Genomic DNA, 144,179 nt, shown 5'->3' with positions numbered 1-144,179 from the left:
TAAATGCCAAGTAGTGGAATTGCTGGGTCATAGGAGAGTTCTATGTTTAGCCTTTTGAGGCACTGCCACACTGCTTTCCATAGTGGTTGAACGAGTTTGCACTCCCACCAACAGTGTAGTAGTGATCCCTCCTGGCCACATCCCCTCCAGCATCTGTTATTATTCGTTTTCCTGATCTTGGCCATTCTAACTGGAGTGAGGTGTAATCTTAGAGTTGTTTTGATTTGCATTTCTTTTATGACCAGAGATGTTGAGCATTTCTTCATGTGTCTATAGGCCATTTTTCTTTCTTCTTCAGAGAAGACTCTCTTTAAGTCTTTGGCCCATTTTTTAATGGGATGGTTGTTACTTTGGAGGTTAGTTTTGGAGTGATTCAATTTTTTGAGTTGTTGATATATTTTAGATATGAGGCCTTTGTCCATTGTTTGGTTGGTGAAGATCTTCTCCCACTCTGTAGGCTTCCTGATTAGTTTACTAGCTATGTCCTTTGCCATACAAAAGCTCTGCAGTTTAATGCAGTCCTACTTATCCAGCCTTTCTCTGATTTGTTGTGATTCTTGGTCCTTATTAAGAGTGTTGGCTATTTTCAAGAGAGGGTCTCGCTAGCTGTCTGGGGCAATCTGGACTGCAATTCTCCTATTTGTGCTTTTCTTACTGAGACTAAGATGATAGGAATGCAATATTATATCCAGCTATTGTTTGTGATTGAGTTTCATAAACTTTTAATTTGGGTGGAGGAGGAGGTCCTGGACTGGCCTCAAACCATGATCCTCCAATCTCTGCCTCCCTATACATTCTAAAATTTGATTATCATATAATTATTATTCTAATTTTGACTTAACTTTTCAATTGTTTAAAAATGTGAAACCAAGGCCCAGAGTTTGGTCTAGTGGTAGAGAGCTTGCCTAGCATGCACAAAGACCCAGGTTCTTTGATTCCTCAGTACCACATACATAGAAAAAAGCTGGAAGTGGTCTGAGGCTCAAGTGGTAGAGCTCTAGCCTTGAGAAAGTCCAAGGACAGTGCTCAAGCCCTGAGCTCAAGCCCAGGACTGGCCAATAAATAAATAAATAAGTAAATAAATAAATAAATAAATAAAATCTCATTTTGACTGTGGATGAATATAGAAAGCACTACCAGGACTAAGTCATCCCTTATTTCAGGAAGAATTATAGATGAGATGAGGCTTTGAAAGAATTACAGGGTAAGACGGTAACTGATCAGAGCCCACATTCAACAGTTTGATACTTGATGATGATAAGAGGCTCTAGCTTCTTCAACTTCTTTATGTGGGAGAAATACCTAAAATTTATTTAAGTTGGCTTGGTTAGCAAAATGGCAGAGCAGATACTTAGTAGTGAGTGTATGTATTTCCTTTTCAATTCATAAGTAGAAATATTTGGAAAGATATTAAAACAATCACATCAGAATAGGGGACCAAGAACTCTCTAGGTGATTTTAATTTGTAACTATGATTATTACAGTATCATAGTCAGATTTCTAATCCTTACACAGTTACACTGTGTTCTAATCAATGTCCAGAGATACAACTTACAACAGTTACACAATCCTCTACAGCTGTTACATAAGTTAAGATCCTCTGGGCCAGGAGCATGACCTAGTGGTAGAGTGCTTGCCTACCATGTACAAGGCTCTGGGTTCTATTCCTTGGTACCACATACATGGAAAAAGCCAGAAGTGGTGCACTGGCCCAAGAGGTAGAGTGCCAGCCTTGAGAAAGCCCAAGGACAGTGCCCAGGCCCTGAATTCAAGCCCCAGGACTGGCAAAAAAAAATTCTCTGCATTTTATATTCCTAGCCTTTTTTCTTGCCTTGAACCACATGCCAGTGCGAGGTGGGTTTCTATATCCTTTTTTTTTCCTGTGCCAGTCCTAGGGCTTGATCTCAGGGCCTAGACACTGTCCTTGAGCTTTCACAAGGCTACCACTATATCTCTTGAGCCAGAGCACCACGTCCAGCTTTTTCTGTGCATGTGGTCCAAGTAATCAAACCCACAGCTTCATGCATGCTAGGCAAGCACTCTACCACCAGGCCACACACCCAGCCCTTCTGTATTTTTCAGTAATCTTAGCCACAGAGTAGGCTACAGGTACAAATCTATTCGAAAAATGTGTATGGGTTGAGAAATAAAGAAAATATATGGAGTGAGAAATATTTAAAAATACATTGGTAGTGGTCCATATAAATATAATTGTTAAAATCTGTCTTATAAAATTAGATGGTGATGTCAGTTACACAATTACAAATACACATAATTAAAAAAAAAAAAAAGCTGAGGTGGGCCAGGGGTTTAGCCTAGTGGTAGAGTGCTTGCCTAGCATGCATGAAGACCTGGGTTTGATTCCTCTGTACCACATACATAGAAAAAAGCCAGAAATGGTGCTGTGGCTCAAGTGGTAGAGCTCTAGCCTTGAGAAAAGCCCAAGAACAGTGCCCAGATCTGAGTCCAAACAAAAAACATAAATTACAAAAACAAAAGCAAAAGCAGCCAGGCTCGGTAGCTCATGTCTGTAATACTAGCTACTCAGGAGGCTGAGATCTGAGGATCACGGTTCAAAGCCAGTCCAGGTACTAAAGTCCATGAGACTCTTACCTCCAACTAACTACCCCAAAACTGGAAATGGTGCTGTGTCTCAAAAGGTAGGGTGGTATCCTTGAGCTGAAGAGCTCAGGGACAGCACCCAGACCCAGAGTTCAAGCCCTACAGCTGACAAAAAAAAAAAAAAAAGCCCTCACCAAACTATATATACTAAGTGCTATACATTTTATTATATATAAACTATTCTTTCACTTAAAAACACTATATAAGACTGTAAGACTATATGCCTATGTTCAAGTTCCTTCCAGGAACAGAATCAATGCAATTTATATAATTATAGGAAGGAATAAATTAGATTGTCTTATAACAATCAGAGGCTGAATAACTTAACAATGACCACCCGCAGACTTGAGGGACAGGGAAACCAGGATCTGGACTCCTCAAGAGAGCAATGATGCAGTCCCAGATGGATGCTGAGCTCCCTGGAGAATCGCTGGTGTGAGTTTATATTCAAAGGATGCAGATTCTACAGTCTGATGTCCACAGACCACAGGAATAGCAAAGAAACCAAACCTGTTCAAGAAAAAAATTAGGCAACCAGCCAGATGCTGGTGGCTCTCACCTATCATCTTGGCTACTTAGGAGTCTAACATCTAAGGATTGCAGTCCAAAGCCAGCAGAAAAGTCCATGAGACTTTTTTTTTTTTTGCCAGTCCTGGGCTTGAACTCTGCGCCTGAGCACTGTCCTTGGACTTACTCAAGGCTAGAGCTTCTATCACTTGAGCCACAGTGCCAACTTCCAGCTTTTTCTATGTTTGTGGTATTGAGGAATCAAACTCAGGTCTTCGTGCATGCTAGACAAGCACTCTACCACTAGGCCAAACTCCTGGCCTGTGAGACTTTTTAATCTGTTAAAAAATAAATAACTACTCAGAAAAAGAAGGAAATGGTACTGTGCCTTACGTGATAAAGCTCTAGCCCTGAATAAAAGCAGCTCGGAGACAGTGCCCAAGCTGAGTTCAAGTCCCAGAACCAGAGGGAAAAAACCAGGCAAGCAAAGCATGATGGCACACATGCTCAGAAGGTAGAGGCAGAAGCACAGTGAGTTTGAAGTCAGCCTGGGCAAAGGTCCTAAGAACCTATATCCAGAACAAAATTAAAGGGCCTTGGGAGTATCGCAGTGTCAAGAGTGTTTATTTGTCTTGCATGTGTGAGGCCTTGGGTTCAGTCTCTAGAACTGCAAAAAGAAAAAGAAGACAGCACAAGTGGAGCTGTGGTCCCAGTGGTAAAATGGCAGTCTTGAGCAAATGTAAGAGTCCGAGACCCTGAGTTGAAGCTCAGTACACTGCTCTCCCACCCCTGCTACAAACACACAGGAGGAAGAAAAAGGAACCAAGCATGGGCATGTCGAAGCTCCCTCCCTATTCTGCTTTTTCTTCTCCCCAAGTCCTTATCCACTTTCTGGGTGGCTTCAGAGTACAGGACATTCCCACTCAGCTTGCTGAACCACTTGTCAATGATCTCTGGAAACACTCTCGCAGATAGCCGGGGAAGCTTACTTGACAAATTTGACTAGGCGTCTAGTGCTTGACTAAGCATCTCACCTCTCTCATCCAGTGATGTTAGCAACTGTGATGAGCCATCACCAGAGGCTGAGGCTACTCTGACTTTTCTCAGAGAAGCTTCACTACTCTGGCTTAGGGAGAAAGCAGACAGGCTCTCAAGAGCACTCTTGGCCACACAGCTTCCTCCCTAGGAAGACAAAGACCTCACATTAACAAAGTGGAGAAAAAAGTTAGGAGAACATCCAATAGTGTAGTGATCAAGCAGTGCGATTTTGCTGGTGTGGAACGGAGGAGCTCAAGCATTACCAGAAACGACACATCTGCAAGGTTTTGAGCAGGGAAACATTTCTCACATAACTGATTTCTTGATGGCTTCGCCAATACCTTTGATTTCGTCTTGATGCCTCTCAAATTTTCACAAAATAGAAGCTCCTCCTGAATTCTACCAAATTAATAACCTTTTGTCCACTGATATCTGCAGAAGTTCTAATGACTGCTGTTTGGCTTGGATTCCAGCTCTTCATTCATGTGCTTGTCCTGGGGCTTGAACTCAGGAATCAGGCACTCTCCTTTAGCTTTTTCACTTTTTATACCTTCACTTCCAGGAGTTAATTGGAGACAGGAGTCTCTTTGATTTGTCTGTCTAGCTTTGAGCCAGAATCCTCAGACCTGAGACTCTCTGGTATCAGGATCTCAGCATCTGAGATTACAGATGGAAGCACTAGTACCCAGGTCAGGCTTTTATCTTTTTAAAAATATCAGAGGGAAACTTTCATGGGAAAATTTCCAGAGTAGGGCCTGGAGTTTGGCCTAGTGGTAGAGTGCTTGCCTAGCATGCAGAAGACCGGGATTTGATTCCTTGGTACCACATACATACAAAAAAAAAAAAAAGCTGGAAATGGTTCTGTGGCTCAAATGGGAGAGCTCTAGCCTTGAGAAAGTCCAAGGACAGTGCTCAGGCCCTGAGCTCAAGCCCAAGACTGGCAAAAGAAAAAAAAGAAAAGAAAAATTTCCAGAGTATCTTACTCTCTGACTCTACTTTTCTCATCCTTATTCACTCTTCATACTTTTCTTTCCCCTTCCACTCCCCTGAAAACACTCACATGGAGCACGAGCTCTATTAATGAAGCTTCTACATTCAGTTATCTGTTGATGTGGGGAAAATTATGTAATAACCTGGCAGGCTTAAGCTGCCAAATTGTTTTTATAAAAATGCTTAGCCTGCTCGACCACCTGTGAGTGGTTACGACCACCTGAGTGTGGTTTCATCCTTGTGGTTATCGACTATGAGCATCATAAGGTGATGTCATACAGTGACTACCACCTGTGTGTGGTGTTTACCTTTGAAAGTTCAGCCCCACTAAAGGTTGAGGCTGCTCTCTACCAGCCCAAATGTGGGGAGTAGCCACTGTGCTGTTTGTTATTAAACTGACTCCTAGCTGAGTTCACTGAGTGCTGGTGACTCTGTTGCTGGGGGGAGGGGGGGTTCAGAGTCCCCCAAAGTGGCTGGGATATTACAATTACTTAGTTGCACCAGGTATGGGTAGCTCATTTCGACAATCCCAGCTACTCAAGATCTGAGGGTCATGTTTCAAAGCCAGCTTGGGCAGAAAAGTCTATGAGACTCTTATCTCCAATAATCTTCTTAGAAAAGCCAGAAGTGGGGCTGTGGCTCAAGTGATAGAGTGCAAGCCTTGAGCACAAAGGGGCTCATGGGAAGCCTATGTCCTGAGTTCAAGCCCCAGGACTGACAAAAACAAAACAAAACTTACTTGCATTGGAAGTGGGATGCCATTCAGTGGCAAAGGGGAAGAACAAGAAAGAAGGAGGAGGTGTTGAGCATTTCTTCTTCAGAGAAGACTCTCTTTAAGTCTTTGACCCATCTTTTATTTTTATTTTTTTTATTTTTTATTTTTGGCCAGTCCTGGGCTTGAGCTCAGGGCCTCAACACTGTCCTTGGACTTTCTCAAGGCTAGAGCTCTACCACTTGAGCCGTCACACACTACTTCTGGCTCTTTTTCTATGTATGTGGTACCGAGGAATCAAACCCACGTCTTCGGCATGCTAGGCAAGCACTCTACCACTAGGCCAAACTCCCAGCCCTTGACCCATCTGTTAATGGGAGGGTTGTTTCTTTGGAAATTAGTTTTGGAGTGATTCAATTTTTTGAGCTGTTGATATATTTTAGATATGAGGCCTTTGTCTGTTGTATGGTTAGTGAAGATCTTCTCCTACTCTGTAGGCTTTATATTTAGTTTTCTAGCTATGTCCTTTGCCATACAGAAGCTCTGCAGTTTAATGCAGTTCCACTTATCCAGATTTTCTCTGATTTATTGTGTTTCTGGGTCCTTATTAAGAAAGTTTCCACCTGTGCCATCTCTGGCCATAAAAGAAATGCAAATCAAAACAACTCTAAGATTCCACCTCACTCCAGTTAGAATGGCCAGGATCAAGGAATCTAATAACAACAGATGATGGTGGGGATGTGGCCAGGAGGGAGCACTACTACACTGTTGGTGGGAGTGCAAACTCGTTCAACCACTATGGAAAGCAGTACGGCAGTTCCTCAAAGGACTAAATATAGAGCTCCCCTATGACCCAGCAATTCCACTACTTGACATTTACCCAATCATCCAGAAACAAGGACATATTAAATTCACTAGCACAACAATGTTCATTGCAGCACTATTTACCATAGCAAAGATATGGAAACAACCCAGATGCCCCTCAGTTGATGAGTGGATCAACAAGATGTGGTATTTATACACAATGGAATTCTATGCTGCAGTCAGAAAGAATGACATTGCCCATTTGTAAGGAAATGGAAAGACTTAGAAAAAAATCATATTAAGTGAAGTAAGCCAGACTCAAGGGAACATAGGCTCAATGGTTTCCCTCAGTTGTCATAATCAGTAGAAACCTTGGGCTCTCCTAGCAGAGATTTACAATAAAATAAAACCTAGATACATAAGGCCATGTAGTATGGCTAAATGAAAGGACCTCCAGGATATAGAAACAAAAGCCACATAATGAGTGGTTGTTGTCCTTAATGTACTATGTTATCTCTCATCTCTTTTGCTGTCTCTTGGTTATCTCATATTGTTACAGTACTTCACCTTGTTATCTGATATATTGTATATATGCATATTTGGTTATTTGAAATTGGATAGGGAAGGGGGGAAAACAAGATGAGGGGCGGGGGGGAGAGGAGGGAAATGGGGACCAAGACATGAGAAAGGGTATCAATGTTTGTGAAGTAATGTACCTTCTATCTGGTGAATATAATGTAACCCTTCTATTAATTACAATAAAAAATACATGGAAAAAATAAAAAAGTTTTAAAAAATGAACTATACAACTTATGGGTAATGAGAAGTGGGGGGAAACCTAGGAGAGAGAAAAGGAAGGGAAGACATTACCTGGCTTATGAAATGATAACCTCTCTGTAATCACCTTTATAACAACAATAAAATATTTAATAACAAAAAAGGAGGAGGAGGAAGAAGATGAAGAAGAATCAAAAAGACACAAAAAAAAACCCGCTCGTGCCTGTAATCCTAACTACTCAGGAGGCTGAGATTTGAGGATCACAGTTCAAATCTAGCCTGGGCATTAAAGAACCTGAGGCTCTTATCTCCAAATAACCACCAGAAAACTGGAAGTGGTGCTGTGGCTCAAAGGTTAGGGCAGTAGCCTTGAGCTGGAGAGCTCAAGGACAGCGCCCAGGCCCAGAGACCGACAGAAAACAACAACAACAACAAAAAACTTAGTTGCATTAAAATGATAAGTAAGGGAGAGAAAAAGCAATAGCATTATTCTGAGCAAAATACAATGCATTCATGCCTGAAAATTTCCTAGTGAAACCCCTTGGTGCAATTAATTCACACTAAAAATTAATGGCAACAAAGTATAATAGGCTCTGACGGGAGAAGTTTACTTATACAAAGGGAAAGGCTAATAAAGAAGGTAAATTAGGATGAATGGTTGAAATAACTAATTTTCATGTATTAAAATAGAGCAAAGAAACCTGTTGACAATTCTTTTAAGAAAGTGAGTAGGAAAATGGGGACCAAGACATGAGAAAGGGTATCAATGTATGTGAAGTAATGCACCTTCCATCTGGCGAATGTAATGTAACCTTCTATTAATTACAATAAAAAAATATATGAAAAAAAGAAAGTGAGTAGGACAGGGGGAAGTAAAAAAGGGGGAAGAGGTTTATCAGGATGTATTATTCACATGTGTGGACACTGCCCTTATGAAACTAATATGCCCTAATAAAAAATAATGAGCTGGGCACCAACGGCTCACGTCTGTAATCCTACCTCCTTAGGAGACTGAAATAAGAGGATTGTGATTTGAAGTCAGCCTGGACAGAAAAGTCCCCAAGACTCTTTTTTCCAATTAACTACCAGAAAGCCAGAAGTGGAACTGTGGTTCACGTAGTAGAGTTCTAGCCCTGAGCGAAAAAACAAAAACAACAACAACAAAAAACAAACCAAAACTCAGTGACACCGAGGCCCTGAGTTCAAGCCGCAGGCTCAGCATCCATGCACGCATGTGATAATTCACATCTTCTACTTGCTATAACATCAGACAGGCTCTCAGAACAGCTATCTCTGCTTCATGATGCCTGGGGGCCTCAGCTAAAGGAGGGGAAGGCAGAAGATGAGAATCACTGAAAGTTCATTCACTCACTTCGTGTGATTGATTCTGGCTGCCAGTTGAGACCTTGGCTAAGATCGTTGTCTAGAATAGCTACACATGCCCTCTACAAGTGGCTATGGTTTCCTTTTAATATAGTGGTTGAGTTTCAAAAGCAAGTGCCAAAAGAGAGAAAAAGATGGAGTATGTGAGAGTCTGTACCTTTTTATACCTTATCCTCACAAGTCTCCTAACCTCGTAACCTGGTTATGGCAGTCACATGCCCTACTCAGTCTTAAGAGTTGAGAACAACTTACATTGGGAGCAAAATGGGTAACATTGCTTATAGAATAGGAGAAATATATTGGTAAAGTCACCTATAGACTGTGCAGTCTGCTTTGTATTGCAGAAAACCCAAGCCCAACTGGCTTAAAGAAAGAGGGGGGAGGGCAGACTCCAGGTAAGCCTTGAATAATTCTCGTTATGTCACCAGGATCCAGTTTTTCTCCAGACAGATTCTCCCCCTCATGGAGGAAAAAAAGCTGCCAAGGCTCCAGCCACACATCTCTTGCTCAATTACTGCAGGAAAAAAGAGACATCTGCTTCTCTGCTTTTCTTTCCAGGACATGGTTCACACAAATGTCCTGGAAAGTAAGTTTCTTTGGCTCCAGTTGTGCTGACTTGGCTCTTGTACCCACCCCTGAATAATTCACTGCCATCAAGGAAGTATTATGTATGCATTAACTTAGACCCGAGTCACACACCCACCTCTGGAGCTAGGGACAAGGTCAACATCAACATAAATTATAAGCCCTGCACGATGGAGATTAATTCAGCTACAAGGGCAGAATATACATTAGGAGTTGACGTAGATTCAGAGATTTCTTTTTCTTGTGTCATTAAAATGTCTAGTCACATAGCTCCAGTGTTGATACACATAGGCTCAGAGATTAAAGGATAGTAGGACTGTGATTCTCTTCACTTTTTGCCCTTCTCATAAGGTGAATACACCAGATCTAATCATCATATCCATCTGGCATGTATCTGTATCATGCCACACTGTTACTGCTGCCTGGAAAGTGGCTGGAATAGTGAATGTGGGGGAAGGCAAGCAAGAGAGAAGAATGTTAGGAATAGGAACTAGGTTACCCAACCCACACCAGTCTCTAGACAAAGAAACACATTATGCAAATGGACCACATGGCCAAAATCAAAAAGGGATTCTTCTGTAGCAAAATTGGAGGATACAACATAAGAAAGTTAACAAATTGCTCAACAGCAAACATACTAACCACTACCCCAATATCTTTCCTTTTAATTTTGCAAAACTGTTTTCTTTCTACGGGAAGTTCCAATGAAAACCAAATTCTACAGAACTTTTAAAAGTTTTTTTTATTGTTGCTGTTGTGGTGTTGTTTGTTTGGTGCCAGTACTGGGGCTGGAATCAGGCACTGTACTTTAACTTTTTCACTCTACCACTTGAGCCACTTCCACTTCTGGCTTTTTGGTGGTTAATTGAAAGAATCTCATGGACTTTTCTGCACAGTCAGGCCTTGAACCTCCATCTTCAGATCTCAGTGCCCTGTTTCACTGGGATTACAGGCATGAGGGCCCAGTTCCTGGATAAGACAATGCATTACCTAGTTATTCAGATTTTTTTCTGTGACACTGAACTCTCTTGGATGGGCTCACAATTCTCTGGTAATATTGTCGGTGCCTTTTAGAAGTTCTTCTCTCTCACTGTCTCCCCAAACATGATCTGCAAGCCAACCAAGCATCCTTCTTATTCTGTATGCTTCCTTATCTTGATCACAGTTCTTTTGTCATTACCCCTTGAGCCATATCTCAGCTCTCTTTGGCACACTTCTTGAATGGACTGTTCCACACATCTTTTGATAATAAGAAAAGTTAAAATTGTTAGTCTTGTAGAGATTTGGCCCATTCCTTTAAGCTTTGTTATGTAGTATTCTTCTTTTGGTAAATATCTAAATAGATTTTGCTTTTCTTGAATTTGTTTTGTCATATGAATAATGCATATTCTGCTTTCTTTTTGTTTGCACTTGCCTGTTGTCTTTTTACTGAAGGTTATGTTTGATGTTTCTTTTCATTCATATGGTCCACATACTTGACTTAAATACACATACTTGACTTCCATGTAGAACACATATGGACTCTCTTGATTTTCCATGTTTATTAGTTTAAGTGTTAGTGGCTGCATACCCAGGGAAAACTGAGTTTATGACCCATGACTAAAAGCACTATGGATGGTGTGTGTGTGTGTGTGCTGATCTTGAAATCCAGCCCTGTGATCTTACTTGACTTTTTTATACAAGGATCACGGTCAATCACCCTGCTCATGCCTCTATTTACCATACTTCCTACTATGGATTTTTTTTTTTTTTGGCCCCCTTCTCTTTCTGGCCCTGCTCGCTCCGGCCCCGCTCCCTCTGGCCCCGCTCGCTCCGGCCACCACTCGGTTGGGCTCCGCTTGCTTGCTTTCGCTCTCTGTCGCTTGTTGCAGTCTCGTCTCTGCCACTTCCGGCTTGGTTGTGTCTCGTCTCTGCCACTTCCGGCTTGGTTGTGTATGTGGGATACCGAGGAATCGAACCCGGGTCTTTGTGCATGCTAGGCAAGCACTTTAACCGCTAGGCCAAACTCCCGGGCCCCTACTATGGATTTCTTTTTGGTTGTTTTTCTTTTCTTTTCCTTTTTCTTTTTTTTGTCAGTCCTGGGGTTTGAACTCGGCTTGAGCTCTGTCCTTGGGCTTTCTCAAGGCGAGTGCTCTACCGCTTGAACCACAGGGCCACTTCCAGCTTTTTTCTATGTATGTGGTACCAAAGAATCAAACCTGGGTCTTCGTGCATGCTAGGCAAGCACTCTACCACTAGGCAAAACTCCTGGGCTTTTTTTTTTTTTTTGTCAGTTGTGGGGCTTGAACTCTGGGCCTGGATGCTGTCCCTGACTCTTTAGCTCGAAGCTAGTGCTCTACCACTTGAGCCACATCACCACTTCCAGTTTTCTGGTGGCTAATTGGAGATAAGAGTCTCATGGGCCTTTTTTTTTTCTTTTTTTTTTTGCCAGTCCTGAGGCTTGCATTCCGTGCCTAAGCACTGTTCTTGGACTTTCTCAAGGCTAGAGCTCTACCACTTGAGCCTCAGCACCACTTCCGGACTTTTCTTGGTATGTGGTACCGAGGAATTGAACCCAGGACTTCATGCATGCTAGGCAAGCACTCTACCACTAGGCCAAACTCCCTCCCAGTCCTGGATGAATGTTCTTGATGTGCCTCATGAAAGACAAATATTGAAACAGAGGACCAATGGAAACTTAATCAGATTCAAACTCCCCATCACTCAGAGTAGAATATACAATATATTAAACATGACGTATGTCCTTCATTCTAGTTCCTGAGTCAGACACCATATTAAGCAATTGAAATGTACAAACTTGACCTTTGCTTTCAAGATTTGTATGCTAGGTAGTATGATCAAGACCCGTGCATTTGGCTTAACAGTCCCTTTTCCTGCTACTGTTCAACACAAACCCTAAGTATTTCAGCCATGGACCTCCCCAATGCACCAGAATCTTCAATGTTTCAATACTGTTGGTAACATTACTTTCTCTTTCCTCATTGCTTATGATTGTTTCTTATAATGCTTTTATAATGCTGCTTTTACTAAGAAGCACCTACTCCTTAGTGGGGCCTAGAAAGTACTAAGAGCAGGAAAAAAAACCCTCACATGTTTGACTTCATTTTGCATCAATCTTCCTGGTTTCAAACTGTGGGTGAGACTTCTGCTGAACTCTCCACATAGGCATGTTATCGTTAAGGAGTGTCTGACTAAAATACAGACGTACCTAACCTTTCTCACTCCCTTCAAGGCTGAAAGTAAAAAGATAAGGTTAATGCAGATACCTTACAATGTCCTGTCCCAGAGCCACCAAAAGGCTCCTGAAAGTCTCTAGTCTTATCCTAAACCTGTAGTTACCATGGATTCTGTAAACAGAAGAGCCTAGAAGATGGCCTTGAAGATCCAGCCTTGCTGGATGATGAGATTATCACCCTCCTCCACCCCCTAAGCAGGAGTGATGGTCTAGAGAGAATCCATTGTCTCTCTAGCCAGAAGATTTCTTCAGGCCATCTTGCAGAGCCAGAATTGAGATAATGATCAGTTAGATCACACTTCTGCCAAAACAACTTCATTATGCACACTTCTTGCCCCAAGTCCCAATAATTCCTACATTTAAACCTAAAGTATATATCAGTACCTCAAAGGTAGGGTGATAGGACTACTTTTCCATCTTTCTAAAATAACCATTTAGATTATATTCTCCTTTCCTGCCTTTCACCATTGCTTTTGTTTGCTTTCTTTATGGTGAGTGCTGAACCTGGCATGATAGAATCCCTGTAGCTGGGCCTCTGACCACAGTCTCCAGTTATGCTTTCACCACAAAAGTATCTTATAGACCTTTATAATACATCTGCTGACCCTCTCTCTCAGATCCAGGCAATCATTCATATCTTATAAAAGGAAGAGATCAAGCAGGGCATGGTCAGTGTACATCTGTAGTCTCAGCCATTAGGAGGCTGAAGCATGCGAATCTCATACTTAAGGCCAGGCTAGGCTACATAGTGAGGTGCTGTCTAAAAACATCAAAAATCTGCATGCAGATGGCTCTTACCTGTGTAATCATAGCTACTCAAGAGACTGAGATCTGAGGATCTTCATTACCAACGCAGCCCAGGCAGAAAAATCTGTGAGAGAGTTATTTCCAATTAACTAGCAAAAATCCAGAACTGGGAGTGCGGCTCAAATAGTGGAGCATCAGCCATGAATGAATAAGCAATTAGAAGTGGGAGCAGGGCAGGCACGGCTCAAGCCCGTGATCCTAGCTACTCAGGAGATTGAGATCTGAGAATGAGGTACATAGCCAACCCAGGCTCTAAAGAATGAGAGACTCTTATCTCCAATTAATCACTAGAAAAGGAAAAGTGGGGCTGTGGCTCAGGGGTAGGGTGGTAGTCTTGAGCTGAAGAGCTCAGAGACAATGACCAAGCCCAGAGTTCAAGCCCCATGACCCACAAAAAATAAAAGAGTGGAAGGCCCCAGTACAGGCACAAAAGAGAAGGAAAAGGGAAAAGGGAAAAACACACAGAAGAGAAAAACAATCCCCCTTTAAAAAAAATGAAACAACATAGATTAGAACAATTGTTAGGTCTCTGTGGGATTGTGCCAAAGAAAAAGAGACTGGCTGGACTCTGAATTCCTAGAACCTCAACCTTAGGCTTGCTCATCTAATGCTTCAGATTAAAGACTCAAAGAAAGTGAGTTGAGGGGCCGGGAGTTTGGCCTAGTGGTAGAATGCTTGCCTAGCATGCACGAAGACCCAGGTTCGATTCATGGGTATCACATACATAGAATAAAGCTGGAAGTGGTGCTGAGGCTAAGTGGTAGAGCTCTAGCCAAGGACAGGGCTCAGGCCCTGAGCTGAAACCCAGAACTGGCACAAAAAAAAAAAAAAAGTGAGTGAATGAATGAAAAATAGATGCTTTCTGATCAAATGAATGCGTGAAGGCATGCAGAAGACATTTTTAGAGCTCTTTATATGAAAGATTCATTTAAGAATTATGCTGAGCACTGGTAGCTGATGTCTACCAGCCTAGCTAATGAGGACTGCCTAGTAAGTGCAAAGCCCTAGGTTCAAATACATAGTTTGTTTGCTTGTATAGCTACTTATATACATTTGTTTATTTATATTATACTATATTCTATAAATATATTGACTGTATAATACTTGTATTATATTTTATATTGCATTAGAATACATATATTAATTTATATTGTATCAATTATATTTCCATTATTTATATTACTGAATAAAATATATTCCTATTTGTATTATAACATGATATTTCATATACATATTATTTACATATAAATATATTTATATGTCACATAACATAATTATATTCAAATTGTAAATATTTATATACCAAAGTATATATATTTGTGTGCTATAAACATGTTGATAATATACAGTACATGTATATATAGTATACATACATATATTTATATACATATATAATATATACATTATACGCATGTACTATATATAATGTATAATATAATATTTTGAGTTATGGAGCAGCTAAATTTTGGTAGAAAACATTTGCGTTACCTTATATACTTTTTTTTGACAGGCATGGGACTTGAATTCAAGGCCTGGGCATTGTCCCTGAGCTCTTTGGCTCAAGGCTAATGTACCACTTTGAGCCACAGTGCCACTTCTGGTTTTCTGGTAGTTAATGGGAGATAAGAGTCTCACAAACCTTCCTGCCAAGGCTGGCTTCGAACTGTAATCCTCAGATCTCAGGTTCCTGGTAAGGCAGGATTACAGGTATGAACCACCAGCACCTAGCTCACATATTTATTTTGTGTGCTGAGAACACTTAAAATCTGCTCTTTGTCAATACGTACTTACATTCCTATATTTGCAGAACCCAGGAAATGGAGACAAGATTATCTTGAGTTTGAGGACAGTCTTGCTACACAGCAATATCTGATCTTTAAAAGACCAAAACTACACCATGAGGCTGTGAATTCAATTCCTTGTACTGTGGAAATTAATTAATTAATAGAGAAATAAAGACATGAAATCTATTCTTTCAATAGTTTTTTAAGAATTCACATATTGCTTTTAACTGTAATTCTCTGATGTGCAATAGTTAAGACTTGCAAGTTAAAACTTGCTTTCTTAGTCCCAGATAAGCACTTGGGACCACCAAACACATTTCAAATAGACCTTGCTAACATGTTCTTTCACATACTGGGAACCAATGAATGTATTGTCTCTTCTCCAGGCTTAACATCCTCTGGACCTCAATCGTCTCTGAAAGACCATGGCTTCAAGTCCCTAGATCAGATTCATTCATTCAACCAGCACGTGTTACATGCCAGATTCTGTGGGAAGAATCGAGAACATAGAAGATGAATGAAATAATCCTAGCACTCAAGGATTTTATTACCTGATGAGAATAACAGACTAACAGAAGCTTCTAAATGGTAGCTCCAGTCCCAGTTGAATGTGTGTAAATACAGCAGTCCACCACAGGGAAATAGTCAATTCCTCCTGGAAGAAGGTTTCATGAAGGCTAAGGGGCTTCTGTGTCCACTGGTCCATGCATAAATCCCCTTATCTTCATTCAAGGACTTTACCTCCTTCTGCCTTCTTTTCTTGGCATTTATCTAACATATCCTTTTGGAGTGTTATGTTTCAGGGGAAAAAAGTTTAAAAATACATTCATCTGCCACCTTAGAAATGTTTTTATAAGAAGAAAAGCTAGCAGCTTGTGACAAGAATGACTATTTCAGCACATGAAGTCTGAAATAATTTCACCATTCTTACGGTCCCTCCAACCTCGATTTTTCTCTTTTGTTATCATTTTCCTCCTCTCTCTAGATTTCATTCTGCTTCAATGTATTTTGACATTCTCATATTTACTCTTCACATCATACATTTTCCATCAACTCAGAGAGGTTATGTAACTTGGTAGAGGTCAACTACCAAGGTCATGATTTAAGCCCAGCTCTTCTGAAAATTAGTCACAGTTGAGTACAGGAAAGAAGTAACAGGGTTGATCCTTAGTGAATCCAGGAGTGTATTTAGTCCTATAATCACTTCTATGGTGTGCCAAAACACAGACCTAAGTCTCCTATTTAGTTACCTTTTATTCTTACTGGAAAAAAAAACTCTACTGCCAACTGTATCTAACTTGCATCTGCTAAATGTTCAGGTGTCCAAAAATGGAATCATCCCTTTTTCATTAGAAAGTTGACTTATATGAGCAACTAACTTGGTCAAAAACTTTTATCATATCTTGGAAGGATTCAGAATAATATAATAAATACAATATGTCCATAGGCTTGCCTGCCAATTTCCAGATCTGAAAAATGAGAGGCTTAGATTGTAGGTTTCAAAATCTTTATTAGTTGTTATGGTCCTTTTGACTAGCTCTAGGCCTTATGAATATCATTCTGAAATCTTTTGTAGCTCATAATTTTAGAGGAAAGTATTACCTATTATTGTGTAGTTCAGCCAGATATCATAGGTACTTAGAGACTGAAGAGAATTGTCCTAAGTTTTCTAAGCTGTTATGCTTAGGAAACAAGGTCAGCTGTAGAGGAGGGGCCTATGGTGGACAAGAGGGCTACTTAGAGCAAAATATTGCTTGGATGTTATTATAGAACATCAGATATCGTCATTGTGGTTATAGATGTCATTTGTGACCTTTCTCCTTCTTAACTAGAGAAACTCTTAAAAGGCAGGACCTGATGAGTGCTGGGAGTTTGGCTTAGTGGTAGAGTGCTTACCTAGCATGCACGAAGGCCTGGGTTCAATTCCTTGGTACCACATACCTAGAAAAAAGCCAGAAGTGATGTTGTGGCTCAAGTGGTAGAGTTCTACCTTTGAGAAAGTGCTTTCTCCCTGAGATCAAGACCCAGGACTGGCAAAAAAAAAAAAAAGGGCAGGACCTGAATGCTTTTTTTTTTTTGGTGGTGGTCATGGGACTTAGACTCTGGGCCTGGGCATTGTCCCTGAGCTCTTCAGCTCAAGGCTACAGTCCTACCACCTTGAGCCACAGCACCACTTCCAGTTTTCTGTTGATTAATTGGAGATAAGAGTCTCATGGACTTTTTAGTGCCCAGGTTGGCTTTGAACCATGATCCTCAGATCTCAGCCTCCTGAGTAGCTAGGATTACAGGTGTGAGCCACCACGCCCAGCTAGGACCTGAAATTGTTGTAGTATATTAATGACAGAAGATCTCAGAGCAAATGGCAATGGGATGGGAAGAAGAAGAAAAAGGGAAGAGTGAAAAAAAAAGAAGAGAAGGAGAGTGACTGGAAGGTTCACCATTTTATATACCTTAGAATGAACTAGATTATTTTGGCTTATCATAAGAGAGACATTTAGATGTCAGGAAGGTTTATCTCATTATTTTTCTTCCTGTCTTAATTTTCTGCATTCTTTATATAGTAGACACAGCATATAAGATCATTTTAACCTTTTAGCTACAGTTAAAGGTATTTTATGATTTCTCTTATGCATAAATGTGCCCTATTAAAATATTCAAGTTTAATGCTAATTATGACACATTCCATTAATTAATTCACTTATTCAAAAATACTTTTGAGCTCCTACTATGTGTCAGAAATCATGCTAGGCATTGTTGAGAATATAATGATGAATAAGACATGTTTTGTGACTTCAAAGTCTTCAAAGGCTATTTTGGGAGACAGACAGGTAAATTAGAATAGGCCCTTGACATTTGTAAATTATTATTCACTGTTTCAGCAATTCATAAACAACCTTAAAGATCCATGACATGAATTTGATTGTAATGAGAATAATTATACTGATATTGTAGGTTGTCGAGAGGATTAACTGAGATAATGCCTTTTAAAACATCTAGCATGAATTTGAAACAGGAACATTGTAAGAATCCTATATAGGAGGGAATCTTTTGGCTAAGCAAGACAAGCATAGAATGAGCCACTGGGAAAGGTTTCAGGGAGGAGGGAGAAATGGGGAGAATATCCATTCTCTAAATTTGTGTGTGTGTGTGTGTGTGTGTGTGTGTGTGTGTGTATGCAAACATTTTTTTTACAAACAGCAAAAAACTATGCCAATTGACAAAGCACAAGGCACTAGTGGTTCATGCATCAAAATCTACCTACTCAAGAGACTTAATCTGGAGGACTGTGACTTGAAACCAATGCAACCAGAAAAGTCTGTACAACTCTATTTCCAATTAAGCAGCAAACTGTTGAGTTGGAAGCATGGCTCAAGTGGTAGAGCACTAGTCATGAGCAAAAGAGCTGAGAGAGATCATGTGTTCAAGCCCCTGTATTGAAACATACACACTAAATAATACATATATATGTAAAAATAGTGTATGAGTTGTAATATATTAAGTCACCATAGTCTATGGAACTATTTTTAATTTTTTAAATTTTATTTTATTGTGTTGCTGGGAAATGAGCCCAGAACTTTGTAAATGCTATGCAAGTAGTATAGCGCTAAGCTGTATCTCCAGCCGTTGTAGCACTATTTAAAAAAATAATTATCGAGGGCCAGGAGTTTGGCCTAGTGATAGAGTGCTTGCTTAGCATGCATAAAGACCCAGACTTGATTCCTTGGTACCACATACATAGAAAGAGCCGGACAGAAATGGTGCTGTGGCTCAAGTGGTAAAGCTCTATCCTTGAGAAAGCCCAAGGACAGTGCTCAGGCTCTGAGTTCAAATCCCAGGACTGGCAAAAAATAATAATAATTATCTATTATTGACCAAAATTGAGAAGAGGCATGCTGGTATAAATACAGTAAGATTATACTTCCTACCATGTCTCTCTACATGACAGTCTGCATCCCTATCTGTATAATTGTAGTGGTTCATAATAATACTTGTTCATCACTTGGGTCACAAACGTATGACTGATCTTTAACTTCTCCTCTTTCTTCTGATGGCTTTGTTTGCAAAATAATTTTTTTTTAATTTTTCTTTCCTGGCTTTTCTCCAGTAATTATACTAACAGAAGCTTCTATTCTCTGTCTACCCCATTATTTTGAAACTCGCTATTTTTTTTTGCTACTCTTGTCTTTTCTATCCTCCTTAGAATTCATCAGTAAAATTGGTCAGGTGTAATCAGTATCTCAAAGGTGAGAAAACATTTAGGTCATTGTTAAATGCTGAAAATTCAGGACCATGGACAGCAAACTCTGGTGCCTTCCCCATTGAGACTCTCATGGTGTTCTGCCCATGAAGCCAACCATGAAAAATAACCATAAATCTGACAGACCTACATAAAACTCAATTTAAAAAGTATTACTCATCAGAATAAACAAAGTGCTGTAAAACAACTAAACAGAGAGGCATCGCGTCTTCCTAAAAATCTGAGAACATTTTATACAGAAGATGTCAAGACACAGGAGAATGATAAAAGTATCCAGGTACTTGAGTTAATAGGGATCTCAGTGGTTATCTTATATCACTTAATTTTTTTTTGCCAGTCCTGGTCTTGAGCTCAGGGCCTGAGCACTGTCCTTGGACTTTCTCAAGGCTAGAGCTCTACCACTTGAGCCCCAGCACCACTTCCAGCTTTTTTGTATGTATGTGGTACCAAGGAATCGAACCTGGGTCTTTGTGCATGCTAGGCAAGCACTTTAACCACTAGGCCAAACTCCCGGCCAATATATCACTTAATTTTTAAAATGTTTCTCTGAGTTTAATTTCTTTCATAGTATATAGGGACTAATATCGATTGCATAAAACAGAAAACCTGGATACATAAGAAAAATAAGGTAGAAATTTGTGTGTGTGTGTGTGTGTGTGTGTGTGTGTGTGTGTGTGTGTGTGTGTAAGAGACAGTCCATCTGGGGCTGAAACAGGAATTCCACAGTCACTATAAACCTAACATTCTTCTTCTGCAATTATTAATGGTTTCCATTCTGAAGAGCACCTCATAGTCCAAGAAAGCATCTAAAATTTCATTAACCATTTACATCGTTTCAACCTCATAGCACCATATAAATAACTTGAGTATTATGCTGCCTTTTGTGTCTCAAAGTCTAGCACAGAAAATAAATGAATGACCGGGTGCAATGGCTCACGCCTGTAGTCCTAGCTACTAAGGAGGCTGAGATCTGAGGATCCTGGTTCAAAGCCAGCCCAGGAACTAAAGTCCTTGAGACTCTTATCTCCAATTAACCACTAAAAAACACAAGTGGGACTGTGGCTCAAGAGATAGGACTGTAGCCTTGAGCTGAAGAATTCAGGGACAACACTCAGGCCCAGAGGTAGGGCAGTAGCCTTGAGCTGAAGAGCTCAGGGACAGTGCCTAGGCCAAGTTCAAGCCCCATGACCCACCAAAAAAAGAAAAGAAAGAAATATGAGGACACTTCTCATGTCTTGTTATACATGAGGATGCTTCTCATGCCTTGATCTTCCTTTACTTCCTTAGGACAAAAACGTCTGTACTTCTGCCTCATTTTTGATTTCTTGGTTTCCCCTTGATTTCTTGGTTTTCCCTTTCTGTTTGATCCTATGACATAAGTTTTGCTCTTGCCTCATGATAGAACTAATGCATTTTAAGAGAACAAAGCCTGGGCCTGGAGTGTAGCCTAGTGGTAGAGTGCTTGCTTAGCATGCACGAAGCCCTGGGTTCAATTCCTTGGTACTACATACATAGAAAAAGCCAGAAGTGATGCTGTGGCTCCTATGTAGAACACTATCCTTTAGAAAGCCCAAAGACAGTGTCCAGGCCCTGAGTTCAAGCCCCAGAAACTGGCAGAGAGAGGAGGGTGGGAAGAACTCATTCTGGGTGATTATCTTGGCTTTAAACCAACTAAAATAAGGTATTATATATTATTGATTAAATTACTCTACAATCAAACCTTTGTATCCCTGCTTATTTTGTTGGTGTTGCTAGTGGTTGTTTGTTTTGAGATAAGGTCTTGCTATGAAGTACAAGATGTCTTCAAACGCATGATTCTCCATTTCAGCCTTCCAAATTCTAGGATTTCAGATATGCACTACCATGTCCACTTCTCTGAAATGAAATATTTTACAAAGTAGATGGAGGGGAATGACAGAAAGTAAATTACCATCCCAAAAGCTGTCACCCAGTAGTCACAAATTTCTGCTCCTGTGTTTTATATTAATGGCCTCTGGCATAATGGAGTTTTGCCTTGTGGTCGAAGCATGGGACTCAGTCTCCCTTGAGAGTTGAACACCTAGGGCTTTGTGCTCTATTTCTCTTCTTCTCAAAGCCCTGGGTGTTTCTGAATGAAATACCATTGCCATGGGGCTATCCTTACCTTATCATTGTCAAAACTTACTATGAGGGTGATATAGAAGGTTAGTGGAAACCTTTGGTGAGGATATAACCTCTAGCTCAAGGCCTCACTTCTCTAATCAAGAACTCTACCTATTTTTAGATCTGGTCTATCTTTCTATTTCTAAATTATGCAATAATAAATATTGCCTTCACATATACTTTATGAATATTTTGACCCATGTAACCACTTTTCAAATCAAGGCACAGAATATTTATAGCTTCCAGCTCCTTTCTGCCCACAGTCAATACTCACTCCTCCATGGTAGTCACTGTGCAAGTTAGTTTTGCTAATGTTTATGCTTCAGATGAGTAGAACTATCCAGGTTGCTCAATCTCTCTGTCTCTGTCTCTGTCTCTGTCTGTCTCTCTGTCTCTCTCTGTCTCTGTCTCTCTCTGTCTCTGTCTCTGTCTCTGTCTCTCTCTGTCTCTCTGTCTCTGTCTCTGTCTCTGTCTTTGTTTCTCTCTCTCTCTCTCTCTCTCTCTCTCTCTCTCTCTCTCTCTCTCTCTCTCATATGCTGGGGTATGAACTCAGATTCTACCACTTATTCAGCTTTGCTTGTTTGTCTTGTGCTTTGTCACTTGAGCAATGACTCCAGCCTGGCTTTTTACTGGTCATTTGATGATAGGCTCTTGTGAACTTTTCTGTCAGGGAAAGCTTTGAACCAAGATCCTCTGAATCTCTAAGTAGTTAGGATTGCAGGTATGAGCCGGTACAGTTTATAGTCTAGCTTCTTTCCTTAATCTTAATCACTATGTTTGAGAAATTCTTTCTTTCTTTCTTTCTTTCTTTATTTCTTTCTTTCTTTCGAGTCATGGGGCTTGAACTCCGCCTAGGCACTGTCTCTGAGCTCTTCGGCTCAAGGCTATCACCCTACCCTTGAGCCAAGCCCCACATCCTATTTTCTAGAGGTTAATTGGACATGCGAATCTCAGGTTCTGGCCAGAAGTTTAGCTTAGTGGTAGAGCGCTTGCCTAGCATGCACAAAGACCCAGGTTTGATTCCTCGGTATCGCATATGTAGTGTACAATGCTTCCTAATACTATAGTGGATTGGTCCTTTGTTAGGCTTTCAGGGGGACCAAGCTAGATAGCCCAAATTTGTCCTAAGAAGAGAAAAGGAAAAGCATTTACTTCAGTCCACTTCAAAGACACAGAAGGGCTATGTTTAGTGGTGGCTCATGCCTATAATCCTAGCTACTCAGGAGTCTGAGATCTGAGTATCCCTTTTAGTTTTGTTTGCCTGTCAGTCCTGGGGCTTGAATTCAGGGCCTGGGCCCTGGGCTTTCTCAAGGCTAGTACTCTACCACATGAGCCACAGCACCACTTTCAGCATTTTCTGTCTATGTGATACTAAGGATTCAAACCCCGGGCTTTGTGCATTCCAGGCAAGCACTCTACCACCAGGCCACACTCTTGGCATAAGGATCATCTTTCTTTCTTTTTTTTGAGCGGGGGGGGGGGGGGGGGGGGGGGGGAGGGTAGGGGGGTGGGCGGGGAGGTTCATGGGGCTTGAACTTGGCCTGGGGCTGTCCCTGAGCTCTTCAGCTCAAGGCTACCACCCTAACCTTGAGCCAAGCCCCACTTCCCATTTTCTGGAGGTTAGTTAGGGTTAAGAGTCTCAGGTCCTTTTGTGCCCGGGCTGGCTTTGAACCTTGATCCTCAGACCTCAGCCTCCTGAGTAGCTAGGATTACAGGCGTGAGGCACCGCACGGCTGGTAAAAGATATTTTTCTAAACCTACTAAATTTTATTGTTAGAGTTGGTAAGAGGAAGCTTAGGGAATGAGGATTTGTCCCAGTTCACAGGTTTCTGTGAATGAGATCCCTTTTTTTTTTTTCCTCAGTCGTGGGACTTGAACTCTGGGCCTGGGCTCTGTCCTTGAGCTCTTCAGCTCAAGGCTACCACTCTACCTCTTGAGCCACAGTACCACTGTGTTTTCTGGTGATTAACTGGAAATAAGAGTGTCTCAGGCTTTTTAGTGCCCGGTTGGCTTTGAACCAAGATCCTCAGATCTCAGCCTCCTGAATATCTAGGATTACAGGTGTGAACTTCCGGGTCCAGCTTAGATTTCTTGACTACAATCACAGTGCGTTTCCCACAATGCCACACTGACCCATCACACAAGTTGTTTAGCCCAGTTATTGTTTAGGTATTCAGAAATATCACACTAAACAGGATTATCTTTTTCCCAGAGAAAAAAATATGTGCAAGTCTGCTTTGCCTTGAGAATTTCTTACCCAATCTTCATAGAACGTAGTCCATCTGAGGACATTCAAGTATTAAAGGGGAGAAATCAAGATGTTTCCCAAGGGCCTAAGAAAAAGTGAAAATTGTGTTTTCAACTTGCTTGTGATTGGCAGACAGGGCAAACAGAACCTCTAAGCATTCCTTCATTTTTAAAATTATGTATTTATTTATTTACTTATTTACTTCTTTATTTGCCAGTCCTGGAGCTTGAACTCAGGGCCTGAGCACTGTATTTGGGCTTTCCTCAAGTCTAGAGCTCTACCACTTGAGCCACAGCATCACTTCCAGCTTTTTCTGTGTATATGGTACAGAGAAATGGAACCAGGGTCTTCATGCATGCTAGGCAAGCACTCTACCACTAGGCCAAACTCCAGGCCCTAAGCATTCCTTCTTGAAGGCTCTGATTTTTTTTTCCCAGCCCATTAACCTCTACGGTAAGAGGGATGTAAACAGTAACATTAACAGAATGTAATGAAGGAACAATTCTAACTGGAAGTCAAACACTATTGTGTGTGTGTGTGTGTGTGTGTGTTTTAAAGAAAACAATAACAAAAAGAATGCATCATGAGCAGAAGCCCAAAAACCAGAGGCTTCCCCAGTGTTCTTTGAATCCCATTTTTAAGCTGCTAAAAACACCCTTAAAATAAACCTGCCATCTTGTGAGGACCAGAGGAAGGTTACCCATCTTTCTGCCACCATCTGCAAGACTAGCTTTAGGCTTTCTTGAGCCACCCACTCCTTCCCTACTTCCACTCCCAGTCTGCTTTTGTTTTTTAAATATATATAGAGTGGGGTTGATTATAGTCCCTTGTTCCAACTTAGTAAAATCCAGTAACAACTGAAATTTAAAGTACACTGAGAAGACACTATTGGGATAACACTTCCTTTTAGAATGTATTTTCTTCTTGCAGTTTCACCTTTTTTTCCTTTTCTTTTTCCTTTTTCTCCCCTTCTTTGCTGCCAGTTCTGGCTCTTAAACTCAGGGCCTAAACCTGTCTCCTCCCCTCCCCCCATAAGCTTGTTGGCTCAAGACTAGTGCTCTATCACCCATGGCACAGCTCCAATTCCAGATTTTTTTGGTGGCTTATTGGAAATAAGAGTCTCGGTGACTTTCTTCTTCCTCTTCTTCCTCTTCCTCCTCCTCCTTCTCCTTCTTCCTCCTTCTCCTCCTTCTTCCTCCTTCTCCTCCTTCTCCTTCTTCCTCCTCCTCCTCCTTCTCCTTCTTCCTCCTCCTTCTCCTCCTTCCTCCTCCTCCTCCTTCTTCCTCCTTCTCCTCCTTCCTCCTCCTTCTCCTTTTCCTTCTCCTCCTCCTTCTTCCTCCTCCTCCTTCTCCTTCTTTCTCCTCCTCTTCCTTCTCCTTCTTCCTCCTCCTCTTCCTTCTCCTTCTTCCTTCTCCTCCTCCTTCTTCCTCCTCCTCCTCCTCCTCCTCCTTCTCCTTCTTCCTCCTCCTCCTCCTCCTTCTTCTTCCTTCTCCTCCTCCTTCTCCTTCTTCCTCCTCCTCCTCCTTCTTCTTCTTCCTTCTCCTCCTCCTCCTCCTTCCTCCTCCTCCTGCTCCTCCCCCTTCTTCTTCCTCCTCCTCCTCCTTCCCCCCCTCCTCTTCCTGCCAATCCTGGGCACTCTACCATTAGGCCAAACTCTTGGCCCTCACTCACTGTCTTCTTTTGATTGGGCTGGCTTTGATCTAAGATCTTCAGATATCAGCTTCCTAAGTAGCTAGAATTACAGGTGGGAGCCACTGGCACACAGCTAGTTTCACATTTTCTAATTTCTGATCATGGCCCATTCATGTCTGCCAGCCTGAGTTTGGATCAGGTCAGTTAAACTTCCATCTAGGATTTGAGCTCAGTCTGTTGAGTCATGGCCTAGACAGTGTTGAGATTGGGGGGGGGGCGGGGGTCACACTGCAGATGTGATTAGGACTGTATAAGGCAGGCTCAGAGCACAGTCTGTGATTAGGGTTGATATCAGCCTATGATTAGCATTAGGGCTCAGGCTGTGCTGGAATCAAGTCTGAACCTGTGGCAGAGATCGGATTTGTTTGTGGTAAGCACTAGGATTTGATCAGAGGCTGGCGTCATGGAAGCATGACGTTCTATTCCAGGAATAAGGGGGCAGGAAGGATGATCAAGCATCCCAAGAGTCTACTGAGTCTAGATGAGGCTGTCAAACCAGAAGACTGAGCAGATGGAGACAACCAAGAGGAGGTCAAAACAGACTTGGCAAGCCCTACCCAAACAGCTAAAATTAAAAAGGACTGACAGTAGCAAATGTGTGTGAGGATAGGAAACAACTGGACTTTTTACATGGGTGATGTGATGAGAGTTTAAATGGGACAACTGTTTGACAGAATAGCTAAAGCTAAATCTGTGTTCATCCTGTGACTCAGCATTTCCAGCCCTGGAAGTACCAAACAATGACTACACACAACAACATGGCTAAGGGGGAAAAAAATCAAACACCGAACAGGAGATAATGCATAATGCATTTATGTGAAGTTCTGAAGCAGACGAAATTAATCTATGATGATAGGAATAAAACTAGTGGTTACATTTAGAGGGTAACATAGTCTGGAGGAGGCATGAGAGCACCATCCGGAGAAATGGTTTGGTCTATAATTTAATCTGGATGCTGGTTACAGAAAGAGGTAGAATACATATAAGAAAATACATTGAGCTGGGCTCTGGTAACCTTAGCTACTCAGGAGGCTGAAATCTGAGGCTCAAAGTGGTAGAGCACTAGTCTTAAGCTGAAGAGCTCAGGGACAGCATCCCGGCCCAAATTTCAAGCCCCACAACTGAAAAGAAAAGGTTAGGAGTGTAGCCTGATGGTAGAATGCTCACCTAGTATGCATGATGCTCTGGGTTCAATTTGTTGGTACCACAATACACAGGAAAAAGCCAGAAATGCCTGGGAGCGGTGGCTCACACCTATAATCCTAGCTATTCAGGAGGCTGAGATCTGAGAATCTTGGTTCAAAGCCAGCCCATGTACAAAACAGTCTGTGAGAATCTTATCTGCAATTACTCACTGGAAAACCAGAAGTGGCACTGTGGCTCAAGGGGTAGAGTGGTAGCCTTTAGCTGAATAGCTCAGGGACAGTCTCCAGGCCCAGAGTTCATGTCCCATGACCGACAAAAAAAAAAAAAAAGAACAAGAAAAAAGAAAAAGCTGGAGTGGTGCTGTGGCTCAAGTGGCAGAGCACTAGCTTTTAGCAAAAAGTGTCCAAGGATAGTGCCCAGGCCCTGAGTTCAGCCCCAGGACTAGCAAAAATTTGAGCTAAGCATTTAATATTTATTTAATATTTGTATACTTCAAAAACATGTAAGCTACACCTTAGGGAGGAAAAGGAAGAGGATGAAACAAAGCAAAATGTTTCTGGCTAAAGACTGGCTGGTAAGTGGACATTCCCCTTACACATTTTATTCTTTTTCTTGCCAAACCCCTAAAACAAGATGGTTTATGTGTATGTGTACTTAAGGAGATCAATGAAAACTTTGACCTGGTGGCTCACACTTGTAATCCTGTAATCCTCGTTACTCAGGAAGCTGAGACCTGAGGATCTAAGTTCGGAAGCCAGCCCAGACAGGAAAGTCTGTGAGATGCTGAGCTTCAGGTAATAAGCCAGTTAATGAGATGTGGCTCATAAGATAAGAGCACCAGCCTTGCGCAAAAGTGGGAGCAGGAGATCCTAAGTTCAAACCCCAGTACTGGCACAAAAAATAAATAAGTGGGTTTTTAATTCTGTAATAATGACTTCTCTGCCTAGGCATTTGTGATACTACTTCCATGGCTTGTTGAGTTTGGAGATTAGTCTAGAAGATATTGGATTTATGAGGGTATAGTTTTTTGAAGCAACAACATTGGGAAGTGATACAATGATATATATCACTGTGCATAAATATGTATATATATGTGTATATATACATATACATATGTGTGTGTGTACTTAAGTCAGGTGCTGGTGGCTCACGCCTGTAATCCTAGCTACTCAGGAAGCTGAGATGTGAGGATCACAATTCAAAGCCAGCTTGGGCAAGCCTGTGAGCCTCTTGTCTCCAATTAACTACAGAAAGATGTAAGTGGTTCAAAGTGGCAAAACACTAACCTTGGACAAAAAGAGCTCAGGGACAGTGCCCAGGCCCTGAAGTTAAGCCATAGAACAACCGATTATATATGTGAACTTGAAGTCTTGAGTTTGAATGTCAACACTCTGCTTAGTATCCAGTCCAGTAGGCATAACTAGTGTGTTGTAATCCATCATAAGGTGAGTTACAAATTATTCATTAGTAATTATAAATCACTGAAGCTTTTAATAATATTCTTTTAATTTATTTAAATTCATAATACGTGCACTTGGTTGAAAACAAATTAAATCTTATAAAAGAGTATACAGTGAAAAGTCCATTGCCTCCCACTCTGACTCCAAACAACAGTCCCCAGACTTCCTCTCTAGAGACAACCACTGTCATCAGCTCCTTGAATATCTTTCCAGAGACAGTCTATACATATTCATGAATGATTTCCTTGAAGAAAATCAGAGCAGTTTCAAAGTCTGTCTATAATAATGTTGCTTGCATACTAAATGCTTAATTTTTTTTCAAAATAGAATTAAATTTGCATTATAAAAATAATGCATGCTTTAAAATTTTTTATAAGGTAGAAGTACAAACTCTTTCTCCCTAATCTAACACCTTTGACTGCTCAATTCCAGAGTCTACTACAGTTAACATCTATTTCATGGTCTTTCTGAATTTATATGTTTGTAAACATCCATATGTTGTTTTTCTTTTAAACAAATATACTCTATCTCTGTTTGTTTGTCTATTTCTGGGGATGTAACCAAGAGCCTCATGCTTGCTAGGCAATTGTTCTACTATTTTAGCTATACTTGCAAGAATGCATGTAAATAGATATAGTAATATGTCTCTAAATAGTAAATTTACAATTGGACATTTTTATTCACAATGTATCAGCCACATCTATCCACATCAATTACATATAACTTATTACCCAACTCAATGGCTGCATAACATTAAATACTCTCTAGTGGGAGAGAAAAAATGAAGACATGGCAGAAATTGCACATGGAAGTATGTCTACCTGGAAGTATCATCTGTCATACGTGTCCCAGAAGGAAAAAAGATGGTGAGAGCAGCTGATTGAACCCATCTGGGTCTCAGTTTCTTGTTTGTAAAACTAAAACAATGACAGCCCTCAGCATCTCATGAGATTGTCATGAAGATTATATAAAGAAAAGGAGGATGGAAGAGAGAATACTTAAAGTGGAAGTGCTGGCCAAATGGATGGATGGTTACTCTTGAAGAGAAGAAAGACAACAATTCCATGGTTTAAGTATGAAAAGCAGCACTAATAATGCCCTTTTTATCCACAGGAGTTGTGTTGCTTTGTCAAATATTCTTGTTTATTTATTTGTTTTGGTGGTACTTGGGTCTGAACCTAGAGCTTCACATTGCAGTTACTTGGCTCTAGCCCCTTTTGCTTTAGTTATTTTTCCAGTAGGATCTTGAATTTCTGCCTGGGTTAGCCTAAACCATTATCCTCCTATTTACCTTTCCCACATAGGGTGAATGATAGGAGTATATCACCACACCCAGCCTTTATCTTTATTGGTTAAGATGGAGTCTTGCAAACTTGTTTTTCACCTGGTCTGCCCCTGAACCATAATCTTCCTGATCTCTGCCTCTCAAGCAAAATTAATTTATAGAATTAAGCCACCTTAATCACATTTTTCCTGGTCAAGATCTCCATGGCTTAGAACTCCATCCTCCAGCCTTAATCACCCAAGTGCTGGAATAATTGGTGTGTGCTACCATATCAAGGGTATGTGTGTGTACATGTGTGTGTGCATTCATGTACACATTAGATAGACCTGAGGCTTGAACTCAAGGCCTTGGCATTGTCCCTGAGCATTTTTGCTCAAGGCTAATGTTCTACCACTTGAGCTATAGCCCATTTTTGGCTTTTTTGATGATTAATTGGTGATAAAGAGTGTTAGATTCCTGCGCAGGCTGCCTTTGAGCCAAAATCTCAAGATCTCAACCTCCTGAATGGTAGCTAAGATTATAGACATGAGTCTCTGGTACCCAGCCATGTTCAGCTACTTTGTCAAACATTTCTCTCTCCCTCTCTCCCTCCCTTTGTCTCTGCTTCTCTGTCTCTGTTTCTATCTCTGTCTCTCCCTTCTTCGCTCCCTCCCTCTAAGATTCTTTTATTATTCGAATTTTACTGATGAGACAACTATGAATGACATAGCTGGTGACAGTTATAGTTTACAAGCATTAGCTGAGCACTGGTGACTCTTACCTGTAGTCCTAGCTAATCAGGAAACTGAGATCTGAAGATCATAGTTCAAAGCCAGCTGGGGTAGGAAAGTCAATGAGACTCTTATCTCCAATTAAGCACAAAAGGCCTGCAGTAGAACTGTGTCTCAAGCAATAGAGCCCTAATCATAATCACAAAAGCTCAAAGACAATGCTCAGGCCCAAAATTCAAGCCCCAGATCTTGGGAAGAGGTGGCGTGGGCACGGAGAGAAGGCTGGGGAAACATGGGAGTAATGGGGTTTGAACTCGGAGCCTGGATCTGCCCTTTAGCTTTTTGCTCAAGGCTAGCTAATGCTGTACCACTTGAATCATACCTCCACCTCCATATTTTTGGTGGTAAATTAGAGATAAGAGTTTCATAGACCTTTCAGCCTAGGCTGGCTTCAAACCACAATCCTCAGATCTCAGCCTCCTGAGTAGCTAGCATTACAGGTGTGAGCCAGTACCTCTAGGCCAAGGCTTTGAGGTACACCAGAGAAACTTCTAAAATTATTGTTCTAACCAGGGGCATTATTCAAGTAATAAAACACTAACATGCTTAGAGGTCAGTACCAAAAGAATATATTTCAGTACCAAAAGAATAAAATAAAATAAAATAATCTTTCCCAACATTTCTTACTTGGGAGTCTGTTTTGGGTTTAACATAACCTCTAATAAAGATATGTTAAAGTTCAAACTCTTAGTATCTCAGAATGTGACCTTGTTAGAAACAGAGTCATTGCAGACACATCTATTTAAGGTAAATTGGAGTAAGGGTGGGACCCTAATCTAACATGATTAGTATCGTTATAAGAAGAATGTCACATGAAAACAATCAGGGAGACTGCCATATGACTCTGAAATAGTTACAGGAGTTGGGCAGCCACAAGCCAAGGAATGTCAATAATTGCTAACAAACCACTAGGCACTAGGGAGAGGCAAGGAAGGAGTCCACTGCAGGTCTCAGAGAAAACTGGCTTTTCTGACACCTTGATTTCAGACTTCTAGTTTTCAGTAATGAGACAATACATTTCTGTTGTTTTACACATACAGTCTGTGCTGTGGAAACTAATACTGAATTACAGCTGTTTAACTCCTACCCTGCTGACCTGAGCCTTCTTTCCCCATTCTATTCCTTTTCTCTTAGTGGACAGTGTTATCCTTGGCTGTTTGCTTGCTCAATACATAGTTAATCACACCCATGACATTCCCCTAGTCGCTTAGGGCAGGCAACAGACCAGTAGTTTGTTTACTTCCCAACATGCCCTGCTCAGGGCCAGTCAGGTCCCCTGCCCCCTGCCTCTTTCTGGCTCAGGGCCAGCCCAACCCCTCTGGGGACACAGTAGATGGAAGCCCCCTTCTGGGTTGCCTAGGCGACAGTGCCAACTGAGTGCCCTGGAGCCAGGCAGCTGTGGCTGCAGGGAAGCAAGGGGCTAAGGGAAGCAGGGTCAGGAAGGAGAATTAGGTAAAAGACTCGGGGAGAATTCTTTAAAGTATTTGTAGTACAAACTCAAAAAGAGAAATTAAAAGCACTACCTCACCATGACCAGCATATTTGAAGCTGAATGGGAGTCTTGAGAAAGACTTTCCTTAAGGAATTCTATATGGAGGTTAATTCTATGGACCTTTGGGTCTAAACCCGTCAAACCTATGTATTGAGGCTTTTTGATTGCACCAGAGATCAAATGATGACAAAATTCAAGCAGATGGGAGCTGACATTTTGCTCAGCCAGAGCAAATTTCTATGAGCCATATGCACTAAGGTGCACAGTGAGTAAAGAAGAAAAATGCTTGAAAAATGTTGGCTTGCAGTAAACAATGCCTGCTCTGTGCAGGGGCACACTGGGGTGCATAGGGTGGAGGTAAAGAAAAGAACAGGGTGCTCGACTTGCCCTGAGGTGGCATGTGTTCCTTCCTTAGGAATGGACTTGTACCATAGTATGCTGGAAAGCAAAGGCAATTCTTCTCAGTACTTAGGATTATGTAGGGATTCAGGGAGTGACAGTACACATTCCTAAGTCATTTAATTTGTCCCATTGCCTTGACCACAGGTCAGTACAGGAGAGGGCATATACCCAATCTTAGCCAATGAAGAATTATGAATCTTTTACTAGTTTTGTTGCTCAGATTGTAGAGCAGCAGCCTACTAAGTGGAAGGTCCTGTGCTCAAATCCAGGACACTCAGAAAAGAAACAAAAAATAGCAACACTTTGGTTGTATTGTTGAGAGGGGATAGATGTTCTCTTTTCCATGCCAGCAACTGCTGTCACCATCTTGATGCCATGTAGACTCAATATGAGGACAGCACGGGGGGAGCACAGTTGAGAGATGGAGAAGGATTGGAAGGTGGCATCATCATTTGAGCCCCGAATCAAGGTGCTGTAGTGAGGCTTAAATTCAGGGCTTTGTGTTCTTGCTTGGCTGGTGCTCTTTCATTTAAGCCATACCTTTGCTTCCAGCTTTTTATTGGTTAATTGAAGATAAGATGTGTCTACCAGGCTAGCTTTGAACATTGATCGGACCTTAGATCTGATTACAGGTGTGAACCTCACTTCTCTCTCTCTCCCCCTTCTCTCTCTCTTTCTCTCTCCCTCACTCCCTTCCTCTCTTTCTTTTTTTTTTTTTGTTGTTGGTTGTGGGGCTTGAACTTGGGGCCTGACACTCATCCCTGAGCCCTTTGCACTCTACCACTTTGAACCACAGTGCCACTTTTCTTCCTTCCTTCTTTCTTCCCTCTCTCCCTCCTTGTCTCCCTCTCTTCCTCCTTCTCTCCTTTCCTCCCTCCCTTTCTTTCTTTCTTTCTTTCTTTCTTTCTTTCTTTCTTTCTTTCTTTCTTTCTTTCTTTCTTTCTTTCTTTCTTTCTTTCTTATTCTGATGATTGAACCCAGGATTTGATTTGCTCTTACTAGGTAAGAACTCTACTACTTGAGCTGCGTGAGTTTTTGAAATAGGGTCTTGCTAATTTTTTGCCTGGACTGCTCTAGAACTTGAGAACCTCTGCCTCTACCACTCAAGTAACTGAGATTACAGTCATTTTCTATATGTTTCTCAAGGTGGTTTTGTTACTTTAAATAAAAAAGATTCATTATATTATACATTAGATACTTTCAGCTGGCGGTGGTAGTACATTCCTGGACCTCGTACTCAAAGGGAAGTGAGGCAGGAGGATCTTAAAAGATATTATTTCTCAAAGAAGAAAAAAGAAAAATAAGAAAGAAAAGCTCTTTAGCCAGATTAACCAACGACATCCATTTCTACATAAAATATACTAATTAATACACATATACACTAAATGCTTATAGCCAATTGAGAAAGGCTTATTCACAATTTCTTTGTTAGATGTACATATTACTGAAATCACATTGTTTAATTATATACTGAGTAAATTGCAAACATCCAAATGCAAAGGGAAAGTTCAGTGCAAATTTAAGAGTTTTCCAAACATTTGATCAAGATGAGTATTCCAAAAGTGCTTTGGAGTTGATATGGATAAACTTAGCACTTAAAATGAAACAATACTGTGAGACAGTGACATTGTCCAAAAAAAGAAATGTATTCTTTATCAGACTTACATAACTATAATCCCTCTGTACATCACCTTTATAACAACAATAAAGTTTTTTGTTTTTGTTTTTGTGGGTCATGGGGCATGAGTTAGGCCCGGGCGCTGTCCCTGAGCTCTTCAGCTCAAGGCTACCCCCCTACCCTGAACCAAGTCCCACTTCCCGTTTTCTAGAGGCTAATTGGAGATAAGAGTCTCAGGTCCTTTTGTGCCCAGGCTGGCTTTGAATCTTGATCCTCAGATCACGTGTTGTTTTTTTTTCTTTGTTTTGTTTTGTTTTAATGAAACAATAAAGCCTGGCATGATGACTCAAGTCTATAGTCCCAGCTATTTCAGAGCTTGAGGAAGGAGAATTGCCTGGGCTTGGGACTACAAGGTCAGCCTGAACAACATAGAGAGATACTGTCTCCCCAAAAAAGAAAGGAATGAAAATTTTTAAAAAGGAAAGAGAAGGGCCGGGAGTTTGGCCTAGTGGTTAAAGTGCTTGCCTAGCATGCATGAAGACCCGGGTTCGATTCCTCGGTACTACATACATAGAAAAAAGTCGGAAGTGGTGCTGAGGCTCGAGTGGTAGAGCTCTAGCCTTGAGAAAGTCCAAGGACAGTGCTCAGGCCCTGAGCTCAAGCCCAGGACTGGCAAAAAAAAAAAAAGGAAAGAGAAAAGGAAGGATAGAGGGAGGAAAGAAAAAAAGAAATAGGGGTGGAGAAAGAAAGAAAAGAAAGAATAGAGACATGGGTATATTTTGTGCTTAGCTTTGGAAGGTCTTTAGGCCTTAAAGATACCACTACTGGTAAGAGAGAATGGTTCATATTGGGAGAAATAAAACATTGTCTCATAAGAAGTCTTGCAGTTTCTCCCTGGAATACTTGCTCTAGGGGAAGCCAAGCACTATGTAAGAAATCTACCTACTTTGAATCCATCATGCTAGTGGGAAACTCAAGTCAGCCCCAGAGAGAAAGAGAGAGAGAGAGAGAGAGAGAGAGAGAGAGAGAGAGAGAGAGAGAGAGAGAGAGAGAGAGAGAGAGAAACAGAGAGAGACAGAGACAGAGACAGAGACCGACAGATAGAGACACAGAGAGAGACACAGAGAGAGAGAGAGACAGCTAATCCAGCCATTCCCAGCTGGGGTAACAATGGGGCAAGCGTGTGGCCTAGTGGTTGAGTGTTGGCCTAGCATGCACAAAAGCTTTGGGTTCCATTCCTCATTACCATATTCAGAGAAAAAGCCAGAACTGGTGCTGTGGCTCAAGTGGTAGAGCACCAACTTTGAGAAAGCTCAAGGACAGGGTCCAGGCAGGCTCTGAGTTCCCAGAACTGGCAAAAAAAAAAAAAAGCCATCTTTGAAGTCTAGCCCAGTTCATCTTTCAGATGAGTCCAGCCCTAGCCAGAGTATTACTGCTATTTTAACAGAGATTCCAACTGAGAACCACCCATGGAGCCTGCTGTACCACAAGAACTGAGACATAATAGATTGTCATTTAAGCTAGTAAATATTGGAGACTTTTGTAGATGTCTTTTGGAAGGAGTTACAAGAAAGGGAAGTGTCCTTTGGTGTCAAATACCATGAAGAGACCGTGGAAGATGAGAACTGAGAAAAGGCTATTGTCTTTAGCAATTGAGAAGTCATCATTGTCGTTTAAGCATGTCCTTTCACTGGAATGAAGGGAACAGAAAGGAAATTGAAAGTGTTTGTAGAGCAAGTGAATGGTAGGAAGAAGATACAATGTCAGATTGATCATTTTTTTCTTTCTTTTTAAATAGTTTAACATTCACTGATGATCCTTGCCTGAATCAATTATCTCACTGGAGATTGCAAAATGGTGATTTTCTAATTTTATCACTTCTACTACATTTATTATCTGACATTCTTCTGTAAAGAAGAGTTTCTTCTCATCAAATGGAGAAGAACCTAATTTCTTCCTAAAATGGCAGGTTAAATACTTCATTCTTTTTCTTTAATTACCAATTTCCTGATAAAGAAAGTGGTGTTATAGTATTTCTGAGGGAAGGAAATGAGATTTTTCCCTTCTTCTCTCTCTTCTCTCTCCCTCTCTCTGTTTCTCTGTCTCTGAATATCATTATGGATTAATGTGTAGATTCATGTAGTACATTTATTCAATGCATTATAACATAATATAGACCAAGTTAGTTTTTAGATAGAAAATTTCTTGAATACAGTGGGTTAAGAAACATATGCACAGGCTTGGCACTGATGGCTCATGCCTGCAATCTTAGCTACTCAGGAAGCTAAGACTTGAGGATCATGGTTCAACAATGCTATAGCTCCAGTGGTAGAGTACCAACCTTGAGAGAAAAATCAGCAACAAAGCTTTGAGTTCAAGCCCCAGTTCTGAAACACTCACAGACACACATATATTACATATATGTGATATCATAGAAGTATAAGCATATATTATATATGTATATATATTATATATATACAAGGTTATTCTTATCAATAGTAGAAAAATAAGCATCAAAACTCATGAGAAGCTGGGTTTGGTGGTTCATGCCTATAATAATCCTAGCTATTCAGGAGGATGAGATCTGAGGATCATGGTTCAAAGCCAGCCTAGGCACTAAAGACAGAGAGATTTATCTCCAATTAATCACTAGAAGAAAGGAAGTGGGGCTGCAGCTCAAGGGGTAAGGTAGTAGCCTTGAGCTGAAGAGCTCAGGGACATCATCCAGGCCTAAGGTTCAAGCCCCATGACCCACAAACAAATCAAAACAGAACTCATGAGAAAAAACTATTCAATCCTGCTTCTATATTTTTATAATGCAGAGTTCTCACATAGGTCCTATAAGGTCATCTACAAAGATACTCCTGTAGCATTGGGGTTTTTTTTGTTTTGTTTTGTTTTGTTGTATTTAAGAGCCAATTATAGTTTATTTTTCCTAATAGTAAATATGTAGCCAACTTTTAAAAATTAATTCAGTCGAGGAATGAATTACATACAGTAAGATGCTTGCATTGTAAGTAGTCATAATTTTGCAAACCGCATCCATTTGTGTACCTACTACCACATTTGAGATAGAGAAATTTTCTCCTAAAATGTCCTTCTAGTGCTTTTTTTTGGTTGGTCATGGAAGTTGAACTGTGGGCCTGGGCACTGTCCCTGAGCTCTTCAGATCAGGGCTACTGCTCTATCACTTTGAGCCACAGCACCAGTTCCTATTTTCTGATGATTAATTGGAGATAAGAGCCTCATGGACTTTTGTGCCTGGTCTGGCTTTGAACTGTGATCTCCAGATCTCAGCCTCTTGAGTAGCTAGGATTACAGGTATGAGCCACCAGAGCCCGGCCTCTATCATGTAGCATTGTTTTTAATAGGGGAGAGCTGATAAGTAATTTGTAATTGAGGAAGATGTGATGGATGGAATATTATATAGTGAAGGGCTGGGAGTTTGGCCTGGTAGGAGAGTGCTTGCCTAGCATGAGTGAACACTCAGATTCTATTCCTTAGTACTACATACATAGAAAAGACCGGAAATGGTGCTGCGGCTCAAGTGGTAGAGCTCTAGCCTTGAGGAAAAACCCAAGGAGAGTGCTAGGCCCTGAGTTTAAGCCATAGGATTGGCTAGTGAAAAGACAATAAGGGGCATCTCTCTCAATACTATTTACATATGTAAAAACTACAAGTATCTGAAACAACAAAGCATGTCTTTTATGTTTTTAAGGCATTTGGGGGAGGAATGGTATTAGAATTTGAACTCCGGGTTTTGTAGATTGCTAGGAAGTCACTCTACTGCATAAATCATACTTCAGTCCTTTTCTCTGGTGATTGTTGTAATAGAGTTTCTTTCTTTCTTTCTTTTTTGTATGTGTGTATTGCAGGGCTTGAACTCTGGGCCTGGGCATTGTCCCTGAGCTCTTCAGCTCAAGAATACCGCCTTACCCCTTGAGCTACAGCACCCCTTCTGGTTTTTTGGTTGTTACTGGAGATAATAGAGTCACAGACTTTAGTGCCCAGGCTGGCTTTGCACTGAGATCCTTAGATCTCAGCCTCCTGAGTAGCTAAGATTACAGATGTGAGCCACTACACCTGGTACAGAGTTTCACTTTCTGCCAACCTGGATCATAATCCTCTTAATTATGCTTCCCACTGAAACTAGGTTTATAAATTGCCATGAGCTGGGAGTTTGGCCTAGTGGTAGGGTGCTTGCATAGCATGCACAAAGACCCTGGTTTGATTCCTCAGTACCACATACACAGAAAAAGCCAGAAGTGGTGTTGTGGCTAAAGTGGTAGAGTTCTAGCCTTGAGAAAACCCAAAGACAGTGTTCAGGCTGTGAGCTCAAGCCCAGGACTGGCAAAAAAAAAAGAAAAAAGAAAAATGAAAAGAAAGAAAATAGATATGAATGACAGAGCTTAACTTAGTGATGTATATTTTATTTTTATTTATTTATTTTTGTGCCAGACCTTGGCATTGAACTCAATGCCTTGACACTGTCCCTGAGCTTCTTTGCTCAAGGCTAGCTCTCCGCCACTCGAACCACAGTTTCATTTCCAGGTTTTTGGTGGCTAGTTGGAAATAAGAGTCTTACAGTCTTTCCTGTCTTGTTTGGCATATTTTAAATAAATACCTACAAACAAAAGAATGTACATGAAGTATACTAGAATGATGGTCTGAAGTGAAGAAGAGGAATAATATTGGATAATGTGGATAAAAGAGAAAGAAAAAATGAATAAAACAAAGTGGTATTCTGCATGTGAGGAATGTAATCAATCCAATCTTCTATATTTAAGTAAAAGTAAGTAAATACATTGCTACAGGATGGGAATGTGGCTTAGTGGTAGAGTGCTTGCCTAGCATGTATGGAGCCCTGGGTTTAATTCCTCCATATCACATAAACAGAAAAAAGCCAGAACTGGCACTGAGGCTCAAGTGGTAGAGTGCTAGCCATGAGCGAAAGAAGCTCAGGGACAGTGCCCAGGCCCTGAGTTCAAGCCCCATTAATAAAACAGGGCTGGGAGTTTGGCCTAGTGGTAAGAGTGCTTGCCTAGCATGCATGAAGACCCAGGTTTGATTCCTTGGTACTACATATATAGAAAAAGCTGGAAGTAGTGCTGTAGCTCAAGTGATAGAGTATTAGGCCTTTAGAAAGCCCAAGGGCAATGCGTAGGCCCTGAGCTTAATCCTCAGGACTGGCAAAATAAAATAAAATAAGTTGCTACAATCTCTCTGGAAAGCAAAACCTTAAAAAACAATTGAGTTGGGTGCAGTGGCTCACAACTGTGATCCTAGCTATTCAGGAGGCTGAGATCTGAGGATTGTGGTTCAAAGCTAGCCTGGGCACTAAAGAACATGAGACTCTTACTCCAGTTAACCACTAGAAAACTGGAAATGGTGCTGTGGCTCAAGGGGTAGGGTGGTAGCCTTGAACTGAAGAGCTCAGAAACAGCGCCCAGACCCACAGTTCACCATGACCTACCGCCCCCCCCAAAAAAACCCAACAAAACATTGAGCTTGGCACCCATAGTTAACATCTGTAATCTTAACTATTCAGGAGGCTGAGATCTGAGGATCATGGTTTGAAGACTTCCAAGGGAGAAAAGTCAGTGAGACACTGACTCAATAAATTACCTAAAAAGCTGGAAGTGAAGCTGTGGCTCAAAGTTGTAGAGTTCTAGCTTTGAGCAAAAGAAGCTCACAGATAGTGCCCAGACCCTGAGTTTTATCCCCATCCCCAAGTACTTCAGGGAAACTAGGTTTCCTACATACTTGCTATATGTTTATGAAAAGTGTAGTTTGGGGCTTTAATTCATCATCCCCCTACTCCAGTCTCTTTACTCGCATCACTACTTCATTGCCTCACTGGACATAGTGCTAATGTCTTTTGGGTTTCACATTACCCAGAATCCTTCATTTGTTAAAGCTAGGAAGTATTATTTTGTAATACAAAATATTATCGTGTTCTTCTTATGGTTTTTTTTAACACTATTAGTGATTTATCTTATAGGTTTTCATAAAATGACTTTTTTAGGGTCTCAGAGTTTAGCTTGGTGGTAGAGCACTTGCTTAGTATAACTGAGGCTCTAGGCTTTTTCATCAGTATCAAAAGGAAAGAAAACACGAGTACCGGTGGCTCACATCTATAATCTAAGCTACTTAGGCATTGGAGATCTGAGGACTGTTGTTCAAAACTAGCCTGGATAGACAAATCTCTTATCTCAGTTAATCAGTAAAAAGCTGAAAGTAGTGACATGTTTCAAAGGGTAGAGTGCTAATGGTGAGAGGAAAAGCAAGAGTTCCAGGTCCTTAGTTCAAGCTTCACTACAATATACAATTAAAAAAAAGAGGAAAGGAATAGGAATAATCCTTTACTTATAATTTCTCCTACCTACTCCTCATTCCCTAAAAATAACTGGCTCCCTATTTTCAGGAACAGTACTACAATCACTTTATTGCTCAAGGCAAACATTTCTTATTTTTTACTCTCATCTTTCTCAAGTTATGTCCTCTTGATTTGACCTCCTTAATATCTATTTCTACCATTTCTTCCTCAACGAGGATCTTTTTTTCATTCCTTGCCTAAGTGTTCTAGTTGGCTGCTTCTTGTTGCTGTTGTTTCATTCCAAACCACTTTCCCCACAGCAGTCTTTCCAAAGCACATTGTAGTCACATTGTTCTTCAGTGAATCCTCCAGTGAGTCCCTTCCTTCCCTTACTCAGGTTAAGTTCAAATGCCTTAATATGGAATCAAATTTTTCATAATCTTGTCTCAACTTTATGAATACATTTAATAGCATTCAATTTGATATTCCCACAGGCATATAGGATGCATAGGAAAGTTTATTAGGAAAGAAATATGCAAAAGAAAGAAAATTCCAGAAGAAAATGATACCTCAGATAACTCTCAGAGCCATTTGCTTCCTTATAAATGTATTTACTTTTGTGCTGGTCTTGGGGCTTGAATACAGGGCCTGGGTGCTGTCTTGGATATATTGTACTCAAGACTAGCACTCTAACACTTTGAGTCACAGCTCCATTTCTAGTTTTTAATAGTCAATTGGAGAGACAACTCTCATGGACTTTCCTGCCCTGTCTAGCTTTGAACCATGATCCTCAGATCTCAGACTCCTGGGTAGCTAGGATTACAGGTGTGAGCAAATGGCACGTGGCTAGTTATTTTTTGATAAGGTCTTTCTATGGAGCCTAGTCTAGACTTTTGCCTTAGTGTACCTTTCCTGGTTCTTGGATGGGTGGATTTTTGTTTGATTTTTCTTTTTTTAGTTTTCACATAGAAAGAACATGTGGTTCTTATCTTTTTGTATCTTGAGTTACTTCACTTAATGAATAGTTTCTAGTTCCACCTATTTTGCTGCAAATGATATTTCACTTTTTTCTTTTTCTTTTTTGCTGGTCCTGGGGCTTGAACTCATCAAGACCTGAGTGCTGTCCTTGGGCTATCCTCAAGACTAGCACTCTACCATTTGAGCCACAGCACCACTTGTAACTTTTTTTTTTTTCAGTGTATGTATTATCAAGGAATTGAATCCAAGGTTCCATGCATGTTAGGGAGGCAAGCACTCTACTAGGCCATGCTCCTGGCCCCAATTTCATTCTTCCTTATGGCTGCGTATACACCATTGCATATACTCAAGCCATAAAGAAGAATCTCATCAGTTGGATCTCTTCATCTTTTAAGTTCTGGCTCAGTCCTATTAGAATTGCCGATTAATGTTCATTTCTTTGTCCACCATCACTAGAAGATGGGAATTTAAGTAATAAGGGCTACAGTAGACAGGATGTGGTTCATTCTTTCTCTTGCTACCCTTCTACCCCCAAGCTGGTAAAATAAGGTGGCTCAAGACTTTGTTAGATCCTCTTCCTGTTTTTTCCTTGCCTCAAGGTATCCTGGGGTGGGCTCCTCTGGTTAAACTGCATTTTCTTCCTTGGGAGTTTTAAGAGCTGAAACTCAGGTATGAACTCAGGGGTATAGATGGAGCAGATTTTGCTCAAGGATGCTGAGACTTGTCAAAGTAAAGAGGGTTCCTTCATATAGAAATTTAGAAGTACTCTTCAGTAAGCACTGGGATGGAAGCCCCCTGCCTCCTCACTGACTAGAAAGTAAAAAAAAAAAAAAAAATCTTAAGACTCTTGGCCAAAGACAATGTTCATGTCTTCTCAGTCCATTTTTTTTTTTTTCCCTACTGGCGAAGTACTTACTACTCATCCTTATAATTCTTAACTTTCTAAGCGTATCACACTGTCCTCTAAGGAGATTGTAAACTCTCTGAAGGCCTGGGTAACATCTTCATTAACATTGTATCTCAGTGCCGAGAATTGCTGGTGGAAAGATAATGTACCTAATAAGTGTCAAGGTGGAGAATTTGAAATGTTTGTTGCCAAAGATTTACCCACATCTTTCTCAAGATACCCAGCACTGCACGCGCCAGCACGCGCGAGCGACAGACAGACACACACACAGACAGACAGACACACACACAGAGCCATCCTTTGTCCCTCCTGTCTCCTTCCTCTCCTGTGTTCGGAGGTACCCCCTAGAACACGATTGGGTTTACGTAGCTCGTCTACGCCTTGGACACGAGAACCAGAGGGTACAGAGGGAGGAAATGGGCTGAGGGTCCAGCATCACATTCTAGAGGAGGTCGGGCAGGGCAAGTCGAACCTGCACCATTCCGGCCCTCCCCGGCCAGCCAGCCATCAGTACAGCTCCAGAGTCTACCCTCAGCTCCCGGCCTCTCTCTCTCCCTGGCTGGAGATGAGGGCCTGCAGGGTGAGGCCCCATGGTGGCTCCCTCGCAGTGTTTTCTCGGCGAGGGCCCACAGAGCGAGAAAGAGGAAGAGCGAGTTCAGGAGGGGGGCGAGGGGCCGGGGTTCAGCACGCCCGGCTGCGGCTGAGAATTCAAGATGGGTCTGCAGGACGCGGGGCAGACGACGCGGGGCTGGGGCTCGGCTCCACGGCTGTCGCCTCCGCCGCCGCCGTCCTCTGAGAACGCGGGGACTGACACACAGCCCGAGCAGAGAAAGGAGTTTCTTTCCTAAAAAAAAAAAAAAACTTTGAGGAAACAGCCGAGAGAGGGAGAGGGAGGGGGAGCGGAGAGAGCCCCGAGGGCGGGGAGCGGAGGGGGACGCGGAGGCCGGGGCGGAGGAATGCGAGGCCGTGGGGCCAGGAGGGCGGGCGGCCGTCCCGACGCGCGGGGGTCCGCAGGGCCGAGCCTCCTCGCACACTCGCGGGCGTCCCCACCCGCGCCGGAGGCAGAGGCGCAGCGGGGCTCAGGGGTGGCGCAGGCCCGGAAAGCGCGAGGCTGTGGCCCCGGAGGCCCGCTGCCGCGCCTCGGGGGCGGGCAGGAGGCGGAGCAGCCCCTGGAGCCCGGCTCCGGGGCGGGCGGCTGGCCCCGGGCCTCCCCTCATGGGCGAGCCGCGGCGACTGAGGAAACCCCTCGGCGCCGCCCGCCCGCCCTCCCGCCCCGCAGTCGCGGCCCAGAAGCCCGGCGCTCATTGGTGGCAAGGCTCGATGTTCCCGCCCCCTCCGCGTCCCCGCCCCCTCCGCTGCCGCCGCTTCCCGGCTCCTCCTCCCCCCTCCCCTCTCCAGGAGCCGCCTCCGTCGCCGCCACTGTCGCCGCCACCGGCCCGGGGCCCAGCCAGCGCCTGCCGCGCCGGAGTCGAGTCGCTACCGGAGCCGCTGCCAGCGGCCCCGCCATGAGCGGAAGCGCCGCCGCCGCCGCGGTCGCCGCCGCCGCTGCCTCAGCCGCCACCGCGCACTTCCAGCCTCAGTCGTCGTCTCCCAGGCCGGGCCCCGCCGAGCTCGGGCCCCCGCGCCGCCCGCGCCCCCCGCCGCCGCCGCCGCCGCCGCCGCCGCCGCCGCCACCCCGGCCCGAGCCAGCTACCGCTGACCGTCTCAGCCCTCCCGGCCACGGGCCTCTTCGGGCGGGCGCGCAGGGTGGCGGCGCCTGCGGCCGAGCGCCAGGAGCAGGTACGGGGTTCGGGAGCGGCCGGGCGGGGAGGGGCGTGGGTCGGTCCCAGGGTGTGTGTGTGGGGGGTGGGGTAGGAGAAGGGGGATCCGGAGGCGTGTGGTCCAGCCACTCGGGCCCGCCGAGCGGGGGAGGAGCGTTGTCCGCCTCAGCTTTGTCCGGTCCCGGAGCCCCTGGGAACCCCGCACCGAGCGGCTCACAAAGCGTTTTCCCTCCCGATGGGTAGTCCCCCTCCCCCCCCACCCGAGGTGGGCAGGGCAAGACCTTGGTAGGTCTCCGCTGGACCGTGGAGGAAACTGAGGCTCCCAGGGGGAAGTGACTTGCCCAAGGTCACATAGCTGATGAGAGCCGTATCCTGGCTAGGACCCAGGGCCACCCAGGGGCTGGCGCGGGCCCGGAGCCGAGGGGGTTGGGAGGATGTCCCCCTCCCCCTACGGCCCCTGGGAACCCAGAGAGATTGATCGATGGGGGAGGGGGGGAGAGAGCCTGGTTTCCGACACCCCTCCCCAACCTTAAGCTGGCCCTTGCTGCTCTTGCTTTGGAGAAAAGATCTCTTGCAGTGTGGGACAAAGTAGCCGGGACTGCTTTGGGAGCCGGGTGGTAACTCGGGGAGCTGACTTGGGGGTGGGGTGGGGGCTGAACGGGGAGCGACTCCCACGAAGGGTGTGCTCTTGAGGAGAGGGCTTTTTGGAGTGAGTGGGACCGAGCTTTGGAAACTTAATATCGTGGGACCACTTTGATCTCTTCCAGACCACCTTCCCCACCACTGCACACACTAAGTCAGTCTAGCTGGAATTAATGGGTAAAAAGGCCAGCCGCGTTAGGGATCATACCCGGAAGGGGTCTTTTTCACGAAACAGCCCAAGTTTCGTTCTTGTCAAATCTAACAATCCATACATGACCCTGGGTAAAGAGATTTATACGTCCCAGAAGGCCATGTGAATTTCCCAGGTGGTCTTGGACACTTGGAGAACTCCCTGAGAAAGAACAGCCCTCCCAAGCGTGAAGTGGGAAGGAAGCTGTGAGGGTTGGAACCAGTCACTCTCTTGCCTGGCAAGTAATGCGTGAGAAATGCGGTTTGTTTTTTTTTTTTTTAATTTGGGGTGGTTGACTAGGTGGGATGGTTTTTACTGGGGGTGCATCTTGGAAAAGGGAGCAGAAGAGGACATACAGTTGCAGAGGAAAAGGAAAAAGCATCATGTTACAGGCAATAAGGGGGTCCGGTAGAAGCTGTGCAAAGGGAAACTGAGAGAGTCATTCAGTTATTGTGGGGGAAGGGAGGTTAAAAGGATTGCTGAAAAGAGAAGGAAAGTGTCTGGAAAAGATTGGGATGTTTCAAAGACGAGTGTGAAAGAAGTGTGTTAGAAGTAGATGGTATCTTAAGATTGAATTTATGTATTGGTGTGCAATCACTTACATTTCCTTTAAAAAACAGTTGTACTGCTTTTATAGAAACAGCCTAGTGTTAGCACCCTCCCCACTGTCACTTCTGTTCTAAGAACGCAGGTCCCAAAGTACTTATAGTCTTGAAAGTAAGACTTGACTAGAGAGATGGGAAAGACTAACAAACACATTAATTAAGGCCCTTTGTCCAGGGCGATTTCTGCTTTAAATCAGCTATTTCTTTCCTGTCCTGCACCTTAGCTTGTTAGCCTCTTGCTTTGGGGAACTCCTCTGCTTCAAACTAGATGGGTTGTTTTGCTTTATTTTTTCCAAAAAAACCAAACCAAACCAAAACAAAAAAAAAAAACCCACCAAAACTGCAAGGAGCTGGGGGTATGGTGTGGCAGTCAGCACCCTTATTAATTGAGCATTGCAGTAGTTGAGGCTGAAGGATCAAGAGTTTGATGTCAGTCTGGTCCACTTAACAAGGCTTTGTCTTGAAATATAATAGAAGTGCTGGGGGTGTAGTTCATGTTCAATCCCCAGTATTGAAAGAAATGTACAATGAGAAAAAGTTGTAAGAAACTACATATTTGATAGGTATTTACACCCACCCACACACAGATATAATTGTCAAGATTTTTTTTTTTTTTTTTTTTTTTTTTTTTGTCGTGGGGCTCGATCTCTGGGCCTGGGTGCTGTCTCTGAGCTCTTCAGCTCAAGGCTACCATGCTACCCCTTGAGCCACAGCTCACTCCTCTTCTGGTTTTCTAGTAGTTAATTGGAGATAAGAGTCTCATGGACTTTAGTGCCTGGGCTGGCTTTGAACTGAGATCCTCAGATCTCAGCTTCCTGAGTACCTGTGATTACAAGCCTGAGACACGATGCCTGGCTTTGTCCATAAGACTCTTACCCTCTAGTTAACCAGCAAAAAGATTTAAGTGGCCGAGCACTAGGCTTGAGTGGAAAAAAAATCTCAGGGATAGCACCCAGGCACTGAGTTCAAGCCCTAGAGAGAAACTAGAAAGAATTATAGGTGTAAGCTACTGGTGCTCAAGGGGTAGGGTGGTAGCTTTGAGCTGAAGAGCTCAGAGACAATGCCCAGGCTCAGGGGTAAGGTGGTAGCCTTGAGCTGAAGAGCTAGGGTACAGCTCCCAGGCCTACTTTAAGCCCCATGACCCATTAAAAAAAAAGTTGGAGTAGGGCCGGAGTTGGCATAGTGGTAGAGTGCTTGCCTAGCATGCACGAAGACCAGGGTTGGATTCTTCGTTGTCACATAGTTAGAAAAAGCTGGAAGTGGTGCTATGGCCAAACTCCCAGCCATAATTACCAGAAACCAAACTCCCCGCCACTTAATTACCAGAAAGGCTGGAAGTGGAGTTGTGATTCAAGAGTTGGTAGAACTCTAAGCCTTGAGCAAAAAAGCTGCAAGGAGGGGCCAGGAGTTTGGCTTAGTGGTAGAGGGCTTGCCTAGCATGTACAAAGACCCTGATTTGATTCCTTGGTACCACACACATAGAAAAGCTGGAAATGGTGCTGTGGCTCCAGTAGTAAAGCATTAGCTTTGAGGAAAGCCCAAGGACAGTGCTCAGACCCTGAGTTCAAGCCCCAGAACTGGCACAGAAAAAAAAAATCAAGGACAGCGGTCAGGCCCTAAGTTCAAATCCCATGGCTGGTACACGTACACAACACATACTTATCCATTAAGATTGACAATTTTTTTTTTTCAACTTGAAATCAGGTCCTCAATCTCTCAGCTTTTTTTTGTTGTTGTTGTTCATGGCCATGCCTTTTTACTAATATTTAAAGAAGTCTGAATCGGACAAATACAAATTAAGATTTGCTAATATAGGGCATGGGATAGAATATTAAGTGTATTATTCCAACTATTTTTTTTTCCAGTTCTGGGCCTTGAACTCAGGACCTGAGCACTGTCCTTGAGCTTTCTCAAGGCTAGTACTCTACCCCTTGAGCCATAGCACCCATTTCCAGCTTTTTCTAACTATGTGGCACCGAGGAATCCAACCCTGGTCTTCGTGTGTGCTAGGCAAGCAATCTACCACTAGGCCAGGCTTCCGGCCCTATTCCAACTTTTTTTATTTTTTTTTAAATGGGTCATGGGGCTTGAACTATGCCTGGGAGCTGTACCCTAGCTCTTCAGCTTAAGGCTACCACCCTTCCCTTGAGCCAAGCCCCATTTCCCATTTTCTAGAGGTTAACTGGAGATGAGAATTTCAGGTCCTTTTGTGCCAGGGCTGGCTTTGAACCTTGATCCTCAGATCTCAGCCTCTTGAGTAGCTAAAATTATGGGGGTGAGCCACTGCGCCCAGCTCCAACTATTTTTGAGAGGTCTGAAATGTTTCTCATATGTAAAATGTTTTCTTGCTTATAGAACTCTGAGTTTTTGTTCCATATTGAAATTGTAGCTATAGGTACCAGGCTGATACAGTCATTTAGGATTGAAAGCTCTTTCTGACCTAATCCTAGTTTTGACACGGACTTTCAGTTTGGAATTGTTGATAAGTATGGGGGATTTTGTAGTCTTTTGAAACTTTCTAGTGGACCTAGGCAAGCAGTTTGAGCTTGATCATAATATAAATGCTCCAGCACATTCCAATTTATTAAGTGTAGAGAGGAGGCTGGACATTGGATTGTCATGCCCACTAAAGTCTGCAGACCTCTGTTTTTAGCTTTGCCACAGCCTAGGCCCCAGCCACTCATGTGTTGTTTCTTTCTCTTGGATGATTGGAACTAGATTTTTTTTTTTATTTTTTTGCCATTCTTGCGCTTGAGTTCATGGCCTGAACACTATCCTTGAACTTTCTCAAGGCTAGAGCTCTACCACTTGGGCCTCAGCACCACTTCTAGCTTTTTTCTATGTATGTGGTACCGAGGAATCGAACCTGGGTCTTTGTGCATCTAGGCAAGCACTTTACCACTAGGCCAAACTCCCAGCCCTGGGGATAGATTTTCATTCACCCTGATACTTGTGTCTTAATACCCCTGCCATGTTGAACTCTGGGCTTTGACCTTGCTTGACTTGCTTGCTTCTGCTGGTGCTCTACCAAGCAGAGTGTATCTTCAGCCTGGATTTTTGTTGGTTATTTTGGAGACAGTCTTTCAGACTTTCTGCCCAGGTTGGCTTAGAGCTGTGTTCACTGTGATCTCTAGTTTTCAGCCTCCACAGTAGCTAGCTAGGTTTACAACAAGTCATTAGTGCTTTTTTTTTTTCTCCTTTAAAGACCATGTCCTGTTATGGTAGCCCAGTCTGGCCTTGAATTTGCTATTCTGCCTTAGCCTCCAGGGTGCTCAGATTAGAGGTAAATACCACCACCATGTGATTTTGTGGATTCTGAAAGAACTGAACAAGGGTAGGATTGCATGCCCATACCCATCTTAATCCAGGTAGTAAGTTTCTCAAGTTTGCTAATTTGTTGGGTTCACTACCTGTCAATTTTTTTTTTTATCAGATTTTACAGATTTTTTTTTAACTATGTGTTAGCTAGGTGATTTTATTAGGATAAGAGCAAAAAAAGGAGATCCAACAAAGATGAACAGAGTAAACTTCCAAAGGTATATAGTCAATCTTTTTGGAGCAGTGCTAGAGATTAAACTCAGATCTTTGTTCATTCTGAATGTACACTGTACCCGAGCTACACCCCATCCTACAGGCATTTCTTTCTTTTTTTGTTTTTTTGGTAGGTCATGGGATTTGAACTCTGGGCCTGGGCCCTGTCCCTGACATCCTTTTCTTATTCTCACAAAAAATGTGGCATGAACTAGCTTTGCATACCATCTTGGAACTTTAGGTGCAGCAGTAATTATGTTGTTCATAGTCATCATGGTTCTGCAATGAAGACTAGCTTATTGCTGGATTTGGAGCTTCAAAAGACTCAACTTTTCATGGAAAAGTGACCAGTCCTGGCATTTTATCACTTTACTGAGCTGACCTAAACAGCTTAGCTCAAAATGGTAAAGGTAAAGCTCAAAATGGAAGACAAGAATGAGAGAAATACAAAAGTCTCTAAGTGAAGGAGAGAAAGTAGACATACGCTTCATTTGATGTTATGTGTGTGTGTGTGTGTGTGTGTGTGTGTGTGTGTATGTATGTGTATATTTTTATTTTTTATTTTATTTTTTTTGTTGTTGTTCAGGCCTTGAACTCAGGGCCTGAGCATTGTCCTTGGGCTTTCTCAAGGCTAGCGCTCTACCACTTGAGCCATAGCACCACTTCTGGCTTTTTTCTATGTGTGTGGTATTGAGGAATCGAACCCAGGTCTTCATGCATGCTAGGCAAGCACTCTACCACTAGGCTAACCTCCTGGCCCCTGATCTTATATTTTTACAGTGTTCATGTTGAGAGGGAAATGCAATGGTTACATTTCATATTCTATATTAGCATTCCTAAATTTACTCAGTTTTGAAAATCTTTACTCATTTATATTTTCTAGTAAGTGGTTGTGAAGAGGAAAGTATGTACCAAAGACAGGACTGGACTTCCTAGTGCTTTGGCAAATAGTGGCAAGAGTGTTTTTCAGAACAGTTTTTACAAACAAGTGATGTTTGGAGGCGGGGAGGGGACTCAAGGGAGACGAAAAGTTGAAGTGGAATTTGTGGTTATTTTCTTTTTTAAAAAACATAATTGAGGATGGTAGATAGAAAATTCCCTTATGCTTTCATTGTTGTCTTTAGAGATGAATAAATTCTATATAAATAAAACTAAAAATGTTAAACAAAAATACCCACATACCCACTTAAGGAGAATAAATCTATCTTATTCATAGCTTATAGGTATTTTTTTAGTGTATAATGTTTATGTTTTTAATAGTTAAAAAAACAGATCAGAGGCATAATGAAGTGGTAGTAGAAATTGAAATTCTCAACAAACTATTTACTAAGTTTAACATACACTGTTCTTTCTTTCTGGTATGTATATGACTATGTTCTAGTGTGTGTGAAAGCTGAGTTTCTAAACTATTCTGACTTTAACTGAATGTGTATTTCAATTGCAAAGCACCTCCATGGAAATGTAGCAGCTATAGTTTGTAGCACAGACTTTTTCCTGGGCCAGTTTCCATGGTGAATAGCACTGTACCAAGAATTCACATAAGATTTTAATTTTTTTAAAAATTTTACTGTTACTAATAATCCACCTCCTAACCAGTATCTAGCTTATGGGTATTCTTGCCAGGTGCTGATGGCGCACACCTGCAATCCTAGCTACTCAGGAGGCTGAGATCCGAGGATTGCAGTTCAAAGCCAGTCTAGGCAAGAAAGTGTGTAAGACTTTGATCTCCAGTTATTCACCAGAAAATTGGAAGTAGCGCTGTGGCTGAAAGTGGTAGCATGCAAAAAGAGCTAAGGACTATTGCCCAGAAAATAAAAGATTCTTTTCTTAAAGGAGTTCTTTACTATTGTTGAGTCAACTGTAACTGAGTAGACAAGTAACTGAAGTGATTAATCTTGGGCAGGTGGAGAATTATGGGCTTATACTTCAGTTTGCATTACACCAAGATAGATACAAAGTGGCTACTACATTCTCTGCTGTTTTGGTAAAACCGTAGAAATACGAAACTAAGAAATTTTGATGTTTTTAAAATTTTTTTAAACTTTATTATTTTATTATTAGTAGTAGTATTAGCCAGTCCTGGGCTTGAGCTCAGGGCCTGAGCACTGTTCTTGGACTTTCTCAAAGCTAGAGCTCTACCACTTGAGCCTCAACACCACTTTTGGCTTTTTTCTATGTATGTGGAACCAAGGAATCAAACCCAGGTCTTTGTGCATGCTAGGCAGGCACTCTACCACTAGGCCAAACTCCTCGCCGATGTTGTTTATTTTTTAAAAACTTGTTATTGTAGCCTAGCGTTGTGGCTCACGCCTGTAATTCTAGCTACTCAGGAGGCTGAGGATTGTGATTCAAAGCCAGCCCAAGCAATACAAAAACTGTGAGACTCCAATTAATCACTATAAAGTGGGGAAGTGGGGCTAAGACTCAAGGGTAAGGCTGTAGCCTTGAGCTGAAGAACTCAGGGACAGCACCCAGGCCCAGGGATAGGGACGGTAGCCTTGTGCTGAAGAATTTAGGGGCAGCACCCAGGCCCAGAGTTCAAACTCCATGACCCCTTTCCCCCCAACAAAACAAAACAGAAACTTGTTATTATAAAGGTGACATAGAGAAGGGTTACAGTTACATAAGTCAGGTAAGGAGAATATTTCTTTTTGGACAATGCCACCCCATTACCTCAGAATCAATCTTTCTTTGTTTCTTTCTTTCAGTCCTTGGGCTTGAACTTAGGTCCTGAGTCCTGTTCTTGGGTTTTCCTAAGTCTAGCACTCTACTACTTGAGCCATAGTACCACTTTCGGCTTTTTCTATGTATGTGGTACTGAGGAATTGAACCCCGGTCTTCATACATGCTAGGCAGACACTCTACCACTAGGTCAAACTCCCAGCCTAGAAGTTGTATTTTTTTTTTTGGGGGGGGGGTTAAGGCGCTTGAATTTGTCCTGGTCAGGCACTGTCCTCCAGCTCTTCAGCTCAAGGCTACTGCTCTACCCTGGGCCTGGGCATTTTCCCTAAGCTCTTCAGCTCAAGGCTACGACTATATCCTTGAGCCAAGCCCCATTTCCCAGTTTTCTGGAGGCTAATTGAAGATAAGAGTCTCAGGTCCTTTTGTGCCCAGGCTGGCTTTGAGCCTTAATCCTTAGATCTCATCCTCCTGAGTAGCGAGGATTATGGGCATGAGCCACCACACCTGGCAGAAATTGTATTTTTAAAATCTATATAGATGTTTATTTTGTTCAGAGACAAATAAATGAAGTTAAGATGTGATACTAAGAAGAAGTATATACAGGGGAGAATAAAAGCAAGCAGTTAGGGGCTGGGCAAATGGCTCAGTGGTAGAATGCTTTCCTGGCATGCATGAAGCCCTGGGTTGGATTCCTCAATACCACATAAACAGAAAAAGATGGAAGTAGCACGGGCTCAGGGAACAAGCCTAGGCCCCGAGTTCAAGCTACAAGCCCAGCCAAAGAAAAAAAGCAAGCAGTTAGATTGTAGGACATTTTACATAGTTAAGATGTTCCTTGAATTGAGATATTTCCTGTTTGTTCATTCTGTTTCAGCATCTCTGTTTTCAGTGTCTGCAAATGATGCTTGCTGAACTTTGGCAAACTTGTTTTTAGCTGGGCACTGGTGGAAGGCTAAGATCTGAGGATTGGAGTTCAAGCCAGACAGGTCAGGTCTGTGAGACTTTTGCCTCCATTTAAATGCCAAAGAAGCCTGAAGTGAGTTTTGCTCAAAGAAGCTTAGGAATGGTGCCCAGGCACTGAGATGAGCACATACATGTGTACACACACACACACACACACACACACACACACACACACACACACACACCAAAACAACTTATTTTATTGTCCAAGAATTAAAAGGTCAGAAGTTTCTGAGATTACAGTGAAATACAAACTGAAAGTAAAAGTATTCCTTCAATTACTTTTCCAAATAGGATTTGGAATTCTCATAATTAACCAAAAGTATTTTTTATTTGGCTTTCGGCTGTTTTAAAATTAAATAGATTTGTCTTCCTATGTAGTGATGTATGTGTGTGTGCTGAGGCTTGAACTAGCTGTTTCATTGCTAGTTAGTGCTCTGCCACTTCAGCTACAGCTCTAGTTCTGGTGTTTTTTTCTAGAAAGTCTTGGACTATACTACTTAGTCTGCTTTCTAGTCTTGATCCTCACATCCCAGCCTCCTGAGTAGTTAGAATTACAGGTGTGAGCCACTGGCATCTGGCCTTCTATAGATTTTTTTTTTTTTTTTTTGCCAGTCATGGGACTGAAATTCTGGGGCCTGGGTGTTGTCCCTGAGCTCTTCAGCTCAAGGCTACTGCTCTACCCCTTGAGCCACAGAGCCACTTCTGGTTTTCTAGTGGTTAATTGGAGATAAGAGTCTTACTGTCTTTAGTGCTGGGCTGGCTTTGAACTGCGATCCTCAGGTCTTAGCCTCCTGAGTAGCTAGGATTATAGGCATGAGCCACTGCTCCTTGCTTATAGATTTTTTGTTGTTGTCACCTTAATACATATTTTTGGAGTTTTTACCAGTTTGCCAGTAATCACTGATTCATTAATGTAATCGCCTTTATTATCAGAAACTTTGCTACCAGATACCAAAGATCCTGAAAAATAACACAGCAGAGTACACTTCAGGGTAGTTGGTCCCTTGCTTTTCTCCTATTTCTTGCTTTCTTTAGTTCCCTGGTCTGGGTTTTTGTTATGGTTGTGCCCATCTATTAGAATAGGCTCTACTCTTCCTCCCATGAGCAGAGATACACATGAGCAGAACCCCTGAAGATTACCCACAAGAAAAACCGCACAAAGAATAAAGTGGATCCAACTATATATTGGATCTAACCCATAGTGGATCTGATTCCTCTTCTGTTGCCACCGCCCTTCCTTTTCAGTGTAGCCTAGAAATAACTTATTACTCCCCCTGCCCCAGCATACAAAGAAGCTTTGTGCTCTGAGGATGTTTTAAAAGGCAGGATCCCTATAATTATAATTCCCTGAGCACAACCAAGTAATAGGGGCAGGCAGGATAAAGATGGTATCCAAGTACTTGTTGGTAGGGAAAAGTCAGGCGGGGATTAAAAATTATCTGGAGACATCATCCAAAAATGGATAATGGAGTGTTGTTGGTAATGTTGATAGGGATTGTTTAAATGTATACATTTTAAGATATTTTCTTCTTTCTTTTTTTCTTTTCTTGCCAGTCCTGGAGATTGAACTCAGGGCCTGAGTACTGTCCTTGGGCTTTCTCAAGGCTAGAGCTCTACCACTTGAGCCACAGCGTTACTTCCAGCTTTTTCTATGTATGTGGTACTGAGGGACTGAACCCAGGTCTTGGTGCATGCTACCACTAGGCTCCTGGACCCCTTAAGATATTCAAATTCTGCAGCTTGTAAGACACTTGAAGTTTAAAATAAAAAGTCCAAGATTGAACCTGGAAGTTTTTTTTTTCCTAGTCTGAAATTGTAAGTGAAAATGTACCTTATAAGACAATATAAAAAAAAAGAAATTTACTTTGAGCCAGGAGTGGTGGCTCACGCCTGTAATCCTAGCTAATCATGAGGCTGAGATCTGAGGATTAATGTTCAAAGCCAGCCCAGGCACTAAGGACCTGAGACTCTATCTCCAATTAACCTCTAGAAAAGGCGAAGTGGGGCTTGGCTCAAGGGTAGGGTGTTAGCCTTGAGCTGAAATGCTCTGGGACAACACCCAGGCCTACTTCAAGCCCCATGACCCACCAAAAATAAATAAATAGACTTTCAGCAGTGTTGTTGGCTCATGCCTGTAATCCTGTCTACTTGGGAGACTAAAATCAGAGGACTGTGGTTTGAAGCAGCCCCCAACAGGAAAGTCTAATACTCTTTATTTCCACCAAACTACTCAGAAGAGTACTGTGGCTCAAGTGGTACAGCTCTATCCTTGAAGCAAAGAAGGTTAGGTATAGCATCCAGGTCCTGAGTTCAAGCTTTAGAAGCAGACACGTAGACCCACAGACAAATCTCCTTTGTTTTATGTTTGTATTGTCAGAATGTTTGATTTTTTTTTTTTTTTTTGGCCAGTCCTGGGCTTGAGCTCAGGGTCTGAGCACTGTCCTTGGACTTTCTCAAGGCTAGTGCTCTACCACTTGAGCCTCAGCACCACTTCCGGCTTTTTTCTATGTATGTGGTACCAAGGAATCGAACCTGGGACTTCGTGCATGCTAGGCAAGCACTTTAACCACTAGGCCAAACTCCCTGCCCAGAATGTTTGATTTTTATAGAAAACCAAATACATGATTTGTTTATCCTTTGGGAAAGCTTATCTGATGTTATTTTTGTTGTTGTTTTTGTGGGGTTTTTTTTAGAGTTTTTGGTATCTAGTAGCAAAATTTCTGACAGCCTATGGTTTGGCAAGTGCTCTGCCACTAAGCTTGATTCCTAGACTTTTATCTGTCTGCCTGTCTGCCTGCCTGCCTACCTGCCTGCCTATGTCAATATTAAGGACCTTTTACTTGCTTGTCTTGCTTACTCCCTCATGATTGGTATTCTACTATTTGAGCCATGGCCCAGATTTTTTGCTGGCTAATTGGAGGTAGAGTTTCATGGATTTTTCTATCTAGGCTAGCTTCAAACCTTGATTCTCAGGACTTCAACCTCCTAAGTAGCTGGATTATAGATGCGAGCTACTAGCACTGGGCTCTAGGGGTGTGTGTGTGTGTGTGTGTGTGTTTGTGTGTGTGTATGCTAGTCTTGGTGTTTGGAATCAGAGCTTGACTGCTGTCTCTGAGCTTTTTTTGCTCAAGGGCTAGCTGTACTTCCACCTAGGCCTTTTGCTGGTTAATTGAAGATGAGTCTCTTGGACTTTTTGCCCAGAGTACCTTGGAACCTCCATGCTGAGCTAGGATTACAGGTGTGAGACACCAGTGCCTGGCTTTATTATTATTATTATTATTATTATTATTTTACAGTGTTTTTCTTTTTTTTTTCCTTTTTTCTTTGCCAATCCTGGGGCTTGAACTCAGGGTCTGGGCCCTGTCCTTGAGCTTTCTCAAGGCAAGTGCTTGTGGCTTTTTTTTTATTGGTAAGGTAGAGTTTCACTAATCTTTCCTGGGCTGTCCTTGAATTTACAATCTTCCTGTGTCTACTTCTGAAATAGCTGAAATTACTGGCAGGTACCACCATATCTAGCTCATGTAGCATGTGAATCTTTATTCATTTTTGGGGCAGTACTAAGATTTGAACTCAGGGCCTGTGCTAAAATGAACACCGTACCACCATTCCCTCTTTGCTTTAGTTTGTTTTTTCCAGGTAGGGTCCAACGTAGTCTCAGAATGGACATCTTCCTACTTCCATTTCTTCATATTGCGATTTCGTGTGCACTGTACCACTTTGAGCTTGATGGTTTGTTTGTTAATTAGTTCATTCATTTGTTCACTCATTCATTCATAGTGCCAGTATGAAGGACTTGAACTCAGGGCCTTATACTCTTGCTTGGCTTTTTCCCCTTACAGCTGGCACTCAGTTCCTAAGCTTGTTTTTAAGATAGCATTTCCTTAACCTTCCCCCCCCAACCGTCCTTGAATAGTGAACCTCCCATCTCTCTCCTTCATATGTCTAGGTTTACATTTGTGTAACTACACATGTAGCCCTCACTATTTAGGTCTTAAAGCTAAAAAGACTTTTAAACTTTCTGTGATTTTTCAGAGACAGTTAAATTGTGTATTTTAAATCCTCACAATTTGAAGAAAAGCATTTTAGGACATCTATAACAGCTCCACTCTTCCTTTTTTTTCTTTGTAAATATAATCTGGAGCTTTATTTAAATTGTTTTTATATATTACATATGCTCTTTTGAAAATGATTTTTAAAATGCCTCATTCAATTATGTTGCCAGATTTACAACAGCTATTTAGATTTATCTTAACTTGTTTTGATATTTCTTTCCATTCTTAGTTGTACAGTAAATGTACATTAGTTCAATTGGATGAAGACTGCATATCCAGGATCTGCGTTTCCATAGAATCTACAGAGGATTACATGCATGTGTGATCTATATAAATAATAAATTGATGGAAACCGATTTCAAAGCTCCGATTAAGATTTGCATCATTAATGCAATCAAGAGCTTCATTTGCTCTTAATATGTGAGGAGTTACAAGATCATGATTTTTGAGTTAGCCTTTTTTCCCCACTGTGTCCTTTCTGGGGCTTAAACTCACAGACTGGTCACTGTCCCTGAGCTTTGTTTGTTGTTCAAGGCTAGAGCTCTACCACATCTCTGCTTCCAGCTTTTGTGCTGCTTAATTGGAGTTAAGAGTCTCACACATTTTGCTGCTTGGGCTTGCTTTGAATTGCTATCCTCAGATCTCAGCCTCTGCTAGAATTATAGGTATGAGCCACCATTGCCAAGCTAACAGCCTTTGAGGGAGAACAGCCTAAGGTAGGCAGTTGGCGAAGAAAAAAATGGCTTAGTTTATAGTCTAGAAGTCCCCATGGCATGGTAATGTTATTTGGAAGAGTCATATAACCCTAACCCTAAAGCGTCATACATACTTGCTTTAGTTATTTGATTCATCAGGATCACTGCAGCCTCCTTGACCATGTCTCTTCATTGTTACTTTCTCTTTTTTGGTTATGGGGCTTGGATTCTGGGCCTGGGTGCTGTCCCTGAGCGCTTTAGCTCAAGTCTACTGCCCTATCCCTGGGCCTGCGCATTGTCTCTGAGCTCTTCCGCTCAAGGCTAGTGCTTTACCACTTGTGGCTTTTTTTTTTTTTTTTTATTATTGGTGAGGTAGAGTTTCACTAACCTTTCCTGGGCTGTCCTTGAATTTACCCCTTGAGACTCAGTGGTGTCACTTCTGGTTTTCTAGTGGTTAATTGGAGATAAGAGTCTCATGGTCTTTAGTGCCTTGGCTGGCTTTGAACCGGGATCCTCAGATCTCAGCCTCCTGAGTAGCTAGGATTATAGGCGTGAGCCACTTGCATATACAGCTTGCATATACAGCCACATCCCTACTTAATGTTTGTCTTTCGAATTGTTATTATAAGGGTGATATAGAGGGGTTACAGTTACCTAAGTCAGTTAATTAGCACATTTGTTTTGGGACAGTGTCACGTCTTCTCTTGCTCTCTCCCGGTTTTTCCCTTCTGCCCCACTCACAAGTTGTATAGTTCAGTTTTAACATAGTGTCTCATGAGTACCACTGCTACATTTGTTAACTGCATGTCCCTTCATTTGCACTGTTATTTTTGAGCAGTGTACTTTACCCAAAAGTAAAATTGAAATTTGGATGGAAGACTAATGATGTAGCTCAGGGTAGAACATTCACAGGGCCTATGATTGATCCCTAGCACTGCCCCCTGAAAAATAACCAGTAATCTTAGGGCATAATTGTGAGTTTTCCAAGGCCTACCTTTATAGGTTAATATTTAATTTTATGGGCCCTAAAACTAAATCGTCCCTAAATGCCTATTAGTGATCAGGCTTACATTGTCAAAATAGCAGAAAGCTTTGTGTTCAGATTAAAAGTGCTAACTGGGAGCCAGTGGCTCAAGCCACTTGTAGCTGAGGTTGGAGGATGTTTGAAGCCAAGGTAGGAAAAAACTTTCAGGATACTTATCTCCAATTACCCAGCAAAAATCTAGAATTGGATAGTATGGCCAAGTGGTAGAGCACCAGCCTTAAGTGGAATAAGCCAAGTAGGAGGGAAAAGCCCTGAGTTTAAGCCCAATTACTGGTACTAAAATAAAATAAAACCCACGCCAAATTGAAAATTTAAACCCATGCAAAGTTAAAAGTGCTGTGGGCTGGAGGTATGGCTGAAGTGGTATGACTGACGGGCATGCACAAGGACCTCTGTTCAAACTTTAATTCACAAACAAAAGAACTCATGGAGATTAAAAGTAACAGTTTTGCTGGTCACTGGTGTCTCCACCTGTAATCCTAGCTACTTAAGAGACTGAGATCTTTGGTTTGAAACTAGTCTGGGCAAAAAAGCCCCTAAGAGACTTCAATTAATCACTCAAAAACTGGAAGTGGTTAATTGAACTCAGGGTCTGGGCACTGTCCTTTAGCTTCTCTTGCTCAAAGCTAGTTACTCTACCACTTGAGCCACAATGCCACTTCTGGCTTTTTCTGTTTATGTGGTACTGAGGAATCAAACCCAAGGCTTCATGCATGCTAGGCAAACAGTCTACCACTATACCACCATTTTTGTTGTTGTTGTTGTTGTGGCCAGTCCTGAGGCTTGAACTCAGAGCCTGGGCACTGTTCTTGGGCATGCTAGGCAAACACTTTACCACTAAATCATGCTCCCGGCCCCCTCTCCTTCACTCCTATGTATACCTTTGATTAACCTTTTTGCCTATTACTACATGTATGAGGTTTTAGGATTTGTGTCTATGTTGTTTCTTTCAATATGTCTGCTTATAAGTAGAATGTTTCTTGATCGATATTACCCCTTTCATCATTCTTCCCTATTCCTCTCAAACCAATCTTGCCTTTCAGTGCCTGTGTTCTTGTCTTTTTTCTGGCTTCTTTTTATAGAATAAAGTATTTGTGCCCAAGTATATAATTATTATTTGTATGCTGAGAATTGAAAATTCTTAAGTTTGTATTTAAAAGTGAGTTCCTAATTTACATGTCCCATATTTCTTCCTTCTATTTTTTTTTCTAGCAGAAAATGGCATTCAAGTTGTTTAACCCTAGGAGCCTGAGATTCATTTTTGGCAGTTTAATTTGTTTCACATACTTCTCTAAGCTTTGCTAAGTGCTTTTTAAGTCACCTCTAGAATGTATCTTCTGATGTATACCTTGTATCTTCTAAAATGTTTCTTTTACCCTTCCATTTCTTTCTTTTGAAGTTGCCCCCATTGTATCTTACCACAGTAGTCTTTCAGCCTGTTTGAATATTACTTATCTGCACAGCAGCTAAAAAGAATTTTTAAAACAATGGGTCGCTTAAAGCTGTTCAATGGCTCATTACACTTGAACTTACTCAGTTTTTCCTGTCTTTTTCTTTTCTTTTTTTTTTTTTTGCCAGTCCTGGGCTTGAGCTCAGGGCCTGAGCACTGTCCTTGGACTTTCTCAAGGCTAGAGCTCTACCACTTGAGCCTCAGCACCACTTCCGGCTTTTTTATATGTATGTGGTACCAAGGAATGGAACCCAGGTCTTTGTGCATGCTAGGCAAGCACTTTAACCACTCGGCCAAACTCCCAGCCCTCCTGTCTTTTTCTACTCCTTGTTTTTGTCTCAGGTCTTCCTTGACTATCCAGTGTCAACTTCTCTACTTTCTTGCATACTCTTTTTTTTTTTCGTTGTTGTATTTTGTTTTTCAGAATGCTTAGCCACAGTTTACTATTTATTCACTCGTGGGTTTATATATGTGGTCCAGACACTTGCTCTGGCAGAACAGTGTATTGTTGTTTTGTTTTGTTTTCTTTTTTCTTTCTATTTTGCTCTGCCTCTCAAGTGCTGGGATTATAGGCACATCTGGAATGAGTGTTGTTTTAAACTACAAGCTATTTGCACCTTAACTTCCTCCTTCTAGAGTTAATTGTGAATTGACTCCTAGTTGTACTTAATTATTAAAGAAATAAAACTATCAATTGAGATAAATGTACTATTCCATAGCAGTTTTTAATTTATACATGTGGGAGTTGGTACTGATTATTTTTTCATATTTGTACTAATGAGGTTGTATAAAATACAGTTTTTGCTAATTAGCATCAATCTATAGTTTTGAAATTTTGCTATTTGGTTATAGGATTCAAAATAAATGTATAATAACCAGATGTGTGGCACATGCTGTTAGTCACAAAACTCAGGGGGCTGAATCTGGGTTATATAGGGACACCGTGTCTCAAACAAACAGACAAAACACCAGGAAAGAAAAGAAAGGAAGAGAAAGAAGGAAAGGAGAGATAAAAAGCTATGTGCCCAAAGTTCATATCTGTGTGATCCTAGCTACTAAAGAGGAGGTCCAATAGATTAAAGTTTGAAGCCAGCATGGGGAGAAAAGACTACAAGACTCCAGCAAACGAGGCCCGTGGTATAACTCAGGTGGTAAGTTGTCAGCTGAGCAAGCAAGCTGAGTGAGTTCTATACCTTAAGTTCAAGTGAGGGTACCAGTCAAAAAGAAAAGAGAAGTATGTAATTGATGCTGTTACCACCCATAGTTTTTTTCTCAGATTAAAAAAAAATTCTTGAAGCCAATGCTGGTATAGTGATATGCAAAATTATGTAGTAGGTATCACAGTTTTCTAGAGTTTAAAATGGAATGAAATAATTTCATGTATTTGTAATAGTTGCATTTTGGAATTTGTTCTAGAAAATCTCAAATATAGATTTACAGAGACTAGTATAATGAATCTATATGTATTTACCAGCAAGGTTCAGCAGTTTCCAGACTGATAATTTTATTTCATTTCTACCTAACCTTTATATTACCTTTTTATAAAATTTTATTGTTATTATTAAGGTATTATATAGAGGGATTAACTACCACTTTGTAAGTCAGTTAATGAGAACATTTTTTTTTTGTACTCTATCATCTCTTTCCTTCTCCTATCCTTGCCACAATGCTCATAGGGTATTTTTCACATAGTGTATGTTATTGTTTGAAACAAATCCAGATACCATGTCATTGATACTGAAAAAACACTTCATATTCACTAGCATGGTTATAATAATAAAAGGCAGGAAGTATCAGCAAGAATGAGAAATCAGAAAGTCCGTCACCAGTGGCTCACACCTGGAATCCTACCTATGCAGGAGACTGAGATCTGAGGAGAATCACAGTTCAAAGCCACCCCAGGCAGGAAAGTCTGTGGTACATGCTAGGCAAGCACTCAACCACTAGGCCACACTCTCGGCGCCTTACTGTAGATTTTTAAAGGGAGTTAAGTGGCCAGAAGTGTGGCCTAGTGGTAGAGTGCTTGCTTGCACAAAGCCCTGGGTTCTATTCCTTAGTACTACATACACAAAAAGCTGAAAGTGGTGCTGTGGTTCAAGTGGTAGCATGCTAGCCTTGAGAAAGCCCAAGGACAGTGCCTAAGCACTGAGATCAAGCCCCAGGACCGGCAAAAAAATAAAAAAAGAAGGGGGCAGAGCATAGCCTAGTGATAGAGCACTTGCTTAGTATGTACGAAGCTTTGGGTTCGATTCCTGGTTACCACATACTCACAAAAAGCTAAAAGTGGTGCCATGACTCAAGTGGCAGAGCATTCGCCTTGAGCAAAAAGTGTCTAAGGACAGTGCTCAGGCCCTGAGTTCAAGCCCCAGGACTGGCAAAAAAAGGAGGGGGGGAGTTAAAAAGTACAGCCAAGCTGGACACGGTAGCTCATGCCTATAATCCTAGTTATTCAAGAGGCTGAGATCTGAGGATCAAGGTTCAAAGCCAGCTTGGGCGTTAAAAAGTCTGTGAGACTCTTATTTCCAATTAATCACCAGAAAACCAGAAGTGATGCTGTGGCTCAAGGGGTAGGGTGGTAGTCTTGAGCTGAAGAGCTCAGGGACAACGCCCAGGCCCAGAGTTCAAGTCCCACGACTGCCATAAATAAATAAATAAACAAACAAATAAATAGATAAATAGTACAGTCAGATGTAATGACTCATTCATGGCTATAATCTTAGCAAAAATAGCAAAAGATTAACTCTGGAGGCCAAGTCTTGGAGAATACTGCTTACGGGCCAACCCAGACCCCTCCCCCCCCAAAAAAAGTGAAACCCCCATCTCAACCAGTAAGTTAGACCTGGGGTAACTTATGCCTTGTACCTGTCATCCCAGATCTGTGGGAGGAATGACTAAGAGGAGCTGGCCTGTAGCTGGATGCTGGTGAGCCACACCTGTAATCCTAGCTATTCAGGAGGCTGAGATCAAAGCCTGTCTAGGAGACTGTTATCTCCAATTAACCACTAGAAAACTGGAAGTGGCACTGTGGCTCAAATGGTAAAGCACCAGTCTTGAGCTGAAGAGCTCAGGGACAGCACTCAGGCTCACAGTTCAAGCCCTATAGCCAGTAAAACAAACAAACAAACAAATAAATAAATAAATGATGGTCAGGCTCAGGCATAAATTCAAGACCCTCTCAAAAAATAAAATAAAAAGGACTTGGTGGTTTTGCTTAAGTGGTACATCACATACTTAGCAAGTGTGAAGGCTTGAGTTCAGACTTTAGTACTACCAAAAGCATTAGTTGTATTTGACTTCAAACTTGATTATTACCAAAAGTTTATCTATGTGCCTATGTGGTTTTGGTGGGTGAAGTTGCCATTCTAGTTCTTAGTGAAGGAAGGCCCTCTACTCAGTCTTAGATAGCTATGACACATTCTTGCCACCTGGTGGCAGCAGATTTGAAAATTACTAATTGAGGATTTAGTTTTTTTAAAAATATTTTTTTGTAATTTTTTATCTCAGTGTATAAAGGCGTTACAGTTACATTCACCAGATAGAAGATGCATGCATTAGTTCTCACACATAGATATTCCTTCTTATGTTTTTGTCCCCATTTCCCTCCCCTACCCCCTCCTCTCATTTTCCTCCACCTATTTCAAGTAAACAAGTAAACATCTATATAATATACCAGGTAACAAAGTAGGATACTGTAAAAATAGGAGATTAACCAGGAGGGATTGCTACTACACTGTTGGTGGGAGTTTAAACTGGTACAACCACTATGGAAAGCAGTATGGCGTTTCCTCAAAAGACTAAACATATATCTCCTCTATGACCCAGCAATCCCACTACTGGGACCCTTTGGTCCAGAAATGAGAACATACTAAATCCACTAGCACAATGATGTTCATTGCAGCACTATTTACCATAGTGAAGATATGGAACCAACCCAGATGCCCCTCAGTTGATGATTGGATCAACGAGATGTGGTATTTATACACAATGGAAATCTGTACTGCCATCAGAAAGAATGACATCGCACCATTTATAAGGAAATGGAAAGACTTGGAAAAAAATCATATTAAGTGAAGTAAGCCAGACCCAAAGGAACATAAGCTCAATGGTTTCCCTCATCTGTAATAATTAGTACACATCTAGAACTCTCCTAGAGAATTACAATAGCTCAAACCCTAGATACATAATGCCATATCAGATGAGGCCAAGTTATTGAACCTCCCGGACATGGAAATAAGAGCTTAATTATAAATGACTGTTATTCTTTATGTATTATGTTTTTCTCTCTTCTCTTGAGAATTTAGTTTTAAGAGACAAGGGAGAGTAAGAAGTGGTTATCTAATGATTATAGGTTTTCTATTTAGAGCAATTAAATTTTTTTTGGAAATAGTGCTACCGATCACACCACATTTTGGATGTTATGGATACACACATTTGGATGTGATAAATACTTCAGAATTATGCACTTGGTTTAATGGTAAAGTTTATATTATACTTTACCACAATAAATAAAGAACAACAAAGTATTGTGACAGCATGTGATACTATAAAAATACATATGATTCAGTAGTATGGTTGTAGAAAGATTTAATATATGCTGCTGCCTGTTGTCTGTTGTAGATCAGCCTTGAAATCAGTGGACTTCCAAAATTATATTGAACAGCACAGACTCAATGTAAAATATTCTAGCACTGGAAATTTATGATATAGTGAGAGTTTGAAAGCATTTTCATCAACTACTGAACCTTTACCCTACTGTAGGATCCCTAAATGGTTTCTACTTATTTTTTCCTTAATGAGATGAAACAAGATAGAATGACATTTAATGTGTAAAATCTTAATGTAAAACACAATATATTACTATTTTAAGCACACATATTCTCTGCTACTGTGTAGAGAATGAGGCAGATTTCCTTGTTTTCCTTTCCTACTCCCCCAAAGCAAATTTCCATGAACATAAAAATACTCATGTACAGCCATGTAAGGGGAGGGGTGTGTGCACTGCAGTTGTGTGTCTAGCCTCTGTCATTGGCTGCTAGTATCATTTCCCATTCTTCAGTTATTTAAGTTATTTTTTTTTTGTTCCATCTGGGATTCAAACTTGAACTTGGTATTTGATACTTTTGCTCATTGGCTGGTACTCTGCCACCTAAACCATATCTTCAGTACCTCCCCCTCCACCCCATTCTCCAGTTATGACAATTGCAAAACTGGAGAATAGCCAGCCAAATGTACCATGGCAGACAATATTGTCATTCATCTTTACCTAATAGTGTCTAGTAAAATACTACAAAAGAATTTTCAGCCAGGGGTTTGGCCTAGTGGTAGAGTGCTTGCCTAGCATGCACTAAAACTCAGGCTCCATTCCTTGGTACCACATACATAGAAAAAAGCCGGAAGTGGTGCTGAGGCTCAAGTGGTAGGGCTCTAGCCTTGAGAAAGTCCAAGAACAGTGCTCAGACCCTGAGCTCAAGCCCAGGACTGGCAAAAAAAAAAAAAAAAAAAAAAAAGATAAAAAAAGAATTTTCAATACTGCATTTAACATTTGTGTTAAAAAAATTAGTATCTGTCCTTTGTTACAAATTTATGATAGATAAGTTAGAAGCTCTAACACATAGTAAAGAAAAAAAAATTTTTTGTTGATCATGGGACTTGAACTCTGGACCTGGGCACTGTTCCTCATCTCTTCAGCTCAAGGCTACTGCCTCACCCCTTGAGCCAGAGCCACCAGTGCTCGGCTATGGTAAAGAAATTTTATGCTGATTTTCTTTTTTCTGTGCTCTGTCTGATTGGGTGTTTCTAATTTGTTGTAGATTCTCTTTATGATTTCTTTATTCTTTTTTGGGGGAGGGAGTTAGACTTGGGGTTTGAACGCAAGGCCTGAGCTCTTTTGTTCAAGGCTATTGCTCTACCACTTTGAGTCACTGTGCCACTTCTGGTTTTCTGGTGGTTAATTGGAGATAAGACTGACTCCCCCGTCCCCCTTCTTGCTTAAGCTCTGGGCCTGGGGGATGTCCCTGAGCTCTTCAGCCCAAGCCTACCACCTTACCCCTTGAGCCACAGCTCTATTTGCTGTTTTCTAATGGTTAATTGGATATAAGAGTCTCACAGTCTTTAGTGCCCAAGCTGGCTTTGAACTGCCATCCACAGTTCTCAGCCACCTGACTAGCTAGGATTATAGTGTCAACCACCCGCTTGGTAAGATGGACTTCCTTACCTAGACTGGCTTTGAACTGCAATCCTCAGATTTCTCCTGGATTACAAGTGTGAGTCAGTGGCACCCAGCTAATTATTTCATTCAGTAATGGTGATATGGAAAAAGATAATCTACCAAGATGTCATTATTATTCAGAGTTGTAAGTATTTGTAGATTCAGGTATCATTTTTGTTTTTTGTTTGTTACTTGTTTTGGCAATATTGTTTGAACCTGCGGCTTCATACTTACTAGGCAGATTTTCTTCCAATTGAGCTATGCCCACATCTCTTCTTACTTTACATGCTTTTCTTGTTGGTTTTTTTTTTTTTTTTGCCAGTCCTGGGCTTGAACTCAGGGCCTGAGCACAGTCCTTGGACTTTCTCAAGGCTAGAGCTCTACCACTTGAGCGTCAGCACCACTTTCGGCTTTTTTCTATGTATGTGGTACCAAGAATTGAACCTGGGTCTTCATGCGTGCTAGGCAAGTACTCTACCACTAGGCCAAACTCCCGGCCCAATACTTTACGTACTTTTCAGACAGTTCTTGTACTTTTGACTAGGCCAGCTTTAGACAGTTATCTTCCTACCTACATCTTACTTGTAGCTGAGAACACAGATGTGTACCAACGTCCTAAGGTTGATTATTGAGATGGGATCTTTCTAACATTTTGCCTACTCTGGACTCAACCCAAAGTATTCCAAATCTCTGCCTCCCAAGTAACTAAGGTAACAGCTGTGTGACTTTACACAGCTTGTTTGTTGAGATAGGGATGTTACTAAATTTTTGCCTGAAGTGGCTTCAAACAGCAAACCTCTAGATCTCTGTCTCTGGAGTAACTGTTAGAGATGTGAACCCCACTGTGTGTCATCCCCTCCCCCCCCCCTTTTTTTTGCCAGTTCTTGGGCTTGAACTCAGAGCTTGGGCACTGTTCTTCGGCTTTCTCAAGGCTAGGGCTCTTATCACTTGAGCCACAGCACTGCTTCTGTATTTTTCTGTGTATGTGGTACTGTGGAATGGAACCCAGGGATTCATGCATGCTAGGCAAACACTCAATCACTAGGTCACCCCCTTGCCCTCCCCCCATTTTTTCTCTTTCTCTCTCTCTCTCTTTTTTTTTTTTTTTTTTGGCCAGTCCTGGGCTTGAACTTGCCTGAGCACTGTCCCTGGAATTTCTCAAGGCTAGAGCTCTACCACGGAGCCACAGCACTACTTCTGGCTTTTTTTTTTTTTTTGCTATGTATGTAGTACCAAGGAATCGAACCCTGGTCTTTGTGCATGCTAGGCAAACACTCTACCAGTAGGCTAAACTCCTGGCCCCCCTTCCCCATTTTTTAAAAATTGGTTTATCTTTCAGGTATGTCTCTCATCCTGAAGTAATTAGAACTTTTTGGAGTTCTTTGTTAGGAGCATGTACTAGAAATATAACAAATTGTAGGAAATGTGCTTAGTTTTCTAGATGTCATAAAATTTTAGTGCTAGAAATAAGTACTCAGCCATTTAATTTTCTACTTTTTTGCTTTTTAAACATTTGTTTGTAGCCCAGGCTGCCTTTGAACTTGTAATTTGCCTGCCTCTGCTTCTAAGTGCTGGGGAAATAAGCATACCTCACTGTTCTCAGTGTATCTTTTCATTTCATTTTAAAGATAGGTAAACAGAATTATGTCTACTTGAACAATGCCACTTAGTTAGTCATTCAGTGATTGGACTACATTGTCGTCGTCATCATCATCATCATCATCAGCAGCAGCAGCAGCAGCAGCAGTCTTGGGCCTGAGCACTGTTCTTGGGTTTTCTCAAGGCTAGAGCTCTACCACTTGAGCCACAGAACCACTTCTAGCTTTTTTCTATGTATGTGGTACCAAGAAATCGAACCTGGGTCTTCATGTATGCTGGGCAAGCACTCTACCACTAGGCTAAACTCCCAGCCTGGGCTACGTACTATACCACTGCTTTATAGAAAAGACTTAATTAAAAAGAGAATAAGCCATTCTTTGTGTTTAGGATTGGGCTGTGCTTGACTCCCTTGTCTCATTCTTTCCTCATAATTATGAATTTTTATTCATTGTTAATCGCTGATAAATAGAATATTAAATCAGATAGAATATTTTAATCTGGCAACAATGACTCATAACTAATCCTAGCTACTTGGGAGGCTGCAGTATGAGAATAAATGTTCAGACAAAGTTTAAACAGACAAGTCCATGACCCTATCTCTAGTTGAGCAGCAGAAAGTCCAGCATGGAGGTGTGGCTCAAGTGTTATAATGCTAGAGAGTGTGTGTGTGTGTGAGAGGAGAGAGAGAAAGAGAGAGAGAGAGAGAGAGAGAGAGAGAGAGAGAGAGAGAGAGAGAGACCTGTGTGTGTGTGTGTGTGTGTGTGTGTGTGTGTGTGTGTGTGTGTGTGTGTGTTTCCAGTCCTGGGCTTGAGCTCAGGGCCTGAGCACCACTTCTGGCTTTTTTCTATGTATGTGGTACCGAGGAATCGAACCTGAGTCTTCATGCACGCTAAGCAAGCACTTTAACCACTAGGCCAAACTCCCAGCCACTGTGTGTGTTTTTGCTTTTGTTTTGTTTGTTTCTTTCCAGTCCTGGGGCTTGAACTCAGGGCCTGGGCACTGTCCTTAGACACTTTTTGCTCAAGACTAGTGCTCTGCCACTCTACCCATAGCACCACTTCTGGCCTTTTCTGACTATGTGGTATCGAGGAATCAAACAGGGCTTTTTGCATGATAAATAATAAGCACTGTACTACTAGGCTACACTCCTGGCCAGATATTCTGTTTTGTTTTATTTTGTTTTAAACTCTAGTTAAAGTTTTGCTAATATTTTTAGCCATTTCCATTTGCATTTCACTTGCAAAGTATAGTAGACATAGTTTATCACAGTGAACATAAATGCAGCAGATGCATGGAGATAGTCTTGGGTAATAATATGCTGGCCTAGGCCCTATAAAACCTGTTTTATACTTACTCTGTATTAGCTTTCTTTGTACACCGGGCAAGTAGCTAACTGCCTCTGTGGACCTTCGCTTTGGGCTCAGTATAAATGGCTGCACTGGCACCCAGGACTGTTGAGTCACATTTAGTTTTTATTTCAGTATTCAGTGTTTTTCTAATAAGAACCCATGGAAAGAAACTGATGTGTTCAGTCATCTATGTCAGTTACACATATAGTGAAACAAAAGCTAGTTAAAATGTTTAGTTAAAGGGAATTTTAGTCTCATAATAAAGTTAGTACAGTTTTCCAATGTTAAAATCTAAGGCTTCTGGGCCAGGAGTTTGGCCTAGTGATAGAGTGCTTGCCTAGCATGCACGAAGACCCAGGTTCGATTCCTTGGCACCATATACATAGGAAAAAAAAAAGCTGGAAGTGGTGCTACGGCTCAAGTGGTAGAGCTCTAGCTTTGAGAGGAAAAAAAAGTCCAAGAACAGTGCTCAGATCCCAAGTTCAAGCCCATGACTGGCAAAAAAAAAAAAAAAAAAAAAAAATCTAAGGCTTCTTAGTAATCCTGAGGTCACTGGGTTTGAGAGGGAGCAATGGTAGTTAACCATTCTTTTTGTTTGTTTATTTATGTTACTCGATTTGTAGTTTAAATACAAAATATGTTAACAGAGACTCTAGAGTTGAGATTATATAAAACAACTAATAACTTATATTTTCATTAAAAACTTGTATTTTATTTAAGTTCTTTGAGAATGAAGTCTTTGTAGTACCTATGTTAGCAGGTTTTTATTACCAAACATTGTTGTTGTTGTTTTTTTTTCCAGTCCTGGGCTTGAGCTCAGGGCCTAAGCACTGTCCTTGGACTTTCTCAAGGCTAGAGCTCTACCACTTGAGCCACAGCACCACTTCCGGCTTTTTTCTATGTATGTGGTACTGAGGAATTGAACCCAGGTCTTCATGCATACTAGGCAAGTACTCTATCACTAGGCCAAATTCCTGGTACCTATTGTACTGTTTTTTTGGTTCTTTTTCTTCTCTTTGGTTTATTCCTTTCTGTAGCTGATTTTGATTTCTGTATTGTAGTTTCACAGTTAGAAGCACAAACTGTACACACTAGGTAAAACTTGGCTTCTATTCTCAAGCAGGTTTTGATTTAGAAAAGTAAAAGCATAATGCGTATGGTGTGTATGATAGATGTGGAAGTCTGTGGCAGCACCAAAGAGTGTCAGAATTAGGCTATTCAGTTAGTGATAAGACTCTGGAATCAAAATTTCTTCGATATGTAATTACAGGAGTTTAATCTGTCTAATTTGATATGTATTTAAACTTAATAAGAGAGTTTTTAGACTTAGTTTAGTTAATACAGAGAAATGAAGTTGTTTTCCTAAACTCTTCTCGTTCCAAGAAGCATTTCATGTAAACTGTTGTACTGATTTTATATTTTCCTTATCTTCTAGAGATTGTTAGGAGAATCCTCAATGTTTGTATCAGCTCTTTTCCTTGAGACTCCAAGAAATTAACCTGTGTGATATAAGTCAATGCAACATTACCAGAGTTTACTTGGAGAGGTCCTGTGTAGATTCTGTGGGTTCAGTTAGCATTTTGCCAGGGTTAACCCACTAAGACACTCACTGACAAGACCACTCATAACAACATGAAAATATTTACTATATCACAAAGCCCGTGGCTTTCCTGTGCAAGAGTCAAAATGCCAGGGGAAGGAAAAGGAGAGAAGATAAGGACTAGATAAAAGCAGAATGAGTATGTGAGAGCCAGGTAATTCAAGTCCTAAGTGCTATACTGTTCTGGGACTGGCTCTCACTTTTCATTTTAAATTAATGTCTCACAGTGAAGAAAGAAAGAATTTCAATGTGTATCTTCCCCCAGGCTGTCATTCAGGGCACATGAAATTGTCAAACCCCAGTACCACTAAAACAACAACAACCCAAAAACAGCGGATACTGTTTTTTTTTAATTTACATTTATTTTTTGCTCATCCTGAGAGTTGAACTCAGGGCCTGGGCACTGTCATTGTACTTTCTTGCTCAGATTAGCACTCTACCAGTTGAGCCGTGGCTCCACTTCTGACTAGTTTGTAGTTAATGAGAACAATGCATCCTGATCAATATCCTGATGAGTTCATTTCCCCCATCTCTCAATCCTACTCATCCCCTCAATTTTCCCAGGTTCCATATATTGAATATTATTTAATCTTCTTAACCTATAGAAGTGCTCAATAAAGTACAAATAAGTTGATAATATAATTCATATTATACAGTGAGAATGGCTTTATGATTTGTTAGTGAGTTATCTACAGTCACAGCCTATAAATGCCTTGAACTCTCTTCAGATCTGATTTTGAAGTTGAATTTAACCAAACAAAATAGACAACCAATGCTGGATGGGGTGGCCCAAGCCTGTGATCTTAGGGATTTGGGAGACAGAAATTGGGAAATTGTGTTTTGAGGCCAGCTGTAACAAAAAAAAAAAAAAAGTTTGGGAGACTCTGTATATGGTGGTATTCACCTGTCATCTCCAACTGTGAAGGAGCACAATGGCTGGGTATAGTAATGTATGTCTGTCATCTCAGGGATGTGGAGAAGCACAAGTGGGAGGATGGCTGCCTCTGTGTAAAGTGAAACCTTGTTCCCCCAAAAAAGTAGCTGCTCTGGAAGCCAAGCTCTAAAGGAATGTGGTTCAGAGCCGGCCTGGGTAGAAAAGTCTGTGAGACTCCAATTAACCAGCAAAAGGTCAGAATAGAGGTGTGGTATATGCTATCTGTGAGCAAGAAAGTGGGTGAGCAATAAGTGCTGAGTTCAAGTCCTGGTATTGGCACAGAGAAAAATACTCAAAACAAAAAGGTTAGCAGAGTGGTTCAAGTGTTATAGCACTTGGTTAGCAAGCATGAGGCCCTAAATTCAAGCCCCAGTACCACTAAAACAGCAGCAGTAGCAAAAGCCACAACAGCAACAAAAATGACAAACAAAAAACAGCTAGCAATATCTTTGTATGTTGTAAAATGCTACAAGCCACTTTGGAAAAGTTTACAGTTTTTCGAAAGGTGGAATAGAAGTGCCATTTGACCTAGCAAAAGAAATACAAACAAACTCATTTGTGGGGAAGCTTGAAGATGAATGTCGAAAAGCACCATTCATGATATTACCAATATCCACCACTCATAATATTGTCAAAGTGAGCTCATCTAATATCTTTTCACTGATGAATGAACAAATGAAATGTGATATATCCATATATTAGAATATTATCTAATGAAAAATGAATTGATACTGCGGTTATGTGCATGAACCTAGCATACAAGCTAGGTAAAAGAAGCTTGTAACAAATACACATATTTTATCATTCAATTTCTATAAAATCTTAAAAATAGGCAGCTATACAGAAATTAGATTAGTGGTGGTTAGGGGCTTGTGGAAAAGAAAAATGAAGTAAAGTCCTAAAATAGTGATGATAGTTATACAACTTTGTGAATGTGTTTTAAAACTTGAGTTGTATATTGAAACAGATGAAATGTGCAGTATTATATGCAAATTTTATCTCAGTAAGATTGCTTAAGACAACTCAAGATTTTGAAACTGAATTTTCTGTCTGTATAGCTAAAGACATCAAGATCTTATTGTAATAGTATATTATACTCAACAGAGCAAGAATGGCTTTTACTTCACATTACTGAACATCTACCTAACATTAATAATGTCTTAAAGTGTATTCTACAATAAGGTCAAAGTTTGTTCTATACATTTTAAGTAGAATTTCTGAAATTAATATATAATCTTTTGGTGTAAGTTCATTTAGTGGAAGCTTACAGCATGAGAAAAGTAAATTTTAGCAGTTGGATGATATTTGAATTTCTGGATTAGAAATCTGGACTTACTAATTGATTGTTGAGACTTGGAATTCTCTTAGCTCATTTCTTTATAGCCATATCATAAACCTGGGTATACCAGTGGCAATTCTGTCTGCAGTTAGCCTGCAACCAGTACAATTAAAACCCAGAAAGGTCATGTGCTGCCAGAACCTACTTCAGGCCAAGTTTTGGATAATACTCAACAAGTTTTCTAGTCCTGCTATAAAATTAGCACTTAAAAATAATGTTTCTGCTAGAGTGAATGGAAAAGAGTCCTGAAAGAACAGAAAATGAGAGAACCAAAAAATTAGACTTCAGTAGTGACTCTTCTGGCAGTAATTTCAGTGGCACTTACTTTCCATAGACAAATATCGTGGGACTGGAGTTTTCAAAGTCTACTGGGATTATTATAGAATGAAGAAAAGAGACTGAATAATTCCTTTTTTTTTTTTTTAAGCCAGTACTGAGGCTTGAACTCAGGGCCTGAGCACTGAACTCAGGACCTGAGCATTGTCCTTGGGCTTTTTCAAGGCTAGATAGAACTCTACCAGTTAAGCCACACCACCACTTCTAGTATTTTCCATGTGTGTGGTACTGAGGACTCGAACCCTGGTCTTGGTGCATGGTAGGCAAGCAGTCTACCAGTAAGCCAAACTCCTAGCCCCTGAATAATTTCTTTTTAAAGATATTATTCATTAAGCTTATGAGCATTTTAGCATTTATAACATCTATTATTTGACTTATGGTAACTGGCAGACTATAGGTACATTTTAAAAAGATTCATTTGGAAAAGGTTGTTACTACCTTAGAAAACAGGATTAGAATTCAGACTGATTCAACATATGTATAGAATATCTGCTGTATGCAAGGGCTTGCCCTAGTATTCCAAAAAGGTGTGTGAGTGGGTGCATGTGTGTGTGTGTGTGAGTGTGTGTGTGTGTGTGTGTGTGTATTCTATCTAAATATCAGCATTTGCATGAAGGAACTTACAAATCTGTTGTGATAGCAATATGTAGTTAATTTCACTTTGCCTATTTTGCCTTTGGATTTGTCCAGGTGACTTAGTCTAAGATAATGACTCCTGTCTTGTCCCTCATATGACTCCAAGTTAACTACTTTGGTGTGTACTGACAGTTGGTCCAAACCTTGATCATCATAAGCTTGGGCCATTCTGTACTATTCTAGTGCCAACCCCCACACACACGCACACACGCACGCAAGTCAGTGTGGTTCGGAACAGTTTAATGGACAAGGAAGATTGGTTTTAACTGGCTTTCTCCAAAGATACTGTTGTCAAAAGTCATTAGTGATTTGACTGGAGCTTAATAACAAAATTAATGGGGTCGCTGGACATGGTAGCTCAGTCCTGTAATCCTAGCTACTCAGGAGGCTGAGATCTGAGGATGAGGGTTCAAAGCCAGCCTGGGCACTAAAGTCCTTGAGACTCTTATCTCCAGTATGGGACAATGCCCAGGGGTAGGGCAGTAGCCTTGAGCTGAAGAGCTCAGGGACAGCGCTCTGGCCCAGAATTCAAGCCTCCTACACACAAAAAATAATTAATGGGATCAAAGAAATATTGTCTTTATTGTTAATAGTTACATTGTAGTGGTGTCTAATTATCACTGAAATAATTTTGAATGGCAGCTAGGTGGGTGGGGGGAGTTCTTAAAGAAAGAAAAAAAATGTAACTGGATCATTAGCCTCAGGGATTCTGCTCATGGTCATAGGGTACTCTTTCTTGGAATCCTCTTTTTTTTTTTTTTTTTTCCCCTTTTTTGTGGGTCATGGGGCTTGAACTCTGGGCCTGGGTGCTGTTCCTGAGCTCTTCAGCTCAAGGCTATCACCCTGCCCCCTGAGCCACAGCCTCACTCCCCATTTTCTGGTGATTAATTGGAGATAAGAGTCTCTCATACTTTAGTATCCGGGCTGGCTTTGATCCTTGTTCCTCAGATCTCAGCCTCCTGAGTAGCTAGGATTATAGGCATGAGCCACTGCATCTGGCTATCTGTTTTTTTCTTGAGATTGCTTGTCTCATCAGGCCCAGTGTTCTAGGAATGTTGGTTTGGAAACTAGGCCCCTTTTTCATGTATGTCATGGAAAATTAGAAAATATAGTCAAATAAAAAGAGAAACTCTCAAGCTCTAGGGGCTGGTGTGGTTCAAGCCTATAATCCTAGTTATTCAGGTGGCTGAAATCTGGGAATATTAGTTGGGAACCAGGGTAGAAAAGTCTGGTAGAGTATCTCCAGTTAACCAATGAAAGAACTGAAATCAAGACATGTCTCACATTTTTCTTCTTTTTCTCCATCTCCTTTTTTCTTTTTACCTGCCTGCTCGCCTTCCTTCCTTCTCTTTTCCCCTTTTCTTTTTTATTTATCTTTTAAAAAGTTGTTAATATAAAAGTGTTATACAGAGAGGTTACGGTTACATAAGTCAGGTAAAGTACATTTCTTTTTGGACAATGTCACCCCTTCCGTCCCAGTCTTTCAGTTTTTTCCTCCTATCCCATCCACAAATTGTACAGTTAATTTTCAACAGTGTCTGCTATATTTGTTCACATTTTGTTTTTACATTTCTGTGTTCCCCCCATCCCCCTAAAGACAGATAAATGAACAAATAAGGCAGAAAGAAAAGAAAACAAAAACAGCATCAAAGAAAAAAAATGTTGTTTTCATTTCCTGGAGTTTATTTCTATACCTCTTTTCTTTTGGTAGTCCTAGGGCTTGAACTCACTGTCCCTCTTCTTTTTTGCTCACAAGTACTGCTCTACCACTGGAGCCAGGGCTCTGCCTTCAGCTTTTTTGCTGGTTAATTGAGATTGATTAATTGGTTAAATGAAAGTAGATTAATTGATCTAGTAGAACATACTGAGTTAAGGTTTGAATAAGAGGTCTTAGTTTCAGATCTACTTTACTGATTGCTACGTTATGTGTTTCTGTTTATTTTGTTTTCTTCTATTGAAAAGTATGAATAACAATCCATCCTGTGGCCAGGTACTCATATCTGTAATCTTTGCTACTTGGGAAGCTAAATTTGGAGGGCTATGGTTCCAGGCCAGTCTGGAAAAAACTAGTTTGAGACTCCATCTCAACAGAGAACCCTGGATGTGGTGACACACACTGATCATTCAGCTACAGTGGGAAATAGTAACAGGAAGATCATTGTTTAGGCTATCCGGGGCAGAAGAATAAAATAAAAATGAAACAGGAGCCTACCTCAGATATAACTAGAGTAGAAAGGGCTGGAGAGCCACTTGACTAGCCAAATGTGAAGCCCTGAGTTCAAACTCTAAAACTAACAATAAAAATAGTCCATCTCCTGTAAGATTATTATTATTGCTATTATTATTATTTTGCAAGTTGTGGGGCTTGAACTCAGGGCCTGGGCACTGTCCTCAAGGTTTCATTCTACCACTTGAGCCACAGGACCACTTCCATCTTTTGTTTTTTGTCATGGCACTTGTACTCTGAGCCTCGGTGGTGTCCTTGAGCTCTTCAGCTCAAGGCTACTGCCCTCCCCCTTGAGCCACAGCACCACTTCTGGTTTTCTGGTGGTTAATTGGAGATAAGAGTCTCACAGACTTTTGTGCCCAAGCTGGCTTTGAGTCACAGTCCTCAGATCTCAGCCTCCTGAGTAGCTAGGATTCTAGGTGTGATCTACCGCACCTGGCATTGGCTTTTTCTGTGGATGTGGTACTGAGGAATCAAACCTGGGACTTCATGCATGCTAGCTGAGCACTCTACCACAGGTCATGCTCCTTGTCCCTATAAGATTATTTTTGAAGATTAAATAGAATAATGGTTGTAAAAGCATTTTAATTGGTAAAGCAGTTCAAATGCAAGGAATTACAGCATATTAACTTTTCCTCTTTTTTTCTTGTAGGTAGTGTTGGTGCTTCTTTTCAGTGCCAGTCCATCCATCACGACCACATTTGTCATGATGACAGTGACAAGGTGAGGTCCATGTTGATGACAATGCATGCCATCCTTATATTTCTGGATTCACTTGCATAACTCTGGACCTAGAACTAAGAGTTTGACTTGCTGGGTGCAGTGTTCAGGTGCAGAAGACCTTATAAGTTTGGCCTAAGGATTCCCTTGGGAAAAAGTAGACTGAACTCTTAGTCCTCCATTTCCCTATTTCTATTTCTTTTCTTTAGTCTTACACAATCTACATTTTTTTTTTTTTTGCCAGTTCTGGGGCTTGAACTCAGGGCCTGACCACTGTCCTTGTGCTCTCTCAAGGCTAGAGCTCTACCACTTGAGCCACTGAACTCCTTCCAGCCTTTTTCTATGTATGTGGTACCGAGGAACCAAACCTGGGTCTTTGTGCATGCTAGGCAAACACTTTTTTTTTGTCGATCATGGGGCTTGAACTCTGGGCCTGGGGCACTTTTCCTGAGATATTCAGCTCAAGGCTACTGCCCTATCCCTTGAGCCACAGCACCACTTCTGTTTTTTTAGTGGTTAATTGGATGTAAGAGTCTCTCAGACTTTAGTTTCTGGGCTGGCTTTGAACCATGATCCTCAGATCTCAGCGTGAGCCACCTCACCTGGCTAAAGCAAGCACTCTTACCACTAGGCCAAACTTCTGGCCCACAATCTAATTTCAATATATGAACATATACTTTCCAAATATAGTTATCTGGGCAACTTGCATTTGTTTTTGTTTTTCTTTTCTTTTCTTTGCCAGTCCTGGGGCTTGGACTCATGGCCTGAGCACTGTCCTTGAGCATTCCTCACTCTACCACTTGAGCCACAGCACCACTTCTTTCTTGTTCTATTTATAGGGTACTGAGGAATCGAACCCAGGGCTTGATGAATGCTAGGCAAGCACTCTACCACTAGGCCATGCTCCCGGCTCAAGATATGTCTTCTTAATTTTTTTTTGCCAGTCCTGGGCTTGAGCTCAGGGCTTGAGCACTGTCCTTGGACTTTCTCAAGGCTAGAGCTCTACCACTTGAGCCTCAGCACCACTTCCTGCTTTTTGCTATGTATGTGGTACCGAGGAATCAAACCTGGGTCTTCGTGCATGCTAGGCAAGCACTCTACCACTAGGCCAAACTCCCTGCCCCAAGATATGTCTTCTTATACATTGTCTTTTTCAAATGTTTTTTTTACAAAACCCAAATTAAATCATGATTCACGTATGATGGAGAGTGGGGTAGGATAAAGCCTGCTATGGACTTGAGTTTGGTTTCATTTTTTAAATTATGTCTCAACTGTTAGTGATTTTGTTTCATTATGTTGTATTTTGTTTCTGTTCTTTTTTCTTTTTCCCCTTTTATTTTGGCAGGGGTGTGTGTGTGTCTGGGAGAGTACTGGTCTTGAGACTTCAACTCAAAATGAATGCTGTCCCTGAGGTTTTTTGTTTTGCTAAAAGCTCTTGTTCTACCACTTGAGCCACAGCTGCACTTCTAGCTTTTTGTGGGTTAATAGGAGTCTCATGGACTGTCTGAGTTGTCTTTGAACTTTGATCCTCAGATCTCAGTCTCCTGAATAGGCCTAAGCTATCAGTGCCTGGCTCTGCCTGTCCCATCTTTTTTTTTTTTCCTTTGCCAATCCCAGGGCTTGAATTCAGGGCCTGGTCACTGTCCTTGAACACTTTTTTTCTCAGGGCTAGTGCTCTGCCACTTGAGCCACAATGCCACTTCTGGCTTTTTTCTGTGTATGTGATAACGAGGAATTGAACCCAGGGCTTCATGTACGCTAGGTAAACACTCTTACCACTAGGCCAAATTCCCAGCCCCCTATTCTTTTTATCTTTAAAGAAACTTGGTCTTGGGAGCTTCCTAATACTCATCATCAGCTTTGATGACCTGACCTTTGTGCTAGCTGGATGTTTTGGCACATCTGGCTGGTGATAGTGGATTGTCTTAAATTTAGTCTTTTCCACTATCATTTTTTAGAGGTTTTCCTCTTATTTCCTATGTGTCACTGCCTCTTTTGGTAATTCCAAGTTCAGACTAGTCCAAGCAATTTTAATTTCTTGTTTTGGTCAAGAGCCTCTTCCCAGCTAGATGCTGGTGGCTCACACCTGTAATCCTAGCTACTCAGGAAGCTGAGATCTTGAAGACTACACTTCAAAGACAGTCTTGGCTGGAAAGTACATGAGACTTATCTCCAATTAACCATCAGAAAATGGAAGTGGCACTGCTGCTTAGAGTGTCCAAGCCCTGAGTTTCAACTCTACAACCAACAATAACAAAAAATGAGAGAGTTGAAACCTGGGTCCTTTAGGCCACCTCCAGCTGCTTCTGTGGGTAATGTTCTGAAGGGTCCACTAACTATCAAAAGCTAGTTCATAGTTTGCTTGTGCCTCCCTGTTGAACAAATGACACATCCATTTTGGAATTACTTTGTTGCTTAGTGATGAAGCCAGTAGTTTATTTCCAGTTTCCATCAAGCCCCACAGCTACCAAAAAAAAAAAAAAAAAAAAAAAAAAAAAAGAAAACCCTCTTCCCTTATTATGCTGCAGCTAACTAGATGAAGAGGTTGGCTGAAAAACTTGGTTGTTGGTGATTCATTCCTGTAATCCTAGCTGGTCACAGCTTAAAGCTTGAAGCTGTGAGACTTCTGGCTTTTTCTCTGTATGTGGTTCTCTGGAATGGAAACCAGGGCTTCATTTATGCTAGGTGCCAGTCCTGGGCTTGAGCTCTGGGCCTGAGCACTGTCCTTGGACTTTCTCAAGGCTAGAGCTCTACCACTTGAGCTTTAGCACCACTTCCAACTTTTTTCTATGTATATGGTACTGAGGAATCGAACCCGGGCCTCCGTGCATGCTAGGCAAGCACTCTACCACTAGGCCAAACTCCCGGCCCCCATTACTTTATATTTTTAATGTTCATTTAGTTGCCTTGCATCCCCCCCACCCCCACTTTCTTTCTTTGCCAGTCCTGGGGCTTGATCTCAGGGCCTGAACATTGTCCTTGGGCTTTTTTCTCAAGGCTAGTCCTCTACCACTTGAACCACAGTACCACTTCAGGCTTTTTCTATGTATGTGGTACTGAGGAATCCAACCTGAGTCTTTGAGTCTTTGTATAGGTATAGGCAAGCGCTCTACCACTAGGCCAAACTCCTGGCCTCTTTTTCTTTTTTAAAAAAATGTTCATTTAAAGAGCCACAATACATAATTTCTAGGTACAAATACTTTATTACGTATTTGAGTATCTTTTATGTTAAGAATCATTCTAGGTATTTTAGACAGTTCACTGAACAAAATGGAATTTGCTTTTCTTTTTTCTTTTCTTGTTTTTTTGCTGGTCCTTGGGGACTTGAACTCAGGCCTGGGCACTGTCCCTGAGCAGCTTTTGGTGCTCAAGGCTAGCACTCTGCCACTCGAACTACAGCACCACTTCTGGCTTTTTCTGAGTGGCTTATTGGAAACAAGTGTCTCATGGACTTTTCTGCCCCGGCTGGCTTCAAACTTTGGTCTTCAGATCTCAGCATCTTGAGTAGCTAGGTTTACGGGTGTGAGCCACTAGCACCTGGTGAGTTGTTTGCTCTTTTGCAACATGCTTTTCCCCAATGGGAGAGATAAGGCAATAAAGCTACTATTAATGGCTGCTTGCATTATGAAAAACAAAAAGCAGAGAAGTATTGGAAAAAGTTAACCTTTTAAAACAGTTACAACACCTTATCCAACAGGGATTGCCTTATTTCCATTTTTTATGTTAGTAATTTTAGACAGATTAATTTGTCTGAGATTACAGTTGACAGATAGTAGTACAACTGATATTGAAACAAGTTGTGGAGACCCTAGAGATTAGTTGGTGGGCAGTGTTTTAAATCGTTTTTACCTAGATCCTTTTGGTATTAGTTTTTCTGACTCGTGACTGTTATTACCCAAATAGTAATGAATAGTTATTGTGACTGTTTGTTAGTCTAAATAGTCAGACTGCTCTGCCATGACATCCCTTTCTTGCTTCATGTCAGAAATCTGTGCTTTTTTTTTTTTTTTTTTTGGCCAGTCCTGGGGATTTAACTCAGTGCTTGGGCATTGTCCTTGAGCTTTTTCAAGGCAGTGCTCCATCACTTGAGCCACAGCACCACTGCAGGCTTTTTCTGTGTATGTATTACCAAGGAGTCGAACCCAGGGCATCAGGCATGTTATGTCAGCACTCTATTGCTAGGCTACACTTCCAGCCTTCTGTGCTTCTTTTTAAGAAATGTAGTATGTTTCTAGATATGATATTCATAATAGAAATATTTCAATAATGCATAAAATGTATAATAATTTAGGTCTTATCAGATCACATTGAAGCTCAATTAGAAAATATGCCTCGGTCAAATACCTCATTGACCTGTGAAGTAACCCCAGAAAGCAACACGAAAAGAACATGTGCTTCAAAGCATTCCAAGTTAAAATTCCAGCTGTACCACATAGTAAACCATATGATTTCTTATTTGTTAAAGAGGAATGATAGCCACATCCTATTATATTTATGAATGATAGCAAGAATATTACAGTAATGTTATTGAGTTTATTTCTATGTTCCATGCACTTCTCTAAGCAGTAAATACTCTACTACTTAAGTGTGGGTACTATTGCTTCCTACATTTAAAGAGGATGATGAACCTGTTAGACAAATAATTTGCTATGTTACCACATACTAGCAAGTGGTATAAGTGTTGTAGAGATTGGAACTTAGGATTTTTTACCTGGTAAGAAAGGAGAATTTGTGTGTGGGAGGGGCGGGGTTATGATAGATTCTTATCTGTGTATGGTGCTTGATGTAGTTGTTACTATGCTTAGATTCTATATTTAGAACATCAAAATCAGTGAATTCATCAAAAAATTTAACATTCACACTTTCCTTTTTTTTTTTTCCTTGCTAGTCCTGGGCTTGTGCTCAGGGCCTGAGCACTGTCCTTGGGCTTTCTCAAGGCTAGTTTTCTACCACTTGAGCCATAGTACCACTTCTAGCTTTTTTTTCCCCCTATGTATGTGGTACGGAGGAGTCAAACCCATGTCTTTGTGCTTTCTAGGCATGCACACTACAACTAAACCAAACTCTTGGCCTCGTTTTTTTCTTTTCTTTTTCTGTTGATCATGGGGCTTTGAACTTGGCCTGAGTGCTGTCCTTGGGCTCTTCAGCTCAAGGTTACTGCCCTAACCCTGGAGCAACAGCACCACTTCAGGTTTTCTAGTTGTTGATTGGAAATAAGAGTCTTACGGACTTTAGTGCCCATGCTGGCTTTGGACTGCGGGCTGGCTTTGAACTGGCTTTGAACTGCGATCCTCAGATCTCAGCCTCCTTTGTAGCTAGGATTACAGGCATGAGCCACCACGCCCTGCGGGGGGCAGACCTTGGAGTTGAACTCTGGGCCTAGGTATTGTCCTGGGATACTCTTTGCTCAAAGCTAGCACTCTTGCCACTTGAGCCACATTGCCACTTATGGCTTTTTCTTTTTTCTTAAAAATTTTTTTTTCTTTTTTTTGCCAGTCCTGGTGCTTGAACTCAGGGCCTGAGCAACAGTGGGCACCAACGCCCAGCTTGTGATTGAATCTTGAAGGTCTTCTAAGTGTTGTAGCAATCTGGACAAGTATATACTTGAGTTTCTGCTTTTCAAGTCTTTTCTTATTTAAAAAGTCTATTACTTGTTTAACATACTAGGAAACAAGATCAAATATGACTTTTTTTTTTTTTTTTGCCAGGCTTGGGCTTGGGCTCAGGGCCTGAGCACTGTCCTGGGACTTTCTCAAGGCTAGAGCTCTACTACTTGAGCCTCAGCACCACTTCCAGCTTTTTTCTATGTATGTGGTACCGAGGAATCGAACCCAGGTATTTGTTCATGCTAGGCAAGCACTCTACCACTAGACCAAACTCCCGGCCCCCAAATATGACTTTTAATGGAACGTTTATGGCTATTTGGCAGAAGCCAGAACAACTTTTTTCTTCCTGATAATAATTCTGCTTTGCATTTAGAATGTTTTCTTGTGTATGTGTGCATGTACATAGGTGTGCATTTGTGTGTGGGGAGGGTGTGTATGTATGTGTGTATGGGTATTTATGGTAGAAGATGTGAGAATAGGATTACATGCAGTAATGGCTGTTGGGCTACAAGGATAATGGATTTGTTTCATACAGGCTTCTATTTTTCCCTCTTCCTGGTGGATAACACTAATGGGTCAGTATTCTTTTCTGCTGAATGATAGTCTCAGAGCCCTCTTTGACATGGTTTTCTATAGGTTAGTCTGTCTGTCTATCTATCTAGTACTGGTCCTAAAGCTTGAATTGAGGACCTAAGCACTGTCCAGAGCTTTTGTGCTCAGGGCTAGTGCTCTACACCTTGAGCTACAGCTCCATATCTAGCTTTTTGATTTTTAATTGGAGCTAAGCATCTTATGGACTTTCTTGCCAGAGGTGGCTTTGAACCCCAATCCTCAGCCTTCTGAGCAATTAGGATTACTTACATGAGTCACCATCACCTGGCTACTCACACATGCTTATGCTCACACAGTGTTTGAGGCTTGAACTCAGAGCCTGGTCTTGTCTCTGAGATTCTTTCTCTCAAGGCTACCACTCTACCATTTGATCCACAGCACCATTTCTGGCTTTTTCTGAGTTTGTTGTTGTTGTTTGTTTTTTTAATTGGAAATAAGAGTCTCATGGACTTAACTGCCTGGGTTGGCTTCTAACCAAAATCTATAGATCTCAGCCTCTTCAGTAGCTAGGATTACAAGTGTGAACCACCAGCACCCAGATTCTACCATTTTTAATTGAGGAGATGACAAATTTCTTTATTTTTATTTTTTGTCAGTCATGAGGCTTGAACTCTGGACCTAGGTTCTGTCCCTGAGCTGTTTAGCTCAAGGCTACTGCCCTATCCCTGGGTCCACAACACCACTTCCGGTTTTCTAGTAGTTAATTGGAGACAAATGTCTCAGGGTCTTTAATGTCTGGGCTGGCTTTGAACTGAGATCCTCAAATCTCATCCTCCTGAGTAGCTAGGATTACGGGCCTGAGCCACCACATCCGGTCACAAATTTCTGATAGTAATCACAGACTGAATTTTCAAACATTCTCAAATAGTACTGGTTAAGGAACAAGAAATTAAACATACAAAAACTTCTTTCCACCATGCCTGGCTTAACATACAAAAACTTTTATAGATGGCTTTTAAGGGACGTAAGTCTTGAAGCCTTTGGTTTGTTGTTGTTGTTGTTTTGGGGGGGCAGTCCTGGGGGTTGAACTCAGGGCCTAGGCACTGTTCTTGGATGTTTTTTGCTCAAGGCTACCACTCTGCCACTTGAGCCACAGTGCCACTTCTCCTTCTTCCTTCCTTCCTTCCTTCCTTCCTTCCTTCCTTCCTTCCTTCCTTCCTTCCTTCCTTCCTTCCTTCTGTCCTTCCTCTCTCTCTCTCTCTCTCTCTCTCTCTCTCTCTCTCTCTCTCTCTCTCTCTCTCTCCTTTCTTTCTTTCTCTCTTTCTTTCACTCTTTCTTTTCTTTTCTTTCACCAGTCCTGGGGCTTGAACTCAATGCCTGAGCACTGTACTAGGGCTTTCTCAAGGCTGGAGCCCCACCACTTAAGGCACTGCACCACTTCTGGCTTTTTCTGTGTATGTGGTTCTAAGAAATCGAACATAGGTCTTTGTGTATTCTGGGCAAGCACTCTACCACTACGCCAAACTCCTAACCCCACACTTCCAGCTTTTTCTGAGTATGTGCTACTGAGGAATCAAACCCAGGGCTTCATTCATGATAGGCAACTAAGCCACGCTCTTGGCCCCCTCATCTAGTCTTGATTAGTTCTTTCCACCCACCCACCTCATGAATATTCTTGGCAAATTTTGTTTTCTCATGGCTGTGCGACCAGGATTGGGCACTTCCTTGCTACTGGCCAGCTACAAAGCTCAGAAGGTATTAGCACTTCTCTTCATGTGGTTCTCTTCATGTGGTTGTGTTCATTTTTTTTTTTTTTTGTCACTGTGGGACTTGAACTCTGGGCCTGGGCCGGTCCCTGAGCTCTTCAGCCCAAGGCTTCCACCTAACTCTTGAACCACAGCGGCCACTTCTGGTTTTCTCATGGTTAATTGGAGATAAGAGTCTCATGTTCTTTAGTGCCCAGGCCAGCTTTGAACCGTGATCCTCAGATCTCAGCCTCCTGAGTAGCTAAGATTATAGATGTGAGCCACCACACCTGGCAATTTGGAGCCCTTCCCTTAAAGCCATATTCCCAACCTATTTTGGGATTGGGTTATGGCTAGACCATGATTCTCATATATTATGTTTCCTAAATAATTAAAATGACAGGAATGTGCCATAAAACCTAACCAGGGATTGGTTGAAAGAGTCTTGCTAACTTTTTTCCCAGGATGGCTTCAAACCACCATCTTCCCTATCTTTACCTCACCTCCCATACTCAGATTAAAGGTATCAAGCCAGAACACCATGAAGAAACGAAAGGAAACAATATACCCTTTCAACTAGCAATTCTGCTATGCATTTAGTTTCAGTTATATTTTCAAATGCGTACTGAGTTACACCTATGTTCAAGAGTATTCATGTTATCTTTATAATATCAGAGCAATGAAAAAAACCTAAATGTAAGAAAGTATCTTAAGAATACAAGATGGTTTATACAATAGCTAATAGGTTTGTTGAAAACAGTAACCTAGATCTATGTGTGGTTAGCTTTCTTTTTTTTTGCCTCTGGCTATCCAGTGTATTTGATAAAACTGTAGTAGCAAATGTTATTCCCTGATATAAAGCTGATGGAATAATATTACAGTGAGAGTTATTACTACAAGAACGATTGTTTTTAAGTTGCTCTGTTCTCCAGAATAGAGTAAGAACTCTGCTCTAAAGGTTATACATAAAGAAAGGTAAGACATACAAAGACCTTATTACCTCGGGGTCAGCTTCCCTATATTGTTGTTCTCCAAGGACTGAATATACTGTGATGTGCAATTCGTGTTTTATTTGCACTCTTGGTTTTTCCCTGCTGGTTTGTTATGGACTTTATATGCATCATTTGTTCTGTATTTCTGGTATGGTATGGGTCTCTTTTTTTCTGCATTGTCTGTTTACCCTAGACACACAGGTTTATTCATTCTTTTCCTTTGAATTACTTCTCTGAAAGCTTTTCACCCTGAATTTGCTTTTACTCCTTAAACATCTCATTGTTGTAGGAGCTTTTGCTCCTTTATCCCAGTTGCAGTCATCTGTTGACTTGCCTGCATCAAAGTCCAATTGATAACCTGTTTATGTATTGAAACTTTCAGTGGACTTGGATTTGGATGGACCTTTGCTGCCCCCTTCCGGTCTTGAGCAGCTTCAACTGGCAGCTTTTTTTCCACATAGATTTAACTTTCTGGGTGAAACTGCTCATGCTTATTGTTTTGCAGTAGATTGTCTTGGCCTCCTTGTAGATACTGAATAACTTAATGGCTTGGGTCAGTACATCTTTACCTGCAGAAGTTTTATCATATTAGGTTCTTTTAGCTTGTTTTTTTGGAAGAAAGTAGAGCAAGCTTTAGTGGGAAAGTGAAAGTTATTTTTGCCTTCTTTGTTATATAGTCCATTTTCTTCTGGTGGTTTTTTAGTTGTTGTTTTTTTGTTTTGTGTTTCATTTCTTTTTGGAAACTAGATTTACAGGTTACTACTGTGAAATATTTATATATTATTAGTTGTACTATTTATTGAATACATGGCATGTAGTTCTTTTCCTCTTTCTCCTTTATAATACCTCAATTTGGACTTGGGGTTTTCTGTTTGCTAGGTAGGCACTGTACCATTTGAACTATGCCCCCAGCCCATATGGTATGTAATGTTTATGATCTCTTGGTAAATTCAGTGAGACTTAGTTCTTGACTTTAGGAAGTTTACTGTTTATTTGACAAGTATCAAATAAATACTAACTTGCAATGCTACTTTAGAACACTGGAAATTAGACCACACAGAAAAGGCCTATTACTTAGGAATGGAGGTTGAAGTTTTTGGAGTGGGTTATAATCAGTAGGCATAATAATTGTATTCTAGTAGAGAGCTGGTTTCTTATTAATAGAGGCCTGGGATTCAGCACGAAGACCTTTACCCTCCCAACGTGTACTGAGCAAGTGATTTTGTGTGTGTCTGTGTCTTGGTGTTTTAATATAGGGTCTTGCCCAAGGTGGCCTCAAATAATGATCCCTCCTCTACCTCAGTCTTTCATAGGTGTATATTACCTTGTCAGGCTTGGATAAGTGATTAAAAATTTTTTTTGGAGATGTTGGAGTTAGAATTCAAAATCTTACTCTTGCTAGGTAGATACTCTACAACTTGAGCTATGCTCTCAGCTCTAGTATCTCTCTCTTATCCCCTCCCCCTCTTCACTTCTCTACCTTTCCACCTCTTCCTCCTTTTCTTCCCTCTCCCTCCTTCCCCATCCCCTTCTCGTACCATAATGATAAGGTTAAACTCCATGAGCATGATGCGTGCTCAGCTTGCTTGATGGATGAGTACTCTGTTACTTGAGCCTTGCCTCCAGCCCAGCTTTCTTCTTTTGTGCCAATCCTGGGGCTTGGACTCAGGGACTGGGCACTGTCTCTGAGCTGTTATGTTCAATGCTAGTGGTCTGTCATTTGAGTATAACACTACTTCCAGCTTTTTTATAGTTTGTTGGACTTAAGAATCTCATGGGCAAAGCCTGCCCAGGCTGGCTTTGAACTGTGCTCCTAAGATTACAGGTATGAGCAACCAGTGCCCTGCTGGCTCAGCTTCTTTGCTGGTTAATTGGAGTCTTGTGGCCTTTTCCCCAGTCTGGTTTAGAAATATCAATCCTCCAGGCCTCTACCTTCTGAATAGCTAGGATTACAGGAAAGCCACTACCTCCTAGCTTACCTGCTAATTATGTCTTTCAATAGAAAGTGACCCTCTTTCCATCTTTGTACATACTCTGTGTTCCAGAATGTCTCCAGTGGGTATCAGTAAAAGACAAAGCAGAACTACAAAGTGCCCTCAGGAGCTTAACCGAGTTCAACAGAGAAATTACACATGTAATGCTGTAAGATGTTGTGATGGAAAATATGCAAAGGGACAAGGAAGGTAGCATATGTAGCCCCATAGTGTTGGCTTTTCATTGTTTTGCTAAATCCTGATATCTAGAAAAGTCAAAATAATGAGAGAGTAAATCTCATATTTACTATTTGGCAGAATACTAAGTAACACTTATATAATGCTTGTTTATAATTATTTTTATGCAGTGGGCTGGAAAATGTATTTACAGAAGTAATGCCTTCCAAATCCACATAATGTGAGGTGGTTTTCTAAAAGATTATGAATGGAGAATGAGATGTACGTTTTATACATTGTAAGGTTGTAGTTTTTGCTTAGTTAGAAATAAAAGAGGCTGGGAGTGTTGCCTAGTGGTAGAGTGCTTGCCTAGAATGCACTAAGCCCTGGGTTTGATTCCTTAGTACCACATATACAGAAAAAGCCAGAAGTGGTGGTACTGTGGCTCAAGTAGTAGAGCATTAGCCTTGAGCTGAAGAACTCAGGGACAGCACCTAGGTCCAGAAAAGAAATAAAAGACAAAGTCTGGTTGGATACACATAAAGAAATTTATTTCCAAGTACAATTTGATAGTAATGAATTATCTCACACTCTTATAGTAACACTTTCATACAAGAGAATAGAGGGGAGAAGGAGAGAAAGAACGTGATAGAGCGCGCAGTGAGTGAGCATGGGTGCACATCTGAGGCATTTTCTATGGCTAAAAAAAAAAATCTTTGTGCTGGTGAGAGCAAAAGAAAGGGTGAGGTTGTCCAAAAAGAAATGTACTTTTTTTGTGTGTGTGTGAGTCATGGGGCTTGAACTCAGCCTGGGTGCTGTCCCTAACTTCTTCAGCTCAAGGCCACCACCCTACCCTTGAGCCAAGCCCTACTTCCCTTTTTCTAGGGGTTAATTGGTAATTGGAGAGTCTCAGGTCCTTTTGTGCTGTGACTGGCTTTGAACCTTGATGCTCAGATCTCAGCCTCCTGAGTAGCTAGGATTACAGGTGTGAGCCACTGTGCCTTGCTGAAATATACTCTTTACCTGACTTGTGTAACTGTAACCCTTCTTTAAACCTTTATAATAGCAATTTTAAAATATTTACAAAAGGAAAAGAAAAGAAAAGAAAAGATGAGCTGTGCACTAGTGGCTCCTGCCTGTAATCCTAGCTACTCAGGAGGCTGAGATCTGGGGATTCCAGTTCAAAGCCAACCTGGGCACAAAAGTCTGTGAGAATCTCATCTCCATTTAACCGCCAGAAAACCGAAAGTGGGGCTGTGGCTCAAGTGGTAGAGCAGTGGCCTTTAGCCGAAGAGCTCAACGACAACACCCCGGCCCTTAGTTCAAGCCCCATGACCCACAAAAAAGGCAGGGAGGAGATAGAGTTGCTAGTGTACTTCCTAAAGTTATAAAAGCAGCTGCCTAGCAAGTACAGGTTCTAAATTTAGAACCCAGTGTGTGAGAGAGGCAAAAGGGTAAAATTTAGCATTGAAGGGCAGAATAACTTTGCTTACTTTATGATCATTTCTAAAATCCTCTGGAGTTTCTATAGAGTAGTAGATACTTAGACTAAGCTTTTGTAGTGGCTGCTCTTAATTCTCTGTATTAGAATGGTAGAGGACATCAGGGGAAACACTGAGGGAGTTAACGTCAGATCCATTTGAAGACACTTCATTCAGCCTTTTCCTGTTTGGTAAACAATGTTTTTTTTTTCTTTTTAAAAATATAAATTATTGTGGGCCGGAAGTTTGGCCTAGTGGTAGAGTGCTTGCCTAGCATGCACGAAGGCCTGGGTTCGATTCCTCGGTACCACATATATAGGAATAAGCTGGAATTGGTGCTGAGGCTCAAGTGGTAGAGTTCTAGCCTTGAGAAAGTCCAAGGAAAGTGCTTCGGCCCTGAGCTCAAGCCCAGGACTGGCCAAAAAAAATATATATGTGTGTGTGTGTGTGTGTGTGTGTGTATTATTGTATTTTATTGTCCGGATAATGTATAGAGGGGTTACAGTTACATTTGTCAGGTAGTAGGTGCATTACTTCTCAAACCTTGATATCCCTTCTCTCTTTTCCTCTCTCCACCTCCTCCCAATCATCTTGTTTTCTCCCCTCCCTTCCCCATTGCAAACAATGTTTTGATACATTTCAACTTAGAAGGGGACTTAAATGACTCAAGTACCTTCACAAGAACAGTGTGTCAAGGAAACAGGTAGTAAAGGCAAAAAAAAATTCAATGCTGAATTGTCCTTTATGTATTTGTAATCTTGTAAAAATGATTTTTTTTAATTTTTTTTTTTTATGTTTTGCTACTTCTGGGGTTTGAGAGCCTGGGCACTGTCCTTGAGCTTTCTCAAAGCTAACACTCTATCACTTGAGCCACAGCACCACTTTGGCTTTTTCTGTGTATTTGGTACTAAGTAATCAAACCCAGGGCTTCGTGCATGCTCAGCAAGTGCTCTACCACTAGGTCACACTACCGGCCCTGTAAAACTGATGGATAATTCAGTAGTTTTACTAGCCACATTCCAACTGCAGTAGTTATATATAACTAGCTACTGCTTTCTTTTGGATAGTGCTAGATATTTAACCTTCCCATTGCAGAAAGTTTTATTAGATAGCTCTTCAACATGTCTTTCTACCTTTGTGAACAGACACCAAATACAATTTTTAGCAGGACTGTTAAGCAACTATTCTGATACAGTTTTTATCTGTCATGTTAGGTTGTCAAAAGTGACCCATCTTAGGGAGTAAAAATACTAGAGTAATCTACCTTAAAATCCTGTCTGCTCTTTGGATCTTATACCAGATTTTCTGGTTAAGAAACCTGAGAAAAAATCACAATACATATTTTAGATAGAGTATCTCACCTGGAATTTTGGCAACATTGTTTAATCTTGACCTTTAAGTTCTCAAAGTCCTTTTTAGCTGAGATGGTACCCTTTTGAGAGGTTGTAAAGAAGTTTGCCTCACAAAGGGTTGCCTGAAAGTTGACAGAAGGGCGAGGGATTCACTTAAGATCATGGATAAGGAACTCTAGAGTCTAGAGGACTGCTACAGATATTTTTTCTTTCTTTTTGCTTCTTAGACAAGCACTTGAGGAATCTGCCTTATATAATTGGCCCTCAAATGGTAATTTGCTTACCTTTTCTAATTTTTTTGTCTCCCCCCATATAGCTTATATGAAGGAAAAGCTATTCTAATGTGGTATTCATTGCATAGAGGAACTGTTTAAGTGAGATCTAAGGAAGATCTTTAATGCAAGGGGGATCCACAGCAGCAGAATACGATCCAGAAGTTAGACGTGGATTAGATACGCTGTGGGGTGAGGGTGATTGGACTGCCTTGGAAGACTGGCAGAGGACTTGGAGGGAAAATCATCTGGATAAACGGGTTACATAAGGATATAACCCCATTAATGGTGAAGGGGAAATGTTAATAGGGGCCTGTTATCACGTTGCAGTTTCCTTTTGTTCTAGAATTCTTGGGAAAATGGCTTAGTGGTAGAGTGCTTGCCTAGCATGCATAAAGCCCTAAGTTTGATTCCTCAGTACCACATAAACAGAAAAAGCCAAAAGTGGCACTGTGGCTCAAATGGTAGAGTGCTAGCCTTAAGCAAAAGCAGCTCAGGGACAATGCCCAGACCCTGAGTTCAAGCCCTAGGACTGGCAAAAACCAAAAAGTATTATTGCTGGAAATTTGATTCATCATCGCTAAGGCCACGTTTTGTTTAGGGCATTAGAGTTACAAACACAAGAATTCTGGTGTTTAGTCTAGCATAATGTACACAAATAATTACTATGTAATGTTATTCATGAGCAGAATGTACAATGTTGAGGGAGTATCTTGAAACATTTTAGTTTTGTTCCTCCATTTTGTATCCCTGAGATCCAGGGTTAAAGTAATGCTTCAGGAAGTAGAGCCTGAGTTTCCTACTGACTGGTCCTTATTTAATTTTGCCTTACTACCTTTATGATCATCTCATCTTGCTATTTGCCTAAAAAAGCCCATGACTTGCTCCTGTAGTCCTAGCTATTGAGGAGGCACAGCTGTGAGGATTGTAATTGCAAGCCAGCTTGCACAGGATAAGTCCATGAAACTCTTTACCTTCAATTAACCAGCTAATAGCTGAAAGTGGAGCTGTGGCTCAAGAGCACAAGCCTTGAGCACAAAAGCCCAAAACAGTGCTCAGGCCCCCACAAAAAAAAAAAAAATAGGCCACCTCTTCCATACCGCACTGTCGACTACAACTAGCGCACCTTCACATCAGTACCACTCAGTAACGGTTTTTCTTGTGTTAATCGAGCTAAGGTTGCAGTCGTCAATCTCATTTCACGTTCCTCAGGCTTAAGGTGCCTCCAAGTTCTACAATTTGGGTTGGAGCCTGCTTGTTCCATTGTGAGACAAAAACCTCCCTACTTCTTCGTGAATACATACATTGTGAAAAGTTAAGCGAAGGGACTGCTGTGTTTTAGAGTGAGGCACCGACCTGCAGCCTCAGAACTGAGGAGAATTAAACCTGGGAAACTCCGCCCAGCCCCTCCGAAGCCCTTTGGCTGCAGCGGCTGCAGCGGCTGGGCACTGGGGGCGGGCCGAGGTGAGCCAGGGCGGGGTTGCGCAGTGGTGCTGCGCGACAGGCTCTGTTGCCGGAACTGGTCCGAGTTGCGCGCCTGGTTGCGGGAAGCCCCGCCCCCGCTGGGTGGAAACAAAGGGGGCTCGGCGTGCCGAGGGGAAAGGGGCGGAGCGCGCTAGCGTTCCGGAGCGCGGCGCTGGCTAGGTTTGTGTGGGCGAGGGGCGGGGTGACCAGAGCCAGGGTGGGAGGAACGCGCGTCCGCCACTCTTTGGGCCTTGTAGCGAGGGGTGCCGCCTGCGCGCGCAGCGCAGGGGAGTGCGCCGGCGCGCCGAAAGGCTGGGTCCACGAGCACCGGGGCGGGGCGGGGCGGGGCGCGGCGCGGCGCGGCGGGGCGGGGCCGGGCCCCTCGTGCGGAGGTGCTGGGCTAGGTTGAGGCTGGGGCGGTTGGGACGCGGGGCAGAGAAGATGGGGCCTCCCAGGCGTTAGCCGACTCTGTTAGCTCTGTGTGTGGCCGACGATTCCTGTAGCGGCCCGTGTGATGGTGCCGGGAAGAAGGAAGCGCCGTGACAGCGCCTCAGTCGGAGCCCAGGTTCCGGGAGTGAGGAGGCCCGGGAACGGCGGAGCTGGCGAGCTGGCCTCTGGCTGGGCAGGCAGTCACAATAGGAGGCGGCGGCCCCGAGAGGAGCCGCGGGAGCAGCCCCGCAGGGCTGAGCCTCCCCTCGCAGGTACTGGCCGCTGTGGTGGCCGTTGGTTGGCTCCAGCGCGAGGGCGGGACGAGCTGCGGGCGGGCGGGAGCCTTTCGCGGCCGTTCCCAGCTGCCGGGAGGGAGATTTGGCCCGGCAGCCCGGCACTCTTTGTTCCATGGTGGGTGCGAGGAGGTGCGGCTGCAGTCAGCGGGAAGGCTGACCGCTGCCTCCTGGCAGATGGCCCTATTCTCCCTCCCTCCCTTTTAGCCGAGGCGCAGGTGAAATGATGTCACCTCGGAGAACGCAGAACCTGTTCGGAAGGGGTCCTTTCTCGTGGCTTTTTGCCCCCTCGGGTTGGTGGACAGGCTGCGCTTCGTTCTCAGTGCATGAAGTTTTCCCTTTCAGGGCTGAAGGAGAGGTTGGTTTTTGAAGCGAGAGTTTTTGAAGGCCAAAGAATAAAGTTTTTGTTTCGTGCACGCAAATTGTTGGGACAGCGCTTTTCTTGGTGTTGCAAATTTGATGTCTGCTATTTAGTAAAAGTTGGGCATGCTAGTTCTTTTCTTATAAATAGAAGTGAAAGTTAAATGCATCCTAAGAATTGCCTTTTTAAGCAGTGGATTTAGGGTGAAATTTTAAATTTACTCAACGCCCTTACGCTTATGTACGATTGTTTGTTGCCTTAAAATCTCAAGTCTACTGGGTCCTATTTGGCCTTGATTGCAAATGCTATTGTAGTTAACACATTTGCCATAAGTTCTTTTTAAATAATCCATTCACAGTTTTTGTTTCTGTTTTGGGGGAACGCTAATGGAAGAAATAGAACTTGCGTAGACATACTAATACAAGTCGAAATATAGGTATCATAATGGATACTGTAAGGTTAAACACAAAATCAAAAGGTGGAAAAATTTAACTATTTCTCCACTTCCTCCTGTCTCATATACTGTTATAATGTATTTCATCTTCTGAAAACTAACCGTGATTCTGTTCATTATAGGAGAGTCCCACTTTAAAGTTGTTTCCTATAATTTTCTGTAAAACTTTGCTAAGAGAATTGGAGGCTTTAACAGATGTTCTGCCACAGACTGGCCTTGTGGGCCTCAGATCCTCTCCTGAAAGAATTGGACTTAAAAGAATTAGACTTAATTCCACCTTCACCTCTGATACTTTCTTTGATTACAAAAGGTAACTTGTGTTCCTGTATTTGTTAAAAAAATGTACATATTCTGTTGTTGTATCTAAACTAAACTCACAGGTATTAGTCTTTGTGTGGATTGATAACTTTATCCACTGGAACAGCCTGGGGTAGACAGATTTAACTGAATCTGTGACCATCATAATGTATGGATCTTTGCCAACAGCAATGAATGAGGCTTTTAGTTATGTTACATTACTAGGCTGTTTCTATTTATGCTGATTTTTTTTTACTCTGAGAAGTATGAGTGAAAATGAAAGTCTCTCAAAGGGTTAGATAATGAAAATATTTCTAATTTGTTCCATTAGTTTCTCTGTCTTGTGTTTCCTCTGGTTGGGATAGTATTATTTTGTAATTCGTCTTGCTAGAAAGATCTTAATTATTCATGATGTTATGTGGCATGGTGTGTGGATCCATGTATATACACACATATGGCAATAGTTTTCACTGTGTGTGTGTGTGTGTGTGTGTGTGTGTGTATGTATGTATGTATGTATGTTGGTACAAGGTCTTGAACTTGGGGCTTGAGAGTTAACTATCCCTTAGCTTTTGCACTCAATGCTAGCAACTCTATCACTCTACCACAGTTCCACATCTAGCTGTTTGATGATTAATTAGGGGCAAGAATTTCACAGACTTTGCTGCCCAGACTCCTCCAAAACATGATCCTTGAATCTCAGCCTCCTAGAAGCTAGAATTATAGGCATGGGATACCAAGGCTGTTTTTTTTCTCTCTCCCCCCCCCACTCAATTTTATTCTATTTAACTTAAAGCTTGCTTAATTGCTTTCTCTCTGAAGAGAACAAAATTGATAAACATTTATTTTCACCATATAGCTTTAGTCTAGTTTGTTTATGAGGACCTGTTAAATACCTAATTTGTGGAGAGAGGAGGTAAGTCAAATGCCTAAATTCTGTAATAAGTTAATGGCTATGGAACTAGGAGTAAAAAAGAATCAGAAGTACTGTCTCATTTTCTCTCAACTCTTGGATCTTTTCTTATTCCTTTGTTGTCTGTGTCTCACTTTACAGTTCCTTATTGTTATTTTATGAAACTCAGCTGAGAAAAGGAAATGGGGGAGCCTGTCTTCTCCTGCTTTTGTGGTGCTTCTAGAAAGACCCAAGTCTACTTAGTTTGCCTTAACTCAAGAATAGGACTAATAGCTGGATTTTAGAGATCATTGTCCTAAAACTGGATGGTATTGATTTTGAGGTGTACCAGTCTTGAAAGTTTTCCCTCATAATGTCTATTGATGTGTCATGCCTTCTTCCTATGGGAAGTTAAAATTTGTATTTATTGTATAGACATTTACTACTTTAAGGATTTTTATTTGAGGTTTTGCTTTCTCTTTTGTGGTCCAGATTAGAATTCCTCTGAAGTAACACATCTCCTTTTGTGAGAAGGTCCAGAAAGGCCTGTAAAATATGTGTAGGCAGGGAGCTACAAGGTTTATGTACAAACAGCTGCAAAACTGCTCAGGTTAGCTAGGATCTTAAACATATATTATGGGTGAATGCTACTGGGAGGTATTCGTAGTAGTTTCTCTGAGCTGACCATATCTCACAAATGAAAGAGGTTAGAATTCTGTGTCATCCTGAGGAAGTTATTGATTATGCAGGCATATTAAGTACATGATTTTTTAAAGAGAAAGTCTGATTTTTATCTAATACAGTGTAATTAGCAAGGGGCATTTGTTGAGGGGGGAAGAGAGGAAGCGAACGAACATGTGCACAGGCACTCGGGGTCTGTGCAGGTACTAGGAATACTAGGAATAGAACCCCGGGTGTAGCACTAGCCTTGAGAGTGTTTTTGTTTGTTTTTTCTTTCTGCACTGGGCCACAGCTTCCCTCCTAGTTTTTAGAATTCCTTGGGAGATAAGAATCTTATGGACTTTGGGCCGGCAGTTTGGCCTAGTGGTTAAAGTGCTTGTCTAGCATGCATGAAGACCCAGGTTTGATTCCACGGTACCACGTACGTAGAAAAAAAAGCCGGAAGTGGTGCTGAGGCTCAAGTGGTAGAGCTCTAGCCTTGAGAAAATCCAAGGACATTGCTCAGGCCCTGAGCTCAAGCCCAGGACTGGCAAAAAAAAAAAAATCTCATGGACTTACCTGCCGCTAGCTGGCTTCAAATAATGATAGTTTGCTGTCCTCTCCACCCCCCCCCCAAAAGTTTATATAATCCAGACTGGCTTTGAACTTTTGGTCCTTCAATTGCCATATCCAACTTTGATAAAATAAAAATCTCATGGACTTACCCACCCCCCACCTGTGGCCTGGTTGTAGGGCTTAAGCTCTGGGCCTGGGCAGTGTCTCTTAAGCTCTTCAGCTCAAGGCTAGCCCTCTACCTCTTGAGCCACAGCATTACCAGTTTTCTGATGGTTAATTGGAGATGAGGGTCTACGAACTTTTACTGCCAGGGCTGGCTTTGAATTGTGATCCTCAGATCTCAGCCTCCTGAGTAGCTAGGATTACAGGCATGAGCCACTGGCGCCCAAAGCCTTTTTTAAAAACAGCTTTTATATATCTTTTTTTTTTTATTGTAATTAGTAAAAGGGTTACATGATATTTGCCAGATAGAAGGTGCATTAATTCACATACATTGATACCCTTTCACATGTCTTGGTACCCGTTTCCCCCCCCCCCCCCACAACCCCCCAGCTTTTATATATATATATATATATATATATATATATATATATATATATATATATATATAAATTTTTTTTTTTTAATTGTGGGGCTTGGGCTCTGGGCCTGGTCACTGTCCCTGAGCAATTCAGCTCAAGGCTACCACCCTCCCCTTGAGCCAAGCCCCACTTTCCGTTTTCTTTTTTTTTTTGCCAGTCCTGGGCTTGAGCTCAGGGCCTGAGCACTGTCCTTGGGCTTTCCTCAAGGCTAGTGTTCTACCCTGAACCACTGCACCACTTCTGATGTGGTACCGAGGAATCAAACCCGGGTCTTCATGCATGCCAGGCAGGCACTCTACCATTAGGCCAAACTCCCAGCCCATGCTTCCCATTTTCTAGAGATTAATTGGAGATGAGTATCAAGTCCTTTTGTGCCCGGCCTGGCTTTGAACCTTGATCCATCAGCCTCCTGAGTAGCTAAGGATTACAGGCCTGAGCCTCTGCACTCGGCTACAATGACACATTCTTGATCCAATGTAGTACTATCTACTTCAGTCACAAAACCCTTTTGAACTCTTGTGTATTGACATAGAGCCAGGTTAATTTATACCTTTCATAATTAAATTCCTGCAGAAACTGTTCCTTGAATTTTGTGTAATAAATTTTATTCTGATTGAATACACATATTGTGTTTTCTGCTGTTGAGTAGGACTCTTGGTATAAGTATTGATACAGTTGTATTGATAGCCTGGCATAATAGAGTAATACTTTTAACTGAGGGAAGTTATGCTGAAAATATCTAAGGCCCTCGCTTACTGCCTAATCTGGCTAGAACTGTGAGTTCATCAGGACTTGGAGTTTTCTTCCAAGCCCACTAGTTGCTAATAGAATGTCGTTTGTGTGATGGTAGGACCTTCCTCTATTTTCTTGATAGTTGTAACTTCCATTTCTCAAAGGCTCCTAGAGTCTATCCCCTTCATATGTCTTCTTACAATACAGCATCTTGTTTGAAGCTTGACTGTAGACCCTCTCAGGAATGGCCCAATTCTTCTTATAAGAGCTTTCTCTGATTTAAGACAGGACCATTTAGGATATCCCTCTTGATAAATGTAGTCATTTAATTTGGAATCCTTATTTAAATCACTCCCATTTTGAAGTATGATTTAACCTAATAACTAGGATAATATATGCACTTTCCTATGCACCTACAAGGGGTTGTGGGAGAATTAGAACAAAAAGGTGGGGACATCTTAGGTAGGTAGTCTACCACAAACATACACAAAAATATATCTTGAAGGGTTTCTTGTTTTGTTTTGGGGTTGGTCATGGGCCTTGACCTCTGGGCCTGGGCGCTGCCCCTGAGCTCAAGGCTAGTGCTTGACCACCTAAGCCATAGTGCCACTTCTGGTTTTCTGGTGGTTATCTGGTGATAAGAGTTTCATGGACTTTAGTGCCCAGGCTGCTTTGAACTGTGATCCTCAGATCTCAGCCTCCTGAGTAGCTAGGATTACAGTTAAAAGCTACCAGTGCCCAGCTTTAAAGATTTGTCCCTGTTTTCTTTGTGGGGAGCAGAACTGTGGGGACTGAACCCTCATACTCTCTAGACAAGTATTCTGTTGCGTTAGGCACATCTCTAGGTCATTTTCCTGTTGACTTTGGGCTATTTCTTGCCTTTTTGATGAAGGCTTACACTCTGCCACTTGAGTCATGCTTCAAGTTCTGGCTTTTTTGCCAGCTAATTGGAAATAGGTGTTTCACAGAGTTTTCTGCCTGGACTAACTTTGAAACTCTGTCCTCAGATCCCAGTCTTGAGTTGCTAAGATTACAAGGTATGAGCCATAAGACTGGCTTACACTTATTTTACACTTTATTTTATTTATTTTTTTGCCCAGTCTTGGGGCTTGACCTCAGGATCTTTTTTTTTTTTTTTTGCCAGTCCTGGTCTTCGTGCATGCTAGGCAAGCACTCTACCACTAGGCCAAACTCCCAGCCCAGAACTCAAGATCTTGAGTATTGTCCCTGAGCTTCTTTTGCTCAAGGCTAGCACTCTTTACCACTGGAGCTACACTACCACTTCCATCCTTTTCTGTTTATGTGGTACTACGGAATTGAACCCAGGACTTCATGAATGCATGGCAAACACACTACCACTAAGCCACATTCCCAGCCCTACATTGGCTATTTTGAGGGCGAGGTGGTGGTAGTGTCGGTTGTGGGGCTTGAACTCTGGGCCTGGGCACTATCTCTGAGCTCCTCAGCTCAAGGCTACCGCTCTACCCCTTGAGCCACGACGCCACTTCCAGTTTTCTGGTGGTTAATTGGCGATAAGAGGCTAACGGACTTTTGTGCCCAGCTGGCTTTGAACTGCCATCCCCAGATCTCAGCCTCCTGAGTAACTAGGATTACAGGCAGGAACCACCAGCACCGGGCTAATCTTTGTATTTTCTTTCCCTTTTATAAAACTCTTGGCTTCTGGGAGACAGTCAATAGGTATTCCTTGATTTAGCAATGTATACTCCCTCGTACTGATAGTGGATACTGGGACATTTATTTTTGTGGTAGAGAAATAAGTCTTAGCTTATGTCCAGAACATTTTATGTAACAAATTAACAACTAAAATTCCTGTTCTTATGTGTTTTACTGGAAATATTTTTACCCTTACCAATAGATTTGGCTACTTACCAAGTTAATAAATAGTAAACCATCAATAAATGAACTAAATGAAGGTTATTACAGCAAATATGCTAATATAATTAGCATTTGACTTCATGCTTTTCTCTTTTTCACTGTCTAGCTGTTCTGAACGTTTTACCATTTCTTCACTACTACATTGTTGTCCCTTGCCAAACCACTTAGTGCTTGCTATTTTCAGAGTACTTATATTGTACAATGGTTTCCTTTTGCTTTTTTAAAATACCATATTGTTAAAGGTAGGAAACCATGCCCTTTTTGTCTGTCACCTGTGGACACTTAAAATGAATTTGTAAAACAGCAGTGTTAGAGCAAAAAAAATGTTAATGTAGAGACAAGCCCATAGCCTTTCAGTGTTATAATCATGAGATAGTCATGATTGTTAGAATGCTATATAATGAGTTAAATGGGACTCATAGTCAAGTCAAGTATTTGAAAGAGTCATTTACTCGGGTTTATCTTGTTCGTTATTCCTTAGGAAGGTTGCTGGCTTAGGTTTAGCTGCTGTTGGTGGTGGGTTTTTGTTTTTATTTTTTGGGGGGGGGGAAGATAGGGTATCTGTGTAGTCCAGGCTTGCTTGTAACCTGCCTCAGTCTATGGAGTGCTAAAATTGCTAGGTTTACAGAGTACTGTGAATATATTCCCAGTTAAACATGAGGTGGCTAAATGTCATACAGTATACAGTTGTAGGTATTATAGGGATGGAAGTTTTACCACAAATATTGTAAAGTCTTGTATTCTTCTGCATGATCATTTGGAAGGTTAACTAAATGTACATAAGAAAAAAATATTCTTAGTCTAGAGAAGAACTCGTTATGTACTTAAGGTGTGTGATTTTACTTCAGGGATGTTTTCCATTTTGTTTGTGTTGGTGCTAGTGCTTGAACCTGGGTGCTTGGGACCTGGGTTCTGTCCTTGGGTATTTTTTGCTCAAGGCTAGCACTCTATCACTTGAGCCACAGCTCCACTTTTGGCTTCTTGTTGGTTAATTAGAGAGTCCAGGCTGACATCAAACTGGGATTACAAGCATGAGCCACTGGCACTCAGCTTTCTTTGACTCAGATTTGTATTTTTTAAAGCATGAAGTCTGGCCTTTAAGATTTTAGAACTAATGCTGACTAAAAAGATAATAATATATAATTGGGGAAAAAGGAGGACTTGTTATTTTGGAGCTGTGCTGTTTTTGCCTCAAACCTTTTTGTAAGTGCTCTATTGTCAGAGGCAACCATTGACACTCTTCTGTTTTATGTTTATAGTTAATTTTTCTTTCCAGTCTTTGCTAACTCATCAACTGCTAGAACATCTACACTGTCCTTCATTAGGCGTGATTCTTCATATTGGTGTGGCTAGCCATGAACTATCCTTTTCTTCTCCCTCTTTTTCCCAGATATCTCCCGGGGCCAATTCAGCACCTCTACCTGGCCATCCTAACAAGGTGATTTGTGAAAGGGTGAGACTTCAGAGCCTGTTTCCTCTTCTCCCAAGTGATCAGAACACTACCGTTCAAGAGGATGCTCACTTCAAAGCTTTCTTCCAGGTTCTTATATATTTACCCTTTCCCTACATAGGGCTGAAAGTCACATTCTAGATTGCTTCTAGGAAGGCTTAAAACAGAATTCTTAATACCTTCTTCTTATTTTGTAATGAGGATAAATATTCTTCTTACAGGACTTCTTCAATGTAACTTCCAGCCAACTTTTCTGAAGAACAGTTGTCTTTCTCTTAAACTACTGTAAATTGACTTAATTTGACTTACTATTCTTGTATTTTGATCATTTAGTCTTAATCACTTGTCCTAGTAAAATAAGTTATATAAAAAAGTAGAAGATACTAAATATGTAAAGTCTGTAGGAAAGAAAAAAATGAAAGGGCATAGACATTTCTTTTTTTACAGCCATTGCTACTTATTTGCTTGTAGTGCCTAAGTTTCACAGTAATATATATTTCTGGGAGAAAATGTTAATATATTTGCCTTTGTGTATTTTGAGCCCTTGTAGACAAAATGTAATCTGGTTTATTTTGGGATAAAAACATGGTGAAAAATATTAAAAACCATCATAAGGTTATTCACAAGAATTCTCAGTTTGCATAAATCATTACTATTTTCTTCAATTTCTATTCTTAGAGAAAAATGTCTCAGTAATGGAAGTGACTATTGCTATTAACATAGAATAAAGCAAATTATAGAATTGCTTGTAGACTAAGACATGTGTTTGTATATATATTAACCTAAAGTATTAAGAAATAGTTCATAAACAAGCCTAGATCTTTTGGATAGAGGCAGCTCATTTTCTGTTTGTGTAGGAGTGGCAAGTTTGACTTAAAAGGGAAAGGCTTATGACATATTGTTGGTCATATGAAATTTCTGGGGTACCTGTTTAGGTCATCCATGGCTCTTTAGTCTTGTGTTTTGTTGGTATTATGCTGGTTTTTTGTTTCGTATGTATTTACTGGGGGGTATTGGATTTTAACTCAAGGCCTCACTCTTGCAAGAAGTGTGCATTCTGACCACTTGAGCCATGCAACAGCTACAATAACAAACTAGGTTCTAGATAAGGAGTTAGGCTTTGAAAAAGCTCACCAAGAAGCCCAGTAACGTCCATTGGTTGAACAGGGATTCAGATCAAACTTGATCTGTATCTTGTCTACTATATATATACTCTAGGAATCAACAAGTATTTCTGCAGCACATAAATTGTAAATTTCCTAACATAACACTGTGTTAAGAGGCATCGCTGTGGAATTATATGGTATATTGACTATTTTGACTACACCTTCAGTCTCCATGCAATAGCATATAGATGAGTGATAGTTGACAATTTTTACCAGCCAATACTTTTACATTTTCTATGGTCTCAGAATTCCCTTTGAGTCTCTTAAGCATTAACTCAACCTTTAAATTTAGAAAGTAGCTACCAAATGCTATTTCTAGGGTTTTGATTCTGGTAATTAAATCCAGGCTCATAATGCATTAAAGATATGTTTTACTTCTGAGTTATACTCACCCTCCAGCTCCTGGGTTTTAACAAAAAGTAAAAAGGATTATCGTTGGTACTGATGGCTCTTGCCTCTAATCCTAACTACCCAATAGGCTGAGATTTAAAAATCACTGTTCTAGCCCAGGCAGGAAAGTCTGTTAGACTGAAAATAAATCTTCTTTGTCATTTACCTTTCCTAAAAGGGCTGAGATGTTGATGGGAAGCACAATATTTTACTCCTATTCACTGCTTTTTGTATGACTTTTCACAAAACCTGCTTTGGAAGTTGACAAGCATTATCATACCACACCATAGTTGAATTCAAGAACATTGTGGTTTTGGTTTTTTAATTATAACAATGAACAAAAAAGGGAAAAATAAAAACATCACAGTCAAGGGGCTGGGAGTTTAACCTAGTGGTAGAGTGCTTGCCTAACATGCACGAAAACCTGGGTTCAATTCCTCAGTACCAGATACATAGGAAAGTGGGAGGAAGCCCAAGGACAGTGCTTAGGCCCTGAGTTCAGTCCCCACCCAGGACTGGCAAAATAAAATTAATTAATTAATTAAGCCCCCAAACAAAAAAACACTACAGTCAAGCCAGGCGCTGGTAGCTCATACCTGTATAATCCTAGCTACTAGAGAGGCTGAGATCTAAGGATCATGAAAAAAACTGGAAGTGGCACTGTGGCTCAGGTGGTAGAGCACTAGTCTTAAGCTGAAGAGCTGAGACAGCACCCAGGCTCAGAGTTTAAGCCGCACAACCAACTATAAACAATCAAACACCACAGTCATATCATGCAAACCTTTGGTTAAAAACAAACCTTTGGTTAAGTCCATTAATCTCTAGACATAGAGGACAACAGCATAACTGAGCATGGTTGCATGCAAGAACATGAGCATAGAACAGGAGAAGAGTTTTCCTAGATGGGACAGGACCATCTTTTATGTCCGGGACACTGTGTCAAAGGAGAGTTCCTGGAGAGTTCCTGTTGCAATACTACCATGAATATTGTATTTTCCTTGACGCATTTATTTGTCATTTTAATGTTTCTATAGAAGTAATGACTATATTTATTGCTCATAGCAGAGATCTACCTACAATCTTGCTCTTTGCTGGTTAATTGGAGGTGACAGTCTCTCAGATTTGTCTCTCAGGGCTGGCTTCAAACCTTTATCTTTAGATCTCAACCTGAGCCACACCATATTAGGCCCCTAAAAATTCTTTTAAGGAGATACACCATAGTAGATACCAAATCATCTTATAAAGGAAGTAGCTTTGGGGACCAGGAGCATAGCCTAGTGGTAGAGTGCTCACCTAGCATGCATGAAGACCGGGGTTCAATTCCTTAGTACCACATACACAGAAACAGCCAAAAGTGGTGCTATGGCTCCAGTGGTAGAGTTCTAGCCTTGAGAAAAGCCCAAGGACAGTGCTCAGGCCCTGAGTTCAGTCCCTAGGACTGGCCAAAAAAAAAAGTAGCTCTGATATTTGCCTCCACGTTGGGAAGTTCAGAGGATATTTTTTGTTGTTCATTTTACCTAACTTCTTAGTTGCACCCTTAAAATTTCTATTGTCTTTTTTCACCTATTATTCTCTTTTTCATCATCTATTCAGCATTGAATATAGGAGTCCCTCGGGGTCTTCTTTTTCTTACACAATCACATACTGCATGTTTCGGTGCCATAAAGGTGGCATTGGTCCCATAAGATTGTAACAGACCTAGAGGTGGTGAGGGGCCAAGCGGAGCAGCCATGGAGGGTCAGTGCTGCTGGAGGCCAACCCCGAGGTCACCAACCAGGCACCAAGCATAGATGAGAAAGTAGATTTCATTTTATTGTATTAGTTCATGTAGATGGGCATCTGTATGAATTAGATGGGCAGATACCATTTCAATTAACCATGGGAAAACTAGTGATGAAAGCTTATTAGAGGATGCTATAGAAGTTTGCAAATGGAGCATGACCCTGTAGGTTTAATGTACTTGCTCTTTCTGCAGCATAGCTGGATGATAATGGAAACACCAAATGCTGTATTATTTGCAACAGAAGTTAAATTCCCACTGCCATACACTAACTCAAAATTTTTGATATTTTCATTAACTTGACTGAATTAAAAATAAAGATTGTAACAGACCTGAAGATTTCCTATTACCTAGTTATAAAACTGTCACAGTGTCCTAGTGCAATATATTATTCATCTGTGGTGAATGTTGGTGTAAACCTACTATACTGCTAGTCACATAAAAAATTGCATATATAGAATACACAATAGTTGTTGATGGTAATAAGTGATTATACTTGTGGTTTATGTATTCACCAAACAATGTACTTTTTTTTTTTTTTTTTTTTTTTTTTTTGCCAGTCCTGGGCTTGAGCTCAGGGCCTGAGCACTGTCCTTGGACTTTCTCAAGGCTAGAGCTCTACCACTTGAGCCTCAGCGCCACTTCCGGCTTTTTGCTATGTATGTGGGGTACCAAGGAATCGAACCCAGGTCTTTATGCATGCTAGGCAAGCACTCTACCACTAGGCCAAACTCCCGGCCCCAAACAATGTACTTTTTATTTAGAGTTCACTCCTACTTATTTAAAACAAACAAACAAAAACTCATTAGCCAGGTACTAGTGGCTTATGTCTGTAATCCTAGGTACTCAGGAGGCTGAGATCTAACATAGATCATCAGGATTCGATGCCACCCTTAGGAAGCTCCATGAGACTTAACTCCAATCAACCACCAAAAAGTTGGAAGTGGAGCATTAGCCTTGAGCAAAAAAAGTTCAAAGACAGGCTCCAGGTCACATAAACACTGTGAAACACAGAGAAACACAGCAGCAGCCTAAACCATCTCATGTTTGCTGTCTCTCTTGATTGTATCAAGAGGCTATATTGACTGTAATTGACCTATATCACTTGGGTTGGCATAAGTACATTCATTTGTTAGACGATATCCCTATAAATATGTAGTTTATGATGATATAAACTTCTCTGGGCAATTTTGTCCATGCCTACAAAACCACTAACCTATGATTAAATATCTTTATTATCTTTAAGTAGTTGTACAATGGCCTATGCTAACAAAAGGCCTATGTTAATACCTATAATCTTTCTATATGCCTAAAACTTCCAAATTTATAGTCCCTGAACTTTAGCTATCTACACAATATCTTAATGTAAGTATCTCAAAGGATCTCTTTGATTTTAAGTTGTTCTTAGTAGTCTTTCTTTTTTCATTGGTCTCAAGTTTAGAGTTTAGATTTTTTTCATTTTAATCATTGATCTGTATAGCTTTAAAACTTATACTTCCAGGGGCCAGAGCATAGCCTAGTGATAGAGTGCTCACCTAGCATGCACAAAACCCTGGGTTCGATTCCCCGGTACCACATACACAAAACAAGCCAGATGTGGCGCTGTAGCTGAAGTGGCAAAACACTAGCCTTGAGCAAAAAAGTGTCCAAGAACAGTGCCCAGGCCCTGAGTTCAAGCCCCAGGTCTGACGTGTGTGCATGCACACACATTCACAAAACTTATATGACATATTTGATATTCCAATAGAATACCAAAACAGTACAGTTGTACATATTGAATTTTTTTGTGGACCAGTGATGTTTTGTATAATTAAAAATTAGGGAAAATGTAAGTCATAATACCTCTAACCTGTGCTGGTCAAACTATCCCTTCAAGCTTCCCTAGAGTTTAGAAAACCACTTTTTGGCTTGTGTGTTATATTAGCCGGTAGTACTAACATAGTCTTGTAGTACTAACATAGTCTTGTAACATTGGATCCCATTTATGATTGTGGAACTACAGTATATTTTTAATCCTAATAGAGTCCTTTTTTAAGCATTCACTACACATAAAACTTCATTTCTTTTCTTTTTAAAAACTTAATAACTGACCACTTCCCCTGTTCCTCTCCAATAGTATTAGAGATTTGTACTATATCAAAAAGTAAGATTGGCTCACATCTGTAATCCTAGCTACCCAGGAGGCTGAGATCTGAGGATTGAAATTCAAAGCTGGCCCAGGCACAAAAGGACCTGAGACTTATCTCCAATTAACCTCTGGGGCTTGGCTCAAGGGTAGAGTGATAAACTTGAGCTGAATAACTCAGGGACAGTGCCCAGGCCAAGTTCAAGCCCTGTGACCCACCAAAAAAAAAAAAAAAAAGGTAAAATTATCTCAGGTACTTTGACACTTTCTAAACCCCTGCACTTAGTAGGCTGAGACTGTGCTTTCTACATTTACTATTTAAGATGGATAAAATGTAGTAAGAAGTTGCTGTTCCTGGGTCATGTTCTAGTAATTATAAATAATAAAAACTCATTTTTTTGTAGAAATAAAGGAGGTTAAAAAGAACATTGGGGATGCTAGATCATTTTGCATTTAAAGTCTAAAGTGTAAGGTCTAAATAATGATTGGCAAGAATACATTTGAGTACTTTGCTTGGCTGCCTGTCATAGCTGCCTTTATGCTCCATTGGGAAGGAAATTCTTGGGACTCAATAATGGTGATGGAGAACAACATATTAGTCAGCTTACTAGAACTTGATAATTCTAATAGTAATGGGACATGAAATGTAAAGAGGGGGGACTGTCTAGGAGTGGAGGAGCTTAAAGAGGGAAAGAGAAAGGAGATACTGAAGGGTAAATAGAATCAGCATTACACACACACAATAGCCTAATGAAACACACCAAATACGATTTGGAAAAGGGGAGTAAGGAAAGAGGAGAGACGAGAATATAGTGGACAGGATGAATTTTTTCAGAGTAGACTGTGTGCATGAATAGAATATCACAATAAAATATCCTCATTACAAATGTATGTAAACCAGAACTTGGTTGTAGAATTTGTATGTGTGTAGAACTTGGAACTTGTTTTTATTTTGGGACGTAACATCTTGCATTTGTCAAGACTTTGGATAGTGTACCTGTTCTTTCCGTAAGGTGTTTTTTGTTGTTGTTTTTATTTTCCTTCAGCAAGTTAATGACTTTTAACTAGATTTTCTGTGATCAATAAACAGTGTTTTTGTTCTGTTGCCAGGTTTTTCACTTCTAATGATGCTTTGTTTATAAAACAGAGTTAACAGATGTATAACCCTACACTCATTTTATCAGATTTTTATTGCTAAGTGTGAAACCTACCTTCTCCCCTTATTTTATCTATAGTCTAGTAGTATTCCGTACGGTAGTATCTGAATACTATCTGTACTGTAGAGACAGTAATAGTACCTGGTTTGAGTCAACATTTTATAGATTTAAGTTATTATTTGGCACTTGAAAAAGTTAGCCCACTAGGGCCAGGAGTTTGGCCTAGTGGTAGAGTGCTTGCCTAGCATGCACAAAGACCTGGGTTCGATTCCTTGGTACCACATACATAGAAAAAAAGCTGGAAGTGGTGCTGAGGCTCAAGTGGTAGAGCTCTAGCCTTGAGAAAGTCCAAGGACAGTGCTCAGGCCCTGAGCCTCAAGCCCAGGACTGGGAAAAAAAAGAAAAGAAAAAAAAGCCCACTGGAATAGGGGCCAGGAATTTGGCCTAGTGGTAGAGTGCTTGCCTAACATACATGAAGACCCAGATTCGATTTCTTGGTACCACATACATAGAAAAAAGCTAGAAGTGGTGCTATGGCTCAAGTGGTAGAGCTCTAGCCTTGAGAAAACCCAAGGACAGTGCTCAGGCACTAAGCCCAAGCCCAGGACTGGAAAGAAAGAAAGAAAGAAAGAGAGGGGGGGGGAGAAGGAGGGAGGGAGGGAGGAAGGAGAGAGAAGGAGAGAAAGAGAGAGAGAAGAGAAAAGGAAAGGAAAGGAAAAGAAAGAAGGAGGGAGGGAGAAAGGAAGGAAGAAAGAATGAAAGAGAAATTTGAACTCTCTCTTGAGAATTCAAGCATCACATAGCATCACATTAGAAATACCAATCTTGGGACTTCAGATTTTCTGAAGAGACTAGATTAGAGCATGGTCAATAATCATGTTTATAAATCATTGACATAGAACTATTTCCACAGTTTGAATTTCTCAACATAGACGGTAAAATCTTGAACCACAGCTTAGTGTAAGGAGTGAATCTAGGTTTAAATTCTTAGGAAAGAATCTTTATTCCACTCAAATTCCAGAAAGAGTAGATAATTTTCAAATAAGCGCTCTGTACTTAAGCTTTACAAATAACTTCCAAGTTCTCAGTTGCTTTAGTGGTGTTTTTTGTTGTTGACTATTATGGGGCTTGAACTCTGGGCCTAGGTGCTGTCCCTGAGCTCTTCAGCTCAAGTCTAGTGCTCTACCACTTGAGCCACATTGCTACTTCTGGTTTTCTGGTGGTTGGTTGGAGATGAGAGTCTTATGGACTGCTGTGGCTGGCTTTGTACCACAATCCTCAGATTTCAGCCTTCAGAGAATTACATGTGTGAACCACCAGTGCCTGACTGGCTTTTGAAGTTTTTTGAGAAAGAAGCCTTGGTTTGCCTCAAACTTGACATCCCAAGACCTGGGATTACAGGTATGAACTACCACCTCTAGCTCATACTATTATTTAATCCACTTGATTTAGGTCATTTTTTTTTAAGAACCTTCTGACTTCTTGCTGTGATTTGGAACAATTATTTTTCTGACTTGCTGAGCTGCCATTTCTACAACTTTTTGGTGGAGGGACTTTTTGGTACTGGAGATCCAACCTAGGGTATTACACTTGCTAGACAAGCATTTTGCCCACATCCCAACCCTTTTCATTGTACTTTAGAGTTTTTTATACCTTTTCTTTCATACAGATCTTGTTCAAATAAGAAAGGAAGGGAGTAAGTTGTAGAAGGTATAACCTACAAAGGTTATGCCTTCTATATCTTCCCTTTTCTAGAAATAGGATTTTCTTTGGGGTTCCCAAGAGTTGTGAAATTAGTGAGAGGCATGATGAAGCCATGTTTTCTTCTCCTTAAGTGTCCATCTTGGTTTCTATTACTTTGAATAAAATAAGGTACACTCTTATAAAGCTAATAAATAGCCATCTCTTTACTTCCTGTTTTGGGTCTTTTTCCCCCATTGGTGTGAAACCATCAGAGCACAAAGAGGTGAACTTTTTCCAGTCATCTCTCCTTACCTCTTTTAAAATCATGCATTTATTTTGTCTTCTTTTTCCCACTTATGTATCATTGAAAGTTTGGTGCAGTTGCTAATTTTTGTTTGTCAGATGTACAAATGCGAGCCTGGGAATATGGCTTAGTGGTAGAGTGCTTGCCTAGCATGCATGAAGCCCTGTGTTTGATTCCTCAATACCACATAAACAGGAAAAGCCAGAAGTGGTACTGTGGCTTAAGTGGTAGAGTGTTAGCCTTGATAATCCAAAGAAGCTCAGGGACACTGCTTAGGCTCTGAATTCAAGTCCCGGGAATGGCAAAAAAACAAATTACAAGCCAGGTGCAGTGGCTCACACTTGTAAACCTAGCTACTCAGAAGGCTGAGATCTGAGGATCAAGGCTCAAAGCCAGCCTGGGCACTAAAGAACATGAGACTTTTATCTTCAATTAACCACTAGAAAACCGGAAATGGGGCTGTGGCTCAGGGATAGGGAGGTAGCTTTGAGCTGAAGAGCTCAGGGACAACCCCCAGGCCCAGAGTTCAAGCCCCGTGACCCACACACACAAAAAAATGTACAAATAGGAATGCCTATTTTCAAATGGACATTTTCAATGTTAAGGCTGAATTGCAACCTAAAAAATGTATAAATTGTTTTCCTTGTTAGACTTGTATGACTGAGAATTTGGAAGTAATGGATAAAAATTTTATAAGCTTATTAGTGTTTTGTTTTTTGGGAGGCTTTGATCTCAAGACCTCAGTGTGCTGACACTTAGATTTTTTTTGTTGTTGTTGAAGGCTGATGCTCTACCACTTCAGCCACAGCTCCATTTCCTGTTTCATGGTGATGAACTAGAGATAATAGTTTCATGAACTTTTCTGCCTGCACTGATTTTGAGCCTCAGATTTTCTGTTTCTTGAATTGCTAAAAATACAGACCTGAGCCCCTGGTGCCTAGCTTTAAGTTGCTTTTGACTGATTTTTTTTTTAATTACATTTGTTGGGAAATAAGAATGTTGTTAACTTGAGCATCATTGGAAATATGGTAAAACTTTATAGCCTAAGTGTTTTATCACTTTATTTACCTTCCTTATGTGTAACATACCATTTTTCTCCATTTAGTCAGGAATTTTTAAAATTCATACTTCTGTATCTTAGCTTGAATTAGATTTTGCAGTATAGTGTATTTGGTGTTGGATAATAATGACAACTAATGATATTTTTAAGTACAGAAAGAAATTGTCATGGGTTTTGGACTACTCTTGCTAAATAATTTGGAATGAACAAATGTAACCATTTAGCAATGGGCTTTGTTCTTGCTAGTTTAAATAATGTTTTATATGCTTATCTCCTTAAAATCTAATATGTAGCTAATGTATTTATGTTCGTAGAAGATAGCAGTTGTTTTACAGTGAAAAGTAGAACTTGTAGTAGTAGACTAGATATGAGAGAGAGATCTGTTAGAAAACATATAGCCTATTTTGGTAATACTTAACTAGTAAATGGAATTTGGTGGTGAACTCTGGAGAATAAATAATTCCATTAAGTAAATGAGGTTTTTTTGTTTGCTTTTGGTGGGTGGTGGGGCTTGAACTCATCCTGGGCACTGTCGTTGTGCTCTTCAGCTCAAGGCTACCGCCCTACTCTTGAGCCAAGCCCCACTTCCCATTTTCTAGAGGTTAATTGGAGTCTCAGGTCCTTTTGTGCTGACCTGGCTTTGATCTAAGCCTCCTGATTAGCTAGGATTACAGGTGTGAGCCACCATGCCCTGGCTGTTTTATAGTTAATAAGCCCATAACTGTTACCTTGGAAAACTTAACAATATGCTAAGTACTGACATTCTTACTAAGCACTTATAGGGCTGGTAATGCAGCATAGTGGTAGAGTAATTTCTTTGCATGCAGGAAGCCCTGGGGTTTGATTCCTTAGTACCACATAAACAGAAAAGGCTGGAACTGGTGCTATGACTCAAGTGGTAGAGTGCTAGCTTTGAGCAAAAGAAACTCAAAGACAGTGCCAAGGCACTAAGTTCAAGTTCCAGGACTAGGGAAAAAAAAGAAACTATTATTTTAGATCAGCTGATTATCTGTTTTATGTGAATCTTATTTTATCTAGGTAAGCTCTTATTAAAATAAGTATAATTTTATTTTATTTTGCCAGTCTGGGGCTTGGACTCGGGGCCTGTGCACTGTCTTTAGGCTTTCTCAAAGCTAGAGCTCTACCACTTGAGCCACAGTACCACTTCCAGCTTTTTCTATGTATGTGGTACCAAGGAATCGAACCTGGATCTTCATGCATGCTAATGCAGCACTCTACCACTAGGCCATACTCCCAGCTCTAAGTATAATTTTAAACATCAAAAATAAGAGGGAAGCCATGCTTGTTGGCTTATGCCTGTATTCTTAGCTACTCAGGAGGCTGAGATGTGAGGATTATGGATCAAAGCCAGCCCGGGCACTAAAGTCCATTAGACTCTTCAGTTAACCACCAGAAAACTGGAAATGGTGCTGTGGCTCAAGGGGTAGGGCAGTAGCCTTGAGCTGAAGAGCTTAGGGACAGTGCTCAGGCCAAGAGCTCAAGCCCTAAAACTGACAAAGACCTAAAAAAAAAACAAAAAAAAACCACCCAAAACTGTATGTTCTGATCATATTTTTACTCTGAGTTATTTTGAAATTGGGAGGATAGAGATTCTTCAGGAAAGAAATTAGTGAGGAGACACACACACACACACAATTACAAGCTGGATATGGGTGGTACATGTCTGTATTCCCAGCTACTCAGTAGACAAGAGATGGGCGCATCACAGTCTGAGGTCAGGCTGGGCAGAAATTCCAAAACCTATCTGAAAATTAAAGTACAAAAAGGCTGGAGATGTGGCTCAAGTGTTAGACTGCTTGCCTAGTACACTTGTAGTTCAAGCCTGAATTCAACCCCAGTTTTGCTCCTGCTCTCAAAACAAAAGGCAGGAGAGATGAATTCGATTTAAAATGAAGTTGAGGACCTACTCAAGAGAACTTCTTCTGTGTCAGAACATAGCTGAAGATTAATAACTAACAATATAGTGACTTTCTCAGGTAGATTGGGATTGATTGTACAGATCCTGGGGTTTGAATTCCACGCCTGGGCACTGTCTCAGCTTTTGTGCTCAAGGCTAGCGCTTTACCACTTTTGAGCCACAGCACGATTTCCAGCTTTTTAGTAGTTAATTGGAGATGAGGGTCTCGCAGACTTTCCTTGAACTTGAACTGTCTTTGAATTGCAATCCTCAGAACTCAGCCTCCTGAGTAGCTAGGATTATCATTGTATGCCATCAATGCCTGGAATTGAGAAGGTGAAAGAGAAGGTGGAAGTACTATAGAAAAGGTCGTTATAAAATACATCAGGTTAATAACCTATACAAAATATATCAGATTGTTGCTCGATATATTTTACTGATGTTTTAAAACACTCAGTTTTTCATTTCTGATTACCTACTGTACACGTCTTTCTCCATTTCCACCTAAGCATTTTTCTAAGGTTTTTCAATTGGGGCATGAATATGCTTTACATTTTTAGGGCAAATAAACACCTATTATATATGTAATGATTGGAAATCCTTAAAAAGTCTTACTCAGTTTATCAATTTTGTTGCATTGGCAGAGTGAAGATAGTCCAAGTCCTAAGAGACAGCGCCTCTCTCATTCAGTCTTTGATTATACATCAGCATCACCAGCTCCCTCACCACCAATGCGACCATGGGAGATGACATCAAATAGGCAGCCCCCTTCAGTTCGATCAAGCCAACATCACTTCTCAGGGGAACGATGCAACACACCTGCACGCAACAGAAGAAGGTTAGTTAAGTACAATTTATTTCTTAAATTTTCTTCCACTGGTAGACCTACCTACAGGCTTTTTTAATATTAGAAAACATACTCTATAGGTAGCTCATGTAACATACCTATATGCATAGTGTACATTCATACATAACATTACAAGTTATTTAGGTTCCTGTACTAGGTTTTAAAGAGTACCTTTGGCTTTTAATTGACAAGTAAAAAAAATTGAAAGATTTAAAGTATTTGCCTAGAGTCAATCCAGGCCATAATATATGAATCTGCTTCCAGTTTTGTTTTGAAAGACAGGATCTTACTACATAATCTAGACTAGCTTTGAGATCATGATTCTCCTGTCTTATCTTCCAACCGAGTATGCTGGGATTATAGCCAGGCATAGCAGGTTGAGGATTTCTTGTGGACTAGTCTATAATCTTGATTACTGAAACACACATTCTATAGTTTATAACTGTAAAATAATGTGGAGATTTTTAAAATGAGCTACTCCATTGTATTCCATTCTATTTTGTCTACTCCATTTGTATTCCTCTGATTTTTTTTTTTTTGTCAGTGTTGGGGCTTGAACTCAGGTCCTGAGCATTATCTTTAGGCTTTTTCAAGATACTTCTGATTCTTATAAGGCAATCAAAATTGCTTAATTTTGTTTCTTACAATATTGTGGTATAAAAACTGGCTGAAGTTTAGTTCAATTGTCAGTGTGCTTTTCCATGAAGCTTAGACCCATGGTAGTATTTCTTCTTTGAACTGCTTCCTCTTAGATAGTTGTTTAAGATCATATTTTTCTTATTCCAGGGAAATTGATGTCTCATTGGGATCAGATACTTGTTTTCATGTCTAGGATATTAATAATCAAAGGAATAGCAGTACTCTGAGTTAGGAAAGTATAATGGACTAGATATTTCTGTCCAGTTCCCCTTTCCCCTCTTATATGTTGAAATCATAGCCATTAATGTGACTTCTAAAGAACATAGTTCAAGTGGGTATAATACCTGCTAATAAGCTTGAGGCCCTAAATTCAAATCCCAATATTGTGAAAAAAGGGGGAAATGTTTTGTTTTAAGTAGTAGGGGGTATGGGTAGAGTAAGAAGTCAAGAGAGTTCGTTTCCTGACATTTAAAACATGACGAGAAGGTGGGGTCTGAAAGTAATGAAGAGATCCCTCTTCAGAAACTATTCACCATCACACAGATTTTACTAGAATAAGCTTAAATAAGTTTCTGTAGTTTATGGGGTTTTGTGGTAACAGATTAATAGAGAAGTAATCTTAAAACCATCCTTGTATATTCCAAATGAGATAAACTCACAGGTCAGGTATATTAAAGACACTTAAGACTTATACCCAAAACTATATTAATCATTTACATGGAAATATTTAAGTAAAATATCTATGTGGGGGTTAAATTATTATTTTCATTTTAACCTTTCAGCATTTTTTATTTCCTGTTCTCCATATGGCAAATGGGAGTTAAAAACTCCCTAATTTTTTTTTTTTTCTTTAAAAGAGTCCTGGGGCTTGAACTCGGGGCCTGGGCAATGTCCTTGGTCTTTCTCAAGGCTAGCACTCTTTCTCAAGGCTAGAGCCACAGCACCACTTCTGGCTTTTTCTGTGTTTGTGGTGCTGAGGAATAGAACCAAGGGCTTCATGTATGCTAGGCAAGCACTTTTATCACTAGGCCATGCTCTCAGCCCCCTAACTAAATTATTTTATACCCATTAACATCATAAACATTAGGAAATATAATTCATACAAGTTATAGCTTAAATATCTGCTGTAGTGTTTTCATATGTATACTCAAATGCTTGGCAAACATGTACTGATTCCTAGGTTAAAATAGAATGTAATTTATCTCTTAAGACAATGCCATTCCCGACAATACCACTTCTCCTCACCTGGCCCCAGCCCCCAATGTGGCCATCCTCTCATTCTTTGTTGAGAGTTTACTATCTGGGAATTTGCCATTGTTCATTATAGTTTTTAATATTTGTTAATGTACTCTTATAATTCAGTGATTTGAGTTTTGTTTTCATTTAAATGTATTCTTTGACTTTTTTTCTTTTTTTAATATGGTGGTATTAATTTTATTTTATTTTTTTTTTTATTTTTTTTTTTTTGCCAGTCCTGTGCTTGAGCTCAAGGCCTGAGCACTGTTCTTGGGTTTTCTCAAGGCTGGAGCTCTACCACTTGAGCCTCAGCACCACTTCTGGCTTTTTTTTTTTTCTATGTATGTGGTACCGAGGAATCGAACCCGGGTCTTCATGCATGCTAGGCAAGCACTTTAACCACTAGGCCAAACTCCTGGCCCTTAATTTATTTTTAATATGATATAATCTTCCATTAATTAAATCACAATTTACTACTTACTGGTTCTTAATGGTTGTGCCCACTTCCTATAATACAAATGAGTACAATTGTGTAATTTCAGTACTTAAAAACAGGACTATCTCAAGTTCCAGGGCAATCTTATCTAAATAGTAAATTCAAGGCCAGTCTGGGCTTTGTAGTAAGACTGTCTCAAAAATAGTCACTGCTGGTTCATGCCCATAATACTAGCTACTCAGGAAGCTATAGGATCTAAGGATTACAGTTTGAAGCCAACCGAAGCAGTAATATCTGTGACGCTGCTATTTCCAATTAACTACCAAAAAGCCAGAAGTAGAGCTATGGCTCAAATGTTAGAGTGCTAGCCTTGAGCACACAAATTCCAGAGATAACACCAGGCTAAGTCCCAGGACCACAACAACAAAAAAGCAGAAATGGTGCTGTGGCTCAAGTGATAGAGCTCTAGCCTTGAAAAAAGTCCAAGGACAGTGCTCAGGCCCTGCATTCAAGCCCCATGACTGGTCAAAAAAAAAAAGAAAAGAAAAGGAGAGAGAAGAGGTCGGGAGTTTGGCCTAGTGATAAGAGTGCTTGCGTAGCATGCACAAAGACCAGGGTTCAGTTCCTTGATACCACATATATAAGAAAAGTTAGAAGTGGTACTATGGCTCAAGTAGTAGAGCACTAGACCTTGAAAAAGCCCAAGGACAGTGCTCAAGCCCTGAATTCAAGCCCCGGGACTGGCAATAAATAAATAAACAAATGAAAAGGAGAACAAAGAAGAGAGAAAAGAAAATGGGTGGGGGGGAGGAAAGGGAAGGAAGAAAGACATGTTAGTAACCTTTACTCACAAATCTATGTTGCACCAGAATGCATACATAGTAGAATTTCAAGGTAGTAAGATGTGCCCTGGATAAGGCAGGCCATGTCAGAAGTATAAGGAGTACTTTTAACACCCAAAAAACAATAGAATGGCTACAATGCAACAACAAAAAGTAAATACCCTTGAGTCCATACTAATTTTAAAGAACTGACCAAATAAATGAGAAGAATAATAACCTTGCCAGGGGCCTGTTGTTCACACCTATAATCCTAGCTACTCAGGAGGCTGAGATCTGAAGATCGTGGTTCAAAGCCAGCCGGGGCACAATAGTCTGTGAGACTCTTATGTCTAATTAAACTACCAGAAAACTGGAAGTGGTGCCACAGCAGAAGTGGAAGAGTACTAGTCTTGAGCTCAGCGCAGAGACAGTGCCCAGGCCCAGAGTTAAAAACAAACAAACAAACAAAAAATTGATAACCCCTCCCCTTCCTTATGAAAGAACTCCGGTTAATAAATGTGAAAGAAATAAGAGGAAGCAACATAAAAATGACTTCCATAGATGCATCAATGCATGTTAAACATTATTGGTGAGCTTGTATTTAAATTTATAAGGTATTGGGCCAGGAGTTTGGCCTAGTGGTTAAAGTGCTTGCCTAGCATGCACAAAGACTCGGGTTCGATTCCTTGGTACCACATACATACAAAAAAGCTGGAAGTGGTGCTGAGGCTCAAGTGGTAGAGCTCTAGCCTTGAGAAAGTCCAAGGACAGCGCTTAGGCCCTGAGCCCAAGCCCAAGACTGGCAAAAAAAAAAAAATTTATAAGGTATTGAAGTTGTTATTTTGTCTTCTAGTAGCAGGGCTTGAACTCAGGATTTAGCACTCAGATTTTTTGTTCCAGTCTTTTTTTTTCTGTTTTCTTTCTTCTTTGTTCTTTTTTTTTCTGATTAATTAAGGGATAGTCTCCAAGACTGTTAAGACTGTTCTGTCCTGGGTGAATCGAACCATGATATTGCTGATCTCCTGAATAGTCAAGATTAAAGTCATTAGCTACCAGTGCCTAGCTCTAAATTTGTCTTTTGAGCTAATGAGGAACCAAGTCAATTATTTAATACTTAGGTTTACCTTCCCTAAGTAAACAGAATACAGAATCTTGAATGATCACACCAATAGACATTACACTGATGAGCTTTTTGACATTTACTGTATTACAGTCCTCCTGTCAGGCGCCAGAGAGGAAGAAGGGATCGTCTGTCTCGACATAATTCCATTAGTCAAGATGAAAACTATCACCATCTCCCTTATGCACAACAGCAAGCAATAGAGGAACCTCGAGCCTTCCACCCTCCGAATGTATCTCCCCGTCTGTTACATCCAGCTGCTCATCCACCCCAGCAGAATGCAGTCATGGTTGACATACATGATCAGGTACAGTAACAGAATGTCCTGAAAATAGAAATACCAAAAAGTTAGTGGTAAGTTAATGAGATTGTTTGATTCTTTTTTGGAGACCTCTTAATTTTTTTTTTTTTACCTAAATTGTAGCTATTTGACTTCAAGACTTCATTCACTTAAGAACCTAAACTTAAGTTTTGCACAAAATAAAGCCAAAAAATTTCATTGAAAATCCGAAGTAATTATGACAAAATTTAAAAGAATCAGTCTTAGCAAAAGTAGTTTAGGGGCCAGGAGTTTGGCCTAGTGGTTAAAGTGCTTGCCTAGCATGCATGAAGACCCGGGTTCGATTCCTCGGTACCACATACATAGAAAAAAAAAAGCCGGAAGTGGTACTGAGGCTCAAGTGGTAGAGCTCTAGCTTTGAGAAAGTCCAAGGCCAGTGCTCAGGCCCTGAGCTCAAGCCCAGGACTGGCAAAAAAAAAAAAAAAAAAAAAAAAGTAGTTTAGAGACTTTAACGTAAAAGATTATAAAATTTTGTGAGTTTAAAGAAAACTTACAAGTAATTTGACTTGAAATATCTAACTTTATAAAATCTGTAACTTTTCAAAATTGGCATATGCATTGTATAGAATTCTATTAATTATTTAATAATGATTAATCCTAAATAAGGAGTAACAAGATAAACCAAACAAAAGATAAAGCAAAGAAGCCTCTGAATTAAATGACACCATAACCCAAACAGACTTAACAGCACCCAGCAACAACCCAGTTCATTCTTCTCAGCAGCCCATGTAACATTCTCCAAAACAGATCATGTCAGTCCACACAAAGAACCAAAGGAAATACAAGAGGATTGTCGTAATTCCTTGCATCCTGCCCAACTGCAGTGAAATAAAACTAGTTCTCAACAATAAGACATGCTGTAGAAATCACTCAAATACATGAAAGCTGAATAACACCTGGTCATACAGGAAATTAAGGATGAATTAAAAAGTTCTTACAATTCAGTGAAAATGAAAACACATTACGAGAGAACCTCTGGGATACAGCAAAGGCAGTGCTGAGGAGAAAGCTCATAGCCCTAAGTGCACACATAAAACAGAAACAGCTCAAGCAAATTACCTCATAATTCAATTCAAACTATTAGAATTTTTTTTAAATCAAGTCTAAATCTACTAGACAGAGATAGCAAAGATTAGAGAAGGAATTTATGAAATAGAAACTAAAAAAACTATACATAGTGAATGAAACAAAAGCTTGTTTTAAAATAATAATTAGCAAAGATTAGAGCAGAAATCAGTGAAATAGAAACTAATAAAACTACATAACGTCATTGACACAGAAGCCTGTCTTTTTTGTTGTTGTTTATTTGTTTTCCCAGTCCTGGGGCTTGAACTCAGGGTTTGGGCACTGTCCTTGGACACTTTTTGCTCAAGGCGAGCGCCCTGCCGTTTGAGCCACAGCACCATTTCTGGCTTTTTCTGAATATGTGGTAGTAAGGAATCGAACCCAGAGCTTCATGCATGCTATGCAAATACTATGCCACTAGGCTACACTCCTGGCCCCCAAAAGCCTTGTTTTTTTAAAATAATATAATAATAAAATTGGCAGACCACTTGCAAGATTAGTGAAAGGAGGAAATTAAAACCGAGATCATAGATATTACAGGAAACATTATAACAAACATCCCAAGAAATCCAAATAATTATAAAGGACACTTTCAAGACCTATACTCACTAAAAAAGGAAAACGTAGCAGAAATTGATGAATTTTTAGAATCCTGCAAACTGTTTTAAGAACCCAGACGCTATAAACCAGCTAAACAAATTAGTAACACACAATGACAAGAAGATAAGCCCAGGCCCAGATAGACCAACAGTCAACATCACAATAAACCAGGAAAAACAAACCATTTCCCTTAAAATCAGGATCAAGGCAGGGATGCTTTCAATATAGTTCTCAAAAGTCTTAGCTGGAACAATAAGGCAAGGAAAGAACATAAAAGAGATTCATATAGGGAAAGAAGAAATTAAACTATCCCTATTAACAGATGGCATGATCTTATACCTAAAGACCCAAACATGTTCAACCCCAAACGTCTGGAAGTAATCAACCACTTAAGCAAAGTAGCAGTGTACAAAATTAACCCACAACTATCAGTAGTCTTTCTGTGTGCCAGCACCATAAAAGCAGAAAGGGAAATCATGAAAATAGCCCTATTTGCAGTAGCCATAAAAAAAAAACAAAACACTACCTAATGTAACCAAGAATGTAAAAGATCTTTATATTGAATACTATAAAAATCTGAAGAAAGAAATCAAAGAGGACATTGGGGAAAGATCTTTCATGTTCATGGATAGGTAGAATCAATATTGTGAAGATGGCTAAACTCCCAAAAATGATATACAAATTCCGTACAATCCCCATTCAAATCCCAGTGACATTTATTGATAGAAACTAATCCAAAAATGCATATGGAATGATAAAAGATGCTAAAGTATTACTAGACTAAAAATGCAGTGTAGGCAGTATTACAACATCTGATTTCAAACTCTTACATAAGAACCATAATGACAAAAACAGCTTTATATTGGCAGAAAAAAATACAAAGATCAATAGAACAGATTATAAGACCCAGAAATAATAAATGACATACTTATAACCATCTAAGATTTAACAAGAGCCAAAGACATACAGTGGGAAAAAAACATAGCCTCTTCAGCAATTGATGTTGGGAAATTGGGGCAGCCATATGCAGAAAAATGAGAGTGGATTCCTGCTTGTCACCATGCACTAAGATCAACTAAAAGTGGATCAAAGACCTCAGTGTCAGACCTGAAACTCTGAAGAGAAAGAACATACAGGCAGGAACTTCCTGAATAGAGTCTCAGAGACACAACAGATAGAGAAACTTGACAAGTGGGACTGTATTATATTAAAATAAAAAAGTTCTGCACAGCTAAGGATATAGTTATTAAACTAGAAAGACAACCAACCAATTGGGAAAAGATCTTTACCAGCAATGTACCAAAGACCTAATATCCAATATATGCAAGGAGCTCAAGCACTTCACCATCTCGAACTTAATATACCAATTACTAAATGGACAAGGGAGCTAAGAAGAGACTTTCTCAGAAGAAGAGGTAAGAATGGCAAAGAAACACATGAGGAAATGCTCATTATCCCTGGCAATACCATAAATGAAATACAAATAAAAACAACCCTGAGATACCACCTTACCCCAGTTAGATTAGCCAACATTTTGAATTGTGACAACAAAAAATGCTGGCAAGATGTGGGGTAAAAGGAACCCTGTAGCTCTGCTAATGGGAATATAAACTAGTACAACCACACTGGAAATCGGTCAGGAAGTTCCTCAAAAAACTAAACATAGCCCTTCCTTACAACCCAGCTATACTACTATTTGGCATCTACCCGATCATCTTGAGCCAGGGTATAATGATAAAGATACCTGCGCATCATGATCTTTGCCGTACTATTTGTAATAGCCAAGCTATGGGAACAGCCCACATTCCCCACAAGAGATGAGTGGATCCAAAAAATACGGTGCCATTATAAACAGTGAAATTTTACACAACTATTAGAATCCAATGTTACTTGCAGAACATTGGATGGAACTAGAACAAGTCATGTTAAGTGAGGTAAGCCAAGATCAGAAAGACAAATGGCGCATGTGGAAGTTAGATTTAAAACACACTGGCATATGACAAATTACATGGAATTCTAGATATGTACAATGAGACCAAAAGAGGATAGTCTTAGGGGAGAATCACAAAGTTGCAATACCCAAGTGCCTCATAATATACATTCTGAAACAAACTTCAAAGATGGAAACAAAGGACATTTCTTAGTTTTGTCTTTTCTGATGGCTCTACTCTTTACCTTATATACAGTGTACTCATGTGCACACCTGTGAAAGGGTACAGGTAGGGCACAGAATCAGAGGAGGATGGGCAGAAATGATCATGTGCCAGACAAGGGTGGCCAATGCCTGTGATCCTAGCTACTCAGGAGGATGAGTTCTGAGGATTGTGGTTCAAAGCTAGCCCAATCAGGGTAATCCATGAGACTCTTAGCTCCATTTAACCACCAGAAAACCAGAAGTGGAGCTGGAGCTCAAAGTGTGTAGAGTGCTAGCCTTGAGCAAAAAAGTACCCAGACCCTGAGTCATATGACCAACTAGAGCAAAAGGAAGTCATGCAAATTGATGCCATTTTAGATTTAATAAAATATGGTACTTCATTAAGTATGACAATAACTATCAAAAATCAGTAATTAAAGCTAGGCACTGGTGGCATATGCACGTAATCCTAGCTAATTGAGGCTGAGATCTGAGGATCATAGTTCAAAGCCAACCCAGGCAGGAAAGTCTAATCTCCAATTAACCACCAAAAGAGGGGGGCAGGAGTTTGGCCTAGTGGTTAAAGTGCTTGCCTAGCATGCACTAAGACTCGGGTTCGATTCCTTGGTACCACATACATAGAAAAAAGCTGGAAGTAGTGCTGAGGCTCAAGTGGTAGAGCTCTAGCCTTGAGAAAGTCCAAGGACAGTGCTCAGGCCCTGAGCTCAAGCCCAGGACTGGCAAAAAAAAAGAGAGGGTAGCCTTGAGCATAAAAGGTCAGGACAACACTCAGTCTCCTAAGTTCAAACCCCCAAAACTGGTGTGCCCCCCCACCCTCATGTACACACACACACAGTCAATAATTAGGTGTGTGTGTGTGTGTGTGTGTTATAGCTAGCATTCTACTACTTGAATTGTGTCTTTTCTGCTGATGCACTGGGTATATCTCTCAAGTTTTTCTGCCTAGGCTGGCTTCAGAGTTTTTCAGATCTCAGCCTCCTGGTTAGCTAGCATTACAGGTGTGAGTCACCGGTACCTTGCCAGAATATTTTTTTTTGCCAGTCCTGGGCTTGGGCTCAGGGCTTGAGCACTGTCCTTGGACATTCTCAAGGCTAGAGCTCTACCACTTGAGCCTTAGCACCACTTCAGGCTTTTTGCTATGTATGTGGTACCGAGGAATTAAACCCGGGTCTTCGTGCATGCTAGGCAAGCACTCTACCACTAGGCCAAACTCCCTGCCCCCAGAATAATTTTTATTGGTAACATGCAGCACTCATTTATTGCTGCTATTGTCAGGTAGGATAGGTACTTATAATCATTATATATTTATGAGTTGAATCTCAGTAGATATGTACCCAGGAAAGAAAAGTGATTGTAGTTTTTAAAATAGTTCATAAGGTCTCTAAATTTTGTGCAGCTGAGAACTAATAAATGTCTTAATGTTAACTTAATATCTAACATTTTAGCCAGACATCTGAAATTCTACTTCTCTTTCCTAATAGCTCCATCAAAGAACAGTTCCTGTTTCCTATACAGTAACAACAGTGGCACCACATGGGATTCCACTCTGCACAGGCCAGCACATCCCTGCTTGCAGTACACAACAGGTCCCAGGATGTTCTGTGGTTTTCAGTGGACAGCACCTCCCGGTCTGTAGTGTGCCTCCTCCAGTAAGTCTGTCTTTATCTGCTCTTTCTGTTAAGCATATCATTCTGGGTTGGTTTTATAATTTACATGTCAGAAATTCCTCTGATGTTGGGTTTTTTGTTTTGTTTTGGTTAATCTCAAGGCTTGAACTCAGGTACTGAGCGCTGTCCTTGGTTTTCCTCAAGGCTAGAGCTCTATCATTTGAACCACAACACCACTTCCAGCTTTTTCTATGTATGTGGTACCGAGGAATCGAACTCGGGTCTTTGTGAATGCTAGGCAAGCACTCTACCACTAGGTCAAACTCCCAGCCCCAGAAATTCCTCTGGAGAATGGTTAAGTGCATTATATAAGGCTCAAATTTTAAGAGACAGTCTTTATAGAATCTATATAAAACAGCTAATTTATTGCAATATAAATCTCAATAGCAAGGTTTAATAAAGTTACTAAGATATATATAATATATACATATATATACACATCTGTTTTTGGGGGGTCGGTCATGGATTTTTTGATGGTTAATTGGAGATAAGACTCATGGACTTTGGTGCTTGGCTGTTTTTGGACCTCGGTTCTCAGATCTCAGCCTCCTGAGTGGCTAGGATTACAGATGTGAGCTACCTGGTACCCAGCTTGGTCTATTTTTATATCAATTAAATTGTTTAGTTTTGATTACCTTGTTCCATTGTCAACATTGTTTATAATTAAAGCTTAATAAAGGTTGGCTTTACTCTCAGAGATTATAGTGTTCAACAATTTATAGTCTCAGCACTCACTGGGCTCACTTGTTGTTATGTTCATTTTGGTTTTCCCAAGATAGAACTTCACTATATAGCCTGAACTGGCCTTAGGATAGAAATCCTCCTGCCTCAGTGAATCTTGGGATATGGGGCCACTTTTCTGAGGCTTGAACTCAGGGATTGGGCTCTATCCCTGAGCCTCTTTGTGCTCAAAGCTAGTACCCTACTACTTGAGCCATAGCACCACTTCTGTTTTTCTGTTTTTGTGGTACTGAGGATTTGAATCCAGGGCTTCATGCTTGCTAGCAAGCACTCTACCACTAAGCCACATTCCCAGCCCACTTAATGGATTTTATGGTTACTTTGCCCATTCTTATTCTTCGCTATAGGAAGCACTTGGCAAAAATCTAAATATAATGGTCTAAATGTGAGATTTAAGCTTCAATACACATACCAATAGCCAATTTAGTAGATTAAGCTACCAAAGCTTGGTTTTTCAGTAATAGAACCATTGTGTTGCGCCGGGGCCAGGGTTCGCAGATTGGGATTCCTGAAATAGGGGGCAGGGACTAGGAAAAAATAGAAGAGAGACAAACAGATGGGGTTCGGGAGGGCTAGAGCCCAAATCAGGAGCCACAGCTTAAGAAGCCTGTAGCCCAAGACCGAAGCCCAGTTTATTTCCAGTTCTGACCTTAAATACACTTCTTTAAACTAGGGAACTGCCAGGGGCTACATTCCTACAAACAGTATCAAGTCTCAAATAGGTTGAATGAGAAGCGATCAAGTCCCAAATAGGTTAAATGAGAAGCTATCAAGTCCCAAATAGGTTAAATGAGAAGCTATCAAGTCCCAAACAGGTTAAATGAGAAGCTATTGACACAGCCCAAAATCATAAGAGCTTACTTCCTTGTGTACTCAATTGTGCGGGTCCAAGGTCACTGACCCCACAGTCAGTCCCCAACAGTGTTGTATTTGCCAACTACAGTATTAACAGATTATAAACTATAATTAATAGTGGATTGTAGTCTTTTTTTCTTTTTGCCAGTCCTGGGGCTTGAACTCAAGAAGTGTGAACTATCCCTGACCCTGAACCTCTTTGTGCTCAAGGCTAGCTAGCACTGTACCACTTTAGCCACAGCACCACTTCTACTTTTTCAGAGTAGTTTACTGGAGATAATCATCTCTTGGACTTTGCTGCCTGGGCTGGCTTCAAACCACAATCCTCAGATCTCAGCCTCTTGAGTAGTTAGGATTTACAGGTCACTGGAACCTGGCTATATTCTTCTCTTTCTTTTTTTAATCCTAAAAAAAAAAGAAAAATTATAAGATTGAAAGCAGAGGTTTTGGTTATGTATTTGCTGTGTCTTAAAACAATTAACCAGCAAATGCTGGACTAGAGACATGGTTCAAGTAGTAGAGTGTATGCTGTGAGCAAGAAAGCCAAGAAAGAGCATGAGTCCTTGAGTTCAACCAGTGCTCAGTTAAATAACTAATGCAAATTATTTATACATTTTGTATGAGTTTAGGGGAAATACGACAATGAATATTTCTACTTTTACTGTATTTTTTCCTTAAAAAATTGTACGTTCTGATATTCTCTGTCAGAAATAATGATTTCTCTTACAGGTACTCCAGGCATGTTCTGTTCAGCACTTGCCAGTACCATATGCTGCGTTCCCACCCCTTATTTCTAGTGATCCGTTTCTTATACATCCTCCGCATCTTTCTCCCCATCATCCTCCTCATTTGCCTCCACCAGGCCAGTTTGTCCCCTTCCAAACACAACAATCACGGTCGGTAAGTATCTTTACTTCTGTCTAAATGTTTCCAGAATGTTTAGGCCAGACAGATTAATTTTGGGGGGAAAAAAAACCAAAACACTATAATCTAGTGTTCTTATGAGTGTTAAAAAAAAAAACTGACAGGCATACAAAATAGTATGAACAAAGTTACCTTAAATTTGCCTGGTTACTTGACTTTTTCTCATTATTTTAGTATCACCTGTCTAGTTTGAATTTGTATCAGTTTTCAAATGTACAATCTTTCGGGAAGTAAAGCTGAAACAGAATTCTTTGTTGTCCTGTTTTTTGTTGTTGTTGTTGTTTCTAAATTGGATATGAAACTATAAAGTTGCCAAACCTTCTGAGACTGAGTTTTTCTTGGCCTGCTTTCCCACTGTATTCTCATAAAAGGTAAATGATATAGTCTTTTACATATTAATTCTGTGCTCAGGCTGGAACATAACTTAGAGGCTTACTATTTAGGAGGACTAGTACAAATACTATATAATGGAAAAGAAGAACACAACGAAAAGGTCCAGTTGGTTTGGTTTTTTTTTTTAGACAGACTAAGCGTCCAAACCATTAGATATTAAGGGGAAAGGACAAGTAACATATTCAAGATTACATCTCTGTGAAGGGAACTTGAAAGTCTGCCATAGCAGACCCTAAATATATTCTTCTAAGAATTTATACACCAGGCTGAGTATCAAAAAAAGTAAGCCTACCTGGCTGTTCTCCTGAAAACTACAGATGCAATTATGACAAGTTTGTCTCTCTTATCGAGTAGATACGACAATTCGTGCAAGAAAATATTTTCTGGGTTTCAGATTAGGATTCATGCCAGTATGATCATCTTAGCTTCCCATATTTTTGTATATTTAAGGTTCAAATAAATTTAGTCATCCCTAGTATCTTAAGTTTGAAGTTACTAAGCGCCAGTGGCTTACACCTATAATTCTAGCCATTCAATAGGCTGAGATCTGAGGATCAAGGTTTAAAGCCAGCCCAGGCAGAAAAGTCCCCATGAAACTCTTATCTCCAATTAACCACTCGAAAACTGGAAGTGGAGCTGTGGCTCAAAGTGATAGAATGCTAACCTAGACCCTAAAGATCTCGGGAACAGCACCAGGCTCTGAGTTAAAGTTTGGAGTTGTTTAAAAGATCTCATCACTTAGCTAAATTACTTGGAGTTCTTGGTATTGTTATAGTATGAACAGGATAGCTCTTGCATGTATAAGCTTTGAAATTAAAGTGTTAGGGCTGGAGCCAGGCACATTGGGTCACACCTGTAATCCCAGCTACTCCAGATGCTGAGATCTGAGGATCAAGGTTCAAAGCCATCCTGGACACAATTAACCTGTAGGAAGAAAAAAATGGAAGTGGGCCTTGGCTCAAGGGTAGGGCGATAGCCTTGAGCTGAAGAGCTCAGGGACAGCGCCCAGGCCAAGTTCAAGCCCCATGACCCACAAAAAAAAAAAAGGGGGGGGGCTGGGCTCAGTCCCACCCACACACCTGTAATCCAGGTATGAGAGAAGCAGAGATAAGGGAGGATTGTGATTTGAAGCCATCCCAGAAGAAAAGTGGTAAATACTTCATTTCAACCTGTGCCTGCATGTGGTAATGTGTGCCTTTGTGCCAGTTGTACAAGGAATGTAAATTGGGAAATTGTGCTCTAGACTGGCCCAGGCCCAAAACAAACCACAAAAGGCTAGAGGGGTTGGAAGTATGGGTGTGGTAGAGTGCTTGCCAAACATGCACGAAGCTCTGGGTTCAATTCCTCAGTAACACATACACAGAAAAAGCCAGAAGTAGTGCTTCTGGTTTTCAAGTGGTAGATCACTAGCCTTGAGCAAAACAAAGCTCAAGGACAGTGCCTAGGCCCTGAGTTCAAGCCCCAAGTTTGAGGTGAAAGGGTAGGCGGGGCTGGAGATTTCACTCAAGTAGTAGACTGCCTCTCTAGCAAGAATGAGTCTGATTCAGACACTGTTCCCCCAATAACATCGGAAAAGAATGTAAACAATAAAGCATTGGTAGTCGTCTATATTCAGTAATGCTTTGCTATTTTCTAAGGAAATTAAATTAACCTACAAATTTACATGTGCCCAAGAAAGTTAAACTGAAAGCCTCAACACAAAATTTGTGTACATGTTTGCAACATTATTCCTGCCAGCTAAAAAATCTGGGAATAGTCCACATGGTCATTGAACTGATTAATGGATGAACAATCAATATAATGGGATATTATTCAACCACAGAAAGGAATGAAGTATTGAAGCCAGTCCTCAAGATGGATGAACCCTGAAAACATATTAAGCTGAAAAAGCTAGGCACAAGGTCCACATATTCCATTTTATATGAAATGACCACAGGCAATTCTTTGAAACAGAAAATAAATTACTTAAGGCACACAGGAGAAGTAGTGACTGGTAATAGGCACTGTCTTGTTTCAGGATGAGGAAAATGTTTTTGGAATTAAAATTAATTCCAAGTTTGTTGAGTTACATAAGAGAATCTCAAGTTCAAGGCCAGCATAGACTATATACATAGTAAGACCTTGTCTCAAAAGAAACCAGTACATGCTTTGACATAGTACTGTGTTTTTAGATAAATTAACTGAGTGTTCACAATTTACTTTTTTTTTTTGAGTCAAGGTTTTACTATCCAGCCCAAATTGGCCTAGAACTCAAATCCTCCTGCCATTGCCTCTCAAGTGCTAGTTTGAAAAGCATTTACCACTATGCCTTGCCTTAATAGTGTTTTTTCCCTAGGCCCTAAGTTTTGCACTTACAAGGCCAATATTCTATCTTCCACTAAAGCCATACCTCTAGTTCTGTAATAGTGTGTGTGTCCGTCTTGGTCCTGGGGCTTGAACTCGGGGCCTGAGTGCTGTGCCTGAATGATCTGAAGGTCATAGGTATGGGCCACTGGCACCTAGCCTTCATAATACACTTTTGAATTCAGTTATGAACATGACAGTTTATTAAGATTTAGATTAAGTAGTTTATCTCTAAATCACATGGCTGATGACAGTGCCAAATGTCAAACCTCATAATCTTATCCTTATCCCACTTAGCTTTATAAATACATACTGTTTTATCAATGAAGTGGTATCTTAGAAATTCTTTGAGAAGGGCTGGGAGTTTGGCCTAGTGGTAGAGTGCTTGCCTAGCATGCACAAAGACCCAGGTTCAATTACTTGGTACCACATACATAGAAAAATGCTGGAAGTGGTGCTGTGACTCTAGTGATAGAACACTCTCCTTGAGAAAGCCAACGGTATTGTTCTTCAGGTCCTGAGTTCAAGCTCCAAGACTGGCAAAAAAAAAAAAAAGAAAAAAAGAAATTCTTTGAATAGATCAGATTGAAAAGAATTTTATTTTTCAAATAATTGACTTAGAGAAAGTTTAGATATTAAATGAAATGTATCATATAATATGTAACAGAAATGCTTAAAAACAGGCTTCAGAGATGTACTAGAAAATTTTTTACTGTAGTTTCATGTCTGCCACTTGTGAAATTTAGATTGTTAGAAATGACTTGCATGGCTTTACAAACCTTTTATTCTTACTTTTTATTATGAACAAAGGGTAATCTATTTACGCTCTGGAAGTATATTAATTTTTCTTTTTTCTCTACAGCCTCTGCAGAGGATAGAAAATGAAGTGGAACTCTTAGGAGAGCATCTTCAAGTAGGAAGTTTTACTTACCCCCCTTCAGCCCATCCCCCAACATTACCTCCATCAACTCCTTTGCAGTTCTTGACACATGATCCTTTGCATCAGGAGGTGTCCTTTGGAGTAGTAAGTTTTTATTCTTACATTAATACTTTTTTTGAGAGTTTATTCTCACTTGTTTCGGTATAACTTTGAACATTTTTAGTATATGCACATTCATTTGGAAGATAGTATTTACAATATATCTAGGTGTGATTAACACTGGTTGTTGCATTTATATTAACATTAAAGAAATTATAAATACTTAAACTAATTTCCTAAGATAGTGGTTTTGAGAGCTTATAAGTTTCGAATGACCTTAAGTTCTGTTACTATTTCCCCCTACAGCCTTATCCTCCATTTATGCCTCGGAGGCTCACAGGACGTAGTAGATACCGATCCCAGCAACCAATACCACCTCCACCTTATCATCCCAGCTTACTGCCATATGTGTTGTAAGTTCTTTCTTTTACTGAATTCTGAATTTTTAAAATCTTGAGTTTCTTTCCTTTATGAGGGCTTTCTTTGTAGTCTTCTTAGGACATGTTAGATACTACTTTTACTTGATGTTAAGGGGTAAATTAGAGTAGGGTTTAAAAAAAAAACAGATATGGGAGAAATGAGGAAGAATTCTGTTATCCTTTTTGGAAAAAAGGAACAAAAAGGATGAGTTTTTACCATTTTTATAGCTTGCATTATTTTTTCTGTCATTTGATTATCCAGATTGTAATGATTTTTCCTTCAGAGTAAAGGAGACAAGAAATAATTTCTGAGTCTTAGAACTATTCTGTTGGGATTACCTGTTGTGAACACCTCTGGGTTAGGCATGATAGTTATTTAGATTAGACATAGGTGGGTTAGACAGGATAGGAAGTCTAGATGAGGCAATTCTGGGTGGGTTAACTAGAGTAATGGTTCTATCAATCTTTAGGCTTTATATCCACAAAAAGGAAAACAACTCCTCAGGCTCTAGACATCATATCTACCTGCTTTTCCTGAGGCATTTTCCTGGAAGTACATAATACTCTTGTCTATGTTTCTAATTTACCACCTGGAACTTAGTCACATCCCATGTATGTGTGTAATTACCTTCCAGGAAATGCAGTCTTTATTTTGTAAGAGGTCATGTGCCTATTAAGTGGTTTTGATCGTTTTAACTCCCATTTCCCTCTTCTCACTCTGCTTCTTCTTCCATTTTCTCCATCTATTTCAAAATTAGATACTAATACCTCCCAAATCTGTGTTGTTGTTTTTTTTTTAATGCTTCTATTGAAGGTCTCTTGTATGTCCATGTAAAACTTAAAATCAGTGTCAGTTTCTACTAAAAAAGAATTTTAAAATCTTGCTGGGTTTTTTTTTTGTTTGTTTGTTTTTTGCCCCTCTTGGCGCTTGAATTTAGGACCTGACCATTGTCCTTGTGGGGGTTTTTTGTTGTTCAAGGCTATCACTCTTAACATTTAAAGCTATAGCTCCAATTCTGGCTGCTTCACACACACACACAAACACACACCAATTTTTTTTAAATAAGAGTCTATGGACTTTCCTGTCTGGGTTGGTTTTGAACCACAATTCTCAGATCTCAGCCTCCTGAGTAGCCAGATTTCAAACATGAGCCAATGGTGTCTGGCCCATTTTTCATTATTGTACCAGTGGTTTGGTCCTTCTTAGCCTGTTCATTGAATTAATGTACTAACATATTAACACTAGCATGGTTGCTTTCACTGTAGATCAATGCTTCCAGTGCCACCTGCAGTGGGCCCAACTTTCAGCTTTGAATTGGATGTGGAAGATGGAGAAGTGGAAAATTATGAGGTTAGTAGAAGATGAATACAAATTAATTTGGCGAGTATTATGTACATGAAGGTATTTTTCTACTAATCTCCTTTATCTAATTAAAGGTTTACCGCATAAACATTTTGTGCATTTCAAAATTTGTCATAAAATTGTTATCATCCTTAAAGATACTTAAGATGCCACAGTAGGAAGCCTGTTTTATTATGTTACACTTTCAGTGAGAAAGTACAAATGAGAAAATAGTAAATTTCGATTAGGTGTTGAAAAGATTTTGTGAAGACCAGAATGTATGGGCTGGATCTTGAAGAATAGGGATGTTTTTTCCATGTGTAAGTTGGAGAGAGGGAAATTCTTGAATGAAGCATATATGTGAGGAGAAAATGGATTAGGCACGCTAACACACATCTGAGATAACACTCAGGGATTAAACATTCTAGGAAATAGGAAGCTGGGTGTGTGGCCTAGTGATAGATTGCTTGCTGAGCATGCCTGAAGGCCTTGGTTGGATTCTTTGCTACCACATAAACAGAAAGAGCTGGAAATGGTGCTGTGGCTCAGGTGGTAGAGCACTAGCCTTGAGAAAGCTCAATGACAGTGCCCAGAACTGGCAAAAAAAAAAGGGGGGGGGGGTGGGAATAAAGGAGACTTGATTGAAAAACTAATGTCCTTGAGTGTCCTTCTAGATAATGGGGACACTTTTATAACATCAAATCTCTACTTTTAATGTTCAGGCCGCTTATAGTCTGAAGGAGTAGATGGGTTTGTAGATGTTAAGAATGGTATTTACGAAACAAAAAAGCCTGTGGATGGAGAGAAAATACTTGTGAACCATAAATCCAAAAAGAATTAATATGCGAAATATATAAGGAGTTGTAATTCGATAGGAAATCAGGATAATATAATTAAAAATAGACAAAAGGAGGCCGGGAGCATGGCCTAGTGGTAGAGTGCTTGCCTAGCATGCATAAAGCCCTGGCTTTGATTCCTTGGTACCACATACATAGCAAAAAGCCGGAAGTGGTACTGAGGCTCAAGATGTAGAGTACTAGCCTTGAGAATGCCCAAGGACAGTGTTGAGGACCTGAGTTCAAGCCCCAGTACTGGCAAAAAAAAAATTTACAGTCGAGGGAGGAATGTCAACAATTCAACATGGACTCAGAAGTTGATAAGGTGGAATTGGTGATAGTTAAGAAACTGACGCAGCTCTGGATTACATTTAGTACAGACTGAAGTATGAAATCAAGACTAATCCTTTCTGGGCACTTAACGCCAGTACTCCTGGCCACTTAGGAGGTTGAAATTTGAGAACTTCAGTTGCTTGGCAGTTTGGTTTTCAATGGAACTAAATCTCAATTTACTCTTAAACTTGGTGTATGACTACTGATAAGGAGTGTCATGAATGCCAGGCACTAGTAGGGATCCTGTTTGTAATCCTAATCTGCCCAGGAGACTAGATTCTGAAGATGGCAGCTTTGAAGCCTGCGTAAGTAAGAAAGTCCATGATACCTCCAGTTAATCACCCCCCCAAAAAAAAAAATTGAGCCAATAAGTTCAAAGCACTAGCCTTGAACAGAAAAGCTCAGAAGATAATACCAGGCTCTGGATTCAAGCCTCAGGATCAGCACCCAAAAAAAGGGTTGTTTTTAAGAGGAACTCGGTATTTTGATGTTAACCATACTGAGGTGAAATTGCAAGGGAAAGAAATTGGTATTAACAGAAGGTATCGATGACAGGTAAGCCGAGGGGGGTATGTATCATGACCTTGTAGCATCATAGCCATCAGGGCAGGAAAACAAATACCCAATATAGTGTCATTTTATGAAGGCCATCCCTGACTACAACAGAGACATCTGATTTGGGACCCCAGAAAGAGTGTTTGTGCCCCTGAGAGTCACTGCTGATAAGTTAGTACAGTATTAGCATAGCCCTGATCTACTCTATTCAGACCCTGTTGTTACCCACCGTAGGACCTAAAAATTTGTTGAAAGCCTTCCTAGTAAATGATTTCTCACATGAGAAGGTGGATTTTACTTCAAAGGAATTGGCAGAAGAAAAAGTGCTTTTGAATCTCTCTCCTCTACCTGCCTAGAGAATCATTTTGTCATTTCTAAATGCCTCAAAGCCAAAAGTCTGTTAGTGCTTAGTGTGTGATTTTTTTAAAGTATAGTAGTCCTCAACCTAGGAAAAGATTTGCTTTGCAGGATATTTGGCAATATCTAGCACTTAATTGTTGAAACTAAGAAGTGTTAGTAAACTTTTATCTAGATGCACAGAAGTATGTTTCCCGTAACACAATACCATCTTCTAGTTTTGTTTGAAAGTAATCTAGAAATGAAAAAAGTAGCCATAAATTACTATCCTGAATAAAGGGTTTATATGTGCTCTTTACATTCTCTTATTTCATATGAATTTAAATTTTCTATGTAAAGTGCTCAAGAGCACTTGCCTTGTATGCTCAAGGCTGTGGGTTATGTCCCTAACACTAAAAAACAAAATGAAAAAGAAAATATAAGGAAAGATGAAAAAATGTCTCCTTTTCTATCTACAGGCCCTTTTAAACCTGGCAGAAAGACTAGGAGAGGCTAAACCTCGAGGACTGACTAAAGCAGATATTGAACAACTTCCTTCATATCGGTTCAATCCTAACAACCACCAGTCAGAACAGACTTTGTAAGTATATATTGTATCTAATGTCACTGCTAAATTCCCTTTTCTGTCTTTATGAAATTAAAGCTTACACATCAGAGATAACTTGATAAAGGTAAGTTATCTGTATTTTATATGCTTGAGAATATACTGACCAGGTAGCCACTGGTCAGATGGAATGATTTAAATTTCTGACTGCTATACTTGACTGTGTAAATGTAGAATATGACATATAATTCACACACCATAAATTTTACCTCTTTTAAAGTACATATAATCATAGAGTCAAACAAATTTAGGCCTTCATTACCTCAGCAAAAAGCCTTTACCCTGCCCTGTCAGCATCTGTTTCTCATAGTTCCCCAACTTTCTGCTGCTGCTGCTTTATCAACTTTACCTACTTTGTATCTCCATAGGTCTAAGTCAGATCATAGAATTTAGTCTTTTGTGTCTGCCTTCTTTCACTTAGCATAACGTTTTCAAAGTCCATCTATATGGCTAAATATAATGTTGTATGTATATACAGCATTCTTTCATCAGTTGATGATTGGCCTTTATGAATAATGCTACTTTGAGCATAATTATTCAGTTTTTCTGTGGATATGTACCTCAAAGTATATTCCTGGAAGTAAATTGGTGAGTCATGTTACAGCCTTAGTTTATCCAAAAGAGAGCTGACATTTTTTGTGTGTGAATGTTGTGTGTAGTGTTGTTCCCTCCCCACCCCCCCAGGTCCCTTGTGGGGCTTGAACACTAGGCATGGGCACTTCAGCTTAAGGCTACCGCCCTGCCCTTGAGCCAAGCCCTACTTCCCCTTTTCTTTTCTTTTTCTTTCTTTTTTTTTTTTTTTTTTTTTTTTTTTCAATCTTGGGCTTGAGCTCAGGGCCTAAGCACTGTCCTTGAACCTTCTCAAGGCTTAGAACTCTACCACTTGCGTCTCAGCTCCACTTCCAGCTTTTAATGTATATAGTACCAAGGAATCGAATTGGGTCTTTATGCATGCTAGGCAAGCACTCTTACCACTAGGCCAAACTCTTGGCCCCACTTGTTTTCTAGAGGTTAATTGGAGATAAAAGTCTCAGGTCCTTTTGTGCCTGGGCTGGCTTTGAACCTTGATACTCAGATCTCAGCCTCCTCAGTAGCTAGTATTACAGGTGTGAGCCACCATGCCAGACTCTGCCAGTTTTTTTTAAGTAACATTTTTTATTCTCACCAGTGATGTACAAAATTTTTAGTTCTTCTATATTTTCTCTACCACTTACCACTCTTTTTAAGCCATCCAAATGGATTTGAAGTGGTATCTCGCTAAGGTTTTTATTTTATTTTATTTTTTATAATTTTCTATTTCAATGTATAAAGAGGTTACAGTTATATTCACCAGGTAGATGGTACATTACTTCTCACACCTTGATACCCCTTGTTGTCCCCATTTCCCCCCCCACCCCCTCTATTTTATTTTGCCAGTCCAGGGGTTTGAACTCAGGGTCTGTCTAAGCACTGTCCTAAAGCTTTCTCAAGGCTAGTGCTCTTATCACTTGAGCCACAGCACCACTTTTGGCTTTTTCTGTGTATGTGTTACTAAGGAATCAAACCCTGGATTTCATGCATGCTAAGCAAGCACTCTAGCACTAAGCCACACTCCTGGCCCAAGATTTTTTAATATTTTTGTTCCTCCTGATTGATGGCTGCTAATGTTAATAATCTTTTCATGTATGTTAATCTTCTTTGGGAAAATGTCTACTCAAGTCCTATGTCCATTTTTTAAATTTTAAGTATCTTTTTGTTAACAAGATGCAGGTGCACATCCTTTATCAGTTAAATTTCTCCTCCTCCTCTTCCTTCTTCCTCTTTTTCTTCTTCTTTTTTTGGGTGGAGGGTTGTGGCCTTTGAACTCAGGGCCTGGGTGCTGCCTGTGAGCACTTTTGCTCAAGGCTAGTGCTCTAACAAGTTGAGCCACAGTACACTTCTGGTTTTCTGGTGGTTAATTGGAGATAAGAGTCTCATGGACCTCATGCCTGGCTTTGAACCACAATCCTCAGATCTCAGCCTCCTAAGTAGCTAGGGTTATAGTTGTGGGCAGCCAGTACCTTGCTTGGCGTTTTTTGCTTTTGTTTTTGTTTTTGCTTGTTTTTTGGTGTTTTGTTTTGTTTTGTTGGGTCATGGGGCTTGAACTCTGGGCCTGGACACTGTCCTGAGCTCAAGGCAGCTCAAGGCTAATACTCTACCCCTTGAGCCACAGCACTACCTCTGATTTTCTAGTGATTACTTGGAAATTTTAGTGCCCGGGCTAGCTTTGAAACTTAATACTTATATCTCAGCCTCCAGAGTTAGCTTGGGGTTTTTTGTTTGTTTTTAAATGTCTCATTCTGCTGGGCACTGGTTTGTTGCAGTTCAAAGCCAACTAGGGAGTGAAAGTCTTGTCTGTGAGACTTACCTCCATTTGACCACCAGAAAGTGGTGGTCACTGGAAGTGTGCTGTGGCTCAACATGGTAGAGCACTGTCTTTGAGCTAAAGAGCTCAGGGACAGTACCCAGGCCCAGAGTTCAAGCCCCCATGACTGACCCCCCCCCCAAAAAAAAAAGTCATTCTGTGAGTGAGTTGAGTGAGTTTGGGGGACTGTGAATCAAACCTAGGACATACTAGGCAAGTACTCTACCACTGAGCTACATGTATCACAGCCCTTTATTTTGATGAATTTCATCGGCTTTTTTTTGTTTTGTTTTTTTAACTTTATTGTCTAGGTGATATTTTTCTCCCACCCCCTCCTATGAATTTCATTTATTTTCTGCTAGTAGTTTCCTTTTATTCTGTTCATTTTCTTTTTGTTGTTGTTGTTGTTTTATATTGTTGGGGTAATATATAGAGGGTTACAGTTACATTCACCAGTAGGTACATTACGTCTCACACATTGATACCCTTTCTCATGTTTTTTGTATGTTTTATCTTAAAGATGAATTAGTTGCAGGATGCAGTGGCTCACGCCTGTAATCCTAGCTACTCAGGAGGCTGAGATCTGAGGATCTCGGTTCAAAATCCCTCAGACACTAAAGACCTTGAGACTATTATCTCCAATTAACCACTAGAAAACCAGAAGTGGTGCTGTGGCTCAAGGGGTAGGGCAGTAGCCTTGAACTGAAGAGCTCAGGGACAGCACCCAGACCCAGAGTTCAAGCCCTATGACTGACAAAAACAAGATGAAATGGTTTTGTTTTTGAAACAAAAGAGTCAAACTTTATGTAAAAGAAAGAGCTATACACCTACTGTTAGTAGAGGTATCTTGGATTTTAATACCAATGTTGGGTATTCATCAGAAATTTTCTGATAATCTATAAATCAAACAAAATACGAATTAACTGCCTAAATATTATTACTTTTCAGGGTATTGGTAATTTTTTCTACAAATTTAAGTGATGATTTGATGTCTGAGAATAAATGGTTTTGCAGGCTTCAGTAGTCATAACAAAATAGAAAGATGTCTAGTTTTACAGTTAAGTGATCTTTTTGCTTTTTGCAGGTGTGTAGTATGCATGTGTGATTTTGAGTCAAGGCAGCTACTTAGAGTCTTACCCTGTAACCACGAGTTCCATGCCAAGTGTGTTGACAAATGGCTTAAGGTAAAGTGATGGCATCTATAACAGTGAATATTCTGTTTTACTGACCATAGTTACATTAGAATAAATGTGTAGTTTAGTGGAGGTTGGGCAAAGGAGACGAAATTGAATCACAGCCTTTCCTTTCAAATGAAAAAGAAAGGCTAGAACGTGTGTTTAGCATGTACAGACCTTGGGTTTAATTTCCAGCATCACAGGAAAAAAAGTAAAATAACTATAGTCGTTAACATGAAAGTGATAAGTAAATATGTAAAACCTGAAAATGAGTTGCCCCATCCTTGATAATCATTTGTGCTGATTTTCTTGTGGTATATTTTCTCGCTCAAGGACAAGAACTGAACTTGTTAGGCCATAGTTTCTTCTGAGTTAGAAGGGAACTTCACTAAGGGCTCTTTTGCCAGAGATTTTTTTTTTTTTCCCTCAGTCCTGGGGCATGAACTCAGGGCCTGAGCCCTTGTCCTTCAGCTTTTTGCTCAAGGCTAGCACTCTACCACACTTGAGTCATGGCACCACTTCTGACATTTTTCTGTGTAGGTGGTACTGAGGAATCAAAGCTGAATCTTTGTGCATGCTAGGCAAGCAAGCACTTTAACACTAGGCCAAACTCCCAGCCTATTGCCAGAAATCTTGAAGAATAAACTTTTTTATTTCATTGTGATCTATTTCGTGGAGGGCAGGGATCTAAAAACCATAAGGTAATAATAGTAGATATGCCAGGATATTATTATTCAGAAGCTTCTTTCCCTCCCATTTTCTTCAGTCTTCATACTTTGTTGTTGTTGTTGTTGTTGTTAAACCAGCTACTTTTTTCTATTTGCTTGTTTATACTGTCTTGGTGCCTGCACTCAGGGCCTGGACACCCTCCATGATGTTTTTTGCTCAAGGCTAGCGTTCTACCACTTGAGCTGAAGCTCTGCTTCCAGCTTTTTGGTAATTATAGATATGAATCTCAATAACTGCCTGGGGTGGCCTCAAGCCATAATCCTCTGGTCTCAGCCTCTTGAGTAGCTAGGTCACAGGCATGAAACACCAGCATCCAGTAAGGCAAGTACTCTTAGCATATGAGCCTCATATGTTTCTGAAATTATATAAGAATAAAACATGAGGCAGGAAGTGTGGCTTAGTGGTAGAATGCTTGCCTAGCTTGCACGAATACCCAGGTTCAATTCCTTGCTATCACATACATAGAAAAAGCTGGAAGTGGTGCTGTGGCTCAAGTAGTAAGAGCTCCAGCTTTGAGAAAAAACCCAAGGACAGTGCTCAGACCCTGAACTCAAGCCCAGGACAGGCAAAAAAAAAAAAAAAAGAAGAAAACATGAGTAAGAATGTTATGTAATGAAAGGTTTCAGTTAACTTTAGTTTCTTTTAGCTAAATATTCTGATTTATAGAAAACAGTGCTTTGAGTTCCTTATGGATAATAACTGGAGTTTTAAGGAGAGTAGCAAAGGAAGGGGGTGTTGAGAAATGTAACCAGCCTATTTTAAAGTCACTCTGAAGTAGGAAGAAGTTTGTACTTGATCTTGAAAGCAAGGGGTAGGGCATGACATGTATTTGGAAAGGGGAATGGGATAAAGATAGAATGAGCTGGTCATGATGTGGAGAAACAATGACATGAGGACTACTCTCTGAGAGCCATAGAAATGAGACTGGTGAATAGTGGACTATTGTAAGTAACAGCAAACAATGCTGGCAGATGGTAGTGCCATTTGTTAAAATGAAATCTAGGAGATAAGTAAACCCACGAATATAATCACCTGTTTTACAACCAAGCTTGTTTCTAAGTACCTCTAGTATGTAATCAGGCACTGGTGAATCATACCTATAATACTAGCTACTCAGGAGGCTGAAATCTGAGGATCACGATTCAGTCAGCCAAGGCAGAAAAGTCCCCATGAGACTTGTATCTCTGATTAATACTCAGAAACCTAGAAGTAGCACTGTGGCTGAAAGTGGTAGAGCCAGAAAGGCTCAGGGACAGCCCCCAAGACCTGAGTTCAAGCCCTGGATCCAAAAAAAAAAAACCAAACAGAATAGGAAAAGACTGTGTGCCAATGGTTCAGGCCTATACTCAGAAGACTGAGATCTGTGTAACTCAGTTTGGAGCCAGCTTAGAAATATGAACCCGACAGATTAACCAGCAAAAAATAGGAACTGGATGTGTGTTTCAAGTGATAGAGCACGAGCTGTGAACAGAAACTTCAAGTAAAATCTAGAAGCCCTGAGTTCAAGCTCCATTACTAACACACACGCAAACACTTGGGGGCTGGAAACATGACTCAGCTGGTAGAGTGCCTGCTCAGCAAGCATGAGTTCCTTAGTTTAAATACCAGAACAACAACAGCACAACCCATGGGAAATGGTAGTACAGTTTTTTGTAGCTAGGTGGAAATAGGGAACCAATGTCCCAGGCCAGATGAGGCAAAAATGAACCGAAGAAAAAAGAGCTAAGGGTTTAGTTCCCAGGGCACCTGTCTAGCTAGCACATATCCCTAGTTCAAACTGCAGTAACATTCAATGTTTGGGGTTGGGGGCTGGGGAGGGAGAGTAACCTGAGATTTGAGATTTGTGTTTGGGTTTTTTTTTAAGTATTTATTTTTTAAACAAATGTAAAAAGAATGTTGAAAAAATTTCCATTATTTTTATTGTACAAAATCACAATTCAGATGAATTTCCTCTTGTTTTTTAGGCAAACCGTACTTGTCCAATTTGCCGAGCTGATGCTTCAGAAGTGCATCGGGATTCTGAATGACCAACCTAAGAGCACAAATTTAATTTGGGTGTTCCTCCTCACATGTATATACGGACTATCCATTGAACTTAATCTGTGTGGCTTCCAGCCCTCCCTTTACCAAAAGGGTCAATGGACCTTTCTTTGCACTGTGTGACTTAATCAACTATAAAAGCTTACAATTAGTCTTCACAATTATGGGATTGTTATACTAACAGTGTGATTGGAACTCCAAAGACTTTTTCTTTAGCTTAATTTTGTGTGTGCACTAACATTCCCTGGTTTTTGTGTGATCATTCCGAGTGTTGCTGCAAGATTACAGTGGACGTGATCTTTTAGCATGTGCTTTTATAAAAAGTGGTAGCTCCAGATGATATAGCAATCTACCTTATATAGAGCCTTCAGAAACTGTGAGTGGAAATGAGTGCAACGTATGACTGTTGGTGATAAGTGCATCTGTGAGAGAGTGTGCAACTACTTGCGTGAGGGCATGGTAGCTAACGTGTGTATGAGATCCTATATACCAGCATGTACCAAGAATGTGTGTGTAGTTTTAATTATGCTGCAATGTATAATCTGGTGTGTTATTTAAACAGCACTAGTACTGTACACTGGTTTTTCCTTGTGTTTGCTGTTGCACACTGATTGCTAAGGGTGCATCATTATAAGCATTGAATACTCCATCCCCTTCCCTCCCAGTGAATGGAATGAGAAAAGCCTTCTTCCTTTGCTTCAGGCAGCTGTCACCTTCTCTTCATGGGTGGTCCTAAGTGGGGTCACTTAAGAAAAAAGTGTAACAGATTCTCACTCCATGATCTGATTTTTTTTTAATTCTGTTGTGAAAAAAAAACGTAATCTCTTAACTTGCTGTTTCCAAAAAGAAGGTGCAATATCATACATCATCAGTTAGCAATATTAGCATTTCAATCAATGATTTGAATGTTGATACTTTCTTGTTCTTTACATTTCCAGTAAGCTTCTTACAGAAAGTACCTGTGATTTTGTTTTAATGTTTAGATTTGTAGTCTATTCTGAAAATATTTGAGTAATATATTTCTAAGAATACCACTGGTCCCATGAAGTCTCACTTTGACTTCCACCAGAACAAAATCTCTTTAACTCACTCAGCTATTTTAAGAAACTATATTTCTGTTCATATTGTTCACTTGCCATGCTCTGGTTCTGAGAGTTGTCTAGTTGCTTTTCCCTCTATAAATGTGCTTCTCATTTCCACCCTTGTTTCAGGATAGATCAAGTGCTGTGACAGCTCATGTTTGTAGGCCTGATTTGCTTTGATCTTAGCTGCTTTTCCTTTTAATTTTTGTTTGAATGAGAAAAGTTTAATGTAACAGGTGTCCAGAATACTTGCAGTATAAATGAAGATTTGATTTTTTTATATAAAAAAATAATGCTGTCGAACAGGAATTGACCTTCATCTAGTTGATCTGAAATAATACAGAGCTGTGGTTTTTTTTATAGGTTCACTGAGCATAATTCAGATTATTTCAAGTCACTCTCCCAGCAACATTTAGATTTCTTTCTCATTCTTGCAGTGTATTTAGTATTGTCTGTGTCTCCCTGCAGTTGATATCATCGCTTTGTTAGCAGTAGCACATGCTACATTGCTCCAATTGGGACTGTGATCATTTGCTGCCAGCCTCACTCAATGTTCAGTTGGCTCTGAGTCCATTTTGTACTCAGACAGTGTTAACTACTTGTTACTGCCATGCTGCTTGCCCTCCCTTGAAGTCTCTAAAAGCTCATCACAGCCTAGAGTTCAGTAAAGTCAATATACACAGAAGCACAATTTTTTCTTCTTCCAGACACTGTTGCCTCTATCTAGTCAAATAGAAATAGACTTTTGCCTACTTTGTTCACCCCTAGATTTGTCAGTGCATCAGAAATACACTTTAATGGTGGTAAACTGCACATGTTACTTTTAAATCATTAGGATAATCCCCCCTCCTGTTCCTGATGAATAAAAGGCATATAATAGCTACAATTCAAATCACATACAGTTTAATCTTTATTTTTTTAATTAAAAAATCATGTTTAAAATGGCAAGGGCCCATCTTATAGTCTTTTATATAGCTGCAAAAAAAATTTGTATCTGTACAGATCTAACATGACACTACTACACTCAGTATTCCATTTTATTGAAGCATGCGAGTAAAGCACTTTTTCTAATTTATATAGAAATAACTAACAAGGCACATTGTACTAATGACTAGGAAAAGTAGCTTTTTCTTTCCTTCTGACTACGAATTGTTGTCATAATGTTCCCTTTCCTGTGTATTTTTGAGAGGTAGTTGGCAATTTAGGAGGCAGCAGGGTCTGTTTTGGTAAATTCCTGAGTTTAATTGTTGTGCTGTTGTGACTGATCGCTCTTTGGTAATGTCTTGTCTTTGCATGGGGCTCTTAGAGATGTCCAGACTTGCTTACTATGTGGTTCATATTAGGAGCACACATGCATGTGTCCTCCTCAGACTGGCCACAGTGAGCAACTGTGTGGCTAGCAAATGAGAAGGAATAGTGGATTCATGTGCAGCTGTTGTCACTTTGAGTAATCCACCAGATAGCAGGCAGATGTTGTTTTGTTGCCCACTAAAACAATATTGGCTTTACCAACTTAAATCAGCTGTGGGTGTGTTTAGGTTTGAGGGGTAGTTATTGTTTTTTGGCAATGAATTTTCACAATTTAAAAAAAAACTGCCATTCTCCCCCCCCAAAAAAAAACAACTCAAGGCCTCTAAGTATCAAAATCTCGTATTAAGATTTTCTGTCCTGAATTTATTTTTGAGCAAAATCTGGAAAATGTGAAAGCAAATTTTATACACTCTGAAATGTGATTTGTAAGATTCTTAAATTTGGGCCTCCTATAATGATTTTGAATGAGATCTACAATTCATGAGACTATTTTTTCACAGCTGTCTAGAGGCCTTCATTAGAAAGCGATTTTTTTCCCCTGTTGGTACATTGGTTACCTCATTTTGCTATTCCTTTCAGATTATGAAAGCTCACAGCAGGGGTGTTTGTTGGAATCATTTGCTGAGTCACTTCCTCAAATCATATTCCATTATATCACTTAACATATCATTTTAAATGTACGTATTATAAATATCTGTAACCAAATCATTTGAAGGCTTGATAAATTTTTAACAAAGTTTGTACATTTTTTATGAAAGTTACTAGTAATGCTTTACTAAGTAGTGCAATGAATTTTTATTTTTAATCCCTGTGCCCAATTTTGGAGTTGAGAGGGTTGTTGGTAATAAATGTATGATGTACACTTAAAACATCTTCTGTGTTTTATGTGACTACACCAGAGAAGGGGATGGGCTGATAGGATTCTAGTGGGAAGGTAGGACTGGGATGAGTTTTAGCGCTGCTGAACATAATTTTAAAACTATCATTTTGTGTTTCAGCATTGACATGAACACATTGGAATCACAAAACTTAATTAGCATATGGCACATGTTTAAATCTTTTAAAATACATGAAGAGAGAATAAAAATTGTAGCCACACATGTGCTTATATACATATCAAACAGTAAAAGAATTAGAAAACTACATGTTTCTGTGCATGTTAATAAGATGCAGGGAGCAAGATGTCATTAGCAACTGGGAAAATTTTTCCCTCTATACTTTATATCTAATTTGCTCTAACATGATAAGGGACCAGGAGCCTCTGCTTGTTTTTCCATATATGTTTATGCAATACTCTTTGATTTAAGAAGAAAACAGTTTGCTTGCCAGGTACTGGTGGCTCATACCTGTAATTCTAGCTACTCAGGAAGCTGAGATATGAGGATTATAATTCAAAGCCAGTCCATGAGACTAACTTCAATAATCCCACCTGCACACATGCGCGCGCACACACACACACACACACAAAAGTAATTAAGGGTTTGAGATAATAAAACATCACTTTTACAAC

At 40.6% G+C, this 144,179-nt stretch overlaps 1 protein-coding gene across 8 annotated transcripts; it reads left to right on the top strand.

Annotated features, from left to right (window-relative positions):
• Positions 1-43,436: 43,436 nt before the first annotated feature.
• Rnf38 (ring finger protein 38) lies at positions 43,437-143,538 on the top strand. Of its 8 annotated transcripts, none has more exons than XM_090330260.1 (13): positions 43,437-43,737; positions 76,457-76,527; positions 100,700-100,849; positions 112,987-113,180; positions 117,535-117,748; positions 123,083-123,250; positions 125,594-125,764; positions 129,387-129,548; positions 129,810-129,916; positions 131,189-131,273; positions 133,804-133,925; positions 137,417-137,516; positions 140,201-143,538. In XM_090330260.1, exons 1-13 carry the CDS (start codon positions 43,464-43,466, stop codon positions 140,261-140,263), a joined length of 1,881 nt encoding a protein of 626 aa, XP_090186386.1. In that variant the 5' UTR covers positions 43,437-43,463; the 3' UTR covers positions 140,264-143,538. The 8 variants fall into 8 exon arrangements, with proteins under 8 accessions (XP_090186386.1, XP_090186387.1, XP_090186388.1 ...); XM_090330261.1 differs by having other exon boundaries at positions 43,439-43,737; positions 100,700-100,747; XM_090330262.1 differs by lacking the exon at positions 100,700-100,849 and having other exon boundaries at positions 43,440-43,737.
• Positions 143,539-144,179: the final 641 nt, after the last annotated feature.

The sequence above is a fragment of the Megascapheus bottae genome, chromosome 3, assembly GCF_031878675.1.
Source record: "Megascapheus bottae isolate mThoBot1 chromosome 3, mThoBot2.hap1, whole genome shotgun sequence".
Lineage (NCBI taxonomy): Eukaryota > Metazoa > Chordata > Mammalia > Rodentia > Geomyidae > Megascapheus > Megascapheus bottae.
The sequence above is the reverse complement of the archived record's forward strand: the minus strand, read 5'-3'. Positions and strand labels throughout refer to the sequence as shown.

Excerpts from the sequence above, each read along its gene's own strand:
- Rnf38 (XM_090330260.1), top strand. The coding sequence starts at position 43,464 with ATGAGCGGAAGCGCCGCCGCCGCCGCGGTCGCCGCCGCCGCTGCCTCA. Across the intron at positions 76,528-100,699 it reads GTCATGATGACAGTGACAAG|ATATCTCCCGGGGCCAATTC; the intron begins GTGAGGTCCATG and ends TCTTTTTCCCAG. Across the intron at positions 117,749-123,082 it reads TGGTTGACATACATGATCAG|CTCCATCAAAGAACAGTTCC; the intron begins GTACAGTAACAG and ends CTTTCCTAATAG.